We start from the raw sequence: 144,179 nt of genomic DNA, 5'->3' as shown, positions 1-144,179 counted from the left end.
GAATTTATGGTCTGTCATATTTTGGTTTACACTCTATGCACTGTAAACAATGGGATTTCTTTTGCTGGTAATAAGGATGGGTCTTTATGACTCTGAAAAGTCAAGTTCCATATTTGAAACTGTATCGACTGCTGTTCGTTTTGCACGTTTAAAATATCTGTGAAACCAGAGTCTCTCAAACTTGGGTCTCCAGCTGTTTTTGGACTACAACTCCCATCATCCCTAGCTAGCGGTCAGAGATGATGGGAATTGTAGTCCAAAAACAGCTGGGGATTCAAGTTTGGGAAACCCTGTGTTAAACAGTACAACAGGCTCCAATGAGAGGTGGTGAACTCTCCTTCTTTGGAGGTTTTTAAGCAGAGACTGGATGGCCATCTGTTATTTATGATCTAGTTGAGATTCTTACATTGCAGGGGGGTTGGACTTAGAAGACGCTGGGATCCTGTCCAACTTACAATTCTATGTTGTTGTTGTTGTTTAGTCATTTAGTTGTGTCCGACTCTTTGTGACCCCATGGACCAGAGCACGCCAGGCATTCCTGTCTTCCACTGCCTCCCGCTGTTTGGTCAAACTCATCCTGGTAGCTTCGAGAACACTGTCCAACCATCTTGTCCTCTGTCGTCCCCTTCTCCTTGTGCCCTCCATCTTTCCCATCATCAGGGTCTTTTCCAGGGAGTCTTCTCTTCTCATGAGGTGGCCAAAACAGCAAAATTAACTGGGAAGCTCAGAAATCAAGAAGACAAGAGCTTTAAAAAAAAAAGAATGGGAAAAAGTTTATAATTTATATACAAGATCATTTTAACCAAGTTAAAACATTGGCAGGATTTTAACCACACTTGTAATGTAAAGGAATGTATGGATAATTTAGAAAGAGAAAAACTGGAGAAGTATTGATATGCAGTTGAAAATATTATCAATAGGACCCATGGAAGGGATGGGGAAAGGGAAGTCAGGAGATTCAGAGTAATCTCGATTTTGGATTCTGAATTGGTTTTTGTTGTATGTTTATATTTTTGAAAATCAAATAAAAATTTACAAAAAAAGAGAGAATAAAAATGAGGTTGGAAATGTAAAAAGCTAAATAACTTGTTAATCTGTTAACAGTCGTCCACAGGTTTACCATACCCATTGAGTCAATCACCCATCTCCTACTATCCTTCTGAGAAAAAACCCCACCTCACCCTCCCACTATATATATAAGGGTCTGGTGACTTCTGTTTCAGTGTATCTGAAGAAGTGTCCATGCACACGAAAGCTTATACCCAGAATAAACTTAGTTGGTCCCTAAGGAGCTACTGGAGAATTTTTTAATTTATTTATCTCAACTGCGTCAGAACCAACACGGCTACCTACCTGAAGCTAAATAACCATTAAGCATACACAGAAATAGATGCACTGTATGAGTCAGCGCACCAAAATTCAGCCGAACTCCAATTCTTGTACCCTGAGCTGCTTATGCAGCTCAAGAATGTTCAGGCACCCATGCTTAAACGGACATAAAAACCCCAACCACAGAATTTGAGTCTTCAGGGCTACAGTTTGTGCCTGCACTCTGTCGATGACTGGTTGCTTTCCACCTTGCACACATCAGAGTTGTGAAGTAGTTTCTAAACCTGCTGCGCCGACAGTGTAAATACAGCTCTCACCCAGAAGTTTGCAGCCATTTATTAATTTCCGCCTTTGGTTAATGAGAGATGCTTATCTCCCAGTCAGCAGCCTTGATTCAGCAAAGGCACAACGTGCTTGTCGCTCAATTTCTTCGAAGGTCGACAAGGGAGCGTCCCGGAAAACCTTCCGTGTTTGGAGAGCTTAGCGTGGGTAACCGAAGCGCTGAAGCACTGAGCGGCTTCTTCACGAGAGAGTGAGTCTCGCGAGGACAAATATCTTCTGCCGGACCGCAAAAGGCAGCCGCCGAAATGCACAGAAACTCACACAGATGAGATATTTGCCAGACAGCCCCTGAAACCTGGGCTACAGGTGCCACAACAGAATATCTAGTCTCAAGATGTCCCCCATTTCCCCCCCCCCCATAAAAAATTCGGTCGCATTTTCTATTTGTTTTTTTCGAAACACATGAACTAATGCCAAATTCACATCAGTGACACACGGCTAAAGTCACGTTTTAAGTAGCAGTTCTTAACTGGCCACCACAAACATAAAAGGGGCTTGGTCCCTGCAATAGTGGCCAAATCCATAAGTCATTTGAATAATTATTATTTACAAATACCAGCGTGTATGTAGAGAGATCAAGATCGAGACAGATAAGCTACATGGAAGGTCAGCAGTCAGCAATCTCATTTTGGGGGCGCTTGGCGAGGCACTCCTCCTCCTGGGGGGAAGCAACACTTGGCAACAGAGATCTCACTTTGGGGTCAGGGGGAGAGGCGTTTTCATCTCGAGTCTCCGTCGCCGTACGCAGAGACAGGACCTCTCGAATCGCTCGCAATACGATAATCTTTATTGTCATTGTCCCATACAGAACAACGAAATTGAAAAATCTACATAAAACTTTCAAAACCCAACAAGCCTGCTTTCCCAGCCTGGTTAGCCCCCTAAAAACTCTGATACCCCATTTTTAAATACAATATACTCCCATAGAAACTCCTTACACTGCGTTTAAAACCAAAATCGCATTTGGGTAGAAACTGTTTCTCAGGTGGCTAGTCCTAGTCTTTATAACCCTGTACCTTCTTCCAGAAGGCAGGAGCTGAAAGAGATCATTTCCGGGGTGCGCACTATCCTGCACTATCTCTGCAGCTTTCTTATGGCACCTGGAAGCATACATTTGATCCAAGGTGGGAAGAGTGCACCCAATTATTCTCTCTGCAGTCTTTACAACCCTGGACAGCATTGGTTTTTTCCCTGACCGTGCAGCTCCCAAACCACACACAGAGACCATAAGTTAATACACACTCTACAGTGCAATCGTAAAATGCCATCAACAGGTCCTTTGAGAGATTCTTTTTCTGGAGGATTCTCAGAAAATATAACCTCTGCTGTGCTCTCTTCATCAGGTCTTTGCTGTTTTCTCCCCGGTTAGGTCATCTCTCAACTTCATTCCCAGAAATCGAAACACCGAGACCTGTTCCACGCACTTCCCCTCAATAACAAGTGGCTGAATATTCAATTTACATTTCCTAAAGTCCACAATAATCTCATGTTTTCTTTAAGTTAAGGAGTAAGTTGTTTTTCTGCACCACTCCCCCAACTGCTCAACTTCCTTCCTATAGGCCGCCTCCCCCTCTCCAGCCGTGATTAAACCAACCACCGTTGTATCACCTGCAAACTTAATGATCTTATTTCTGGGGTATTTGGGGGCACAGTCGTTACAAAATGCAACTGGTGACCGGCGAGTTTCAAATGCTAATAGGTTGTAAGTCAGTGGCTGGAATTGGGGCGAACAACCCGTTGCCCTCTAGATACTGTTGCACTCCAACTCCCATCAGCCCCAGTCTGAATGGCTGACGGTCAGGGGTGATGGGAGTTGTAGTCCACCTGGAGGTCAATCGGCTGTTAAGTCATCCCTGGGCTGCAGCACATGTTCTGCATGCAAATGCTCCTGGCTTCAGTCTTCCAAGTCACCAGCTGAAAAGGAAGCCAGGAAGCTGAGCTGGGGAAATTCCCTTGCTTGATCCCTTAGAGAGAGGCAGCTGATCGAGGTTTCGGGACCGGCGTAGGCTTCCCGAATGCGATGCCTTCCACACGTTTTGGACCACAACTCCCAGCTGGTAGAAGTTGCGTGGCGAGTTCCCGCCTCCCCCTGTGGAAATAAAAGACACAGGACACAAGAATTCAGGTTAATGGGTCAAATTAGGCCACAACTTTATTGATTACAGGAATTGAGCGGTATTGGCTTAGGCATTGGTCCTAACTACTAACCGGCTTGTAGGCCGGAAGGGTTAATCACCAGAGGGAGGAGTCCTGCTGAGGCACGTCAACTAGGACCTCCCCCGGGCGTCACCGTGTGGGGGCGTGCCATGGGCCCACACCTCCTTAGGCTTAGGACAAGGCCAAGTCCCCCGGAATCCTTTACTGGACTACCCTTGTTTTGGGTAAGGTGATGGCGCTCCTTTCCCCCCTTCATTTGCATAACAATAAGGCAGTACCCCCACCAATGCCTAACCGCCAATACCGAAGAGTTGTGACGGTTTGCTACGAGGTAGGCGAAAACCAAGTGGCTGGTGCCAATCTGCCATTTGGGAAAATTCCTACCAGGCCCCTTGACGGCGACCAACCGGAGTTCATAGCAACGTCAGACAACCTAGCCTAAAGCGGGTGGGACGGGAGGGAAAACCGGGTCAGCTGCAGCGAGGGAAAGAGGAGGAGCCTCGGCTGCAGCAGGTTTAAATAGCCGAGGCCCCGCCCCCTGGAGCCAGCCCCCGCAAGAGTGGGGGAGGGGCGTGAAGCCCGCAACCCCACCTCCTATGTTATCGCGGAAGTGGCTCTGCAGTCCAACGCATCTGGAGGGCATCAGGTTGGGGAATTTTGGGCTAGAAGGATCAAGGCTGTCACTCTGCGTAAGACAATGTCGCATGAATGGAGGGAATTCTAAACTTGGCTTCCATTTGCATTAAGTTTTCCTCACACACACACACACACCCCGAGTGTACGCAACATGCCGCCCACAGTCAGAATCAGCAAATAGAAACCAGCAGGAGCTCGCGGTTTAAAAGGTGCAGAGTGTTTTTGTCCTGTGCTTATTGCGGAAATGATAAAAAATTTACTTGTGCAACCGTCAGCCCAGCCCGGTTAAGTTAGATGAATTATGCAAAGGTGTGAGGGCAGAATAATACTTTCGTTTTATGTAGGGTGGTGTAACGCCCAACCCGAGTACCGAACTGAGTCATGTTTTTGTCAGATGAATTGCCATGCAACTTTCACGGCTGCTGGGGCAGGTCCCGGCTAAAACCTGAAAAAGCATAAAGAAGAGCAGCTTAAGAGCCAACAGCCTAAGACAGTGGCTTTCAACCAGTGTCTTGTGGCACCCTGGGGTGCCTTGAAGGATGGCCGGGGTGCCGCTGGCAACACTTTCCTTCCCGCCCTCCTCTGATGAACTCTCACATCTCTGCCTCCCAAAGGCTTGCACAGCTGTTTGTTGCAGCAGCCCCAACTACAAGCTCCCCAGGCGAATGGTGCCTCTGAAAGGGTCCCCTTTTAGGGACAGAGGGGGGCAGCTCAGAGACGGCGGCAGCAGTTGCCTGGAGGACTCCCAAGGGGATAGGAGGCTGAGGGGACACTTCCCAAGGGAGGGTGTTCAAAAAAGGGTGAGGCTGTCGTCTCTGCATGCAACAGGTGACATAACTTGGCTCCTGAGCCCCACAGGGGTGCCACAGAAAGAATGCAGTTGGTCAAGGGAGCTGTGGACTTTAAAAGGTTGAAAACCTCTGGCCTAAGAAGCAAAGAAGCAGTCCTGTTCTTCCATCCCAGCCTCTTCTGTCTTCTCATTACATAAACTTGACTCTGGAATACAATTGTAGATGATGACACATCAAGTGAAGGCAATGAAATCGAATAAGTGAACAACTCTGCAAGTAGTTTGTGTTGAGGAGAGATCCACTCCTAAACAGCAGTTGTTCAATACCGCCAGAAAAGTTTGCAAAAGGCAGGGGGTTGGACGGACTGGACTCAGCTGGATAGCTCAGTTGGTTAGCGCATGGTGCTGATAACACTACGGTTGCAGCTTCGATCCCCATATGGGACAGCTGCATATTCCTGCATTGCAAGGGGTTGGAACAGATGATCCACAGCATCTCCCTGATTCTATTTTTTTTTTAATAGAATATTTATTAAAATTTTCAGAAATAATACAATATAAAATAAAAAGAAAAAAATAACAAAAGTACAAAAATACAAAAATAAAAACAATTAAAAACACATAGAATTTCCATTACTTATTTTCTTTTAACTTATTTCCCAGACCTCCTCATACCTCCCTTTTTTGTATTCCAATTCAGATTGTTAGTTCAGCAAATCCTCACCATTAGTTTTTACTTATTTCTAAACTTTTTTTCCCCCATATTCTCTTAAGCATTACAGCTGGAAACCACTTAATTTCTGTCCAACATCATTCTAACATTCATTGATTTTACAATATTTCTGTAAGTAGTCTTTAAATTTCTTCCAATCTTCTTCCGCCGACTCTTTTCCCTGGTCTCGGATTCTGCCGGCCATTTCTGCCAGTCCCATATAGTCCATCACCTTCATCTGCCATTCTTCCAGAGTGGGTAGATCTTGTGTCTTCCAGTATTTTGCAATAAGTATTCTTGCTGCTGTTGTGGCATACATAAAAAAAGTTCTGTCCTTCTTTGGCACCAATTGGCCGACCATGCCCAGGAGAAAGGCCTCTGGTTTCTTCTGAAAGGTATAATTAAATACCTTTTTCATTTCATTATAGATCATTTCCCAGAAAGCCTTGATCCTTGGGCACGTCCACCAAAGGTGAAAGAATGTTCCTTCAATTTCTTTACATTTCCAACGTTTGTTATCGGGCAAATGATAAATTTTTGCAAGGATCTCCCTGATTCTATACTCTCTACAAACTAACTGCCTACCTTCTCGCGCAGAGCCAATGCTCAAGAGCGCATTTCGTAAGGTGCCCAACCAGTTATAACTCTCAAATGGAGCAAGAAATAAGCACAGAATCATAGAACTGTAGAGCTGGAAGGGACCACAGGGGTCATCGAGTCTCAAGCCCCTGCAATGCAGCAATCTTTTGCCCAAGGCAGGGCTCGAACCCACGACCCTGAGATTACGAGTCTCGTGCTGTACTGACTGAGCTTGCAAAGTCTCAAAGTGAGCAATTGACGCAGAAATCCCATCAAGTGCTTAGTGTACACATAAGAGAGAGAGACAAACAGACTGCGCACTCTGGTAATGTCTCCCTGCAACACAGGAAGGGACTGATGCTGGCCACACCCCCATGGCGGAGGTCCATTCTTAACCTGAAACTGTTCTTAACCTGATGCACCACTTTAGCTAATGGGGCCTCCCGCTGCCGACGCACAATTTCTGTTCTTATCCTGAAGCAAAGTTCTTAACCTGAGGTACTATTTCTGGGTTAGCGGAGTCTGTAACCTGAAGTGTATGTAACCTGAACCGTATGTAACCCGAGGTACCACTGTAAATACACTTTACATATGCCTCTGCCCGCCACTTCTGCTGCGTGAGATTCACTCTGCTGCTTATGGCGTGCTCAAGTTTCTGAAGGCTTCTGAAACTGTGTGCTGCTGTTTTGATGCTCTTCCAAGGGAGACCGGAGTTCGCCCGGCTGCCGGCCGGTGGGCTGGAGCCAGCTGGGGGCCTGCCTGATGCCCCCGTTCCCTTGGACACATGCCAACAGCTGTACATGGTGAGCTTAGCTGGCCAGTGGGGTGAGGGCACAGGCAGCGGGCACAGAGGCAGTGGAGTGCGTGAGCAGTGGGTATGACCTCATTCTCCCCTTGTGTGCATGAGGGGCTTCATCTGTGAAAGACCCTGTGGGCTCCATCATCAGAAACCTTCATCCCTCCCAAAGGGCAGCCAGTGAGCAAAATGACGCCCTCCCTAATTAATACTCCACAGCCTTTTAAATGTGTTTATGGGAGGGGGTATTTACTGTTTTGTTGTTTTTTGCTTAAACTATTTGTGTTTTTATCTTGGGAACCGCCCAGAGATCTTTTGATGAAGGGCGGTATATAAAACAAACAAACAAACAATTTAAAAACATTTTCCAGGAGTGCCGTCAAACAAGGAACAGCAAACCCCTTTCAGCCTGCAAAATAAAGGGTGAAATTGCAATTCGCTGTGCTTGTTTATTGTGCTATAGGGGGAGCCTGCCTCCTTTGGGGGCCCCGATTCTCACCTCTGACGCTCATTTGTTTTCACCTTTCTGTACCTGGTCAACAGGAAGGTCAGAAAGTTAAGGTTTCTTTCCCCCCCCCCCCCAACACGATCTGCTTGCCCTTTTGCCTAGGCCCACGCTTGCTGGATCCTTCATTCGGAAGCGGAGAGTACTCCCCGTCTTGGAAAACCCTGACCCCAACTTCTCAACACCTCAGTGGCTTGCTGCAGATCGCACAAGGGGAAGAACACACTCAGAGAAAGGAAGCGTGACTCACTCGCTCCTCTGATACTTTATCATTTCTATAAAAAAGAAAGCACAAACCCTTGTGGTTTCTATCTTCTCGATCCAGTTCAGAAATGCATGTTTGTTTCAAATGCTTCTATGTACAACTCTTACAGATGCTCAAAGATCTCTGCGCGTCTCTGGATAAGAGACCTGTGAGTTGCACAGATCCTGAGAATGAGCAATGCAGTCAGTGTGTGTGCCGGCACTTTTCCTGACCCATCATGTGGGCTAAGCTGCCAGGGCCCCTTCACACACACCTGCAATGTTGTGGTTTGTGGATGAATGCCACTAGCAGCTGAGCAGGGCTGACCTGTGGCCTTGCAGAAGCACCTCAGGTAATAATAATAATAATAATAATAATAATAATAATAATAATAATAAATTTTATTTATACCCCGCCCTCCCCAGCCAAGACCGGGCTCAGGGCAGCTAACAACCAATAATAAAAACAAGTTGATTGAAATACAACTTTAAAAGCAACATTAAAATACAACATTAAAATGCAGCCTCATAACAGGAGGAGAAAGGAAAAAAGAAAGAAAGAGGGGGGGGGGAGGAGTCAAATTGATTCTAAGCCAAAGGCCAGGTGGAACAACTCTGTGTTACAGGCCCTGCGGAAAGAAATCAGATCCTGCAGGGCCCTGGTCTCATGAGACAGAGTGTTCCACCAGGACGGAGCCAGAGTTGAAAAGGCCCTGGCTCTGGTTGAGGCTAATCTGACTTCCTTAGGGCCCGGGACCTCTAGGGTGTTGCTATTTATGGACCTTAAGGTCCTCCGTGGGGCATACCGGGAGATCCCTGCAGGATCAGGCCAGTGGCCCATCTACTCCAGCAACCTGCTCGCAGAGTGGCCAACAAATGCCTTTCGGAAACCCAAAAGTGGGACCTGAGCATGACAGAACTCTTGTGGTTTTCAGAAACTGGCGTGCAGGCGAACGCTCCCTCCCTGTAGCACAACAACCAAGACTGAACTGTGATTTTAAAAATCCATTGCCGCAGTGCCTCAGGATAACTCGGGAGGTAGAGCAAGAGGCTCTTAATCTCAGGTCCGTTGGTCTCCCACATCAGACAAAAGATTCCCAGCGAACAGCCCTCATCTGTCAGGCATCTCAGCCTCCCTGTGGAGATCCGTAGTGATCTGGATCTGCTAAGGCTGTGAGCTCAGGGACAACTGTGACCGACTGTGAATAACAAACAGAACAGGTGGGGTGGGGACTATTACGTGCTGCAGTCTCGGTGTGGGGAGCAAGGAGGTGCCAGGCACAATTAGGGGAGATGAAATAGTGAAGCAAGCTGGCAGGGAGGCTTTCCGCTGGTGTCCCTCAATGCAGCCCCCACTCCACCCCCCAGGAACAGGGGACACAGCTTGTGCAAAACCAAACAAACCTGCCAAGTGTTCCACTCATTGCTTTTAGCAAAATGCAAGCAGATGTAAACCTCCACCCAATTTGGAATGAGAAGGTGAAATATCACACACAAAAACACGTTTTCTAATTTTGCCCCGTATTGTGTCATATATATTCCTTTCTGGGTGACTCCAGAAGCAAACTTTTGATACCCAAGTTGGGGAGGATTCTACCACTATTTCCTATTAATTGGGAATCAGTAACTCAGGAATTGGGATGCGGGTGGCGCTGTGGGTTAAACCACAGAGCCTCGGGCTTGCCGATCAGAAGGTCGGCGGTTCAAATCCCCATGATGGGGTGAGCTCCCGTTGCTCTGTCCCAGCTCCTGCCAACCTAGCAGTTTGAAAGCACGTCAAAGTGCAAGTAGATAAATAGGTACCGCTCTGGCGGGAAGGTAAACAATGGCGTTTCCGTGCGCTGCTCTGGTTCGCCAGAAGCGGCTTAGTCATGCTGGCCACATGACCCAGAAGCTGTACGCCGGCTCCCTCGGCCAATAAAGCGAGATGAGCACCGCAACCCCAGAGTCGGCCATGATTGGACCTAATGATCAGGGGTCCCTTTACCTTTAACTCAAGAATTAACGGCTCAGCGGTGGAGCCCTTGTCCCAGGTTCAAATCCCCAGCATCTCCAGCTAAGGCTGGGGACGTCACCTGCTGGCAGCCCTGGAGAGCCACTACCAGCCAGAGCAGACAATATTGAGTGAGATGCAGCAACAGCCCGACTCAGCTTAAGGCAGCTTTCCAATGTTTGCCCGCCCAGTTTTAATTGATGCCTACGGTTTTAACATTGTAGGTAAATGGCTTTATTGGCCCTTTATGGATGGGAAAGGGCTCTGCTGCAGATGGTCATAAATGCAAGGATTCACATCCATGCATCCCTTAAAAATTTAAGAGTAAAGGCCCATGCGGGGCCTAGTGGCAGAGAATCTGCTTTGCATGCATGCCCTGGAGAGTCATTGCCACTCAGTGCGAATAGCAATACTGAACTGGATGGTCGGATTCTGCATAAGGAAGTTTCCCAAGTTACCAGCAAAACGACTCTTCTCTTTGGAGATCACTCGTAGCCGAGTAAGATTGTCTCTCATTAACAAGGTCTTATCAGTGTGCCATTCTCCCACAAAAGAGTCCACAATGGGTTCTCTAATTTTTGCTGCTGATAGCTTTGGCAATTCCGCAATTCTTCTTTGGTGGGAACTTCTCCCTTCCTCCTTTGTGCACAGAGAATCCTAGCTGCTGTCGGAACGTATCCTCTTGTTTGCATTTTGTGGCTACAACCAGGCACGTTTTCCCAACAAGCTCTTGGATCGGAAGCTCTGCCACTCTGAAAGGGCAAGGTCCTTTTGGCAGCACAACTTCCTGGAAATGGACACCAGTTTTCAACACACACACACACACACACACAGCCCTACACCACTACTGTCTGATTCAGCAAAGGCCTTGATAAGAAATGTCATCCTTCACTGGGTAATTTTAGCCCTGGAAGATAAGCATCTCTATCAGGCTCAAACATATGGCAGGCTGCAGGAGAACTCGGAGCTCATTTGCTGAAGCTAAGCGTACCTGGGGAACAGGGCAGGGAGGAGGGTGGTGGGGAGGGGAAGATGATGCAATTTGATGTGTTTCTGAGCACAATTCAAAGTGTTGGTGCTGATCTTTAAAGCCCTCAACAGCCTTGGTCCTGTATACCTGAAGGAGCATCTCCACCCCCATCATTCAGTCCGGACACTGAGATCCAGTGTCGAGGGCCTTCTGGCGGTTCCCTCATTGTGAGAAGTGAGGTTACAGGGAACCAAACAGAGGGCCTTCTTGGTAGTGGCCCCAGCCCTGTGGAACGCCCTCCCTTCAGATGTGGAGGAAATGAGCAGCTATCTTCTATTTAAAAGACATCTGAAGGCAGCCCTGTTTGCAGAAGTTTTTAATATTTAATGCTGTATTGTTTTTGATTGGAAGCTGCCCAGAGTGGCTGGGGAAACTCAACCAGATGGGCGGGGTATAAATAATAAATTATTCTATTATTATTATTATTATTATTATTATTATTATTATTATTACCAGTGCCACACTATCCGTCATGGGGAGGAGAGGCACAAACTGCAAACTCAAACGGGGTTCGAGCCAAACTGTTTCACCAAGGTGAAACACCACAAGATTCCACCAAGATTTTCACCAAGGTGAAACACCACAAGATTCCACAGCCTTGAAATCCTAGCTAGTCCAACTTCATGTAATGCAGGATTCTTTGGCCTGACGTGGGGTTCAAATCCGCGACTCTAGGATTAAGAGTCCCATGGTCTACTGACTGAGCTATCCAGCCTCACATAAATCAGCAGGGTTTAAAGTGAGTTCATCATTATTGCATGCAGGCGGTGCAAATTGGGGGCCTTGTGGGCAAAAAAGCACAACTTAACTTTTTGCAGCTACCTTTGCTTTGCATGATTTATTCTACTTTTGCTCGTGACGACAAACTGAATCTAAGTCAAAGTGCACACAGAGAGTAACAGAGCAATGGATTTAATAAAGGAGCTGTACTGCCCACCTGACATCGCTTTGTTCGGACTGCAATATACTTGGACAGAGAGAAGGAAGAGGAAGGCAACAGTGAGGTCAACGCAGTGTGAATGCGCTGGCAGGAATGCTGCATTGGCTCTGCCGGTGTGTTTGCATGGCACTGACTGCACCCCTTCCCCTCCCCAGCTTGGTCTGCTGCAGTGACCCAGCCGGAAGGAGGTCCAGTGACTCTCAAAGCACCACCCGGCCAGCCGCTCCTGGAATAATAGCTACAAAGAGAGTAGGGTTATCTCCCGCTTGGACTACTGCAATGCGTTCTACGTGGGGCTACCTTTGAAGGTGACCCGGAAACTACAACTAATCCAGAATGCGGCAGCTAGAGTGGTGATTGGGAGCAGCCGCCGAGACCATATAACACCGGTCTTGAAATACCTACATTGGCTCCCAGTACGTTTCCGAGCACAATTCAAAGTGTTGGTGCTGACCTTTAAAGCCCTAAACGGCCTCGGTCCAGTATATCTGAAGGAGCGTCTCCACCCTCATCGTTCTGCCCGGACACTGAGGTCCAGCTCCAAGGGCCTTCTGGCGGTTCCCTCGCTGCGAGAAGCCAAGTTACAGAGAACCAGGTGAAGGGCCTTCTCTGTAGTGGTGCCCTCCCTGTGGAACGTCCTCCCAGCAACAACTACCAGACTTTTAGAAGACATCTGAAGGCAGCCCTGTTTAGGGAAGCTTTTAATGTTTGATGTATTACAGTATTTGTTTTTTGGAAGCCGCCCAGAGTGGCTGGGGAAGCCCAGCCAGATGGGCGAGGTATAAATATTATTATTATTATTATTATTATTATTATTATTATTGGTGCTTGAAGCTCAGAGTGTCTCTCTCTGTCCTCTGGGCATTGAGAAGCCTCCCCTTCCTGCCCTTGGCTGCTCTCAGAGCTATACCAAGCACTGCCCATGGGTTCCCAAGTTATCCTCTGTAAAAATAACAGCAATAACCAGAGGGCTAGAAACTTGGGCTTCAATTCTATTACCCGTTCACCTGAGAGCAGGCCAAATTGAATTCAATATGACTTACTTATTTCTAGTAGTCAAGTATAGGACTGCACTGTTGCTTTAAAATCATGCGGAGAAAGATGTCAGCAAGTTCAAATTCTGGGACATGATGCCAGGTTCTGTACAGGAGGTGAAAACACCCCAGACACTGAAAGTTTGCACACAACCGTGGTCACGTTCCCCAGTTGTATCTTGTTAGAAGTTTCCCTGTATTTGATTATTACAAGCCCTCTTGAGGGCTATTTGTCACAGTCCAAATTACTTCTTCTTTTTAACTGCACATTACATTTAAAAAGCGGGTGGCTAAACCACTGAGCCTAGGGCAGTTTGAATCCCTGTGACGGGGTGAGCTCCCATTGCTCAGTCCCAGCTCCTGCCAACCTAGCAGTTTGAAAGCACATGAAAGTGAAAGCAGATAAGTAGGTACCACTCCAGTGGGAAGGTAAATGGTGTTTCCATGTGCTGCTCTGGTTTCGCCAGAAGTGGCTCAGTCATGCTGGCCACATGACCAGGAAGAACTGTCTGCGGACAAATGTTGGCTCCTTCGGCCAGTAAAGCGAGATGAGTACCGCAACCCCAAAGCCGTTCGCGACTGAACTGTCAGGGGTCCTTTACCTTTTACATTTAAAACACTCTGCTTTTTAAGGGCTCAACCTTGTAGCATTAAAAAGCAAACAACAGACTCAACAAATGCATTTGACGTAAGACGATCAAGAATGGTCTACTCCATCATTATCTCCCATCCTATGAAACTTCCAAACTGTTGTATTTTCATTATATTCATGTAGGACGGACAGAGTCTAATTGTCAGGGAACTGCCATTGGCTCAGGGGCGAGAGGGGCAAAGCCGGATGGATTACAGAGAGCCCCCAAAGATCGTGGGAAGCAGCACCTCCTCAGCGGAGGAGAGTAACCACGCCTCTAGTGGAGAGGAGCTTCATGGCTCGGAGGAGGCCAGGCGGTGCCAGGACTCCTTGCCTGGGCAAAGCGGGGAGGAAAGAGGTCCTCCATTACCCACGCCCTCCTTGCGCAGTAAGCGGAGGCGCAGACTGGGCATCAAGAAACTACTTTGCTGGGGAAGGTTTAAGGACCACCCACTCATGGATTCTTCCAGCCACGGGACAGTGGCGCTCTGGACAGATAAAGTTTATTTTGGCATCAAAAGCAAGGCTTTACAGCTGAGCAGGGAGGCATTTGCCTGCTTGCTCTCAAGCAACCCCTTGGAACCCTAACACTAATCTTTCCTTCAAAAGCAGGCTATGGCGTCCAGGGTCAATGAAAGGCTTGCATTCCATCAGTGATTCCCCCTCCAAACCCAACAACAGCCTTTGTTCTGTATCCTAATTAGAATCACTGGAGGCAGCAGGATGTGTGTGAGAATTTTGGGAGCCTCACCTCAATTCACTTGAAGAGCCCATTTGTTTCCTCCTGAAGCTCTATTAGCTGAAGGTGTTTATAACTTCCCGCCTCCCAGAATTTGCACAAGCAACCCATTCTCACGTCATCAAGTTGGTTTTATCTAAGGAAAACATAGGCCACCACCAGTGCCAGATTTACAGATAAGCTAAACAAGTTATAGCTTAGGGCCTCACTCTCTTGCCCCCCCCCCCCAATATACTTCTGCATTTCACTATTAATATACAGTGGTAACTCGGGTTAAGAACTTAATTCGTTCTGGAGGTCTGTTCTTAACCTGAGGTACCACTTTAGCGAATGGGGCCTCCCGCTGCCACCACACAATTTCTGTTCTCATCCTGAAGCAAAGTTCTTAACCTGAGGTACTATTTCTGGGTTAGCGGAGTCTGTAACCTGAAGCGTCTGTAACCCGAGGTACCACTGTACTTCTTCTTAATTGTATTTCAGTTCAACAATTACTTTGATAAAATACATATTTTGCTATGTGCAAATGGCTTTAGATACCCATTAGGTCCATAAATTACCATATAGCATATATTCAACACAAAACAATAGCGGCAATTTGTTGTTGACAGAGGACAGCTGGACATATATAAAGGGCCCCATTACCTTCAGTAGCTTAGGGCCTCATCAAACCTAAATCCAGCCCTGGCCACCACACACATAAACACACACACACACACACACACACACAAAAAACCCACCGTAATTTCCCAACAGGTCAAAGACAAATCATTGCAGGGGATATATACAAAAATACAGAGTCACATCACTGGGTCCATCTAAGCTTGTCCACAATGGCTTGCAGCAGGTCTCCAGGGTTTCAGGCAAGCAGTTTTCATCCTCACAACAACCTTGTGAGGTAGGTTGGGCTGAGAGGTGAAATTTATGGCTGAGTGGGGATTCGAACCCTGGGCTCCCAGGTCCTAAGTCCAACACTCTAACCATTACGCCACGCTGGCCAGAGACTGTACCTGGGACCTTCTGCCTTGAAAGCAGGTCCTCTACAACTGAGCTATGGCGCTTGGCGGATACTGCGGAGGAACGGTCAAAAGCCAGAAGTGATTAGGATGCAAAGTTTCAAAGCAATTCTGCCTCGGGACGGATATTAATGATGCCAGCGTAATTAAACTTTCAGTTATTTCTGCCATTCTCTAAGTTGTTTTAAACTCCTTTTAATATTGTGTTTCAATTGCTGTAACACGCCCTGGGACCTTAGGGGGAGGGAAGGAAATAATAATAATAATAATAATAATAATAATAATAATAATAATGGTCTACAGTTGAGAGTGCAGAGAGCAAGTGTGGGGTCCTTAATGAAGAAATATTCCACAACTCGCATTTTCATTCTGCATACAACCTGTGGGGAAAAGGCAATGTACACACAGCCTTAAATTGATAGATCTGTTGGGCACGGGGGGGGGGGGGGCTCTGCCCTCTTCCTACCTGCTTCCTTTGCACCATCTCACCCAGTAAAGCTTGCTCACGTCTCCCGCACATGCTTTCTGCATTTGCCGAAAGCTCTTAAGTTGCTCGCTGGCTTCATCGCAGAACAATCTGCTGCGATCAGCTGTGAAGGGTCGTTTGCTGGGCAGCAAGCGAACCAGTTAACCTCTGAGCTATATAAACTATCCTTTATAAACATCTGAGCTATAGAAATTACCCTTGAAACGACGCGGGGCTCCCCCCCCCCCCCAAACTTTCTTGCAAAATGCTTCTGGAAAACACGGCAGCCTTAAAATTGCGAGCGGCAGCTGTGCAAAGGTGCAGCTACGCTGGTCAGCCCAAAACAGGAGACGAAGGGTGTGTTATCTATCAATGCTACATTTTCGAAAGACCCCAGGCCCATTCCAAATTTGCCTTACCAAGGGAGCCTTTTTGCAAGCTCCAGGCATCTCTAGTGGCCTTATTTATTTGTTTGGTTATAAGAATATTTCTAAACAAGAATGGGAGAATGATTGCGGCTGTGTACATTAAGGTGAGGCGTTGATGGGGGCAGGGGGCTATTTATTTGAAAAACACAGAGAGGATAAAATGAGGGTGAAGGATATGTCTGATGCCTTAAGCATCTGGGCGAAAGGGACAAACGAAAAACGTTAACAGAGGCAGCACTACAATCTGACAAAAGGTATATGGTCCTATGCGGCCTAGGACCCACGTACCTATGGCACTGCCTCTCCTGGTATGCCCCACGGAGGACCTTAAGGTCCAAAAATGACAACATTTTGGAGGTCCCAAGTCGCAAGGTGGTTAGATTAGTCTCAACTAGGGCCAGGGCCTTTTCAGTACTGGCCCCGACTTGGTGGAACGCTGTCACAAGAGACTAGGGTCCTGCAGGACTTGACATCTTTCCGCAGGGCATGCAAGACAAAGCTGTTCTGCCTGGCCTTTGGTTTGGACTCAGTCTGACCCTTATGTTGCCCTCCCCTTATGATCTTGATCTATCGGCTACTTTTAAAATGAAGCTGCATTTTAAATTGCATTTTAACCTGTATTTTAAATTGGTTACCCCCCCCCCCCATTATGTTTTTTACTGTGATTTTATTGGTGAGCCCGGCTCTGGCTGTGGAGGGCGGGATATAAATTATTATTATTATTATTATTATTATTATTATTATTATTATCATCGTCATCGTCGTCTAGCCCAGGTAGAGGAACAAGGAGAGGGGTTCAGATTCTGTTACCTGCAAGGATAATCTTCGCTCGCTGGTCTGGCGAGGGCCTCCAAATTCACACAGGTGCTTCTGAGTCCTCTGTCATTTCTGTTACAAGCACTTTTCTGCTTTCCCTTTCACCGCCCTTGATAAGTTTTTCCGATTTCTCCTTTGGATGGGATTTCAAGAGTTCCCTTCTTTGCCTTCTTGACACCTCCAACCAGCAGCTCACTAGGGGGCCACTAGGGGGCGCATCGGAAGATGGCTGACAATAACATCTATCCGACCCACACGAGGTAATTTGGAGGCTATGATGGGAGTAATTAGCCTCCCTACCCCCCCCAGGATGGTGTGGGGGGGACTGCCCTTGCCTGCTGTGCCCTATACCACCCCCGGATTTGTGGGGATGGGGGCACTAGGCACAAAGCCCTCCTGTGGGATTCCGGCACTCCTGGACGCCGTCCCTGATCCGCGCCACTAGCTGCAAGAACTTCAAAAGAAACAATTTGGATGAAGGAATGCACATATCTCAAGGAAGGAGGGGGAGTAAAGACTGCTAACAGAAGAGATCTCTGATAAAACAAGACAAGAATAAAACATGAGAAGATACGCCAAGATACGGTATGGCAAATGACTGATTGGGGAGGGGGGAAAACTTTCCTTTCTTTCCTTATGTGATTAAACAAGAATCCCCTCCCCTCACGAGTCAGAATTGTCGTTTTAAGGACTTAAGCTGTGGATTTAAGGCTGTGTGGAGATAAACTTTCGTACCAAAGCATGTTTTAAGAAGAGCATGGAATGTATAAGAGCTTTGGAATGACGCAGTTAAAAATGCCATCGCCATATTGGGAAGTTCTGTCGGAGGACTTAAGTCTGAGAGGAGAAATAGAGAAATAGAGCTGTTTTTATATTGTGGGTGAAACTCCTCAGTGGGACTTAAGAATGACAGTTCTGTAATTAATGATGGAAAGAGCGCTGTTATCTATGAAGGTGATGATATACGGAAACCATCTCGATTTGAGGATTGGAAGAACGGAAAATTCACACAGGATTATTATTGGTGTTTATCGGCTTAAGGAGACTATCAGAAGAGATCATAAAGAAAAAAAGAGAAAATATATGAACAAGATGTGATGTGGAAACAGCAAGATAAGACTGGATAGAATTATGAACTCTGTTTGGACTGATTTGGATTGATTTGGACATTAACGCAGTAGCAAGAAGATGATCAGAATCCCCCTTCGGATCTTGAAATATGGGTCCCCCCAACAAAATTAAAAATTCGGTTTTGTAATTCGGAATTTATGTGATGTGATTTAATTTGATTTGATTGGCCGGTTAATAAAAATTATTAAAACAACAACAACAACAACAACCAGCAGCTCACTGCAATGCCTTTGGGGGCCCACTTCTTTTATCAAATAATGACCATTAATAATATATTTTCTTGAAGAAAACAACCACAACCACCAAACCCTGAAGATGCACACCCATGCAAAATTCTTCTCATCTTCAGGAACAACTGATGAACATCTCCAAGGCTCCATAAATACTTTCCTCAATGGAAGGTGCTGCTAGGTTCGCCTTGGCCACCACACCTGTGAAGAAGGGAGAGGACACACTTACTGAAGGGGAAACAAAACCAAAGGCTTGTACACTGGATTAAGTAGCTTCACACAACCAGCCCTATTCAGCCATTATAGCAATCTGGAAGCAGGACAGAGGAGTGGGGCTGAGAACGCAGGATCCAACCAACATCCTACCCCAGTCGAAGACAGCTTTCTGAAGCGGACAGCTGGCTTCTACTTGCGTAAGCTTCCCACACAATGTAGACCACATCCACACCATAAACTTAAAGCGCTATCGTACCACTTTAAACAGCCCTGGCTTCTGCCCAAAGAATTCTGGGAATTGTAGTCTGTTAAGGGTTCTTAGGAGACATCCATTCCCTGCCCTGAGCTACAATTCATGGAGGGAACCATCAATCCTTCTTCAAAAGGAATTCTGGAGTTGTAGTTCTGCGAGGGTTATGGGTATCTCCTAAGAAATCTTGTGTGCCCTCTACAAACTACAGCTCCCAGAATTCTTTGGGGGAAGCCATGGCTGATTAGGTTCCACCTTATTAAGTTCCCTCAAGGTGGAACTTAAATGCAATTAATAATAATTATAATAATAACAATAATTTTGCTAAGGGGCCTCCGCAGATATAGTCTCACAGGTGCACTAAGTGGCAAAATCTCAGAAGCCAGACGGCAGCTGAACATGAGCTTCCCCATAGCCGCTATGAGGCTTCAGCGACATGCATTATTTTTGCTGCACTCCTCCCTGCGAGACGCATGGTAATTGATGCAAAACGCGGCAGGGCATGCCAATTAATCTGCATAATTTATGCATGCCGGTGCACGTGCTGGATCTGCTGCTTGCAACGGGCATGCCTGCAGTTATGTGCAGGTACAGACGCACAGCATGTGATAGCAGGGTTTAGAACCGCCACACGCAGAAGCTACGGGCAAGGGTTGCAGTTTGCAAACTGCTCAGCCAGAGTTTCTAATCCCAGAGTGCGGAATGTAGCATGCTGGCCACGGTTCGGGTTACCACTGCCCGCCCACCCGCCCTCCACACCCCCATCCACGACCGCTCACTGCAAATGAGGAGCCCAAGGTCTCACGCTGGGTCTCCATATTTTTCTCATGTAAGGAAATTGCCCACCCAGCTCTTTCGATCGGAATAGGGAATCTTAGCACCTGGATCAAATTTAAGAGCCTCGACCCTCACGCAATATCCCTAGGAATGGTGACGGTGACGTTTCGGAGGAGGCGGGGGGGCGCTATTTATCCAGGCCATGTTACACGGGGAGCAGGAAAAAAAACCACTGGATCTTACACAGAGAGACGTAAGAAAACATAACAGGAGGAGCTGCTTGCGAAAGGCTTGAAATGACGGCATTATTTGGGGCATAGCTTGAGGAGGGGAGCACCCATTCTGCATGCAGACGGGCCTTGGCTCCATCCCCAGAACCTTCAGGTTAAGGCTGGGAAAGAATTCTTGTTTGGAAAGCGCAGAGAGATGCTGCCGGACTGCTGCAAACAATGCTGAACCAGGTGGGCCAATGGTCTGATTCAGTATAAGCCTCTGTTTCTGCCCATGTTAAGCATCTCTGAAACTTGACTCACGGGTTGGAGCCAGTCAGGCAAAAACTATCAAGTGGATTGAGAAGCAGGGACAGGAGGGGGTGGGCTTTGGGCAGGGGTGGGGCCTTGGGGAGATACTCAAGAGCCAGATGGAGAGGTTTGGAGGATGACTTTCGGGCCACCGAGTCTGAGGTCCCCGACCCGACTAATAATAATAATTTATTATTTATACCCCGCCCATCTGGCTGGGTTTCCTCAGCCACTCTCGGCGGCTTCCAACAAAGTATTAAAATACAGTGGTCTGTTAAACATTAAAAGCTTCCCTAAACAGGGCTGCTTTCAGATGTCTTCTAAAAGTCTGGTAGTTGTTGTTTTCTTTGACATCTGATGGGAGGGCGTTCCACAGGGAGGGTGCCACTACCGAGAAGGTCCTCTGCCTGGTTCCCTGTAACCTCGCTTCTCGCAGCGAGGGAACCGCCAGAAGGCCCTCAGCACTGGACCTCAATGGAGGTGGAGACGCTCCTTCAGGTATACTGGACCGAGGCCCCAACAGTTGTTAAACTATGAAATGTGTCAGAATATGAAGCTACGGTTTGGTTGGTTTACAGAGCCATCGTTTCCTGGTTCGGATGTAACAGGAAACGAAGGTTAACTACGGCTTCCTGGCGTGGTCGGTCACCTGTTGGCTTACAGAGGCAGCTTTGTTTGGAAAGTATTCACTGTGGTTTCCTGGTTTGGATGTAACAGGAAATGGTGGTTGGGGCAGCTTCATGGCGTGGCTGATCACTTGTACGAAGGGGGAATTCGACTGTGTGAAGGCAAGCGGTAAAAGGGGGTGCCGTGTTTTCCAGAGACACCCTTCTACACCTCCTGCACGAAGCCTCACCTTTTTCCATTCTGCAGATACAAAACTACGATGTGCTTTTGTTAAGATCCACTCCCTCCCACCCCCACTTCGCCCCTTTTCTCTGAATCACAGAACAGACGTAAACCCATTTAGCAGCTACCTGCATGCAGACACAACGACGTCAGGATTAAAAGCTTTGGTGCCGAAAATAGAACCAGGGTTGTAAGCACAGAAAGGTATAAATGGGGGGGGGGGATATATATCAAGGAAATGACTCAGGGATCGAAGGTTCAAATGAATAATGTATTTGTTTTTCCTGCCGCGGTGTTTTCCTCAGAGCTATCTCTGTGCAAATAGAAGCCTGTGGACACTCATATTATTCCCGTGCTGGTTTTCTGAGAACTGCAATGTTACGAGGAGCGCAGGCCGGGTGAAGCGTACTGCGGAGCGCAGAAAAACACTGGAACTGTGATTCCCCATGAGCAGCAGAGTCTGTCAAGCGCATGAGTGCTCAAAACACCTTGCACATTTGCATCACACGCTGGACACATGGTGAGCTCCCCAAGCTCTCTGGCAGTGTGAGAAAGTCAAATATACAGTATAAGTTAATTGCCAACTGGCACCTTAAACCTAGGCTGCAGTCATCTATACACTGTAGTCTAGCCAAGGTTGGGGAAGATCCATAGCTTAGAGCCATAGTTGCAAGGGGTTGGGCTAGATGGCCTTTGGGGTCCCCCTTCCAACTCTACAATTCTGTGGTTCCGTGACTCTAACGGGGATGAGCCCATACGCATCCGAGACGAAGCCCCAGGGCAGAGGATGAGGCTGCTGGGCAGCTTCCAAGCTCTGGCAGCTTTTATCCAAGAAACCAGAATGCCTGGGAAGAGGAGAAACTCAGAGCTGATATGACACATCCCCAGAGGCAGTCAGGCCTAAGAGTTGCTTTTCGGTGAACTGAAAGTTCCCTGATCAGAACTGCCTATCAAATCAAGACACGTCCTTGCCACAGGATGCCATCCACTGTAACAGGTTGTCTCTGGTCTACTGCAATAGTGGTACCTCAGTTTACAAACTTAATTTGTTCTGGAAGTTGGTTCTTAAACCAAAACTGTTTTTAAACCAGGGTGTGCTTTCCCTAATGAGGCCTCCCGCTGCCAGTGCCCTTCTACCATTCGGATTCCGCTCTTAGACCAAGGTAAAGTTCACAAACCGGGACACTACTTCCAGTTTTGCGGAGTTCGTAAACCAAATTGTTGGTAAACAGGACTGTTCTTAACCAAGGTAAAGGTAAAGGGACCCCTGACCATTAGGTCCAGTCGTGGCCGACTCTGGGTTTGCGGCGCTCATCTCGCTTTATTGGCCAAGGGAGCCGGCATACAGCTTCCGGGTCATGTGGCCAGCATGACTGAGCCGCTTCTGGTGAACCAGAGCAGTGCACAGAAACACCATTTACCTTCCCACCGGAGCAGTACCTATTTATCTACTTGCACTTGACGTGCTTTCGAACTGCTAGGTTGGCAGGAGCAGGGACCGAGCAACGGGAGCTCACCCTGTCGCGGGGATTCAAACCGCCGACCTTCTGATTGGCAAGTCCTAGGCTCTGTGATTTAACCCACAGCGCCACCCGTGTCCCTATAACCGAGGTACCACTGTAATAATAATTTAAAAAACCACACAAAATGATTAATTCTGGAAATGATCTGCATAAAACCAAGGCGACAGTAGCCTTGTCAAGAAGGTATGTGCACATGCATTCAAACACACACACACACACACACACCTGTAATTCCTGGTGGTGAAGCTCAGTTGTGCTGGGCGCAGCCTTGCAAAGAAGCAATTTCTCGCAGACAACTCAACTCACAGAAACTTGCTTTAATTAGAGTTCTGGGTCTGAAGGGCACCGGCCTCCGGGAAAATTCAAGGAGAAGGTGATGGTGCTTATAAAACTCCAGGCGGATCGGCGCACATATAAACCACATTACAGGCTGTAATCAAAAAAGGATCAGGTGGGTGGGGGAACCATCACAGAAAACTCTCCTCCGCTCTGCTACGGAGGATCAAAGAGCAGAAACAAGTTTTTGGGTCCTCCCAAAGACTCTGCCTTGGGTTAGGTGACGGGGTTGGGAAGGCTGCAGTTCACTTGCTTCCATTCCCCACTTTTCGAGCCAAAGGCCACTCCCAGCCCTCCTGTCTTCTCCTCCTCTGCTTGCAAAAGCACTTCCCCAGCAGAGAGAATTGGCAAAGCATGCGAATGACTTCATAGCTGCTCCTGCAATAGGAACCGAGGTGTGTGCCCCTGCGAAAGGCCTGGAACCGCTGTCAAGCAGCCCCATTTGGGGCAAGGCATACGGCCAGTCAAGACTATTTCCCAAACCCGCGGCGTTTCTGACGCTGCTCATCTCCAGCCGACGCCAGTCACCCAAGGACAGAAAACGGACAGAGGGATTACTGAGAATTACAACTCGGCTAATCGCACACACAAGTCCCGGGCAAGGAAGGTCACGGGAATCTAGGTCATGCACGCCAGAGTGTGACACTTCCAAGTCAGTGCTTGATGCTACCTAACCCATTTACACGGGGTATGTAGGAAAACAAAGCTATGGTTTTCCCAGTAGTGATGAATGGAAGCGAGAGCTGGACCATAAAGAAGGCTGATCGCTGAAGAATTGATGCTTTTGAATTATGGTGTTGGAGGAGACTCTTGAGAGTCCCATGGACTGCAGGAAGATCAAACCTCTCCATTCTGAAGGAAATAAGCCCTGAGTGCTCACTGGAATGACAGATCATGAAACTGAGGCTCCAATACTTTGGCCACCTCATGAGAAGAGAAGACTCCCTGGAAAAGACCCTGATGTTGGGAAAGATGGAGGGCACAAGGAGAAGGGGACGACAGAGGACGAGATGGTTGGACAGTGTTCTCGAAGCTACTAACCTGAGTTTGATCAAACTGTGGGAGCCAGTGGAAGACAGGAGTACCTGGCATGCTCTGGTCCATGGGGTCACGAAGAGTCGGACATGACTAAATGACAACAACAACATGTAGGTACACAAGAACCTAGGAAGATCCCTTGCTACAGATGCTTGATTTGAGATTCCGGGCGTTTGCCTAGATGATGCTCAAGGGTCAACCCTTCCAATACTACGGGATTCTATGATTCTATGTTGAGACCACTCGCCTCCTTTGCTCAGCGGTGTCTGACTACCAGTGGCTCCCCAGGGTTTCACACCGTATGAAATTAAACACATACAGAAAAATGAAATTGCTGGACAGCACCACAATTAAGAAACAAACGAGTTTGCAGCCAAAACAAACAGATAAATCAATAAACTCAAAACAGCCAATGGCATTCAAAATAGATAAAGCTATTGTTGCCTAAATGACACACACACACCATCCCTGCCCTCTCTGTGATGAAAGTTACAGCTACAGTGGTACCTTGGTTGTCAAACTTAATCCATTCCAGGAGTTCACTTGACTCCCAGAACAGTTCAAAAACCAAAGCACAGCTTTCGATTGGCTGCAGGAGCTTCCTGACCTCAATCAGAAGCCGCGGAAGCCATGTCGGATGTTATGCTTCCGAAAAGCTCACTTCCAGGTTTGTGGCGTTCAGGAGCCGATTTGTTTGGGAGCTAAGCCATTTGACATCCAAGGTACCACTGTGATTGTTCATTTACCCCACGTGGCTGCCCTGCTCACAGCTGTGAAGAATACTCTTACATTATGTCACCATTATGTCAGCATAGAACAGGCTGATATAATAATAATAATAATAATAATAATAATAATAATAATAATAATTTATTATTTATACCCCGCCCATCTGGCTGAGTCTCCCCAGCCACTCTGGGCGGTTCCCAATCAAGTGTTAAAAACAGTACAGTGTTAAATATTAAAAACTTCCATGAACAGGGCTGCCTTCAGATGTCTTTTAAAGATAGGGTAGCTGCTTATTTCCTTCACATCTGAAGGGAGGGTGTTCCACAGGGTGGACGCCACTACCGAGAAGGCCCTCTGATTGGTTCCCTGTAACCTCACTTCTCGCAATGAGGGAACCACCAGAAGGCCCTTGGCGCTGGATCTCAGTGTCCAGGCTGAACGATGTGGGTGGAGACGCTCCTTTAGGTATACAAGACAGTGGTGCTTCAGGTTACAGACGCTTCAGGTTACAGACTCTGCTAACCCAGAAATAGTACCTTGGGTTAAGAACTTTGCTTCAGGATGAGAACAGAAATCACGCGACGGTGGCGCGGTGGCAGCAGGAGGCCGCATTAGCTAAAGTGGTACCTCAGGTTAAGAACAGTTTCAGGTTAAGAGCAGACCTCCAGAACGAATTAAGTTCTTAACCCGAGGTACCACTGTATATAGGTGGACTGCGCCAGAATCAGCTGACTTTTCTTCTTTAAGTTCTCAAAGCTCTTAACCCAGATCAAGGTTGTCATCTGAACTAGACAGGTGTTTAACTGATAATCAATCACGGTTAGTCCTTCGTTTTTCAGCAGAGCCGCCTTGACCAAAAATGGCAACCAGACGTTCCGTTTTGGCGACTGCAACCTTGGTTTAAGGAGCCATTTGGCGCCTGGCTTCTATATCTGAGTTCCTAACACTGGGCACACGTCTTGCGCACTTCACTGCTGTGATGTGCAGGAGACAGAGTAGCTGTGACCGGACCCCAAACACCCAGTTGAGCCCGGGGGCAGAGTTAAGGACTTGAAGATATTCTCTCTCCCCTAAAGGCTCGGCGCAGATTCCACCGCCATTAGGAAGGAGAGATTGGCTAATCCGTCAGCCCCGTTGAAAGACAGCAAACTGGCAAATAAGGGCAGCAAAAGACCCGCCCATGGTTCCAAACGATGCTCTCCTTTGAGAAGGCAGACACGCCTGAATCCATTAATGCTCTTTAATAGGCGAGCGAACGCCCTGCCTATAAAGCTGTCTGAGTTAACTAGCTGCCTACTCTGACAAGTCACTCCAGGTGAAAGGGCCAGGAGAAGGAGAGGACAGGAAGATGGGAGGCTGTCATTTGCTCCCGGGAGTTGCAAAGCTGATGCTGATGTCTCGGGGGAAATGCCCAACTCAACGGCACGCCTCTCTGGTAGCAAAGCAAGCAGCATTTCCAAAACGGAAAAATAAAAAGAGGTGTGTGTGTGTGCAAAGGCCAGAACTGGCTCGCCAAGGGGTGGTGCAGTGGTTAGATGTCAGACTAGGACCTGGGAGACAAGGGTTCGAATCCCCACTCGGCCACTCCGGGTGACTCATTACAAGCTACAAGAAAGTAATAGCTGTTCGACTGTGGAATGGTCTCCCTCTGGACTCTCCTTCCTTGGAGGTTTTTAAGCAAACGGCCATCTGTCAGGGATGCTTTAGCAGAAATTCCTGGGTTGCAAGGGGGCTGGACTAGATAACCCTTGGGGTCCCCTTTCCAACTCTACAATTTTATCCATAGAAACCAGAAAAGAAAATACAGGAGGGCCTTGGTTTAATTCCTGACATATTAGATAGGCTAGGGAGAGACTCCTGTCGGAATTCCTGGAGAGCTGCTGCCAGTCCGTGTAGACAATGCTGGCTACAAAGTTCACCCGTTTCTGGAAAACACAGGAGTGCTCTTGTGTTCAAATCCTGATTGTGGGTTTCTCACAGAGTTGCCCACTGTAAGAACAGGGTGCTGGACCGGATGGGTCCCTGGCCGGATCCTGCAGGCTCCCCTTGTGTTCCCAGAAGCTCAGTGGCAATATTTTCCTATCGCTTTCAGGAGTAGAGGAATGAATGAATGATTTTATTATTTCGGTCACAGACCAGTTCCAGCCCACATACAATATCAAGGAAGTCACAAAACACGATAGGGATAGATTTGAATTTGCAATTAGGTATAACAGGGACAATACAGATAAAGCAACAGTTAATATATATATAAATTAAAACTTAGTCACTAACATATAACCTAAAATTATCATTTAAAACCTTAATCATTACGATAGCAGAGCTTGTTCCCTAAGTTTTATGGCAATCGCACAGAATTTGGCCACCCTTAACATGATCTCAGGATCCTTGTCCTCTACCAGGGATTTTAGACATTGAAGTTTGGATTCATTTGGAGATTTTTGCATAGCAGGGGTAATAAATACCGAGCATATATCCCCGTAGAAACGACAGCGTAACAAGGCATGAGAGACAGTTTCTACCTCCATCAAGCCGCAGGGGAACAGAGGAATAAAATAAAGAACACAGAACTTAGCAGGAGGAAAAATGACCCAAATGAGCGTCACGCCCCACGGGCCAAACTAGGCATCACTTTGTGTGCGATAAGGAACTGTGCAGAGCAGGTAAAGGCTGGGGTGTTATCAAATGGAACAGGCCGACACCGAAGGACACTGTGGGTGTAAAGACAACATCAGCCAATAGCAAGGCGGATTAGCGGCAAAAAAGAAAGAAATGAGCAGCTGGGTATATGGCCCTGAGAGTTCACACAGCCTTACTCATACGCTAGCACAGGTGCCCAAAGCAACTGGCGGTAAAAAGAAATTATGCTATGTCCTGTTTCTTTCTTTTAAAGGTATCTCGGGTTAAGGACTTAATTCGTTCTGCAGGTCCATTCTTAACCTGAAACTGTTCTTAACCTGAAACACCACTTTAGCTAATGGGGCCTCCCACTGCCGCCGCACGATTTCTGTTCTCATCCTGAAGCAAAGTTCTTAACCCAAGATACTATTTCTGGGTTAGCGGAGTCTGTAACCTGAAGCGTCTGTAACCTGAAGCGTCTGTAACCCGAAGTACCACTGTATCTGAAAGCAACAGCCTAGCGAGAAGCGTTGGTGTACGTTGCTGCACCCCTGAGCAGGCCATCTTTGCTTCTTCTAATAAAGAGTTAACTTCACATACACCGTGTGATTTATTGCTGGCTGGCTCCCCTGAAACCACTGCAGTCACCTCCAGTGACAGATCCAGGGGTACTGCACCTGTTCCTTCACAGGGAGGAGAACCCCATCCAGAACACGCAATTTACCAAATTCCTAACCCACAGACCACCAACCACTCCAGGCTTCCAAGTTGTTGCAATTTAAACTTCAGCTCACCGGCCTTCATCCACCCCACCAATATCTCTGTGTGTTGGTCCACAACTTGGTTGGGATGCAAGAGAGAAGCAAAGCTGGGTGTCTTCTGCGTACCGACAAAATGGCACTCCAAACCCCCTAACCACAGCCTCCAGCGGCTTCGCAGAGATGTCAAACAGCATTTGGGTCAACGTGGGAACCTGTGTGAAGTCGGCCAAAGCCGCTCTCTGAAGCCGGGACCGCAGGTAGGAGTGGAAAGGCTGCAGGGCAGCCCACCTAGTAAGTTCAGTTATAGATATTTTTTTCCCAATAATATTTATTCGAATTTTAAGAATTACAAAGAAAAAAAGAGAAAAAATAAAAATAAAAAACAGAAAAAATACAAACAATAAAAAAGAACAGATCAAACCTTTCCTTGACCTCCTCACACCTCCCATTTTTGTATTCTAAATCAATTTGTTATTTCAGCAAATCCTTCCAACCTTGTTTTTATCTTAATAATTTATCTTAATATACTATAGTTTTACATTCTCTCTTTCACCAATTCATTTTTACTTAATCCTTTATGTCATTTCTGCTAAAACCACATAATTTTCTTTTCCCAACATCTTTCTAGCAATCCTTAATTTTACAATATTTTTGAAGATAAACTTTAAATTTTTTCCAATCTTCTTCCACCTACTCTTCTCCTTGGTCCCGGATTCTGCCAGTCATCTCAGCCAGTTCCATGTATTCCATCACCTTCATCTGCCATTCTTCCCGGGTGGGTAGATCTTGTGATTTCCAGTACTTTGCAATAAGTATTCTTGCTGCTGTTGTGGCGTACATAAAAAAAGTTCTATCCTCCTTTCGCACCAATTGGCCGACCATGCCCAAGAGAAAGGCGTAAGTTCAGTTATAGATAGCAGGGGCGACAGACCTCTGTCCTTTCCATCTGGAAAAGAGAAAAGTTCCTCTCCCTCTCCCGCAGCACTTGTGGGCATCCAAGGAAGCTGAATGACTCAGGACAGGCAAAGTACTTCTTCACACAGTTAACCTATGGAACTCACCGCCACTGGAGGCAGGGATGGCCACCAACTTTGGTGGCTTGGAAAGAGGATCAGACAAATTCATAGAGAGGGCCGTCAATGGCTACTAGCCACCATGGCTAGGCTGTGCCTCCACAGTTGGAGGCAGCAATGCCAGTTGCTGGGGGGGGGGGGGAACAAGTGCCCTTGTTCCCAGATCCTGCTTGTGGGTTTCCATAGAACCATAGAATTGTAGAGTTGGAATGGACCCCGAGCATCATCTAGTCCGGGGTAACCAAACCTGCGGCCCACAGAGGTCATTCAACCAGCCCATGAGCCGCCCCCAAACTGAGCCTTTATGGAAGGTTAAACTGATATAAGATTGCTGCACACTGCTATGCAGACTCTCCCAAATGGACCTCACAGTTAACTCCTCCAACTTTACCCAACACAATGATGTTTGTATCCTGCCTTCTCCATCAGCTTCATTCTGAAGATGATATGCCACAGTGACATGCCAGAGGTAACAACCATCAATTCCTGTTTTCCTGCATTTCCATTACAATGTTGAAAGCCGGAGTAAGTGGCCCTCTCCCGCGCTGCGGATCAAATTAATGATTAATTCAATCAAGATCCTGGCCTTTGTTCTCAGAACTATCTCATTTGGACATGTAAAAGCTTATTCTAACTCTATATTCTGATTCCAATTTGATTACTAACCTTCGCTTATGTAGCCAAAACAGCTATAGCGGCGCAGCTGTTTTTATTATTTTGCTTGTAAATTGTTTTGCTTGCATTTTGCCTTGACACACATGCAAAATACAATTAAGAACAGAAGAGCTATGTTGGTTCAGGCCAATGGCCCATCTGCTTCACCACCCTGTTCTCACAGTGACCAACCAGATGCTGGTGGAAATAATATTATTATCATTATCATTATCATTAGTGGTAATTAAGGTAAAGTACCCCTGACAGTTAAGTCCAGTCATGCGTTACTCTGGGGTTGCGGTGCTCATCTCGCTTTATTGGCCGAGGGAGCCGGCGTACAGCTTCCGGGTCATGTGGCCAGCATGACTAAGCCGCTTCTGGCAAAACCAGAGCAGTGCACAGAAACACCATTTACCTTCCCGCTGGAGGGGTACCTATTTATCTACTTGCACTTTGACATGCTTTCGAACTGCTAGGTTGGCAGGAGCTGGGACAGAGCAATGGGAGCTCACTCTGTCGCGGGGATCCAAACTGCCAACCTTCCGATCGGCAAGCCCAAGAGGTTTAGACCACAGCGCCACCCGAGTAATAGTGGTATATAAAATTTTGTGTGTGTGTGTATGTGTGTGTTTGAATACTAACACTCAGACACACACAAAAACAACCAAACCACCCCATCCTTACTTAGGGTTGCCATATTTTGAAGATCAAAAAAGAGGACACATTTGCCGAATCCTACTTTTATCTATGGATCGCTATGACGACTCTCATTTTAAATACCCCAGACATTTTGCCAAATTTTGAAAATATACCTGGACAGAAACTTTAATCCTGAAAAAGAGGACATGTCCTGGAAAAGGAGGACTCATGGCAACCCTGCATAAGCAGCCATACTTAGAAGCCTGGTGTCTGGGACTTGGCAAATGACATGGCTATCTGTCTGTGGATCAGGCCAGGCCTGTCTCTCCCTGTCTTCATGCAAACCTCACAACCCTTTTCCAGACTCAAGGTATCCTGGTACCTAGGGAAAAGGGAGACCTGCCCAAAGTTTTGCCTTGCAAATCAGTGCTGGTGTGAAAAGAGCATTACACCTAATTAGCTGTGATGGTTAGCTGTGCTCTGCAGTTAATGCCTTTCATCTGAAGTGATACAAGATGAAGAGGCATTTTAAAAGGCCTCCGGTAGATGAAATCAGCATCCCACAGCTCCACTTTTCATGAAAGAAAAAATTCTGATGTTATCTTCAGATGCGTGCTTTGCAGACCACGCAAACATTTAGAGGATATTAAGAAAGTTTGCTTCATTGAAAAAAACACCAAGATTCACCAGGGGCTTTGTTCTCACAAACAGTTACTCCAGCTTTCAAAGGACTTTCACTGTGGTTTGGACTCCTCAGAAGGAATTAAGGGAGGAAACAAACAGGAGTGCAGCGAGAGAGGAGAATGCACCCCTGTTTCTAAAGTGCTTGTGGGGAGACAAGGGAATCCTCAATGCACTGGCAGAGGAAACAGGGCTCACGATCCTATATAATAAAGGCATTTTATTCTACGAATTCATACCAGTTTTATACCGGATTTGCCAGTGCTTCCCACCAAATAAGGCTGGGAATTAATCTGGTGAGGGTGATCTGAATTCTCTGTTAGAATTCCTTGTCGAGTTCCACTCGGATTTCCTGATGGAGGTGCATTTTGGGATAGCCACTTGCAGACTGAAGCCATCTGGAGCAGATTGTTCGGCTAAATTCTTTGCCCCTGCAGGTATCTCACTGGCGTGGGCTACTGCTGCTTGCTCCAGATCTCTGCATATGTTGGAAACAGGACGCATTTAACTGTAAGGGGTTAACTTTTGGTATAGGGTACAATAAGGTAAAGGTGAAGGGACCCCTGACCATTAGGTCCAATCGTGACCGACTCTGGGTTTGCGGTGCTCATCTCGCTTTATTGGCCGAGGGAGACGGCATACAGCTTCTGGGTCATGTGGCCAGTGTGACTAAGCCGCTTCTGGCGAACCAGAGCAGCGCACGGAAACGTCGTATACCTTCCCGCCGGAGCGGTACCTATTTATCTACTTGCACTTTGACGTGCTTTCGAACTGCTAGGTTGGCAGGAGCAGGGACCGATCAACGGGAGCTCACCCCGTCGCGGGGATTCAAACCGCTGACCTTCTGATACCCACAGTGCCACCCGCGTCCCATATAGGGTACAATATCTCCCCCCAAAACACACACACACTATGTCAACAGATTGCCCTTGCATTCTCAAATAATACAACTTCGATCTGTGATCAATAATGCCAACCGCACTTATTTAGCAGACAAAATACAAGCCGTTCTGAATGGCACACAGGTGAAAACACAGGACCTTGGTGCGAATTCCGTGCATCGCTCTTAACGCAGAAACAGGTTCCCACATTTTTGCTGTAGGTTTGAAGTTCTGAATGTTTCACAGCCCAGTCTGCTCAGAGGTAAATCTGACCAACTAGACTGCTGCTAGTTGGGTGTACTCAGGATTGCAATTTTAAGTGTGCGCCTTAGGAGTGTGCATTAACAACAGCATGCAAAGCGCAGGACATGTTAATGAGAAGGTGCTTTCCTGCACTGTCTGAGAACGTATTTTCTCTTCCTCCAAGCCGCCTCTGGGGAGTCATCTTTCCTTGGAGGAAGACGGTGCTGGAGATTATTGTAAATAATCTTAATTGCTCATCCTGAGTTGAGCAGGGTTACAGAAGCAAGCACACAGGGGTCAGGCAAGTGCTAGCATTCATAGGGACCTCACTCGGTCTGACTCTGACAGGCAGCCACTTCTTATTTTTAACCGGGCATACCAGGAACAGAAGGGATGCGGGTGGCGCTGTGGGTTAAACCACAGAGCCTAGGGCTTGCTGATCAGAAGGTCGGTGGTTCGAATCCCCGCGATGGGGTGAGCTCCCGTTGCTCAGTCCTTGCTCCTGCCAACCTAGCAGTTCGAAAGCACATCAAAGTGCAAGTAGACAAATAGGTACCACTCTGGCAGGAAGGTAAACGGTGTTTCCAGTGCTGCTCTGGTTAGCCAGAAGCGGCTTAGTCATGCTGTCCACATGACCCGGAAGCTGTACGCCGGCTCCCTCAGCCAATAAAGCGAGATGGACGCCGCAACCCCAGAGTCGGTCACGACTGGACCTAATGGTCAGGGGTCCCTTTACCATACCAGGAACAGAATCTGGGATGTTCTGCATCCGAGGAGCACGTCCTCAAGCACCAGAAATCCTGTAAGCACAATCTGGCACCCTCCTGATGTTGCTGGACTCCAGCTCCCATCAGCCCCAGCCAGCACCGTCAACAGCCAGGGATGATGGGAGTTGTAGTCCAACCAACTTCTGGCTGGCTGGGGAAGGCGGTACTAAGCATTTATGGAGTAAAGCTAAACCCGCTGGTCTTTTATCTCCACGTTGCCTGCAAAACTTCAACTCCTCTGCAAGGAAAACAGGCGGAATTATGCTTTCCCACCCATGCACTAAACTTTTGGCACACCTCTCCGAGTCCCAATATCCCACTGTAACTAAGCCAAAGTACATTTAATTGAAATTAATGATCTAGCCTTCCCCTGTTCGCCCTGCCTTTTCTCTTCAGCCTCCCCTCATGTCTATTTCTAGATTGCAACCCCCCTAAGGACATACCCTCTCACCCTTTGATACGTGTCATGGGCAGGACTGGATCTGCATTAATGACAATGGAGGCCATGTGGGATAAAATGTCGAACATCATAGAAATGTGGAGTTGGAAGGGGCCACGAGGGTCATCTAGCCCAACCCCTGCAATGCAGAAATCGGCCCAACATGGCACTCGAACCCATGACCCTGAAACTAAGAGCCTCGTGATCTACCAACTGAGCTATCTAATGTGAGAGATGCATAACACAGGAATTCACCTTATACTGAGTCAGAACACTGGACCATCTAGCCTGGTATGGTCTACACTGACAGGCAGCAGCTCTCCAGGGTTTGGGGCTGGGGACCTCTCCCAGTCTTCCTGAGGATGCTGGTAATTCGAGCAAAGCAGCATCTCTAAGTGACTGCAGGTAAATGTGCGCCCACTGGGTCGTCATTCTCAAGTTTTCATCTTCCAGCTTAGCTTAGCTCACAGTCAGTCAGTGGCCAAGTCAAGGGAAGGGGTGCAAGCTCAGTGGGAGAGGACATCCATTGCATGCAAAAGGTCAAAGGTTCATCCCATTGCATCTTCATTATCGATGAAGGGTTTGAGACAACTATGAAACTGAATGCCAGGATTTCGAGTCCAGTATTCCATGCCCAGGGATGTGGGTGGCGCTGTGGTCTAAACCACAGAGCCTAGGACTTGCCGATCAGAAGGTTGGTGGTTCGAATCCCCGCGACGGGGTGAGCTCCCGTTGCTCGGTCCCTGCTCCTGCCAACCCAGCAGTTCGAAAGCACGTCAAAGTGCAAGTAGATAAACAGGTACTGCTCTGGCGGGAAGGTAAACAGCGATTCCATGTGCTGCTCTGGTTTGCTAGAAGCGGCTTAGTCATGCTGGCCACATGACCCGGAAGCTGTACGCCAGTTCCCTTGGCCAATAAAGCGAGATGAGCACTGCAACCCCAGAGTCGGCCACGACTGGACCTAATGGTCAGGGGTCCATTCCATGCCCAGAGTGGCTGAACAGATGCCTAAGGGAAGAGCAGAAGTTGGGCATGAATGCAATAGCTTATAAAATCCTGGCATTCAGTGGCATAGTTGTCTCAAACCCTCAGTGAGTCAGGGTCTCTCCCTACATGCGAAAACAGGCTCCGATGGATTGGGCAGAAAAGACCAATAGTGAGTCCAAGAAGGTGGCTTTCTGAGTCTCCCAACATTTGATTCCTGCATTACAGGGGGTTAGACTCACGAAATGACCCATGGGATCCCTTCTAACTCTACCATTCTCTGATTCTATTCAGCTTTATCAGATTACTCCCGGACCTAGTATGATGAGGGACGGAGGAAAAACCTCTTTCTGTTCAGGCTCCTCTGCGAAACTTTGCTGCTGACCCAACGGCCTGACTCTGAATTAGGCAGCATCCAATCTTCTGAAGCACATGCAGATGGAGCCCTGATCCCTCTGCCTCCAGGGAGGGAGAGCAAAAGTGCTGCTTCTCACGCTCTTCTCCGTGTAGATGCCACCTCGAACGCGGAGTGACTTCTGGCAGCAGATCAGGATTCTCCCAGCAGAGCCAGAAACCCGCCTTTACTGAGCAAGCAGGAAAGCTGTCATGTCACACTGTTTGCGGCCAAAAGTCATTTCCGTGGAAAGGGAGAGGGAACCAGAAGGCAAGACTCCTCCTTTTTTCCCTGGAAGGATGTGTCTGGGAAGTTAAGAGCACACAGCTCCCGTCTGGCTTCTCAAAGCACCCCAAAGGCAGATAAAAGCCTGGGAACGTGGGCGTATCCCAAGCAGACTCTTCTCTAACCATAGCAGGACTACAGTACCTTAACCTTAATCTACTCACAGCCAGGTTAGCCAACACAGTGCCCACCTGCCCTTTTCTACAACTAATCCAGAATGCGGCAGCTAGACTGGTGACTGGGAGCGGCCGCCGAGACCACATAACACTGGTCTTCAAAGATCTACATTGGCTCCCAGTACATTTCTCAGCACAATTCAAAGTGTTCGTGCTGACCTTTAAAGGCCTCGGTCCAGTATACCTGAAGGAGCATCTCCACCCCCATCATTCTGCCTGGACACTGAGGTCCAGCTCCGAGGGCCTTCTGGCGGTTCCCTCATTGCGAGAAGTAAAGCTACAGGGAACCAGGCAGAGGGCCTTCTCGGTAGTGGCACCCGCCCTGTGGAACGCCCTCCCACCAGATGTCAAAGAGAAGAACAACTACCAGACTTTTAGAAGACATCTGAAGGCAGCCCTGTTTAGGGAAGCTTTTAATGTTTAACAGAGCACTGTATTTTAATACTTTGTTGGAAGCCGCCCAGAGTGGCTGGGGAGACCCAGCCAGATGGGTAGGGTCTAAATAATAAATTATTATTGTTGTTATTGTTATTATTCTAGACTATAACTTTCATCATCCTGGGCCGCTAGTTGATGGAAGCCGTGATCCAACAAACGACTTCGCTACCCCCGACTTCCAGGATTTTCCCATGGTAAAAAACCCGTAAAAGCTCTTTGTATGGGGGAAAGGACATCAACATGATACTAACAGCAGACTCATTCTCAGAGTATAGGTTTTAATATAACAAAAGGTGCTGCCACCCGCCCACTTGAGAGCAAGAAAGAGGTGCATGCCTGCTTGAGGGAACTCCAAGATTTGCAAATGCAATCATCGTCATCATCATTGGGGGGGGGGAATAATGGGGAGTGTTTGAGGGTGCCGGGAAAGTTCAAACTAAACTGAGCCTGCTCAGCGGGCAAGGAGTAGTGGCTGGGTATTTGGGGAGATGGAGGAATGGAACCAAGTTTCTGGGAGACTACACGGCTGGCTGCCTACCTGAGAAAAGTTTGCCCCAATCCCAAACACCCCCTGCCGTTGCAAGTCAATAACAAAAATCTGGTAGCCCTGTTAGCCCTGGGGCAAGCAATTTAAGAAGTGGAATGGTGCAAAGAGACATAACTTGGAGGACACCCCCTGCACCCAAGATATGCAAAAAAAATTATGCTTTTAGAAACAATCTCCTTTCAAAAACAAAAGAACACCCTGCAGACAACATCTACATGTGTGACAGATTCCTTTCATGGGAACGGACCATTAAAAGCGTGAGAGAATGGGTCCAAGGAACAGAAAGGAAGAGGAAGCTGCCTTAGATCGGATTTTAATATATGCCAGAAACGTATCCTTGCTTATCATCTCTTCCTTGGTTCTTTTTAATAAGGGATGGCAGGAATTGAATTTGGGACCTTCTGCAGGAAAAGCATGCGTTTAACCAACTCAGCTCCGATCTTCCCTCTGTTTCTTTGGCTCCCCCTACATGTGGGGTGGTGGAGGAAGATCAAACCTATCCATTCTGAAGGAAATCAGCCCTAAATGCTCACTGGAAGGACAAATCCTGAAGCTGACGCTCCAATACTTTGGCCACCTTATGAGAAGAGAAGACCCCCTGGAAAAGACCCTGATGTTGGGAAAGATGGAGGGCACAAGGAGAAGGGGACGACAGAGGACGAGATGGTTGGACAGTGTTCTTGAAGCTACCAGCATGAGTTTGACCAAACTGCGGGCGGCAGTGGAAGACAGGAGTGCCTGGCGTGCTCTGGTCCATGGGGTCACAAAGAGTCGGACATGACTAAATGACTAAACAACAACAGCAACAACACTGTGGGGTAAGGGGAATGATGCTACTACTGTGGGCAACCCAGGGAGGAGGAACCCAGGGAGGAGGTGGCACAATTCTTTCCATGCACTCGACTCTCAAACTTTGCCCTGTACACCCAGCCATTAACTCTCTGATGCAGCACAGAGGTGGGGGGTTAATGCCCCCATCTTTCCACAGAGCACCCACTAACCCACCACTCAGCTCCCTGTAACAACCATCAGGTTTCCGGGCCACTGAGAAAAGTGAGCACCTCAATCAACACACACGCACACTTTTGGCCACCCAAATCGCCACCTTTCCCGCCCCTCCTTTGGGACCCTCCCCGAGTCCTCGCACTTCACTAATTTCAAAAAGTCCCAAGATGAGCTTTTCTTTGAGGGCATGACTGATTCAGAAAGTTTAGAAGCACGCCGGTAATAGCAGGGTACAAGTTCAAAACTGTTCCCAACTGTGACTAACGCCAGTGCTATGCGTCTGTTCAAAGTGGTTCACACACTCTATCTCGGCGATCTGTAAGACTAACCCTGTTGTTCGGCAGGTCAGCATTATCCCCATACTACAGACGGGGGCACTGAGGCCAAGAGATTATAATGACTTACTTAAGAAACCACACTGGGAATTCACAGCTGAAAGAAGATTCGAATCAGGGGATTTCCCATTGAGCAGCACACATGCTCTCTTGGCTGAGACAGCCCTCCCCACAGCCTACTGCCCTCCAGGTCTTTTGGACTACAAATCCCATCAGCACAGCTACATTAGCTGGGGCTGATGGGAGTTGTAGTCCAAGGCACCGAATTGGGGAAGACTGGACTGGACCGTGTCTTCTGCATCTTCTGCACAGGGTGCCTTGCTTACAAAAGCTGGGGCAGGGCAGGTTATGCAGCAGCTCTTGAACCCGGATCGAGCGAAAAGCACAGGCCTACAATTGCATCCCCGTTGCCTGGATCAGCCGCAGCTGCGGTCGTTCACAAACTGCAGGCCCTGATCTTTCTGCACAACGCTTCCTTGCGTTATGCTTTCGCTACATGGGAGCCGTGCCGACCATTTCACCCCGGTTATCAGAAAGTGCCAGATTAATTGCTATTAATGGATACTATCTGCAAAGCAGCACCCACTTGCATGGTGCTTGGCAAACTCACAGTAAAGGGACAAGCCTTGTGCCCAGTGAATTTGATCCGGGAGGAGGATACAGAGGGATAGGGAGGAAGGTGAAGGTGAGGATGAATTGCTGACTATGCCTTTAGCCTAGCAATGCACGTGTATATCTGAAGGAGTGTCTCCACCTCCATCGTTCAGCTGGACACTGAGGTCCACCTCCAAGGGCCTTCTGGCGGTTCCCTCACTGTGAGAAGTGAGGTTGCAGGGAACCAGGCAGAGGGCCTTCTCGGTGGTGGCTCCTGCCCTGTGGAACACCCTCCCATCAGATGTCAAGGAAATAAACAACTACCAGACTTTTAGAAGACATCTGAAGGCAGCCCTGTTTAGGGGAGTTTTTAATGTTTGATGTTTTATCGTGTTTTTAATATTCTGCTGGGAGCCACCCAGAGTGGCTGAGGAAACCCAGCCAAGTGGACGGGGTATAACCAATAAGTTGTTGTTGTTGTTGTTATTGTTGCCTGAAACTGAAAGCCTTTGGTAGCGCATCTCCCATCCCGTCAATTCGTAAAGACCAAAAGTATGTGTCTGCTTGTTTGTTTATGAATCCCCCTTCCTCTGAAATAAAAAGCACATCAAACACTGATGGGAAGCATGTACAAACTAAAGATTAAACAACAAACTCATTTTTTAAAAAAGATTGATTGATGGGTTTCCCTTATTTATTTAACCTGGGACAATTTCTTCTCTCCCTCTTCTAATGGCTTTTGCCATTCACCCTCTCTCCTGAAGACCAGTTAGCAAAGCACACCCGGAATCGAATTCGCTCCCCCAGGCAGGCAGGCAGGCAGGGACACCCACCAACTCAGATGGCTTTAAAAGAAGATTAGAGAAATGATAGGAGTAAAAGCCTCCCGATCTGGTTGGCCACTATGCTGCACTAGATGGGCCACTGGCCTGACCCTTTTATATATTTGAATAGGGGTGATATGATAGCCATGTTCAAATATATAAAAGGATGTCACAAGGAGGAGGGAGAAAGGTTGTTTTCTGCTGCTCCAGAGAAGCGGACACGGAGCAATGGTTCCAAACTACAAGAAAGAAGATTCCACCTAAACATTAGGAAGAACTTCCTGACAGTAAGAGCTGTTCAGCAGTGGAATTTGCTGCCAAGGAGTGTGGTGGAGTCTCCTTCTTTGGAGGTCTTTAAGCAGAGGCTTGACAACCATATGTCAGGAGTGCTCTGATGGTGTTTCCTGCTTGGCAGGGGGTTGGACTCAATGGCCCTTGTGGTCTCTTCCAACTCTATGATTCTATGATTCTATGACCCAGCCAGGGGTCTACTAATGTTCTTAGCAATCACATATATGCACACACCAGCGCACAATGCCTCCCGCACCTCAAAGAAACCTCAGTACATAGTGCACTGCAACAAAGGAGAAGCTTTTGCAACTTCACAACAAGAAGCTGACACCTGAACAAGATTGCGGAAGAGCGGCAGCTGTTTGCCTGCCAAAGCCAGAAAGGTATGATGAAATGGACTCTTGTGTTTGGGAATTCATGCTGTGATAAATCTGCCTTTAATGTGCCTGAGTTCCCTCTGCCTTTTTCACGTCTAAAGATTAATTGAGACCAAGGAGGCACGGGGGGGGGGGGGGGGAGAGAGAGAGAGAGAGAGAGAGAGAGAGAGAAACTTGCTTTTTCTTTCCACTTATTATGGCACGATTGGGTCCTGAAACTGCTCCACCAATCTCTCACTCCTTGAGAGATCATCAAGCACCTTCCCAGCTTCATGCAACCCAGTCATATGGGTGGGGTACAAATAATAAAGTTGTTATTAAAATATTATGCAAATCAGGTGCTCTACTGCTGATCTATAGCCCTCCCTTACCCTAATTTAGGGCAGGTTACACCTCCAGAGGGGGACGCGGGTGGCGCTGTGGGTTAAACCACAGAGCCTAGGACTTGCCGATCAGAAGGTCGGCGGTTCAAATCCCCACGACGGGGTGAGCTCCCGTTGCTCGGTCCCTGCTCCTGCCAACCTAGCAGTTCGAAAGCACACCAGTGCAAGTAGATAGACAGGTACCGCTCCAGCGGGAAGGTAAATGGCGTTTCCGTGCGCTGCTCTGGTTCGCCAGAAGCGGCTTAGTCATGCTGGCCACATGACCTGGAAGCTGTACGCCAGCTCCCTTGGCCAATAAAGAGAGATGAGCGCCGCAACCCCAGAGTCGGTCACGACTGGACCTAATGGTCAGGGGTCCCTTTACCTTTACACCTCCAGATGTTGCTGAACTACAACTTCCATCATTCCTGACCACTTGCCACGCAGGCAAGGGCTGATGGGAACTGGAGTCCAACATCTGGAGTGACACAAGTCATTCGCCACTTGTGATCTCATGTCTGCTCTCTAAAACAAGAGGTGCAAATAAATCCTTTGCAATGCATGAATCTCAGTCGGATATACAATTCTGAGAAGGGGCAGGTGGGTAGTGGGTGGAAACAATAAGCAGTTCAAATTTTAATTTTCTGAAAAAGTCTGAGCTTGGAACAAGTTCCCAGCTTTGTTGCTGGGCTTCCAAAATCCAAAGTTTTAAAATGTGAGCTGTAACAGATATTGAAAACATGCCCTGGCAGTGCAAGGAAATGTCTGCTTTTGGACGTAGGAATTATTTTCACCTGCCATGCTTTAGAACGCAAATTGCTACAGCCGCACACCCAAACATAATCATTTCGGGAACAAACATTGCTGAATGTTATCAGTCCATCTCAGTGCGACTGGAGTTTGCTGCCTATTCAGCACCTGTGAGGAATGTTAGTATCAGACACAAAGTTCAGCATTATGAGGGTGTCAGCCGCCTAGATTGCTTGCTTTTCATAAACAGGTTTCTAGCCCTTTTAACAATGGCATGAGGTATGCCTGAATAGGTATGGCAACATCCCAGAAACCAAGTTGTGCTTAAGGCCTCAGAGTTCCCTGGGAAGAGGGGTTGATGGTTTAACCACTCTGGGAACTGTGGCTCTGTGAGGGGAGCAGGGGTCTCCTAACAGCTCGCAGCACCCTGAGCAAACTACAGTTCCCAGAATTCCTTGGTTCATCTCCTCCATGATTCCAAGGCATCATGCATTGCTTGCCCTCACATCATTTACCCTGCAAGGCTGAGCCGAGATTTGAACCTGAGTTTCCACAATCCTAGCCTATAACCCAACCTGGTGCTCTCCAGATATTCTGGACTACATCTCCCATCATCCTCAGCTGCTCTAACCACTACACAATGCTGCCTCCTCCTTTGGGTCTGTTTCCCAGTGTTATGTACTGAGTTGAATAGGATCCAAAATGCAGCAGTCTGATTGGTCCTAGAACAATAGGATCCAAAATGCAGCAGTCTGATTGGTCTTAGAACAATAGGATTCAGAATGAAGCAGTCTGATTGGTCCCAGAACAATGCAGCAGTATGATTGGTCTGCAGGAGCCACCCAATCCAGCTCCAGATGGAAGTGAATCCACAACCTGATTGGCCTACAGGAGAATCCCGGAATTAGCCAATCACGTGCAGCCCATTGTGTAAATAATGTATATAAAGCAGACATTCTGGGGGAACTTCCATTCCTCCTCACCACTATGAGCTGAATAAAGAGCATGAAATCCACTCTCGACTCCGAGTATATTTCACCCAGGCACAACAGCAAACCTTCGGGAAGCGCTCAAATGCCCAGATCGCTGCAGGATTCCTCCCCTTATCCCTGACCTGGTCGGCTCGCGTTATCTGCAGAAGCGCTGAGCAGAGGTTTCAGTCAATAAACCCAGGGCCGCCACACCTGTGCCTATGGAGAGGCCTGGCCATTCATCTCTTTCTGTTACGTGCGCTCAATACCCGCAACGGCTTTTCTCCTGCATCTTCCTGGGCGACAGCCCTGCCATTTATCGCGGTGAGTCATGCAAGCCTCACGTAACCTTCCGCCGGCCTCTTTGATCCGAGGCTTTTCTGAAGGGCGAAAGGAAGGCGCCATCCCCTATCAGGGCGATAAGAGAGGCTCCACTTCATTTAATAAACACAAACCTTTGCTTTCTGTGAAATGACTATATTGCTCTTGAAAAAAGAAACTGCGCGCGCACCTATCTTGTGGAAGCATGTGGTGTGCCGTGCTAATTTGCAGGCACTGAGAACAGAACAACCGAGGCAGATAAAAGCCCACTGACGAGATGACACCTTTGAGACGGAAATGGCACTCGATTAACGCAATGAGTCTGTTGGGCTTCTGCCAGCCATGGAAACCCAACTCTGCCTTCTCTGACTCAGTCCACCCTAGAAGCCCTTTGACAACCGTGATTGAGAAGTACAGAGAAAGGAGGGTGGGTAAAAATCAATGGCTTTTAAAAAGTAAAAATTGGATTTTTAAAAAAATATATATACCAGATTATTATTTTTTAAAATTTAAATCAGATTTTTAAAATAAAATGCTTTTGGAGGAAAAATCTTTCTAAAGATAGTTTTCTGTTTAAGTTACATTATAGTCCAAAGGCTATTCCATCAGGAAATAGATGTAACAGGGCTCAGTGCGCTGGGAGATTCTGTGGCTGAGAGAAGTCCAGAATTAAAGGAAGAAGCTGAAGCAGGAGAGAAGGGAGGCCAAGAGGAAAGGATGAGTCCGGCTGGTGAAGAGTCAAGGGTCTCTGCCGCTGCTGCTGTGACAAGCTCCCCTCCCTCTTGACGCCCAGAACCAAAAGAGGCATGAAAAGGGCGGAGGGGAAGCTGGCTGCATGCAGGCACAATCTCCGATTTCTTGGGGGAAAGCCCTGGTAAGGAGGGTGGGGTTTTTTTTTCAGTCTCAGCAACTGATTTCCATGGAGGAAGACCATCAGAAATAGGCGGCTCTGATCATTACACCTGACGCTCAACCAAGTCTGTGGAGGTTGTGTTTTTGCAAATACTCCCGTCTTTGAACTGTGTGATTACTGACCGGCGCACTCCTGTAACACTGGACGAGAATGAAGGCGTCTGCTTGGGCAATGCTTTTTATCCACCTAGATCAACCCTGTCTTTTCTGATTGACAGGGTTTCTCCAGGCCCTCAAGAAGAGAACCTTCTACATCCCGCTCATTTTCCAAGTGGGACATATGTGAAGCTGTTTCAGACAGAATTATAACCACTGGTCCATTCGTCCCATTACATTCGACTGACTGGAAATGTTGGGCACCAGAACTACCGTATTTTTCGCTGTATAGGATGCACCGGACCATAGGACGCACTGGACCATAGGAGGGGGAGAACAGGGGGGGTGGAATTCTCTCCCTCTCTGCTCAGCGCCCCTTCAGTGAAGCGGCAGGAGAAACGGAGCCCCTTCCATTTCTCCTCCCGCTTCGCTGAAGGGGCACTGTGCAGCTCTCCCTCTCTGTGAAGCCAGGAGAGTCTTGCTCTCCCGGCTTCAGCAAAAGGAACCCAAAGTCTTTGGAGCACAGCGTGAGGTCGCACTGCGCTCCAAAGGCTTCAGGCGGCTATCCCTGAAGCCTGGAGAGTGAGAGGGGTCGGTGCGCACCGACCCCTCTTGCTCTCCAGGCTTCAGCAAAAGCAACGCGAAGCCTCCGGAGCGCGGAGGGAGCGCTCTCTCTGCACTTCAGAGGCTTTGCGTTGCTATCGCTGAAGCCAAGGAGCCTGCATTCGCTCCATAGGACGCACACACATTTCCCCTTCATTTTTGGAGGGGAAAAGTGCATCCTATAGAGCGAAAAATACGGTATTGAAGCCTCTGTGAGCAGGCACTGAGCAGGATTCTTTTTTAAAAAAAAAAAAATCCAAAATATGAGCTCCAATCGCGCTATGCATCCCTCTCTCCCAGGAACGATCAATACCCAAGACCGGGGGCGTACATCATCATTGCGGCCATATGAGAATAAACGTCTCCCTGGTGCGAGAGATTGATTGCTCTGTAGGAAGGCACAGAACCTCGGAAGCAAGCCCAAAGATGCATAACAGCATGGACTCTGCTGAAGGGGCCAACTAAGAAGCTTTCAAGGAGATGCTACACAAAACTGGTGCCAGAGTTGGCATCATAGGGCACTTACCAAGACCCAATCCCCAGCCAGGGTCCCTCCGTTGATGTCACAAGAAAGTCAGCAATAAATCACATGTCATAAATGAAGTTAACTCATCATTCAAGGAACCAAGATCTGCTCATAAGGACAGGCCTAGTGAGCGCAGCAACTTGTCCCAGTAGAGCTTGCCCCTATGAGGCAGTTGTGAGGGTCTCCTCCTCCCCATGGCCCTTCCTAAGCAATCTGAGTGTGCTGGTCCAGGGGGGAGGTTACCGTGGGGCGAGGTCCAGGACCTGAGTCGAGGGTCGGCAGACCCTCCACGGGTGAAGCGGGGTCCACATTGAGGAGTCGGGCAAGGACAGGAACTCTGGGGGAACAGGACTGGGTGCTGGCCGAAACAGCTCTTCAACGACGTTGCTCCCGCAACCTGGGACCGGGCTGACTGGCCTTTATCTTCTCTGAGGCCAGGGACAGTCCCGGCCCCCAGGAGACCCGGCTCTCCTGCCCTTAAGGCGAGCACTCCTTCTGGGAGAAACCAGTTCCCTCCGCCTCTCTGCCCTGAGCCTCTGCAGCTCAGGAGAGGCTGGAGTGTTACTGGACCCAGGGGGAGACTCACCTGTAGGCACTGAGTCCTCAACCACCTCCGGAGCCAGAGTGGATTCACCTGGTGCCTGCTCCTGAGGATCCGACACAGGTGCAGGCACTTCAGAATCAAGGCCCTGCCCCAGTTCAGCCGGCCCTGGAGGCGGGGATTCCTGTGCAGGCTGGGATTCCTCCGGTTCAGCCTCTGAATCGGATTCCCAGGCCATCACACTGAGACTACACCGTACCTGTCTGCTCCTCCCTCTTCATACCACTTCTGGTTCTGGTCACAGCAGGAGGGGGAGACACCCTGGCTTCTTCAGCAGCCTAGATCCTCTCTGCCTCTTGATCTCACTTCTCCCCAGCCTCTGCTTCTCCTAGTTCTGGACTGCCCTCTGCCACAGACTCTTCCTGCTCACTAAACCCGGTTATCTTTTCAGCTTCCGACATCTCCTCCCACTCCCAGTCTTCTCCCTCTTTTCCCTCAGGCCACTCACCGTCGTCCCACCACCACTCTCCAGGCTCTGAGCCCTCTTCTCCTGGGGGTTCCCTTGGGGGGTTCCCCAGCTAGTACCTCCCACCGTTCCTCTGCATCCAGCCAGTCCATGGCATCCGATTCCCCAGACCCCTTCTGGCCCTCCTCCCTGTTCTTGCTGCCTTTTCCCCCCACATGCCCTATTCTGGCCAAGGACTCACATACCTAAGGGGCCGCCTCTCCTGGTATGCCCCACGGAGGACCTTAAGGTCCACAAATGACAACATTTTGGAGGTCCCAAGTCACAAGGTGGTTAGATTGGTCTCAACTAGGGCCAGGGCCTTTTCAGTACTGGCCCCAACTTTGTGGAATGCTCTGTCACAAGAGACTAGGGCCCTGAGGGACTTGACATCTTTCCGCAGGGCATGCAAGACAGAGTTGTTCCGCCTGGCCTTTGGTTTGGACTCAGTCTGACCCTTATGTTTCCCGCCCCTTATGGTTTTGATCTATGGGCTACTTTTAAAATGAGGCTGCATTTTAAATTGCATTTTAACCTGTATTTTAAATTAGGTTTTTTTTCTATTATGTTTTTACTGTAATTTTACTGGTGTTAGCCGCCCTGAGGCCGACTCTGGCCGGGTATAAATAAAAAAATTTATTATTATTATTAATTATTATTCCATCCCGTGAAAAGGCGGACAGCAGCAAGGAGCAAATCCGAGGGAAATGCACTGGACGATCACCCCGAGGGAAATGCAGCCCCCCCAGGCTGGAAAAAGACACTCCCCAACCCTAAACTCATGGAGCAATAAAACACCTCCATAATTTGCAGAAATGTATTCCAGATGCAACATTTGTGGAATAATATGTCAATGGGTGGGGGACGTCTTCGCAGCAGAAAAACAGACATAGGATAAAAATGGAAGAACCACAGACAATGGGCATGAAAAGGGGTCCTGCATGTGTTTACGGATGGTTGCTTATAGTGCTCCTGAGCATACACAGAGATCTTATTTGTGAACATCAGTATGAGCACAGAGCCCCTTCTCCCATGCGCCAAACAGCATGGTGATGGAGCAAGCCGGCAACCCTCCTCTCACATTTTTTTAATGCATGGAGGAATCTGCGCACCCCTGCAATGAGAGGTGTGATTTTCTCACCACGAAGGTGGGACTTTCTGTAGCCGCAATCACAGAGCTCCTTCCATCAAATAACAGAGATGCCTAAAGGGTGGGGAGACAACCGAGGCGTTTCACAGGAACTGGCGCAGGTAAAAACTGCGGGAAGCTGCGATAAAGAATCTTCTGCATTCTTTTTATTTTTATTTTTCAAAGTGCACGATACAAAACCAACGCCGTTCCCTCCTGCCGCGGAATTTGCATGGAGCCCACATCAAAAGGCGACAGGGAAAGGGCTTCAAAAGCTCAACAATGCGCCCCACTCTGAACAAAGTAGAAGCTACACCCCTGGCTCCTGTCCCTGCAGCCAGGAGGAGCTCGCTTCAAGCGGGGTTGCCTTGTTAACGCCGCAGAGCAAACAGAGAACTTTTGAACTCCAGAAAAAGAAAGAACCACAAGCTGCGTTGCAAGGTGTTCCCATTCTCCGGGTTCTGACAAATTGAGCCTGGAGCTTGCCACAGAACCCGAGAACAGGCTGCCTTAGCAGATGCGACAGAAGGATAAGACGACTGCTGTGGATTAAGAACTGACACTTTGCAAGGCACATCTTTCTTGGAAGAGGAAAAGCCAAGGGACATTACAGCTTCAACCCCAGACTCTGACCTGGTTGTCACTAGGGACTAGTGTCTTCCAAACTTGTACAGTCGTATACCTCGGATCTTGAATGACTTGTGAGTTGAATGTTTTGGGTCCTGAACGCTGCAACCCCGGAAGTGATTGTTCCGGTTTGAGAACATTCTTTGGAACCTGAACGTCCACCACGGCTTCCGATTGGCTGCAGGAGCTTCCTGCAGCCAATCAGAAGCTGTGTCTTGCTTTCCAAACTGTTTTGGAAGTCGAACAGACTTCCAGAACAGATTTTGTTCGACTTCCAAGGTACGACTGTATCGGGGGGTTGTATGCTCCTCCACACAACACCCCCGCCCCTTCTCACAGAGAGGAGAACTAGCACCCCAGTTGTTATCAATCTATCTTATTTCATTTATTTTTATTTAGAGTAGGATTTTCCATACTTGGGTCTCCAGCCATTTTTGGACTACGGTTCCCATCATCCCTGACCACTGGTCCTGCTAGCTAGGGATGATGGGAGTTGTAGTCCAAACATAGATGGAGACTGGGAAACCCTGACTGAGGTCACTGTTTCCCAAAGGAAACCCGGGTGGGGGAGATTACCTGTGACGGGACACCGGAGGAATAAATGACTATAGGACTTGGAAAAGCTGGTGTCACAAGACTAAGTTCGTAAATTCCACTGAACTTGATTAGTTTCAAGTGAATTTTGAATGTATGTGTCCTCGTTGTCACTGACCACTGTGAGAAGAGAATGCTGGACTGCCTGCGAGACTGACTTGAAACAGCAGCGTTCTCTTTGTGTTCCTAATAAAACAAGTCATCGGAATATTCATAAGAAAATGCTGATAAAATCAGCAGACGGTAGAAACAAGTAGGCACCAAATTCTTTTTAGCATGTCTGGGGAGACATGTCTAAACAAAAACGTTTTCAGCAGGCATTCGAAACAGAACAACAAAGGAGCCTGCAGATTATCAATAGACGGCGAGTTCCAGAGGAAAGGTGTTGCCATGTTAGTACAGTGGTACCTCGGGTACTGCAAAGCTGCAACCAGCATCTTTTCTTGGTGTGCTACTTGTGCTGTGTACCTCTGCAGAGGGACAAGAGGGACACTATGGGTTAAAAAACAGAGCCTAGGACTTGCCGATCAGAAGGTTGGCAGTTTGAATCCCCGCAACGGGGTGCGCTTCTGTGACTCTGTCCCTGCTCCTGCCAACCTAGCAGTTCAAAAGCATGTCAAAGTACCGTTCCAACGGGAAGGTAAACGGCGTTTCCATGCGCTGCTCTGGTTCGTCAGAAGCGGCTTAGTCATGCTGGCCACATGACCCGGAAACTGTACGCCGGCTCCCTCGGCCAATAAAGCGAGATGAGCGCCGCAACCCCAGAATCAGCCACGACTGGAACTAATGGTCAGGGGTCCGCCTTTACCTTTTACCTCGGGTTAAGAACTTAATTTGTTCTGGAGGTCCGTTCTTAACCTGAAACTGTTCTTAACCTGAGGTACCACTTTAGCTAATGGGGCCTCCCGCTGCCACCACGCAATTTCTGTTCTCATCCTGAAGCAAAGTTCTTAACCCGAGGTACTATTTCTGAGTTAGCGGAGTCTGTAACCTGAAGCGTCTGTAACCCGAGGTACCACTGTACCATCAATCGCCTACACTCCTGTTCAGAGGAAGAGGAAGGTACTAACATCTTGAAAGAAGGAAAATCTTGAGGACTAATTTGGAAGCAGCAGCCAATGTCCCAAACCTTTGATTGGCCAAGCCCTTCATATTTCCCTTTGCATTCTTTTCCGAGGCCAAGAGCACTTCATTTACCTACTTAATAGCTGCCCCATAGCAGAAGTACTCTAGGAAGCCAGTGTGGTGTAGTGGTTAAAGTGTCAGACCAGGACCTGGGAGACCTGGGTTCAAATTCCCCACTCAGTCATGAAACGCACTGGGTTTCATTGAAGTCGGTCACAGTCTCAATGCCTACCTCGCATAGTCATTGTACAGATTAAGGGGGGGGTAACCATGTACTCCCTGGAGAAAAAAGTGTGATATAGATGCAACAGATAAGCTTCTCTGCTTACCTGCTTAAGAAAGAAAGTCAGGGGTCATCCCCAAAGGTGTTAATCCTGGGAGAAAAAGAAGTCCAAGCAAAATCTCCACATATGCACAGTCCGCCTTGGGCTCATTTGGGAGGAAGGACGAGTTAAAATTTTAATAACTGCAAATAAAATAAGATCGCTGTAGGAATAACCATTGACTTTGCACGTGTAGCTCAGCCAACACAGATAGACTGTGTGTCACTTCAAACACAGTGCAATTCTTTCTGAGTCATGAAGCAACAGGGGGTGTTTAAATGATGCATTTGTAGGGGAGAACTAAGCTTGCATTGATGCATCTAGAGATTTTGGGTTGCTCAGTTTCTCTGGACCACATCAGACAAAACTCTCCAAGCAAATCTTTGCAAATTTGCCTTAGCCACAAGTGCAAACGATGGAGGTCATTTAGGACTTCCAAAAGATACAGAACATCCACTAGCTCTCTCTGCACAGGTAAAGGTAATGGGACCCCTGACCATTAGGTCCAGTCGTGGCAGACTCTGGGGTTGCAGCGCTCATCTCGCTTTATTGGCCGAGGGAACCGGCATACAGCTTCCAGGTCATGTGGCCAGCATGACTAAGCTGCTTCTGGCGAACCAGAGCAGCGCACGGAAACGCCGTTTACCTTCCCACCGGAGTGGTATCTATTTATCTACTTGCACTTTGACATGCTTTTGAACTGCTAGGTTGGCAGGAGCAGGGACCGAGTGACGGGAGCTCACCCCGTTGCGGGGATTCCAACCGCCAACCTTCTGATCGGCAAGTCCTAGGCTCTGTGGTTTAACCCACTGCGCCACTCTTGTCCCTCTGCAGAGGTACACAGCACAAGTAGCACACCAAGAAAAGATGCTGGGGTTGCAGCTTTGCAGTTTGTCGTTCACCTGGAAGGGAAACTCCTTCTGGGCAAGGAGCCAAGTGGCTGTCAGAGGAGCTCCATGCAAAGGCAGCTGTATCACTCCGTCCTTTTCCCCTAGCTTGAAGGACAGAAAGAGGGGCAGGTGAGCTAGGGTCTCTTTGTGTGGTGTAGTGGTTAAGAGCGGTAGACTCGTAATCTGGTGAACCGGGTTCGCTTCCCCGCTCCTCCACATGCAGCTGCTGGGTGACCTTGGGCCAGTCACACTTCTCTGAAGTCTCTCAGCCCCACTCACCTCACAGAGTGTTTGTTGTGGGGGAGGAAGGAAAAGGAGAATGTTAGCCGCTTTGAGACTCCTCCAGGTAGTAATAAAGCGGGATATCAAATCCAAACTCTTCTTCTTCTCTTTTTGTTGATGGGGCAGCAGCATGCATGCAAGCCCTATCCATTCCCAAAGACCCCCAGGCCCAGCCCCACCCACCAACTCCACTTCAGACCTTCCCATGCTGAAATTGGGGTGTAAGGAAGTCCTTGGGACCCTCCTCTCGACTGGGGCCCCGATAAAGTCCAGTTCCCAAGCATGGAGATTTCCAGTAAGTTCAGTGGGATGACAGGCCTTGCATTCATGCCTCCTCCCCACATATCCTTTGGGGCAAATGCCAGAATCTGTTTAAAGTCTCAACATCCCTTAGCAAAACTGGGTGTTCCAGGTGACAGGCTGCTGCTGTTGACGATGGTTTCTTAGTGAACGTAATTAGCGATGCCATCTTACCGCTTTGGGGAAGGAAAAGAAAAAAGATGTTGTGACTTGTGTTATGTTATTTATTTTGCAAACTGCCTCGAGTAAGATTTCTATCGCGAGGGAAGCAGGGTGCAGACACCCAAATAAAACTAAAAACAAAGAATAAAGGCACATGATGCCATTGTTGCCTTTGTATCCCCGTGACTTGCCTCTTTGATTTATGCCTGCAAAAGTGAAGGACCTTAAAAGGAGATATGATAAAATCTTGCTGTGTGCCTCTATAAAATGAGGAGAAAACCTTCAAAGTTAGAAATAAAGGGAGATGATGGACAGCAAACAAGCAATTTCCGATCGCCAAGCCCCTCTAAGGCCACCGGCCTCCTCCGAAAGGGAACACTCCTCATTTTTTCCCAGGGCTGCATCCCACATTCCTGACTTAATTATTCTGCCCCTTCTCTTCTCCAGCATCTCAGGCACACAGCCAGACTTCCATCCTTCCCTTGACCCCAAGTCTATTTGAAATCTTTATTCATGTCTTAATCACTTCCTGTCTGGACTGCGATTTCTGCTTTTTTAAAATAAAAAAACAGAAAACACACAACCGGTATTTAAAAACATCAGGGGGTCCTGTACAAGAGACTTCCTTCTTCCAAGGAAAAGGGGGAAACACAGCTTCCTGGTGACTGTATCACTTCAACAAATGGAAAGCTTAAAAAAGAAAAAGGAGGGGGGTTTACTCGGCTTCTCTTTCTCTCTCACAATCTTTATCCATTTAGACGATGCTGCCCTGGCCGCTGCTTCTGAGCTTTACATGGTTTGCGTACTGTTAAGCTGTGGGTGAACATATCAGACGACACAGCGGTTCTTCAAACAGCTCTTGTTTATTCACAGGCCAGAACAGAATGAACTGAAGGGTTCAGCCAGTCTGCTTATGTAGAGCTCCAGTACAATGCAACTGTAACCACTTTCTGTAACTATCCAATCACTGAACGTCACTTTCAATCCCCTATTTGCATATGTGGACCTGAGTGAAAACTATCTACAGTATCCACCTGCTGGCCCAGGGCGAGATCTTCAGTACATAACAGGTGCCATGCAAAATCCAGATGCCGAGCTAACATGTCCTACACGTGAGACACCTCTAGGCCTGGGCGACACACTGCTCCCAGGACTGGTTTGAGGGCCAGAGTACGATGGTGCCTTCATCTGGCGATATATCTGGGGCTTGGTTCTTGAACGCCTGGTGACTCAAACATTTTGGCTCCCGGATGCTGCAAACCTGGAAGTGAGTGTTCCAGTTTGTGAACGTTCCTTGGAATCCAAACATCTTACGTGGCTTCCGATTGGCTGCAGGAAGCTCCTGCAGCCAGTCAAAAGCTGCGCCTTGGTTTTCAAACGTTTTTGGAAGTCGAATGGACTTCCGGAATGGATTCCATTTGAGAACCAAGGTATGACTGTACATCACAATGTTGAAAAGCTGACATCGCCCAGCCCTGGAGACCTCCCTAGGGAGCTGGGAATTGCTTGCAAGTTGATGACTTTCCAGGTGTGTCCGGAACAGCCAAAGAGCCGTACAGGTAAGGAAGGTATCTTGTAGCTGCATAAACAAGCGACAGCCAGACCAGTTCATTCTAAGACAGAAAAGAACCAATAGAGGAAGCAAAACCTCAAATTTATACTGGTTTTTTTTTTATTTAATGACTTCACTCCATTGGTTAATCATCATGTACACCACCATGAGATCCTTGGAGAAAAAAGTGGGATATAAGAGACATATATTTTGAGGCTTGAAGGAGCTGAGATTCCTGCACTGCAGGGGGTTGGACTAGATGACCCACAGGGTCCCTTAAAACTCTACAATTCTAGGTCCTCGCCGCCCTTGTTACACGTGGACGTATTTCGTATGAACATCAGCCTTGTTTGAGCACCTCTTTGGAAATCTGGAAGGCTTATACAGACATAAATGTACCCGAATCCTTCATGTGAGCTGATGGTTTTATTTGATTTTCCCCCTTTTCCGTTCCTTGTGCAATCAGATGTGTAAAAATTCAGCTTTTGATTTCAGTTTCTACTGAAATAAGGCTGTTGTACTTTAATCTTGTTTTTGAATTGTATTTTAATCAATTGTTTTATACCTGGTGTTAGCCACCCTGAGCCCAGTCTTGGCTGGGGAAGATGGGGTATAAAAAAAATATTATTAACAATAAAAAAATATATAGAAAGCCAGTCAGTCAGGGCGAGCATTCAGCAAGGAAAAGCGAAGGGGTCAAGCTGAAAATTTGCCCAGGGACTGCAGGAAGGAAGACAGTCCATTGTCTGCAGCAGTTGAAATGTCCCAATGTTCCCCATTTTGGGTACCGAAGTGAAAGCAGAAGGTTCTTCCTGGCCAAAGGCACCAAAAACCAACCAGTGGGCTTTTGAACTTGGCCTGGAAGGAAGACATCCCATCCCCATCGCCTTGGCAACCTGACTGCCCAAATGGACAGGCTCTTCTCTTCCTTCCCTACTTCAGATGAGCTTGCAGAAAGAGGTTCTGGAGACAGCAGACGAGGAAGTGGAAAGAGTTCGTTCCCTCTCCAACTTCTCCATGCAGGGAGGCCCTTTGGGTGCACGCTGTTGACAATGCCTCAATTACGACAGCCAAACAAGGCGCCTCCTATTTGCATGAGAAGGCACCGCGTAAAACATGTACCAACAAGAGCTGCCCTGCCTATCTTGCAAGCGAACCTACAGAGACAAGGACCTTCCCGGTCTCAGGAAGATGCAAAGAGGGTGTATTCTGGAAGCCGCACATGGTTCGTACGAGGGGACAACTCTTGAAGGAGCCTGGACACTGAGGTCCAGCTCTGAGGGACTTCTTCTGGTGGTACGCTCACTGCAAGAAGTGAGGTTACAGGGAACCAGGCAGAGGGCCTTCTCCTGCCATGTGGAATGCCCTCCCAGCAGATGACAAGGATACAAATACAGTGGTACCTCGGGTTAAGAACTTAATTCGTTCCGGAGGACTGTTCTTAACCTGAAACTGTTCTTAACCTGAAGCACCACTTTAGCTAATGGGGCCTCCTGCTGCCGCTGCGCTGCCGGAGCACGATTTCTGTTCTCATCCTGAAGCAAAGTTCTTAACCCGAGGTACTATTTCTGGGTTAGCGGAGTCGGTAACCTGAAGCATATGTAACCTGAAGTGTCTGTAACCCGAGGTACCACTGTATCTTATTTTTAGAAGACATCTGGAGGCAGCCCTGTAATGTTTGATGTTTCATTGTGTTTTTAATATCTGTTGGAAGCCGCCCGTTGCATGGACGGGCAACAAAGAGGAGGAGGAGGAGGAAGAAGAAGAAGAATTAGAATTCAGGACGAGGAGATGGTGGCATGTATTTAGGACCTTATACTGAGTCAGACCATTTGTCCATCCAGCTCAATGCTGTCTGCAGCAGCATTCCGGGGTTTCAGAAATGCCTTAAAGGTAAAGGGACCCCTAACCATTAAGTCCAGTCGCAGACGACTCTGGGGTTGCGGCGCTCATCTTGCTTTACTAGCCAAGGGAGCTGGTGTACAGATTCCAGGTCATGTGGCCAGCATGACTAAGCCACTTCTGGCGAACCAGAGCAGCGCACGGAAACGCCGTTTACCTTCCCGCTGGAATGGTACCTATTTATCTACTTGCACTTTGACCTGCTTTCGAACTGCTGGGTTGGCAGGAGCAGGGACCGAACAACGGGAGCTCACCCCGTCACGGGGATTCGAACCGCCGACCTTCTAATCGGCAAGCCCTAGGCTCTGTGGTTTAACCCACAGCGCCATCCGCGTCCCTTCAGAGATGCCTTAACTGTTGTTAAAGAGAACCATTATTCAAGCACTCCTGCTGCATCAGTTTTACTTAAATTGGTGGGAAACGTGAGAGCATCTAGCAGCCTGGATAGCTCAGCTGGTTAGAGTGTGGTGCTGATAATGCCAAGGTTGCAGGTTCGATCCCTGTATTCCTGCATTGCAGGGGGTTGGACTAGATGATCCTCAGGGTCCCTTCCAACTCTACAGTTCTATGACTCTATGGCCTTTAAAAATGGAAGGTGCAGCAAAGTCTTCCCATCCTATGCTCGGAAATCTTTGATTTTCAGTATCAAGAGCTTCTGTTTTCTTAGGAGACCAGAAAACTTGAATGCAAGTCAAGAGGCAAGTTTAGCCTTTCGGAGAAAAAAATAAAGTATCAGGAGTCCTGCCTTACCTTATTACCAGTTTGTTTGGAAAACCAGTAGGAGGAGTGATTTAGTTACACAAAAACACAATGCAACTTGGTGGCCTCACCTAACACTAAGCTGCCTTAGTGGCAGCTTCAAATGAGGTTTTAGCCTCGGTTATTTTATCCTCTTCACTTTTTTAAAAAAAAACAACTTCTCCCAGCCCAACTTTGAACGCTACTTTCAGGTTTGCTGGTGGAGCATCTGGAATAAAAATAACATTGCAGTGAGATTACTAGTTTGTAAGTCCAGCTGCCACCGTGTCCTTGGCTGAATGGTTCAAACCTGCTAACATTCGAAGAGGAGCTTTTCATCAAATGTACCAAATCAGGTTCTGCAAAGTGGGGCAATTTGCATCAGAGATCCAGTTTGCATCTGAGATTTTTCTGATGCATGTTTATTTTACTCGCATTTAGTGAACAAAGTGAAACACTTCAAGACTGCCATATTTGATTAGCATTTTATTTGCTACTGACGTCCATTCTTGCTTATTAATGAATTTATAAATTGGGGAAAATTCCCACTCAACCTCACTGGTGAAATTAAGGTAAAGTAAAGGTAAAGGTACCCCTGCCCGTACAGGCCAGTCTTGACAGACTCTGGGGTTGTGCGCCCATCTCACTTAAGAGGCCAGGGGCCAGCGCTGTCCGGAGACACTTCCGGGTCACGTGGCCAGCGTGACATCGCTGCTCTGGCGAGCCAGAGCCGCACACGGAAACGCCGTTTACCTTCCCGCTGGTAAGCGGTCCCTATTTATCTACTTGCACCCGGAGGTGCTTTCGAACTGCTAGGTTGGCAGGCGCTGGGACCGAGCAGCGGGAGCGCACCCCGCCGCAGGGATTCGAACCGCCGACCTTTCGATCAGCAAGCCCTAGGCGCTGAGGCTTTAACCCACAGCGCCACCTGCGTCCCTGAAATTAAGGTACAATACGATTAAAACTAAAATCCTATGCACATTGACCTGGCAATGAACAACCTACCAGGCCTCTTTCTTTCTTTCTTTCTTTCTTTCTTTCTTTCTTTCTTTCTTTGCTTTATTTTCAAAATAAAACGAAACAAACTTTTACAGTCCCACAACTCACCTTCAACCCAAACACATGTGGCGATCCTTTATTTCTTTTAATTTCCCCACATCTACTTCTTTGGTAGCAGTCTTGCTGTCCTAACCTACCTAAGATCAGGCTACAGCTCAGTTGCTCAGATGTGGGGAACCTTTGGACCTCCAGATGTTGTGGGACCACAAATCCCATCAGTATGGCCAATGGGCAGAGATGATGGGAGTTGTAGTTCGGCAAACATCTGGAGAGTCACCGAGACCATATAACACCGGTCCTGAAAGACTTACATTGGCTCCCAGTATATTTCCGAGCACAATTCAAAATGTTGGTGCTGATCTTTAAATCCCTAAATGGCCTTGGCCCAGTATACCTGAAGGAGCGTCTCCACCCCTATCGTTCAGCCCAGACACTGAGGTCCAGATCCGAGGGATTTCTGGTTGTTCCCTCACTGCGAGAAGTGAGGTTACAGGGAACCAGGCAGAGGGCCTTCTCAGTGGTGGCTCCTGCCCTGTGGAACGCCCTCCCACCAGATGTCGAGGGAAAAAAGAACCATCTGACTTTTAGAAGACATCTGAAGGCAACCCTGTATAGGTATGTTTTTAATGTTTGATGTTTTATTGTGCTTTTAATTCTTTTGGGAGCTGCCCAGAGTGGACAGGGTATAATTTTTTTTTTTTAATTATTATTATTATTATTAGTTCTCCACGTTTTGTAGCAGTGCATCATGACACATCATTTGAAGACCAATGGTCTACACCAAACTTCCTCAACCTTGGGTCCCCAGATGTCCTTGAACCACAACTCCCATAATCTCTAACCACTGACCATGCTGGTTAGGAATGATGGGAGTTGTAGTCCAACAGCATCTAGGATCCGGAGGTTGAGAGAGGCTGGTTGGGATTTTCAGACAAGTGTCTTCCACAGCCTGACACCTGGAAATGCCCAAGATTGCTGGCTCCTTCTCCAACGCAGGTGATTTCTTGTAGTACGCCGTCCCATGTTTCCACCTGTTTCAGAAGTATAGCATAAAATCCCCAAACTTCCAAGTTGTCATCATGGCTTTTCCCCAAGCACAGGGAGAGAAATACATGTAAAAAGGAACATTCGCATTGCACAATCTCACGGCTGGCTCGCTCGGCTGGAAAAGAAAACCACTGGCCACTTGGAGCAGCTGCACCTCAATGTGTTTTCTTCCACCTCACGGTTCCTTCTAACTCCCCTTGCCTCGTGCAGAGAGGGGCATTGTATCCCTTCCTCTTTGATATCCGATCGCTTTCTTTGCCAGCCTCTTTGAGCAAGAATCCTCGCCCGTGGGTCTCTTCCAAGCAAGCTGGGCTGGCTGCCTCCTTCTTCAGCTGGCACTGAACCTGCCCACCCCCTCCCCCCGGCCGATGATTACAAAAGGAGCCGGCAATTATTACGCAAGGTTATTAACAGCACAAGGCTTATTCCCCCTCCAGGCCAGATCTCAGATGTGTGTGTGTGTGTGTGTGTGTGTGTGTGTGTGATGAAACCGCCCTACTGCATAAATGGTGAGATTCACATTTGTGACTCTGTCTCCTTTCGCCTCTGGCCCTGTGGTCCTCAGTTCCTTCACCGGAAGAGACAGGGACAAACAGCTTAAAAATGGTTACTTGTTTCCTGATCTAGGTCTTATTTTGCGGGATAATCTCAGGAGAAGGCATAGCTATGGTCTGGGCCACACCGGTATAAAAACATGCAGATCAGAGCGACGTGTGGTCTTCTGGATTCTGCTGGACTACAACTCCCATCATCCGTGCAGGCTGCGCCCGATGGGAGTAGTAGTTCGAAACATCCAGAGGGCCACAGACTCCCCACCCGATATAAATTTTGAGGGCAAGGGGTGAAGGGAGCTCAGATGCTCGAAGAACAGGTTAAGTGTTTGCAGCAACCACAAAGCAGGAACAAACTTCAATTCGGCGGTTCTCAACCTGTGGGTCCCCAGATGTTGTTGGACTACAACTCCCACCATCCCTGAGCTCTGGCCTTGCTTGCTAGGGATGATGGGAGTTGTAGTCCAACAACATCTGGGGACCCCACAGAACTATTGCTTTAATTGCTTTCACCAGATGAATGCTACAAACCCGTTGTCACTCGCCACAGCGACTGGGAGTAGCTAGCATGCCGCTGGCCTGCTCATTCAGGAGCCTTTCTGGTTAATTTGGCTAGAAATCATTTCTGCGTGGCTTTCCATACAAGCATCTTGCACAGTTCCCACACCACCACCCCTCCCCACCCTGGAAATGATCAACAGGTGGTCTGGTGGCCAAAGCATCGTTGGCAGCACATTGATATGAGAAAAGGATTGGCTGGAGGCCTGGGTCGGAAGAGGGGTCCCAAAGACGGTAAGAACAGCCCAGGTGTACCTGAGAAAGAGAGGTGAGCCGTTTTACGTGTGGCCCTCCAAGTCTTCTTATGTGGCTTTCAGAACCCTCCAGAGGCCACACTCTCTTTCTCTACAAACCACAGGCCTCACCTCAAACAATTCCGCCTGCCCTTCAGCTCTTGTTTGCCAGCTTAGAGGGCAGAGAGGGCTGTGTGAGCCTGCACAGAAGCTTGCAAAAAGTAAAAATGACAGTCATTGCTTCAACCCTAGCCCCATCCGCCACTGGCATGTGGCCCCCGGAAACCTGCGTGGACCGGAATGTGGCCTCTGGTCTGAAAGACATCCCTCCCAGGTCACAGAAAAGCCAGAACCAAGTTTGGGATGAGATCGTGTGGATAACGCAGGCTGCCACTGACTGAACAGCGTTCCCACAGACAGTTTTCGCTCCCTCTCTCTCCTCTGTAACATCCTGAGTTTTCCTGCCTCATTCCCGGCAGGAGAGAAAGAGATAAATCTTTATTCGCAACAGTTTGAAAGCACGTCAAAGTGCAAGTAGATAAATAGGTACCACTCCGGCGGGAAGGTAAACGGCGTTTCCGTGCGCTGCTCTGGCTCGCCAGAAGCGGCTTAGTCATGCTGGCCACATGACCTGGAAGCTTTGCTCTGGCTCCCTCGGCCAATAAAGCGAGATGAGCGCCGCAACCTCAGAGTCGTCCACGACTGGACCTAATGGTCAGGGGTCCCTTTACCTTTACCTTTATAGCAACAGTAAAACATTACAGTATACACAGAAAAGGAAATTTGATATAAGAGCACAATTTAAAGTCCTGAATCAGCAGTCAGATAGTGGCCCTTATTCTGATTGCCCCTGCTGTTATCTGCTCATTTTGATCTGATAGAAGAAAGGACATTGTGGCAGTGGTTGAGCGCCCTGGGATGGTTAGTACGAGTGGGGTCCCTCAGGTCTTTGTAGAGAGTACAGGACAGGAGGACGTGTGCCGCTGTTTCGGTGCTACCGTCTCCACAGGGGCAAAGATGTTTCTCAGGCGGGATCTTCTGGAATCGACCCTCAAGTACCGCAGAGGGCAAAACATCCAGTCTTGCAAGTATAAAAGCATGTCTGTATTTTGGGATTATAAGTTTGTGCAGATATGGGGCCAGCGAATCATGCTTGATATCTTTTAGACGTTGACCAATTAGACTGTTTGCTTTAGTAGGGCCCATAGTGAGTAAGTGTTGTGGGGAGTGAAGTTTTTGATAGACGGTTTTCCCCGGCAGGAGACATGGGCCAGGCAAGAGAGGTGGGAGACAACTAGACAAAGGGATGTTATTTTCCTCAGCCGCCCAAGCACCTTCCATTTTGTGCAGAGGAGAGAGACCAAGAAGAGGAACAGTTGAAGGAGATGGGTATGTTTCGCCTGGAAAAAGAGGAGACTGAGAGGAGATATGACAGCCACCTTCAAATATCTCAAGGGCTGCCACCTAGAAGATGGAGCAAGCTTGTTTTCCCTTGCTCTGGAGGGTAGGACTCGAACCCATGACTTCAAGTTACAAAAAAGGAGATTCCGACTAAACATCAGGAATAACTTTCGGGCGGTAAGGGTTGTTTGACAGTGGAACAGTCTCCCACCAGAGTCTGTGGACTCTCCTTCCTTGGAGGTTTTTAAGCAGAGGCTGGATGGCCATCTGTCATGGATGCTTTAGCTGAGATTCCGGCATTGTAGCGGGTTGGACTGGATGACCCCTGGGTCCCTTCCAACTCTACAATTCTATGATTCTACGATCCACAATCCCAGGGAACAACAAGAAGAAAATAGAAACCCAAGTTTCTAGTTCTTAAGGGCAGCAATTACGAAAGTACTTCGGCGATTCCAGAGAGCACACTCACTAAGCACTGCGGTGCTACGGGGATAGGTACACCGAACCTGTAGACTCATTCCTTCTGCCGCGACTTGGAAATAGAGGATGCACTACATAAAAAAGGGTGAGTATATGCCAAGGTTCTTGATATGCCGAGGTTCTTCTTAGCAGAGGGTTTCACAGCGAGTTTGGTGCAGAGCATATAGAGTCCTGATGGGCTCTACTTGGGTCTGGCACTCGGCACCTTTGTAAAATGAAACAAAACTGAATAACGACCCTAAAAGAAGACATGGAAAAGAAGAACCTTCTCATTTTCTACTCCGAGGAGAGAGAAAGAGTGGCAAGAAGGAGCCCCTATTCGCCCAACAGTTCAGAGAGTGCTGCCAAAATGAAATGCCTACTTGAAAGAAAGAAAGAAAGAAAGAAAGAAAGAAAGGGAATTCTGTTGTGTTTTCCCTACACACATACTTGGCATTCATCTCTGCATCTGCCGATCTGCCGTTCGGCGTCTTTTATTTCACTGCGTCAGATCTGGTTCCAAACGCAGGCCGCCGGTTCTGCAAAAGCCCCCGTAAATAAATAAAGCAATTCACACTTTAGAATCCCAGCAATCGCCCGTCACAAAAGGCGGCACAGGTGCACAAGAAGGCCATTATAGTGAAAGGGACCCAAGGCAGAGATTCGAGCAAGGAAGTTCAAAGCACTCCAGACGTCAGTAGGTGATTTATTATCCAGAGACCTCCATGATCAGCCTTCTTAGCAGAGTCCCGGTTAGTTGCTCGGGAACAAGAGAGGTGTTCCTTTTGATTCCGTTTTACTCGTGGAGCAAAACCCATTGCAAATACGTTTCCTGCAATGCTTCCGTAGTCTGGGGTCGGTCTAGCACAGGGGTAGGCAACCTAAGGCCCGTGGGCTGGATGCGGCCCAATCACCTTCTCAATCTGGCCGATGGTCTGGGAATCAGCGTGTTTTTACATGAGTAGAATGTGTGCTTTTATTTAAAATGCATCTCTGGGTTATTTGTGGAGCATAGGAATTCATTCATTTTTCCACCCAAAATATATTCCAGCCCACCACATGCTCTGAGGGACGGTGGACCGGCCCACAGCTGAAAAAGGTTGCTGACCCCTGGTCTACCACAAACTGTTTCTCTTTCCCTCTCTCTCTGTCCCGTTCTATCAAACACTCTGGTCCAAGGGCTAGAAAGTAAAGTGGTACTTTGGGTTAAATACGCTTCAGGTTACAGACGCTTCAGGTTACAGACTCCACTAACCCAGAAATATTACCTCGGGTTAAGAACTTTGCTTCAGGATGAGAACAGAAATCGTGCAGCGGCGGCACTGCAGCAGCAAGAGGCCCCATTAGCTAAAGCGGTGCTTCAGGTTAAGAACAGTTTCCGCTTAAGAACAGACCTCCAGAACGAATTAAGTTCTTAACCCGAGGTACCACTGTACTCGAAGCAGGTTAAGGGGCAACAAAGGGTCTGGAAACCAAGCCCTATGAGGAACGGTTGAAGGAGCTGGGTACGTTTAACCTGGAAAAGAGGAGACTGAGAGGAGATATGATAGCCTTCTTCAAATATCTCAAAGCTGTCACACGGAAAAGGGAACAAGCTTGTTTTCTCCTGATCTGGAGTTTCCCAGAAAATTCGGAGTTGATTGTTTTTTTCCTGGAAAACAAAAATCAGTTTGTGGCATAGAGATCCAACTAAGCATGTTCATTTTATCTGTGCTCCAGAAGCAAGCGAAGAATTAGAAACACCAAGAACCATATGCCAGGATACCACCCGAAGTTTCATCGCATGAAATTACAACTTAAAACTCCCTACAAAATTTCCAAGTGATGATGCTGCAATTTAAGGAATGTATCATCAAGCTGGAACGTGCAAAGAGGAGGGCGACCAAGGGTCTGGAAACCAAGCCTGATGAGGAATGGTTGAAGGAGCTAGGTATGTTTAGCCTGGAAAAGAGAAGACCAAAGGGAGACATGATAGCCATCTTCAAACATCTCAAGGGTCATCCCATGGAAGAGGGAACAAACTTGTTTTCTCCTGATCTGGAAGGAATGGACTCCAACCCATGGCTTCAAGTGACAAGAAGGGACATTTTGACTAAACGTCTAGCAGTAAGACAGTTTGACAGTGGAACGCTCTCCCTTGAAAAGTGTGGTCTCTCCTTCCTTGGAGGTTTTCAAGCAGTGGTTGGATGGCCATCTGTCATGTATGATCTAGTTGAGGTATTTGCACTGCAAGGGGGTTGGACTAGATGACCCTTGGGACCCTTCCAACTCTATGATTCCATGAGAGTTGCAGCCCAGCAATATCTAGAGGGCCAAAAAATGCTATGATGCAAGCACTGAGCTCATTGGAGGCAAGGAATTTGCACAGGATTCAGGCTGGATCCCATCAGAGCTCCGATGTTGCTTCAGCAGCAGCCAGCCTTAGAGTAAGGCTTGTTAGAAGTTCCGCCTTCCTGAAGAGGTCCCTCTTCAGCGGTTCTCAACCTGTGGGTCCCCAGATGTTGTTGGACTACAACTCCCATCATCCCTGAGGTCTGGCCTTGCTAGCTCGGAGTGATGGGAGTTGTAGTTCAACAACATCTGGGGACCCACAGGTTGAGAAAGTCTGACTTAAAGTTTCTGCAGTCTTCATGGCTTAATGAGGATTCAAACCCTGGCCTCCCAGGTTCTAGTTCGGCACTTATGGGACACGGGTGGCACTGTAGTCTAAACCATTGAGCCTCTTGGGCTTGCCAATCAGAAGGTTGGCAGTCCGATTCCCCACAATGGAGTGAGCTCCCGTTGCTCGGTCCCAGCTCCTGCCAACTTAGCAGTTTGAAAGCACACCAGTGCGAGTAGATTAATAGGTACCACTGCAGTGGGAAGATAAACAGCATTTCCATGCGCTGCTCTGGTTTCTGTCACAGTGTTCTGTTGCACCAGAAGCGGTTTAGTCATGCTGGCCACATGACCTGGAAAGCTGTCTGTGGACAAACGCCGGCTCCCTCGGCCTGAAAGCAAGATGAGTATCGCAACCCCAAAGTTGCCTTTGACTAGACTTGATCGTCCAGGTGTCCTTTACCTTTTTTACCTAGTTTGGCACTCCAACCACTATGCAACGCTGTCTTTCAATACCTGTAGACACCAGTTTGCCAACAGCAGATGTCAAGGAAGAGCTGTTTCCTTCTGCTGCTTGCTTGAATCCCAGTGGCACCTGGCTGGCCGCTGCTGGAACTGTTGGCCTGATCCGGTTTTTGCAAGCATGGCTCAGCACCTATAAGGATCTAGTTGCAAGGGTTCTTGAAGCCGGAAGTCCCCAGATGCATGCTGGCATCGCAAGCACTCCAAGAGAAGAAAGACGGGCAAGAGCCAAGCCTAATATCTTCCAAATATCACATGCCGCCACATGACCCAATTACACAAAGTGATTTCTCTTGCTCAAGCATAGGCTGGGTTAGCCCAGCATGGAGCTGCCAGTGGAAATCCCCTGCTTTAATTAATTTATATATTAATAATAATTTATTATTTATACCCCGCCCATCTGGCTGAGCCTCCCCAGCCACTCTGGGCGGCTCCCAATCAAGTGTTAAAAACAATACAGCATTAAATATTAAAAACTTCCCTAAACAGGGCTGCCTTCAGATGTCTTTTAAAAATAAGATAGCTGCTTATTTCCTTGACATCTGATAGGAGGGCGTTCCACAGGGTGGGCACCACTACTGAGAAGGCTCTCTGTCTGGTTCTCTGTAACCTCACTTCTCGCAAAGAGGGAACCACCAAAAGGCCCTCGGCCCTGGACCTCAGTGTCTGGGCAGAATGATGGGGGTGGAGACTCTCCTTCAGGTATACTGGACCGAGGCCATTTAGGGCTTTAAAGGTCAGCACCAACACTTTGAATTGTGCTCGGAAACGCACTGGGAGCCAATGCAGATCTCTCAGGACCGGTGTTATGTGGTCCCAGTGGCCACTCCCTGTCACCAGTCTAGCTGCCACATTCTGGATTAATTGCAGTTTCCGGGTCACCTTCAAAGGTGGCCCCATGTAAAGCGCATTGCAGTAGTCCAAGTGGGAGATATCTAGAGCATGCACCACTCTGGCGAGACAGTCTACGGACAGGTAGGGTCTCAGCCTGCATACCAGATGGAGCTGGTAAACAGCCGCCCTGGACACAGAATTGACCTGCGCCTCCATGGACAGCTGTGAGTCCAGAATGACTCCCAGGCTGCGCACCTGGTCCTTCAGGGGCACAGTTACCCCATTTAGGACCAGGGAGTCCCACACACCCACCCCCTGTCCCCCCAAAACAGTACAGTGGTACCTCGGGTTACATACTGTCAGAGCTGCCCAAGGTCCCAGCTCACAAAGGACCAACGCCAGTCCGTTGTTATATATAAAAGTCTTTATTGAAGTGCAGTTTCGATTTCAAAGCCGTGGCGCGCAGCTCTACGTCTTAAACTCTAGACCGCTGAAGCTCCGTCTGAATCTCCTCCCCCCAGACACCAGTTTAAGACTCTAGCCTTGCTCCACCTCTTCCTTTGCTCTTTCCTCCTCTGGGTCCGCCTGTCCACTGGGGTCTTGCCCTTTCTAGACTCTTCTGACGCTGAGTCCCCTGAGTCTTCCCCCCACCTCCGGTGGGCTTTAGGACCTGGTTCCCAATTCGGGTCTTCTGCTGTCCCGCGCGCCTGTACATTCGAACTTGGCGCGCGCGCCCAGCCGGCAACCTTCCTTCTGACCGTTACACTGCTCCTGTCACTGCTTCCCCCTTCGGAGAGGCTAGCTGGACCTGACCTCCCCTCCGTTCCCTCACTCTGCAATGGAGGCGTGGCCAGCCCTGATTCATCTTCTCTCCCTGCTGGAGGAGAAGCTGGTCCTGATACATGGGACTCTTCCCCCCCGCTACGCTCTGGTGGAGGAGCTGGTCCTGATCTCTCGCTGCTGCTTTGGGAGTCCCCGCTGGCCCCTTGCTTCTGGTGTGTCCCCCCTGGGACCCCCCTTGCCCTGGCCATCGGCGCCCCCCTCTGGGAATCTTCTGATTCGCTGGAGAAGCTCATGGAATCTCTCGGGCCACTTTCATACTCCCCTACGCTGCCCTCAGATTCTTCCCCTTCGCTCTCCATTTCCTCTCTCCCCTGTGCCTCTGCTCCTGAGCCCCTGACACATACGCTTCAGGTTACATACGCTTCAGGTTACAGACTCCGCTAACCTAGAAATACTACCTCAGGTTAAGAACTTTGCTTCAGGATAAGAACAGAAATCATGCTCTGGTGGCATGGCGGCAGCAGGAGGCCCTATTAGCTAAAGTGGTGCTTCAGGTTAAGAACAGTTTCAGGTTAAGAACGGACCTCCAGAACGAATTAGGTTCTTAACCCAAGGTACCACTGTACTTCTGTCTTGTCAGGATTCAACCTCAATCTGTTAACTGCCCATCCATCCTCCAACCGCCTCCAGGCACTCACACAGGACTTTCACCGCCTTCACTGGTTTAATTGTGCAGATGGCATCATGGGCCAATTCAGGGGGAGGGTGGAAACACCTCTGCCAAGGCATGCCAACGCCGGCGACTGGCATAGCCTGCACAAATGGAATGGAGAACAGCGCCAGAGGCTGCCTCTCCATCATTCAGGGCCTATGGTGTGTGCCTTGCTACAGAGAACCACCTCAGCAGCAAAGGCATTTGAATAAGCCCATTGCAGAGGAGGCAAACAAACAGCCCCGCTGCCGAGTCAAGCAACTAACAAGGTGCCCAGGGCCACTGACCCATTTAGCTGAGCTGTTGAGCTGCTGGGGCTCCAACAGCCCAGCAGGCTCCTCGAAAAAGGCCGGCAGCATCAGCAAAGAACAGCTTGAGCGCTGCCCAAAATAGCAGGCATATCGCTGCAACAACGGCCAACAGCTCTTTCAGCAGCACCTGTGTCGTTCTCATTGCTATCTAGGAAGAATGCATCCTTCTAGAGAGTCTAGGGATATTTGCAGGGTTAGAAACTCAGGTGTATAAGTTAGACACCAAACGGCATCGTAAACAAAGGTTGCAGTTGCCACAACCAGTGTTAGAAACTCAGAGTTATAAGCTAGGCTCCAAATGGCTCCTTAAACCATGGTTGCAGTTGCCAAAACAGAATACGGTGGTACCTCTGGATGTGAACGGGATCCGTTCCGGAGCCCCGTTCGCATCCTGAAACGAATGCAACCTGCGTCTACGCATGTCACAATTCGCCGTGTCTGCACATGTCATTTTGAGTGTCTGCGCATGCGCAATACAGCGAAACCCGGAAGTCACGCGTTCCGTTACTTCCGGGTCGCAGCGGAGCGCAACTTGAAAATGCTTAACCCGAAGCTACTTTAACCTGAGGTATGACTGTACAGTGTAACCTCAGTTCTCGAACGGCTCCATTCCCAAATGTTTCAGCTCCCGAACATTGAAGACCCAGTTTTCGAACATTCCTTGGAACCCGAACGTCCGACGCGACTTCCGATCTGCAAAAGGCCTAGCTGTCAGCCAATCGGAAGCCACACCTCGGAATTCGAATATTTTGCAAGTCGAACATTCTTCCAGAACTGATTACGTTCGACTTCCGAGGTTCCACTGTATCTAGTTGCCATTTGGGGGCAAGATGGCTCTCGTGTCAATAATAATAAATAATAATAATAATAATAATAATAATTTATTTATATCCCTCCCTCCCTCCCTCCCCAGCCGAAGCCGGGCTCAGAGCGGCTAGCAACAATAAAAGTAACACAGCATTCTAAAATCAATTCATTCTAAAATCAATTCAAAATCAAATTAATGGCAACCATTGGGCTAGAGTTCTGTGAGGATTACCAAAGGATGGGGTCAGACTGTGCCTTGGCCAAAGGCCTGGTGGAACAGCTCTGTCTTGCAGGCCATTCGGAAAGATGTCAAGTCCCGCAGGGCCCTAGTCTCTTGTGACAGAGCGTTCCACCAGATTGGAGCCACAGCCAAAAAAGCCCTGGCTCTTTTCAAATGGTGGACTGACTGTGATTCTCAGTTAACATCTGGCTAGTTCAGATGACAACCCGGTGCTAAGATAAGAACTTTGAGAACTTAAAAGAAGAAAAATCACTTTATCCAGAGAAAGTCTGCATATATAGGATGCATTGCTAGTGTGTGAAAACATTCGAGATCCAAGGATCTCCAGGCATGCATCTCCAGATGGTAGAGATGTTAGGGTCCATCCTGACACCTAGGCATCCCCAGCTTGGTCGCAAATAGCTGAAAGCCAGGTGCAAAATGCCCCTAGCAGCTGGCTAATTTCGAACGGTGGTTGCAAAGGGCCGATAGCCAACTGCACAATGGGCCTGGCGAATTTTCAAATGCTCACCACGACTCCCATAATCCCCAGCCAAATCAGTCAATCATCAGGGTTGATAGGAGTTGTAGTCCAAGCACAGATGGAATGCTGAAGGCTGACTTTGGGGGTCCAAAGTATTCACCCCTATCCCTGCCACAAGAAACACCCCATTTGGAGGCTTGGAGGTCAGGCAGAGGACCAGCCCATCAGCAGTAGTAATCCTTCAAGCCGGTGGCGTAGCAACTGTGCTGTATCATAACACACAGAAACGCACCAGCTTTCAGCATCTGCGTGTGTGTTATGACTGTAGCCTCAGCCTCATGTTTTTAAGTAAACATTGGTCTTTAATGCAAGTTACTACTGCTGAAAAACGAGAGAATTAAACCTCCCAGGATTTACGAGCAGTCGTCAAGTCTGATTCCATTTTAAAAACAAAGCAATCGCTGAATGGTTGTGCTGGTTTTCCTTTTGGTTAAACATGGGCCTCTAGAGCTGAATATAAGTTCTTGCAAGAGGTAACTTGTTAAATCAAATAGGTTTAGAATTTACCGCTGCGGTGGATGGAAGTTTGCTCTGCAGCTTGATAAACTTTGGTTGTAGAAATCAGAAGCTCAGGGTTTTCAATTGCCCCTCTCATTAAAGACTGACATACCAATGCCCACATCCCATCGCAATATCTTCAGGTCTGCAACTACCAGTGAGTGAGCCTTGGTGAAGTGGTGAAGAGGCACAATTTAAAGAGGAAACCAAGTGGGGACTGCATCCCCAGGAAATGTGGATATGTCAGAATCATTCTGTTGTTGTTTAGTCGTTTAGTCGTGTCCAACTCTTCATGGACCAGAGCACACCAGGCACTCCTGTCTTCCACTGCTTCCCACAGTTTGGTCAAAGTCATGCTGGTAGCTTTGAGAACACTATCCAACCATCTTGTCCTCTGTCGTCCCCTTCTCCTTGTCTTTCCCAACATCAGGGTCTTTTCCAGGGAGTCTTCTCTTCTCATGAAGTGGCCAAAGTATTGGAGCCTCAGCTTCAGGATCTGTCCTTCCAGTGAGCACTCAGGGCTGATTTCCTTCAGAATGGAGAGGTTTGATCTTCTTGCAGTCCATGGGACTCTCAAGAGTCTCCTCCAGCACCAGAATTAAAAAACATCAATTCTTCGGCGATCAGCCTTCTTTATGGTCCAGCTCTCACTTCCATACATCACTACTGGGAAAAGCATAGCTTTAACTATACGAACCTTTGTTGGCAAGGTGATGTCTCTAAACAAAAACAAAAACAAAATGCATGCAAGCTGGATTTATTTTTACGGCTTGCAGAACTGGTCAGAGGCTCTTGCAGGACGAGAAAAATCTGGGGGGGCTTCCCCCATTGGTAGTTTCCAGCCACAGGGGCTGCCCAGCTTCAAGAAAAAGAGCCAAATGTCTCTTTATAGAGGAGGGCCTGAAATGCTGCCAGACTCATCATGCAAATAAGATGGAGAGAAAAATGAAATTGTGGCAGATGCAGATCTGACCTACCAGAAGGATGGAAAATGTGGTTGTTTGTTTAAAATACACACACACACACACACACACACACACACACACGCCAGCAGCATATCAAGAGTCTTTTAAGTCAAGGCAACCATCAATTCCTGGAAGGCGTAAAGAGAGATTTGCCGCCGACCATCTAATATACTCCAAGCTGGTCTCAGCTTTGTGGGAAACTGGGGACTTTCAAGGCACGAAATCCAAGCTGTCCTGCTGTCATTTCGCCCCAGAACAGCTGCAAATGAAAAGACATGGAGGCCCAATGGGATCCCAACAATTATTTGAGACGTGTGAAACAAACCCAAGCCGGTACCCTCCAGTGACTGAACCTACACACCTTTTGTCACACCAACACATCGTCCATTTCTTACTTCTGTGGCTGCTTCCCAGACCCTAGCCAGATGGGCACAGCACAGTTGTGTAAGCACATAATGCACAAGTCCCTAGCCCTGCATAAGAACCTAGGAAGATGATGCCTTATGCAGAGCTGGAGCATTGGGTCCATCTAGCTCAGCCCTGCACTGACTGGCAGCAGCCCTCCAGGGTTCTGGGCAGGGGTTTCTCCCAGCCCCACCTGGAATTGCCGGGGATCGAACCTGCCGGCCTTCGATATGCAAGATAGACGCTCTGAGCTACAGTCTCTCTCTCTGGGCAAGTAAGCTAATAACTCGTTCACCAGGCCAATATTTAGTACAGATGCCAATTTATTGTATTTATTCCAAAGACAAAATGTGGAAAGGGAGAGATCTCTTCCCACTTAAGGGAACAACTGGAATTAATGCTGGGGTAGCCCAGTGGGTAGAGTGTGAGACTCTATAACCGTGGGGTCGTGGGTTTGAGCCCACGTTGGGCAGGGGGTTAGAGTAGATCGCGGTCCTTTCCAACTCTACAATTCTATGATAACTGAGGTGATGCTTCTGCAGCCTATTACAATCAAAGAGATGCAACACACTTACTCCCTCGTGGGGAGGTTTTTTTCCAAGTACAGCCTTGACAGAAATGACTGGGACTGCACGTTTATCTGGAAATGCAAGCGGCTGAATCTGATGCTGTGTACTGTCAAAATAAAGGGTCTAGATTCAGGATTCCACCCTGCCCCCTTCTCCTTCTGAAGAATCTTTGGCAAATATCTATTTTAAGGCTCGCCATGAGACTCACTGACCCCTTATATTAACAATAGCTCACGTTCTATTTCTGGCCAGAGTCTGAGATATAACAGGGAGAGGACATATCCTTTCTGGATGGCTGCCGAATTGCAAGAGGCTTCTATATGCTTCCAGAGCTGAGACAGCTAGCAGTGCAAGAGGCAGGTGATCAACTGACCCTTTTAAAAATCCCTTAATTAATTAATTAACTCAATTAACTAATTTCTTAATTAAACAATTAATCTAAATTAAAGGTGGGTAACCAGCCTACCTTTGCCAACACCAGCCACTCTGGGCGGCTTCCAGCAAAGTATTAAAATACAGTGGTTTGTTAAACATTAAAAGCTTCCCTAAAGAGGGCTGCCTTCAGATGTCTTCTAAAAGTCTGGTAGTTGTTGTTCTCTTTGACATCTGGTGGGAGGGCATTCCACAGGGCGGGTGCCACTACCAAGAAGGCCCTCTGCCTTGGCCCAGTAAATCTGAAGGAGCATCTTCCACCCCCATTGTTCATCCCAGAAACTGAGGTCCAGCTCCGAGGGCCTTCTGGAGGTTCCCTCATTGCGAGGTTACAGACAACCAGGCAGAGGACCTTTTCGGTGGTGACGCCCACCCTGTGGAACACCCTTCCATCAGATGTCAAGGAAATAAAGAACTACCTGACTTTTAGAAGATATCTGAAGGCTGCTCTGTATCAGAAGGTTTTTAATGTTTGAGGCTTTGTTATGTTGTTATATATGCTGGAAGCTGCCCAGAGTGGCTGGGGAAACCCAGCCAGATGGGCGGGGTTTGTTATTATTATTATTATTATTATTATTAACAACACTGCCCTGCAGCACACCCTTTTGTGGACTACGACTTCATCAGATCACATCGCAATGTTTTTCCTCTTCGCCAAGCAGGCTGGAACCAAATGAAAGGCAGGATTACATAAGAGCAATCTCTTGCTATTTGCACTAAGACAACACACTGCATTTCCTTGAGAGACCACATTTCCCAAACGGCGTGGCGAAAGGGGAAGAAATCTGAGTGACACAGCAGCAGCAGCAACAACAGCCGGTTTGCCAGTTCCCCACAGGGAAAAAAGAGAGAGTTTGGAGCTTTGGAAGGGATTCAGGATGATGAGATTTTTTTACCGTAAGTGCTTAGTAACTCTAGAAGCAGAACAGCCCCTCTCCCGTCTCTCCAGGGACATGACACATGCTAACTTTCAGCCGTGTTTCATTGCAATTTTAAAAAGCAAGTTGCTGTATTATTGCTTCGTGGTTACACAGAGAGAGGGGAGAGAGCCATAGCAAGATTTTTCTCTACTTTGCTGATTCACCCCACTCAGGGAGGTATCAAAACAATGAGGTTATTTCTCTCCACGAACCACAGCCCTGAAATGAGCTAGGGAGATGAGCCCAGCACAAAATGAATGGAAATGTCTGAGGGGGAGTCATTTAAAAAGAGGACCTGAATTCCGATGTGGTTACAGCTTTTCCCGGCTACTCAGAAGTACAAAGCAATCGCACTTTGGTACATATCTGTCATTCTTTTTTTTCACATTTGCAATCCAACTTTCCTCTTCCAAGGAGCTCAAGGTGCTTTCCACAATTCTCTGCCCCCCCTCCATATTACCCTCAAAACAACCTTCCAAGGTAGGTTAGGCTGAGAGTAAATGACTGTCCTGGGGTCAAATCAAGTGGCCAAGCGGCGATTTGAACCCTGGTCTCCCAGGTCCTAGGCCATGAGTAGGCAAACTAAGGCCTGCGGGCCAGATCCAGCCCAATCGCCTTCTAAATCCGGCCTGTGGACGTTCCGTGAATCAGCGTGTTTTTACATGAGTAGAATGTGTCCTTTTATTTAAAATGCATCTCTGGGTTATTTTTGGGGCATAAGAATTCGTTCACCCCCCCCCAAAAAAAAATATAGTCTGCCCCCCCACAAGGTCTGATGGACAGTGGACCGGCCCCCTGCTGAAAAAGTTTGCTGACCCCTGTCCTAGGCCGACACTCTAACCACTAGGCCACACAGCCTCCGCCCCACTAAAAAAAGCAGAAAAATATGACAACCAAGGATCTGAAACTCAGAGCATGGAGTTTACTACACAAGAGAGAAAATCATTCCCAAGCAACATGTGAGGCAGAATGGTCTGTCTATCATCTACCTAGCTAGCTATTTTGCATTCTGCCTCTTTCCCACTCCCCATTTTCTCCTTACAACAACCCTGCGAAGTAGGATAGGCTAGGAGACAGCGATTGGCTCAAGGACACCCAGTGAGATTCCTACATTGTGGGGGTTGGACTAGATGACCCTGCTAGTCCCTTCCAACTCTACAATTCCATGGCTGACTGGGAGATTTGAACCCCAGACCTCCAAGTCCCAGCCCACCACCATAACCATCACATGGCACTGGTTCCCTTGAAAGGAAGTGAGCTGCAACAGGCCCTTGTAGGTAGAGAAACAGCTGCTTTATGCAGAGTCCAACTAGTCCAGAAATGTCCGTACTGACTGACAGAGCATCTCTCCAGGGCTTCAGGCAGGTTGTCCCCATCCCTACCTGAGGAGATGCCCAGGGTGGCACCTGGATCCTTCTTGATGCAAACCAGCTGCTCTAACCCTGAGCTCATCCAGGTGAAAGGATGGAGAGACCCTCTGCTTGTCTCCCTAGGAATCCAGCCACCAGTCAAAAATGGACCATCCTGGGCTAGGAAGAATATAGGGAAGCCTTTTAACGTGCTAATTTTTTATTATGTCTTAATAATAGTAATAATAATTTTTCATTTATACGCCGCCCTTCCTGGTTCAGAAAACCAGGCTCAGGACGGCTAATAACAAATTTAAAACACTTAACTGATGCAACAAAACAGCATAAAATACAGTATAAAATGTGAATAACAATAAATTCAGAATTCAAAAATCAATTTAGGGGGGAAATCCATCCAATAAACATTAGATGATCACCAGGGCTAGCTGGCTAAATTAGTCCTATTTGGGCCAGCGAGGAGATCGGGGGAGAATTAGCTGTGGGATCCCAGAGCAGGTAATCTTCATAAAAAGGGGAGTGGGAGGGAAGGAAGGGGAATAAAAGATCAGGCTAGGTTCAAATCAAAAGCCAGGCAGAATAGCTCTCTCTTACAGGCCCTGTGGAAGGAAGTTAAATCCTGCAGGTCCCTGGTCTCATGGGACAGAACATTCCACCAGGTCGGAGCCATCACTGAAAAGGCCCTGGCCCTGGTGTAGGATAGACTGACTTCCTTAGGGCCCGGGACCTCTAAACTATGATTATTCATGGACCTTAAGGTCCTCTGCGGGGCATACCAGGAGAGGGGGTCCCGTGAATTTATATATGTTGGAAGCTTCCCACAGTGGCTGAAGCAACCCAGTAAGTGGGAAGGGTTGTTGTTGTTATTTATTATTATTATTATTATTATTATTATTATTCTACGTTCCCACACGGAAAGGCAAGCAGCCTCCAGATTTTTAGGGGTCTTGGAGAAACGCAACAGAGCACATAGGAAGCTGCCTTATTCAGTGGTACCTCAGGTTAAATATTTAATTTGTTCCGGAGGTCTGTTCTTAACCTGAAACTGTTCTTAACCTGAAGCACCACTTTAGCTAATGGGGCCTCGTGCTGCTGCTGCGCCGCCAGAGCACGATTTCTATTCTTATCCTGAAGCAAAGTTCTTAACCTGAAGCACTATTTCTGGGTTAGCAGAGTGTGTAACCTGAAGCGTATGTAACCTGAAGCGTATGTAACCTGAGGTACCACTGTACTGAGTCAGACTGCTGGTACCCATCAAGTTTAAGTACGGCCTACACTGACCAGCAGCAGCTGTCCAGATTTTCCAGACAAAAGTCGCAGAGGAGTGTGCAAACTTCCTGTAATCTCCGAGCAAAGAGAAATAATAAATCCATTTGAATTTCTCCTCCCACCATAGCGCAGACAGAACTCAGCTTTATGGTTTAAAAGTCTCGTGTTGCCCTTTCCAGTCTGTGTCTGTGTGTGTGTGTGTGTGTGTGTGTGTGCGCGCCTAGCTCTCAGCTCCGGGACATCAGCCAAAGTCGATTACAGGCGACTTAAAGGGATGGAGAAAGGGAGGAAAGCAGGGAAAAGACTCAAGAGCGGGCGGGAATCAATTCGCAGCTGTAGCGAGACCGACAAGGTCTCGGCAGCCAAAAAACATGAGGCTAAATTTACAGGTCCGGGGGAAGGCAGGAGTAGCAAACTGATCTTGAACGGGGAGAAAACAGACAACAGCTCTCTCTCCCCTCACACAAATACTGACAGAGCTAGGTCATCTTGCTTGTTATTGAGAAACCGGGGCAGAGAGCACGAGGGCTGACGCACAAGGCTTGTCAAGTGTTTACTGGCAAAGGTACTTTGCCACTTTCCCTGCTGCTGCGAACGCACCACCGGCGCTGTGTAATTTCTCACGCTGCACAGATAAGCAGGTGGAGGAAAATGGAACAGAAGTAGCCAGGGGCGAGGCGCTAAGCTCCTCCGGCGCATCCACCTGTCACCGTGGGTCCTCGGTTTTGGGAGGAGGTGATGCCCTATGACTCAGCTACCTTTGCGTCAAGCAAAGCTAATTCCTTTTCTCTGATCTCCTGCCGCTGCCGCAGGAAGAACGATCAGCTTCAACCTGACGGCTAGACATTCGCTTCCCAAACTTTCGATTGCCGGAACAGGAATTTCTTCCTCTCCCCATTGAAGCGGGAGATACAATTTGTGCCACGCTGGTTGTCATACCTAGCCACGGTTTAGGGTTGCAAGAGCAAGGCTTTGGCTGAAAGGAGGGAATGACACTTCCGCTTCAGGTTAACCACAGTTTAGTGGGTCGGCAGAAACCTAAGCCATGACCCATCTCAATTCTGGTTAGCTGAAAGAAGGCAGCTCCATGAACCACAGGTGAAAGATAGGTTTGTTTGTCTTCTCAATAGAGCATAGGTTGAATCCTGACAAGACAGAAGTACTGTTTTTGGGGGACAGGAGGCGGTCAGGTGTGGAGGACTCCCTGGTCCTGAATGGGGTACCTGCGCCCCTGAAGGACCAGGTGCGCAAGCCTGGGAATCATTCTGGACTCACAGCTGTCCATGGAGGCACAGGTCAATTCTGTGTCCAGGGCAGCTGTCTACCAGCTCCATTTGGTACACAGGCTGAGACCCTACTTGCCTGCAGACTGCCTTGCCAGAGTGGTGCATGCTCTGGTTATCTCCCACTTGGACTACTGCAATGCGCTCTACGTGGGGCTACCTTTGAAGGTGACCCGGAAACCGCAATTAATCCAGAACGCGGCAGCTAGACTGGTGACTGGGAGCGGCCGCCGAGACCACATAACACAGGTCTTGAAAGACCTACATTGGCTCCCAGAACGTTTCCGAGCACAATTCAAAGTGTTGGTGCTGACCTTTAAAGCCCTAAACGGCCTCGGGCCAGTATATCTGAAGGAGCGTCTCCACCCCCATCATTCCACCTGGACACTGAGGTCCAGCGCTGAGGGCCTTCTGATGGTTCCCTCCCTGCGAGAAGCCAAGTTACAGGGAACCAGGCAGAGGGCCTTCTCGGTGGTGGCACCTGCCCTGTGGAACACCCTCCCACCAGATGTCAAAGAGAACAACAACTACCAGACTTTTAGAAGACATCTGAAGGCAGGCCTTTTTAGGGAAGCTTTTAATGTTTGCTGTATTACGGTATTTTAATATTTTGTTGGAAGCTGCCCAGAGTGGCTGGGGTATAAATAATAAACTATTATTATTATTATATTATTATTATAGGTAGGATTAACCACAATTTGGAAGGATTTGACAACACAGCAACTTCTGTAAAGCAACCACAGCCAACTGTCATGGATGTTTTAGCTGAGATTCCTGCATGGAAGGGGTTGGACTAGATTGACTCTTATTGTCCCTTCCAATTCTACAATTCTATGTTCTATGATAGATGTACAATTTCACAAAAATATTCACCAATACTTGCATAATATAAGAAGTCAGTGCTATGCAAGTGATTTAAGTATTGTGCAAAAAATAAAAAAAAGGAAGGAGAGAGAGAGAAGCAAGCTGTGTTCTGGCCTCAGTTTTTTCAACACACTGGCTTTTCCCTGCAGGCATCCTGTTGCTTCAAAAGGCCAGATAAACAGGGCTGTTTTATTGCCGAATTAAAAAAGGAAAACAGTCCGCAACAATAGCAACATCGGGGAAAGGAACAGCGGACTTAAATCATCAAGTTGTCCAAGCCAGAAATTTCCTAGAGCCACAGCAATGCTGCCACTCAGAAGGATCATGGGGTATTCTGAGAACAATTAGATGGTGGGCATGGTCATTTAGAGATGGATGAGCCCCTCCTGTTCAATTTCAATGCAACACCACCTGAGGATCCAGAATGTGGAGGAACTTGGGACTTCACCCAGCAAAACTACACAAGATCTGAAGACTCAATAAAAGAATTTAATTGCCACCATAGTGGAAGTCAGCAAAGGCACACCTTCATAGAGGCTGGGAAGAGCGTGCAGTGAGTTTTGAAATGTACATAGGAATTCAGTGAACCAGACCATTAGTTCATCTAGTTCAGTTCTGTCTAAAGTGACCAGCACCAGGGTTTTCAGACACGGGAACATTCCCAGCCCTACCTGGGCCCTTCTGCATAGTAACAAAAACTGATAACTTTATTATTTATATCCCACCCATATGCACAGGAAGGACTCTCTGCCAGTGTGTTCCTCAACCTACACAGCAAACACATGTGAGCACTGTGCTGGTAGTCTGGGGGGGGGGCGGATCCACAGCACCCCAGGGAGTCAGCGCAAATTGTGCCACATTAACTTAAGACAGCATCCAGGAGTAGCCCAAATTCTTGGGTGGGTGCACTTTGCAGGAGAAGACAGATGAAGAGTGTTTCACGGAAGCTTGCTCGCGGTGACTGACCATCTCGTGGAGGAACTGCAGAGCTCCCACAGAAGACAGCTTTCAAGATCGTGGTTCGCACTCAGTTCTTCCTGCGGCTGCAAACGGAACTTTGATCTCCCCTAAAGGATGCAGAACAGAGGAGTGGCTTAAATGGTCCGTCCAATATTGTTGGACTGCAACTCCCATGATGCTCAACCATTGCCCATGCTGGCTGCAGCTGAGAAGCGTTGCAGTCCAACATGATGCGGCTAGGATAGCTCAGTTGGTAGAGCACGAGTCATGAGTTCGAGTGCCGTGTTAGGCAAAAGATTTGTGCATTGCAAAGGTTAGATTAGGTGTCTCTCATGGTCCCTTCCAAATCCACAATTCTAGGATTATGAGACCTGGAGTAGCTCAGTTGGGAGAGCACAAGACTCTTGTTAACCACAAGGTCACAGGTTCAAGTCCCACATTGGGCCAAAGATTTCTGCACTGCAGGGGGTTGGGCTAGATCAGGCTTCCTCAGACTTGGCCCTCCAGATGTTTCTGGCCCACAACTCCCATGATCCCTAGCTAGCAGGACCGGTGGTCAAGGATGATGGGAATTGTAGTCTCAAAATATCTGGAGGGCTGAGTTTGAGGAAGCCTGGACTAGATGACCCTCAGAGGACCTTAAGGTCCATGAATAACTATAGTTTAGAGGTCCCGGGCTCTATGGAAGTCAGACTATCCTCCACCAGGGCCAGGGCCTTTTCAGTGATGGCTCCGACCTGGTGGAATGCTCTGTCCCATGAGACTAGGGCCCTTCAGGATTTAACCTCCTTCCGTCAGACCTGTAAGACAGAACTATTCCGCCTGGCCTTTAATTTGAATTCAGCCTGATTTTTATTTCTCTTCTCTTCCCTCCCCCTCCCCTTTTTATGAAGATTACCTGCTCTGAGACCCCACAGCTAATTCTCCCCTGGCCTCCTCGCTGGCCCAAGTAGGACAAATTCAGCCAGCTAGCCCTGGGGATTATCTGATGTTTATTTCCCCTAAATTGATTTTTTATTTTTGAATTTTATTGTTATTCATGTTTTCATACTGTATTTTATGCTGCTTTTATAATTAAGTGTTTTAAATTTGTTGTTCGCCACCCTGAGCCCGGTTCTTGAACCAGGAAGGGCGGGGTATAAATAAAATATTATTATTATTATTATTATTATTATTATTATTATTATTATGGTCCCTTCGAACTCAACAATTCTACCATTGGGAGGGCACAATATTGACTACCCCTGCTGAGCAAAGTCACCCACACCCTATTATTCCTAGAAACTCAGGTGGGAAGATTCCTGACCTCCCTTTTGCAAATGTCTCTTTCCTTTCAAAAGGTTCTCTGAGTACATCTGAATGATGTGATTTAAAAAAAGAAAAACAAAACCATGTTGGTGTTAAGGAGCATATGCAATGGAAGAAAATAAAAAGGGCTGCTGCTTTCAGCTACAAACGGTTCCTTTCATGGCCCATGGCAATGAAGTCTGGCCTCTTCGCAGAGAATCCTATCAGGGAATGACAGAATGGGGGGGGGGGGAACGTGATTCTCTGGGGCTTCTGATAAGGAAAGGACACTGATATTCCTCCACGGGGGGAGGAGTCAATCCAGTTTTTTTTAGAAGGGAGAAAGTTCAATCAACATGCCAGGGATGCCTCAGGTTGACACAACTCTCTCTCTGATGTTCCAGCTACAGCTATGAGTCACCTAATCAAATATTTCCTGACATCAGATAGCAGCAAGTCCTATGTAACTGCAGAAAGTGGGGGGGGGGCACTGAAAACAGCTACCATGACATAAGGGGAGCCTGTAGCCACTGATACAAGTCTGAGCTGAGAATGGTTTAAGGATAGGAGATCTCCAGCAACTCCCCTACACGAAAAGAGCGATTCAAACAAATAAAGGAGGCATGATTTAGGCAAGAATCATAATAACAAAAAAATAAATAAATAAGGAAGCAGGGAGGGAAACTCAGGAGCAGCACCACTTCTCCAAAACTTTGAGAGACACTTTCCAGAGGAAATGAGTAACCCTCTTGTTATTAAGTGATAAATCGCAGCCAAGAGGAAGTGCCATTGTCTCCTATTTATTTTTAATCTCCAAACACCCATGTAGCTGGCACCGCGTTCCAAACGCACGCCGATAAGCCGGGGCTGTTTGAAGGAGACGGAAGCTCCTGGGATGGAAGAATGAGATTCCAGTTTCAGGCCCAGTTTTGGTACTCAAGTCAGGAACCGGAGAAAAGTGCAGAGGAGGCTGGAGAGGCGTCTCTGCCAGAGAGCAAAATCGGCTCGTTTGCTCCGCTATTGGGTTTTATTATTCCCAAGGGGCAACAATGCATCTGTAATTGATGAGGTCTGGCACGCTGGGTTTCAGGGGAAGATGGGACTGTTCCTCGCCGGGAGAGAGCGGCCAAAATGGAAAGCGAGTTATGTAACTCCTCAAGAGGAGGCCGCTGTCCTCAGATTACACCCAACACACCCTCCACCCCTCAACAAATTATCCCGAGACATTTTGCTGATCGCCATCAGCTCGCTCTCGTGTCTGCGTTTCGTTATGGAACCAGGAAAATCATCCTCCAGAGAGGATAGGAAGTCCCCGGTACTGTATTTATTATTATTATTATTAAAGATTTTCTTGATTTAGGGAGCCAGGAATGACATTTTTGCTAGGCCAACTGTGCAATCCATGCAAATGCAGAAGCTGAACTCGGCCAACCTAAGTTCAGTATTACTTCCGCTCCACGTTCTCGGGTGGGCGGGGGCAAGTTGCTGTCTCTCAGCCTCAGTTACTCATCGGCAACCCTTGAATGCATGAATTCAAGAGTGACCGGCCTCACAAGGTTATTCTGATTGCAAAACAGAAAGCATGCAATGTGAAGCATTTCACTTTCAAAGGATGGAATGGCAAAATGAGGCTCTGCGTGGAACAAAGCCTTTCCCAACCAGATGCCCTGCAGATGTTTCGGACTATGAGAATCCACCCCCAGCCAGTACACCTGTATGGAAAGGGGGAGTTTGCAGGGTCTCCGTCTAAATAATAATTATAATTTATTATTTATACCCCACCCATCTGGCTGGGCTTCCCCAGCCACTCTGGGTGGCTTCCAGCAGCCAGTGTGATGTAGTGGTTAAGAGCGGTAGTCTCCTAATCTGGGGAACCGGGTTCGCGTCTCCGCTCCTCCACATGCAGCTGCTGGGTGACCTTGGGCCAGTCACACTTCTTTGAAGTCTCTCAGCCCCACTCACCTCACAGAGTGTTTGTTGTGGGGGAGGAAGGGAAAGGAGAATGTTAGCCGCTTTGAGACTCCTTAAAGGGAGTGAAAGGCGGGATATCAAATCCAAACTCTTCTTCTTCTTCTAATATTAAAATACAGTAATTCATCAAATATTAAAAGCTTCCCTAAATAATAATAATAAAGCACATGTGGTCTATATCTGACAGGCAAGAGTTGTCAAAGAGGGGCAGGGTGGGGCGGGGCGTAGAGACCACAATTGATGGTGTCTAGTTGTGGATTTAAGGGACGCGGGTGGCACTGTGGGTTAAACCACTGAGCCTAGGGCTTGCCGATCAGAAGGTCGGCACTTCAAATCCCCGCAATGGGGTGAGCTCCCATTGCTTGGTCCCTGCTCCTGCCAACCAAGCAGTTTGAAAGCATGTCAAAGTGCAAGTAGATAAATAGGTACCACTCCGGTGGGAAGGTAAATGGCATTTCTGTGTGCTGCTCTGGTTCGCCAGAAGTGGCTTAGTAATAATGGCTACATGACCCGGAAGCTGTACGCCGGCTCCCTCGGCCAATAAAGCAAGATGAGCGCCACAACCCCAGAGTCGGCCACGACTGGACCTAATGGTCAGGGGTCCCTTTGCCTTTATGAGCATCCTACCAGAATAGGGAACAGAGGAATCTGCCTTATACAGAGCCAGACCATTGGTTCAGTCAGTGTTTCCTACACCGACTGGAAGGAGCGGTCCAGGATTCCCTGCCCAGGACCTTTCCAGCCCTACCTGGAGATGTCATTGGGGATTAAACCTTCTGCATGCAGCGCAGATGTCCTACCGGTGGGCAATGGCCTCTTCCTCTAAGAAACCTTTGACAGTGATCTGATAGGTAGAACTGCGCAAATCTAGACCAGAACAAGGCAGCAAAGGGGGGGGGGAGGGCAAGATCTCGTCATTCAGGGTCAGCATTCCTGAAAGGGACAGACATTTGGGAGATAATCTCTGCATTCTGAAGCATGTTGCAACCAAGTGAACTGCAAACCGGGGCTGGGGGGGTCAGATTGCTCGTGATGCAAACTCAAGAGGAACAAGTGAAGTTTGGGTTTCTCCTAGCAGCTTGTGCAACACCCAACCTTGGGATGGAGACGCAACCTCTGTCAACTCTGAGGTCGCCTGATACAATCCACCTAAAGGACTGAGAAGAGGATTCTTCCATCACAGGTCAAGCTAATCCAGTCTAAGGGAACTTCACTGGGAGAGCCCTTTGATATGCATCTCAGATTGCAAATCCAATCTGGGCACTTTGACTTGTAGATACCATAGGCAGAAGAAGTCTCTGATGGCAAGTCAACCCACCCCTTATGCAAGTTGAGGAGACGTTTTCTCGCGCTAAAAGGAAGATAAGAAACGGCCTTATTCCACCCAGTCAGACTGCTTGCCTTGTAACTTTATAAATCTATGCACATGCTACCTTTTCTATCAAGGCATTCCAGGAGGTGTATCTGGGATGAGGTGGGAGTTTGAGACTGTCCCAAAATCACCCAGTGAGTTTCCATCTCACCTGCCAGTATCTGGCCCAGGGCCTCTGACACTGTTAGAAACTCAGATTTATAAACTAAGCTCCAAATGGCTCCTTAAACCAAGGCTGAAGTCACCAAAACAGAATGCCCAGTTGCCATTTTGGGGGCAAAGTCTTGTTTTTTCAAATGACTGCGATTGATTCTGGGTTAAACATCTAGCTAGATCAGATGACAACCTTGATATATACAGTGGTACCTCAGGATACAGTCGCTTCAGGTTACAGACACTTCAGGTTACAGACTCCGCTAACCCAGAAATAGTACAGTGGTAATTCGGGTTAAGTACTTAATTTGTTCCAGCGGTCCGTTCTTAACCTGAAACTGTTCTTAACCTGAAGCACCACTTTAGCTAATGGGGCCTCCCGCCGCCGCCGCCGCGCGATTTCTGTTCTCATCCTGAAGCAAAGTTATTAATCTGAGGTAATATTTCTGGGTTAGCGGAGTCTGTAACCTGAAGAGTCTGTAACCCGAAGTGTATGTAACCCGAGGTACCACTGTACCTCGGGTTAAGAACTCTGCTTCAGGATGAGAACAGAAATCATGCTCTGGCGGCGCAGCGGCAGCAGGAGGCCCCATTAGCTAAAGTGGTGCTTCAGGTTAAGAACAGTTTCAGGTTAAGAACAGACCTCCGGAACAAATTAAGTACCTAACCAGAGGTACCACTGCATATATATATATATATATATATATATATACACACACACACACACACACACACTCATACCTCTTGTTGCATTCGCTTAACGTTGCAGATTTTCGGGTTGTGAACGCGGCAAACCTAGGAGTGTATACTTCCGGGTTTCACCCCGCGCACATGCGCAGAAGCATTCTGCACACTTCGTGCATGCACAGAAGTGCTCTATCGCAGTCCGCACTTGCGCAGAAGCACCGCTCTGGTTGCAAACTTTTCGGGGTGCGAATGGCACCCCGGAACAGATCGTTTCCGCAACTAGAGGTACCACTGTATGTATGTGTGTGTGTGTGTGTGTGTGTCTTTTTTTCTTAATGGTGACTGCTCCTGCTCAAATAAAGCATTTTGGTTCCTGAAATTCATTCCGACGGTGCAGATAATATAGAACTGACAGAATTCTACATGCTGTGGAATTAAGGGTGTGAAAACAGCCCATATCCAAGGTTCCCCAGGCAGGCAGCTTCCAGATGGTGGAGGAGTGAAACGCCATCCTGGAGTCCAGGCATCCTCACTTGGTCACAAGTGGCCTGGCTAATTTCAAACGCTGCCTCTGCCACCTGCACCAGCTCAAACTCAGCTTTTGTCAGAACACTGGGGACAAGGCGCTGCTGTCCCTATCCGGCCAGAGCAGGCTGAACATCCTTGATTTACGCTACTTCAATGCCACCAATGAGGGGATTGGGCACCTTCTGCATTGCAGACCAGATCCTCAGCCCCAGAACTATGGTCCTTCTCAAGCTGCTGCAAAGCAGTCTGGGGGTGGGGGTGGGTCAGAGAATATGCTGATCTGTCCAGCCTGAAACCCACTGAGGGGGGTGGAACATACAGAGGGGCCTTCATCATAGAGAGCACTTCATATATAAGTGGTTCATAAGGTAAAGGGACCCCTGACCATTAGGTCCAGTCGTGGCCAACTCTGGGGTTGCGGCACTCATCTCACTTTATTGGCTGAGGGAGCCGGCGTACAGCTTCTGGGTCATGTGGCCAGCATGACTAAGCCGCTTCTGGCGAACCAGAGCAGCGCACGGAAACGCCGTTTACCTTCCCGCCAGAGTAGTACCTATTTATCTACTTGCACTCTGACGTGCTTTCGAACTGCTGGTTGGCAGGAGCAAGGACTGAGCAAGGGGAGCTCACCCCATCACGGGGATTCAAACCGCCGACCTTCTGATCACCAAGTCCTAGACTCTGTGGTTTAACGCACCACCCGCGTCCCATAAGTGGTTCATAGCAGGCATTTTTTTTATAAAAAAAAAAGAAGAAAAAGAAGCAATGCTTGGCCCAAGTGAGACCTTTGGCTCAAAAAGTACAAGATAACAGAGAGCAACTGCGCTGCGTCTCGCTTTCAAGCGCCTTGTTATTTTGCAATTCAGCTCCTCGGCTTTGCTTTCACCGGAATGAGGTCAACAGACTAGAGTCATCCTGCTGCCCAGCCCAGTCTGGCAGCATTCCCACAGTCAAAAGGATGATGGAGAAGTCCTGTGCAAAGCTAGAGGCATGCATCTTCAAAATAATATGTATATTATGTTTATTTTACACGTACATGTGAGTGTGCACACACAGCTGCATTCAACTAACGTGTATTCTGAGAGCAGAGCCACTAAAATCAATTGACCTGAATTAATCACATCCATTATTTTCAATAGGTCAACTCTGAGTAAGATTTTTAACCCACAGCGCCACCTGCGTCCCATAGTCAAACATTAAAAGCTTCCCTAAACAGGGACGTTTTGCATCCATCAACAGTGTAAAAAGAGTTTTTTGGGGTGGAACTCTCCATCCCACACTGTTAACAGGCCTAGCGCACTTGTGTGACATTATGCAACCAAGCACGCACACTCTTTATTAAACCATGCCACCCCCCTCAGAAGCACAACATTTAAACCAATGCTTCGACCGTGGGGCGGAAAAATCTCCAAGAGCTAAGGGACAGGCAGATGGGTTGGGGGGTCAAAAATCCCACCCTTTCCAAAGCCACTTTTAATCCCAATTACGGTAATCTTGGGAACAGTGGCATTCCAATCTATAGCTGGCGCTAGTGGAGATGACTAGATGTCAGGTTGGTGGTTGACATCTCCCCACCTAGATGCCAGCTTTCTTAAGCAGGTAAGCATAAGAGCTCATCTACTGCATTACTACTATTACTACTACAGGGACGCGGGTGGCACTGTGGGTTAAACCACAGAGCCTAGGATTTGCCGATCAGAAGGTCAGCGGTTCAAATCCCTGCGATGGGGTGAGCTCCCGTTGCTCGGTCCCTGCTCCTGCCAACCTAGCAGTTTGAAAGCATGTCAAAGCACAAGTAGATAAATAGGTACCACTCTGGCGGGAAGGGAAACGGCGTTTCTGTGTGCTGCTCTGGTTTGCCAGAAGCGGCTTAGTCATGCTGGCCACATGACCCGGAAGCTTTACGCCGGCTCCCTCGGCCAATAAAGCAAGATGAGTGCCGCAACCTCAGAGTCGGTCACGACTGGACCTAACGGTCAGGGGTCCCTTTACCTTTACTGCATTCATATCCACCTTTTCCTACAAGGAGTACCGTACATGATTCACCCCTTTCCTCAGTTAATCCATACAAACGACCCTGTGAGGTAGGTTAAGAAGCTGTGATTGACTCCAAGGTCACTCCATGAGCTTCATGACTGAGTAGCGATTTGAACCCCGATCTCCCAGATGCTAGTCCGACACTCTAACCACTGCACCACCCTGGCCACCTAGTGCATTTATGCTATGGGTCAGCTCTACAAATTAAGTAGTTAGATACATACGAGGGGAAAAAACGCCCCTTAGATAAGGACCTGAAATATTTTCCTTGAAGTTTAAAATTTGTCTTATTCTGGATTGTTTTATTTGATGTTTTAATGTGCCGTAAACCTCTTTGAGACCTTTCCTTTAAAATATAAAGCAGTATACAGTCATACCTCATTTTACGTTTGCTTCAGGTTACGTTCTTTCAGCTTACATCCTGCGGTGACCCAGAAGTACTGGAAAGGGTTACTTCCAGGTTTCGCCACTCGCACATAAGTGCCGAATTGCAAACCGCACATGCGCATTCGCGCCGCCGCAGGTTGCACTCTTTTCATATTGCAAATGGGCCTCCGGAACGGATCCTGTTCACAACCAGAGGTACCATTGTACAAATGAAATGGATAATAATAGTAATCAAAAATAAGATTCACTGGCGCTGTTGTGGTGACCATAACCTAGGATTAAGACGCCATTTGGCAATTTGCTTATATATCTGAGTTTCTAACACTGTTAAGTCGGTCCTTAGCTAAACCTCCTGTCAGAGGCATCCACCCTCATCGCTTCTGGGTCTTTGGGAACTGAGGTTTGATAAGATTGCACAAAAATCTCTGGAGGAGATCTGCTCCACCACCTTCCAGTCACTGAATAGAAGCAAGGACGAGTAAAACCAGTTTAAAATTCATAGTGTGGATGCAGAGACTTAAGTGACCATCGGGCGAGGCTTTGATAGCTGAATTCTTGATTTTTATGGAGAGGAATTTGCATGACAAACGCAAGAATCCCCTGTCCCAAGCGGAACAAATTGTGCGGAACAAAATGCATTCTTAATCACCATTTGTTGAGATGATCAATCAATCCATCTCCTTTATTGGCATGAAATTACTGTATTGAGATGATATAGGAAGTGGTGGCGATGACTCAGGGAGCGGCCTGGGCTGAGTCAGTGAAAAGAGTTGCTCACCAGCTGGCATAAGGCTCTGCGTTGCTTTTTCTAACAACTGGCAAGGGTGCCATGCAAGCCAGAGCCTGGGCAGCTGCAAAATTACATTGTGAGCACACACAAGTCAACATTCCAGCCCTTTTCCATTCTGTGCAAATCACACGCAACCCTAAATGCCATTTACAGTCACTGAGCAGAAAGCAAGATAGCGCCTTTTGCTCAAAAAGGACAAAACCACAACTCTGCCTCCCAAAAAAAGAAAAGGAAATACCAGATCCTCCTTAGCACTGTTGATTTCCAAAACCCTCATTGTTTCAGAGAGGGGTGGTGAAAATGCTTCAGATTCCTTAATTGTTAGAAAACAGCATATGAATAAAGGATTGCTAATGGGGATTTATTATTATTATTATTATCAAGAGAAAGTTCTCCAAGGCTTTCAACACAGAAACTGCTTGGTTAAAATAAACAGCTTCCTGCAGTTAATGCAGAATTTCGTAGCTCGCAGCAGACTCCACCCCAGAACCAGAGAATTGTAGAGTTGGTCATCTAGCAATGCAGGAATAAAGGCGAGCTTTTCCCCACCGAAGAAGTTCAGCGCAAATCCTGGACAGACCAAAGGAGACTAAGGGCCAGCCGAGGAAGCCAACACAGCGCTGCCCTGTACTGATCAAAGTGCAGCACTAAGCCACACAGATGCACTTGCCTTTAAGGTTCAACTCAACCTCTAGACCAGGGGTAGGCAACTCCCAAGAGACTGATCTACTCACAGAGTTAAAGACTAGAAGTGATCTACCCCCTTTTTGGGGGTTCAGGGCAAAGTTGTTGAGCTTCTTTTAGGGAGGCCCATTGGAGGGGTTAAGGGCCAAAATGTTGAGCTTTTTTTAGGGGAGCCAAAGTTGTTGAGCTTCTTTGGAGGGAGCCACTGATCTACCAGTGATCTACCACAGATGTCCAGTGATCTACCAGTAGATCACGAGCTACCTGTTGGGACGTGCCTGCTCCAGACGAAGGAAGCAAGATCCATGTGCAGCGCTAAAGCACGGTGCAAGCCTGAATAGCTCAACTGGCTAGAGCGTGGGACTGATAATGCCAAGGTGGCAGGTTCGATCCCCGTATGGGACAGCTGCATATTCCTGCCTTGGACTAGATGGTTGTCAGGGTCCTTTCTAACTCTACAATTTTATATATGGGGGGGGGGGGGGAGAGAAAGAATCTGAATTTGGAGCTCTGGCATGCACAAGGACAACTTCCATGCACCCCAGGTGAGCATTTAAGGGTCTAATTACAAAGCTGAAAGAGAGGAAGCCATTAATGTTGCAAATCATACAACCCAGGAATCTCAAGGGGGGTGTGTGTGCTGATATGTGGAAGTCCCTGGATCACAATGGGGGATAGAATTTTCATAGGCAAAGGACCCCTAGACGATTAAGTCCAGTCAAAAGCGACTATGGGGTTGCGGCACTCATCTCGCTTTCAGGCCAAGGGAGTCGCCGTTTGTTCACAGACAGCTTTCTGGGTCATGTGGCCAGCATGACTAAACCGCTTCTGGCGCAACAGAACACCATGATGGAAACCAGAGCACATAGAAATGCCGTTTACCTTCCCGCTGGAGCGGTACCTATTTATCTACTTGCACTGGTGTGCTTTTGAACTGCTAGGCTGGCAGGAGCTGGGACAGAGCAATGGGACCTCACCCTGTCGCGGGGATTCGAACTGCCGACCTTCCGACTGGCAAGCCCAAGAGGCTCACTGGTTTAGACCACAGTGCCACCCGAATCCCTTGAATTTGCAAAATTGTACCCAGAAGTCATATTTAACACCAGTCCTCCTTCCGTTATCAAAAATGCTCTGCGGTCTTCAGCTACAGGGCAATGAGGAGGAGAAGATAAAACTCTACAAATCTTCAATCAGAAACTTTTTTTTTTTTGCAGAGGCAAGCATGCAAGGAATTCTGAACTACGTAATTTTTATTTCCTTCCCACCCTCTCTCTCTCCCCAGCTCTTAACACCTGGGTTTTTTACGCAAGCAAACAAGTCTCGCATTCTTTAGCGCATGTAAAGGCGGGCAAACAGGAGGCGAGATGGTCAGAATGACCTTTTCTAAAATTGCAAGCTCTCAGCAAAGCCTTAAAAAAAAAGAAAATTACAATCAATCCTTTCATAGCTTGAATATTTGACAAGGCGAGTGGTGAGTGTCACGACCTTCAGGGGAAACTGTAAAGAGCCTGGGGGTTCAAGGAAGAACTTATTTGCCATCATTGCAAAGTTCCTGGTGATAAAGATGCCATTAAGAGACTCTGAAGACGAGAATTCTAACCCAGGGAACCAGGCAATTGTGCTGGACCAGGAGATAGTATCTAAAACGGCAAAAACCTTTTCTTCTTCTTCTTTCTCTTAAAATGGAAGAGAGAAAGGGAAAAGATTACATTTCTAGCTTTTATTGCAGGTGTGGGGTAGGGTTCAAAAAACAACTCCTGAAGCAGGAATGGGAAAACCAGTTGTTCTCCAGATATCTGTAGGACTACAACTCACGTCAGCCTCTGCTAGGCATGTCCAATGGGTGTCTGACTAAACCACAGGTTCCCCAGCCCTGGCACAAGAACAAGGTCCCATTCAATTCTATGGAGCTTGTATGGGGAAAACGTCCCACTAGACTGTCTCCAAAATGAAGAGAGAATCCCCTTCTTTGCTGCTGCCAGAGAGTATTTCAAGCAGTGGCTCGTCTTTTTCTCAATTTTCATCCTACTCGTTTTATTTTCTTTTCTATATATAATTTTTATCAAATTTTCCGCTTTACAATTTAAAGTACCCATTTTTTACACCCTTAAGATATTAATGACTTCCCTTCTTCGCTTTCCATAGTTCATTTTGCATATCACAAATCCCTGCATATTTTACAAAAACTATACCATTCAGTATTCCACTATTCCATCCATCAAAACTTGTTTACACTGTTGAATTTATCTTAATGCTGCCAGAGTTTTCAGCCGTACAATTATTTCCCATATATTCAATAAACGTTTTCCAATCTTCTCTAAACGTATGTTCTTCTTGTTCTCTTATTCTAGATGTTAAGTCTTCAAGTTGTGCAAATTCTGTCAACTTAAGTTGCCATTCTTCTTTGGTGGGGACCTCGCTCAATTCCCATTTTGAGGCTAAGAAAACACAGGCTGCAGTAGTAGCATACATAAATAACCTTTTTTGACACCTGGGAATTTCAGTCTGAATTATCCCCAACAGAAAGGACTTGGGGGGGTTGGGGGGGAGTACTTTTAAACAATTTTTTCAATTCATTACAGATCATTTCCCATTTTTTTTCTTTTTGGACTGTTGCACTTATCCCTTGAGGTGAAGGCTGCTATGATTGGTTATATTTGTATAGCTGAGTTGGTAGAGCATGAGATTCTTAATCTCAGGGTTGTGGGTTCAAGTCCAACTTGGGCAAAAGAATCCTGCATTACAGGGGATGGGACTAGATGTGGTCCCTTGCAACTCTAAAACTTTACAATTCTATTCAGTCTTCTCATCAGGAAGCTCAGAGGCATACTGTAGACTCACAATAACCCTACGAGCTAGGGAAAGGTCTCAGACTCAGACACAAATGAGCAGAGATTTGAATCCCGTTTATCCTGAAACAATAGCCAACATTTGGCCAATGAGTCACACAGCGACTTCTTTTTAACACAGAGCACCTAAACAAATGTCACTAAGATTCCCAGATCTAGAGGACTTATCACTAGTGTTGCCTTATCTGAGTAACCACTGGGTGTAAAACTACTGCTCTGTTCTTCATGCAAGATTGAAATTGGGACATCACTTCGTAATGGCCTGTGAGCTGGCCCAAATCAATTAGCTTTGATTATCTGGCAAAAATATTGCCTCATATTATTGACAACAAGGAATTCTATACAACCCATCAACGTGATTTATAAAACTGCTGTTGTCAATTTATGTTTATCATCTCTAACGTCCCTTCTCAAATCTGAGTTTCCCAGAAAATTATGAGTTGATTGGTTTTTTTCCTGGAAAACAAACATCAGTTTGTAGCATAGCGATCCAACTAAGCATGTTCATTTTTTTTTTAAATTAGTTTTTATTAATTTTTCAAACAAGTAAAAAACACTCAACAGAACAAACAAAGGAAAAACAAAAAAAAAACAGATAAGGCACATAGCAATTAGACCCATGTACCTTTAGATTCCTCATTTCATGCCCTTCTTTCTTTTGACTTCCCCATGCCTCCCCTTCCTTGCATCCTTATTTAATGATTCTTTAGCAACCCTTAGGTCCTTTGTCTTAATTCCCTTTCAGAAAATTCCCTTTAATTTTTTAGTTACTGCTGCAATTCTTTACTTCTTACCCCCTGACATCTTAACATTCCTCAATTTTACAATTGTTTTTAAGATATATTTTAAATTTCTTCCAGTCCTCCTCCACTGTCTCTTTCCCCTGGTCACGGATTCTGCCCGTCATCTCGGCCAATCCCATAAAGTCGATCACCTTTGTTTGCCATTCTTCCAGAGTAGGTAGTTCTTGCATCTTCCAATACTTTGCCAGTAGAATTCTTGCTGCTGTGGTGGCATACATAAAGAAAATCCTATCCTTCTTTAACACCGATTGGCCAACCATGCCCAAGAGAAAAGCCTCTGGTTTCTTAGGAAAAGTCCACTTAAGGACCTTCTTAATTTCATTATAGATCATTTCCCAGAAAGCTTTAACCTTTGGGCAGGTCCACCAAAGGTGGTAAAAACTAAGCATGTTCATTTTATCTGTGCTTCATAAGCAAGCGAAGAGCTTAGAAACATCAAGAACCATATGCCAGGATTTGTTGTTGTTGTTTAGTCGTTTAGTCATGTCCGACTCTTCATGACCCCATGGACAGAGCACACCAGGCACTCCTGTCTTCCACTGCCTCCCGCAATTTTGTCAAACTCATGCTGGTAGCTTCAAGAACACTGTCCAACCATCTCGTCCTCTGTCATCCCCGTCTCCTTGTGCCCTCAATCTTTCCCAGCACCAGGTCTTTTCAAGGGAGTCTTCTCTTCTCATGAGGTGGCCAAAGTATTGGAGCCTCAGCTTCAGGATCTGTCCTCCCAGTGAGCACTCAGGGCTGATTTCCTTCAGACTGGATAGGTTTGATCTTCTTGCAGTCTATGGGGCTCTCAAGAGTCTCCTCCAGCTCCATAATTCAAAAGCATCAATTCTTTGGGAATCAGCCTTCTTTATGGTCCAGCTCTCACTTCCATACATCACTACTGGGGAAACCATAGCTTTAAGGGAGACATGATAGCCATCTTCAAATATCTCAAGGGCTATCCCATGGAAGATGGAGCAAGCTTGTTTTCTCCTGCTCTGGAAGGTAGGACTTGAACCAAGGACTTCAAGTTACAAGAAAGGCGATTCTGACTAAACATGAAAAAGAACTTTCTGACAGTAACAGCTGTTTGACAGTGGAACGGTCTCCCTTGGGAGGTAATGGACTCTACTTCCTTGGTGGATTTTAAGCAGAGGTTGGATGGCCATCTGTCATGGATGTTTTAGCTGAGATTCCTACATTACATGGGGCTGGACTAGATCCTATGATTCTAAGCACTAATCTTCCACGAGGTTTCCAGAAGTGGCTCTTACACCATGTGAAAGATCACCAAAAAACACACCCAGAAATCATCCGGCAAGGAAACATCAGTAAAACAGAATAAGTCCCAAACCTGTCACAGCTAGCCTGCGATTCCGAGCCAAGCCACAAGACAAACCAATCAGTCGTGAAATTTCACTTTGCTTTTTAAAACAGTGGGTACCAAACATTTACAGAAGGGTGACTCTGCCTATTTAATTTCCTCTATGTTAGCCTGCAAAGCTCAACAGGGAAGAGTCGTGAAATGACAAGCGATTATGGCACTCAGCAGATGAGACATGGGAGATGACAGGCCCCTGCAGTTGCCAAAATTCTTCCAGCCGGGTCACTCCTTCTGCAACTTGCATTGTGTTCCTTCTCCGTGATGCTTTCCTGCTAGGCAAATCTATTTGCAGATGTTTTGTCTTGTGTTTCCCCAAGCATAGCTGGGGCAGAGGCTCTCCTCACTGCCTTCCCGCTTTTGGGAAAAGCTACGACGGGCTGGGAAAACTTTTTCAACCCAAGGGACACGGAGCCCAGTGTTAGAAACTCAGATATAGAAGCTAGGCACCAAAGGGTTGCAATCACCAAAACATAATGTTTAAGGGAAGCTTTTAATGTTTAATAGGTTATTGTATTTTAATATTCTGTTGGAAACCGCCCAGAGTGGCTGGGGAAACCCAGCCAGATGGGTGGGGTATAAATAATAAATTGTTGTTGTTGTTGAAGGTCATTTTGAATTCTGATTCTGTCTTCTGCAGCATGAGCTACCCCTTTCATCTGCAAATTTGATGAGTATCCCCTCTATTCCTTCTTCCAAGTCGTTTGTAAAGACATTGAAAAACAGAACCCCCCAGTTTCACTAGGGCAGAAGAACCACAGTGGATGTCCAGGCAGAGTCTGGAGGTCAATTGCGTGTGACATTGCCAGGTTTCCTGAGCACAGGTGTGAGCCCATTACCTTGACGGTGCCATGGGAGCCACATCCATTCCGAGATGACTTGTGTTCCCAGGCACAGCTGGTCCGGGATCTGCCACGGAAGCAGCGGGATGAGTGGCAGGGATGTTTTCTAGCCAAGAAATCTCTCTGTTCAAGTAACTGTGCGAACGTGGATTCCGTACGTCGACAGGAATGCTGACTGGGACAGAGTTAATACTGTACTGGTGGGTTAAGTGTTGGGAAGAGGTCAGCAGCGATTTCCTGGAGTTTAATTGGTCACCGGGCCGCAGCACAGTCACACACTTCTGGTTAAGGCTGTCTTTTGGCAGCCCTCCGTTCCAGACGGTGGCTGGCTTTCAAAGCCCAGCTGTCTGCTCCTGGGGCTCCGGCCAGGGCAGCTTTCATCCTGCTGCATTCTATTACTCAGCAGACTTTGGGCAGAGCATCACTGTGCTCAATTATGTGTTTGGGTTTTTGTGTATATAGGCCAAAGATACTCTTGTTTCCCAAAAAGAGTTCTCTTTTTTCCCCCCCTTGCTTTTTAAAAATCCACCCACTTATCCCTAGAGAGCCGGAGAAATCAAACGTTTTGAAAGAGCTGACTTCTACTATGTCTGTGCGAGTCAGATTATGGTGTGTGTGTGCTTTTGTGGGATTGGGGAGGAACAGAAAGAGCATTCCTGCAATAAGTGGCTTTTGCTCTGCTGCAGATCAGAGGCTCTGTGTGTCGTGGGCAATCATGGTTTCACTGATGAAAGCTGCTGTCATGATTGCCAGCATCCGATGTGGTTTAGCATTCTCTTTAATCTCTTCCTAGCAGTACTGTTTTCGTGTGTGTGTGTGTGTGTGTGTGTGTGTCTGTGTGTTTGGGGAAAATTTGCATGCTAGCATGGATATGTCTATGCCAGATTTATGTATTAGCGAAGCAGGCTATAGCTTAGGGCCCCACTCTCTTGGGGGCTCAAAAAAATAAAATAAAAGGGAAAAACAACAACTGGATGTACATTTCCAAAATATAAGATAAAAAAACAAATAAAATAAAACCTACATACAACAACAGTGTTTTGTGTTGTGTAGGCTCCTGTGATGTAAGTCATGGGCCCCGCCTGCTCCCTAAAATATCACTGGTTTGCTCCTTTCTATATAGAGGGTGCCTACGTTCTGCATGGACTGGTTGCATGGCAAGATGGGCAAATGGCTTTAGGTACCTACAGTGGAGGCTCAGGTGGTGAACGCGATCCGTGCGGGAGGCACGTTCGCAACCTGCAGTGCCACATCTGCGCACACACGGGTTGCAATTCGTTGCTTCTGCGAATGCGCAAAGCGCAATTTAGCAATTCTGCGCATGCGCGAGCACCGAAACCCAGAAGTGAACCCATTCTGGTACTTCCAGGTTCAGCACAGTGCACAACCCGAAAAGACACAAACTGAAGCATCTGTAACCCGAGGTAAGACTGTATTAGGGCCACAAATTACCATATAGCGTATATTCAGCACAAAAAAGCAATAATTTGTTGTTGACAAAGGAGAGCTGGACATATAAAAGGCCCCATTACCTTCATTAAACCTAAATCCGGTCCTGGTCTGTGCATAGAATTATAGTCAAAAGGGACCACAAGGGACATCTGTCTAACCTTCTGCAATGCAGGAATCTTTTGGCCAACGTTGGGCTCAAACCCTCGACCTTGAGATTAAGAGTCTCACGTTCTACCAATTGAGCTAAGTAAGAAGGTCTTCTACATAGCTCTTGCATAGCTCTTCTACAATTGCACCCAGAAATCCTGCTTATGCGTGACTCTTTCCCTCCCTCCTCCTCCCCTCCCCAGTTAGCCAAAAGTAGTTGGAAGTGAAGGGACGTGGGTGGCGCTGTGGGTTAAACCACAGAGCCTAGGACTTGCCGATCAGAAGGTCGGCGGTTCGAATCCCCACGACGGGGTGAGCTCCAGTTGCTCGGTCCCTGCTCCTGGCAACCTAGCAGTTCAAAAGCACGTCAAACTGCAAGTAGATAGATAGGTACCGCTCCGGCGGGAAGGTAAACGGCGTTTCCATGCGCTGCTCTGGTTCGCCAGAAGTGGCTTAGTCATGCTGGCCACATGACCCGGAAGCTGTACACCGGCTCCCTCGGCCAATAAAGCGAGATGAGCGGCGCAACCCCAGAGTCGGCCACGACTGGACCTAATGGTCAGGGGTCCCTTTACCTTTACCTAGTTGGAAGTGATGCCCAGGGTCAGGCAGGAGATCAATAAAGCACACTAACAGAATGATCACCCCTGTGCATATTTACTCAGAAATATTTCTCCCACTGAATTCCACAGAGATTACTCTCAGGTAGTCGTACACAGGGCTGCAGCCGTAAAATCACAGAGCATCTGCTTTGAGAGTTCAATTCCCAGCTTCTCCAGTTAGGGCTGCCCCCCTGCCCAAAACGGAGGAGCTGCTGCCAGTCCGTGTAAGCAATGTTGGGTTAGATGGGCCACCAGTCTGACTCAGCGCAAGGCAGTTCCTGGTGCCCTTTAAAAAAACAGCTGCAAACAGCTCACCATGAGTCGGCAAAGGCAGAGCTGCATCAACAGTGAAAAATCTGAGGGCTTCCTCACCCAGAGAGCAAATTCCACAGGCTGCGGTCCCGGGGCTGAACAATCAGAGCTAAAATTCCAAAACAGAGGAAGTGATAAAGTTACAGCGATAAAAAAAAGAAATTCCAGCGGATGTACAGTAGCATCCTAAGCAAAATGGAATTTCCTTGCCAGCCGTGTAATAACAGAGTCAGTCCGCTCACAGAGATTGCTCCAAATGACCGGTGGAGGGAGGGGGGAGTGGATGCCTCTCCCAAAGCTTTTAAACCAACATTTTCCTGATTTTTTGGTGGGGAAAGAAAGCACAAATAAACAAACAAAAACCCAACGTTTTGTCCTGAACTCATTATCCAATTCTCCCTACAGCACAGAAAAAGAACCTCACAAGGAAGGAATGGATGGATTCGCCCACAGAAAGATGTAGATGCGAAAGAGAAGAATGAAATGCTACCCTTAAGCTTTCAGACAGCAAATCACAGCGTCGTTTTTTTATTTTAAATGCTTCTATTGCTAACGTTTCTCTCCTTTTGCCTTCTTTATTTCTTTCTCTCTTCCCTGTCTTCATCTCTATTTTGCCTTTCTCTTCTTTGTTTTCCAACTTTGGCAGCTGCAATTTTTACGAAGGAGGTGACCGCGGGCATCCTCACGAAGCCCCTACCCAAAGAAGCGTTTCCAGAACCTTCGTGTCAAGCTGGGACTCTGGGTGGTTGAATAAAATCTATGCATATAAATGTTATGTTGTAATGCCTGAGAAGGGCTATGTGGGATGTGTTATCATTAGAGCAGTCAAGTACAACATTTTCCTGTTTCCTAGAATGGACACCCAGGGGAACGTGGCTCCAGAGAGGGACGACTTCCTGCCATACCTGCTTTGGAGCTTTCTTCCCTTCCCGTGTGTGTGGCCAGGTAGATGGGCTGACCAGATAAAAGGGCTGGCCATGCAACCATCTCTCTCTTGGTCTCTTGGACTCTCACTCTCCTGGCTCTTAGCCAGCGCAGGGCTCAACCTTCACATAGGATGGAGCCCCCAAGCAAAAAGTCTGAGCGACATCTCAGGACTTCTTTTCACTGTAACCACAAGAGAAAGCCTGCCTGCAGATTACTGCTGTGAACCGAATATGAGTAAAACTTTATTCTTACTTTCGAAGAAGGCTGTGTTGTGTTGTTGTTCTTTTAAGAGGGAAATACAGTAATACCTCTGTGAACGTCCACCTTGTCTAGCGTCCATTCCGGTGAACGTCCGCGGCAAACCCAGAAGTACCGGAACGGGTTACTTCCGGGTTTGCTAAATCATGCTTTGCACATGCGCAGAAGCACAAACCACTCCGCGTGTGTGAATGTGCAGATGCGGCACTTTGCCCTGAGTCTTTTTCGGACGGATCCTGGCCGCAAAACTAGGTACGACTGTAAAGGGGAAACTTCCCAGGAACAATCCAGATTGGATTGCTTAATTAAAGGATTCTAACGAATCATCAACTTGCTTCCAATCAGTTGCAAAGGGAATGCGCTCTGATGTTTACTCACTAGCGTGAGCGGGGGGGGAGGAGGAGATGTCAAAACAATATACCCTCTCCTACGTTCCTTAACATTCGCACAGTTCAGGTGGGTGGTGAAAACCCGTCTTCCCCATCCCCCAATCTCACAAAATTAGCTCCAAAATATTAGGGGAGCCTCCAGGACAGATTTTGGGGGAGTTCAGAGGGAGCTGTGGCAATGGAAATGCTGCTTTGCCTGCAGAACTTTGCCTGTGGAGCACAGGATACAACCCACAGTTTGTTATACCTTACTATATAGTGGTACCTCGAGTTACAAACACCTTGGGATACAAACACTTCAGGTTATAAACTCCGCTAACCCGGAAGAGTTACCTTGAGTAGAGAACTTTGCCCCAGGATGAGAATGGAAATCGCATGCGGATTAGCGAAAACACGCCTCTAGTTAAGAACAGTTTCAGGTTAAGAACGGACCTCCGGAATGAATTAAGTTCGTAACTAGAGGTACCACTGTATTAGCACATGCTTTCAAAAGGGCCGATTCCATCCATTTGCTGCTAACCACCACCAACCTAAGCTTGCTTAGTCAGATCTGAGTCTCACAAAGGTCAACGGACTCCCCAGGAAGTCTGCATCAGATTGCAACCCTAAGGAGAATCTGGGAGCTTCCACGAAACTTGCAATTTTCGTGCTTGCCTGTGCTGGGTACTGGCAGAACTCCACCTTCGCTCCAAGCAAGCTATTGCTATTAATCACCACAACATTTCTGTCTCCTGCCAACATTCCCTCCTCCCCGTGCAATGGTGCGATAATACTGACCTCAGCATGCACCAAGCTTCCTACAGCACTCTCGTAATCCTAAAAAAAGGATCAATCATGCATCTTTGAATCCAGCAAATATGAAGCGTGCTCAGAGTGCAATTCAACCTCTGCCATCCACAGCAAGGTGTCTTCATCACAGAGAACAACAACAAGAAAACTAAAGCTCTGGGATAGAAACTCTCAATCTCCAAGCACACACGAACCAGAAAGCATATGGTCCCGGCAAGTGTGATCACAGTATCGTAAGAGAATATGGCAGCCAGGTATGGTTCTCGAACGGCTTAGTTGCTGAACAAATTAGCTCCCGAATGCCGGAAACCTAAGTGTTCCGGTTTTCAAACGTTTTCCGGAAGCCAAACGTCCAACACGGCTCCTGCAGCCAATCGGAAGTCGCGTCTTGGTTTTCGGATGGTTTCGGGAGTCAAACGGACTTCCGGAACGGATTAAGTTCAAGAACCAAGGTTCCACTGTATTAGAAGGAAAATTTCTGCACATGACAACACATCAGCTTGGTTCACACTTCATTTTAGTTAAATTTAGCTTTAAGTGCAGGGCTAAAATCGCAGGTGCTTTGCTTCTCCCTCGCTCCTGCCACACTGCCAGGAGCTAAACTATGGTTTGCCTTAGCAGAACGCCCAAATCCAGGCTCATGGTTTGTTTCTTTCCAAACCACCCAGACGCAGCAGTCATTTACAAACACTCTTGGTTTGTTTGGAGAGAAACAGACGCAATGCTAAGGCTAGCCATGGTTTAGCTATGATTAGCGTGGCGGCGCCAGGAGCAAGGGAGAAAGCATGTTTTCTCATGTTCAACTCCTTTCACTGTGCTTAAAAGATCAGTTGTGATATGTCCATGCTGGGGGCATACAGAGAAAGAGAGAGAGAATGAATTCACCGCAAACTTTGAGAAACTTAAAACTTATCTGTATATCAGGTAATCACAGACGTACCTGGGTAGCACACTTGTCCCAATTGGAAGCAGTAGGGCAGGGATTCTCATGTTCAGACTACTGGCGGCGCTTTTCCCCCAGCATCCACACACACAAAATTAACCACAAAAAAAAAATGCATATTCCATTGATAGCGGGGGAAATAATCCATCTTCGGCAATGTTATCTTGGTATGAACATCCAGAATGAGGGGAGGGGGAACAGCCAAAATCTTTCGTCCCTCCCCACGCACATATTTCATCCGCAGCTGGCATTCTCCGGAGTCTTTGGGCAGCTCGAGAAAGTCCCACGGCCTTGGGCGTCCTTGAACGAAAGGAACAAGATGTTGGAGGAGCTGCTGTGTCTATTGGATCGCTCCAGAAATCAAGACTGAGACCTTGGGAAGAGGAAACAAAACAAGGAGAAACTGTTACATGGAGCAGACAGGGCATGAGACAGGGAGCTGGGGGTGGGAGAGTAGACTGGAAATTGTTCCACTTGCATGATAAATGTAAACTTTCCCTTTTCCTTGCAAATGGCTGTCAGAAAGGCGTGGGGGAAAGAGAGAGAAAGGAAGCCTGATCTCTCAGTAAGCAGTCACCAAATTTTCAGCATCTTGGTTTGCAGAGGATGGAGGGCAAGGTCAATTCAAGGACAAAGGGCCTCCCTTGTCCGAGACAGCCATCAAAAATTACCGTAATTTTCGCGCTATAGGATGCACCCAACCATAAGACGCACCTTGTTTTAGAGGGGGAGAACAAGAAAAAAAATTCTCCCCCTCTCTGCGCAGCGCCCCTTCAGCAAAGCGGCAAGAGAAATGGAGCCCCTTCCATTTCTCCTCCTGCTTAGCTGAAGGGGTGCTGCGCAGAGAGGGAAAGCTGCGCAGCGCCTCTACAGCAAAGCAAAGCCAGGAGAGCGAGAGGAATCCATGCGCACTGATCCCTCTCGCTCTCCAGGCTTCAGCGAAAGCAACGCAAAGCCTCCGGAGCGCGGTGGTAGCACTCCCACTGCGCTTCAGAGGCTTCGCGTTGCTATCGCTGAAGCCATGGAGCCTGCATTCACTCCACAAGACACACACACATTTCCCCTTAATTTTTGGAGGGGAAAAAGTGCGCCATAGAGCGAAAAATACAGTAGGTGGGGAGAGGGACAAAGCGAGGAAGAAGAATCAAAGGCTGCAAATGAGGAATTTAGCAAACACTGTTGGCCTTCTTTCATTCGATTCAAAGGAAGCATACAGGTATTTTTACACACACTCTCACACACACCAATAAACGTGGGGCAGATATAACGGAACGCCGGGCATGTGCAAAGTTTAAACAAGGTCTCTTTGCTGGTGTTTAAGAGCACCAGCACTACAGGGATCCAGAGCCCTGTTGGCACTACCATGTTGGCAGCCTGGTACCGCATGCATAGCAGCCGAGGAACCTGGTTTGAAGGAGATGCCACCGGCGGCATGGAAAAACGACACAGTAGAGCAGAGTTTTCCAAACTGCGCGTCACGACACATTAGTGTGTCGGCAACAGTGTGTAGGTGTCTCACGCAAACGCTCCCCACGTTCCTTCCAACGAGGCTGGAAAAGGGGTTAGTTGAACCTCCGGTTTGCTAGCAAAACAGAATTACTGTGTTGCAAAATGACGCATGTCTAAAAAAGTGTGACCCCAACATGAAAAGTTTGGGCAGCTCTGCAGTAGAGTTTCAGCGCAACACACACACACACCGAGCCATCTTGCATCCGAGGCCGATGGGAGTGGTTGGTTAAGCACCTGTAGATCCAAGCACCTGGCCAGTGATAGAAATGAGCCCAGCATTTTGCAACCAGCATGGGTCCAATTGCAGCCGTCTGGAGATCTCTGGATGCCAGGTTGAAGAATGACATCTCCATCTGGCTGGCCCCTCCAGCTTTCTTAAGCAGGTAAGCAGAAGAGCTTATTCACTGCATTGATATCCCACCCTTTTTCTCCAAGGAGAACATGGTTCACCCCATTCCTCAGTTAATTCCTACAACGACCCTGAAAGGTAAAAAAATTGTCCAGTAGCAACTTAGAGACCAACTAAGTTTGTTCTAAACAGCCTCTGTCTGTCCAGTATATCTGAAGGAGCGTCTCCACCACCATCGTTCTACCTGGACATTGAGATCCAGCGCCAAGGGCCTTCTGGCGGTTCCCTCACTGCGAGAAGCCAAGTTACAGGGAACCAGGCAGAGGGCCTTCTTGGTAGTGGCACCCACCCTGTGGAACGCCCTCCCATCAGATGTCAAAGAGAAAAACAACTACCAGACTTTTAGAAGACATCTGAAGGCAGCCCTGGGAAGCTGGGAAACCCAACTGGATGGGCTGAGTATAAATAATATATTATTATTATATTCCTGGTATAAGCACACCATATGCACACGAAAGCTTATACCAAGAACAAACTTAGTTGGTCTCTAAGGTGCTACTGGACAATTTAAAAAAAAAAAATTATTTCGACTGCATCAGATCAACATGGCTACCTACCTGAACCTGAAAGGTAGGTGAAGAGTCTGTGACTGACTCCAAGGTCACCCTGTGAACTTCACAACCAAGCTGGGAACTCCAATATCCCACATGGCTCAACTTCGCTATTAGAGGAAGCAATGGCCCAATTCCCAGAGGCATCCAAGCAAAGGAGACACCTCTAAGGGTTTGGGGATCCCGGTCCCAATGGGTTTTGTTGACGTGTCTCAGAGAAAGAAAAGGATGCAATCTTGTCTCCACCCCACACAAGGTGACTATAAACTGAGCTCCTCCTGAGCCTTAGGACACGACAATGCTCTCCAACTTACAGGTGCTGCCACAATTTAAGACCTCCAAAAAGTCTACAAAAACTTTAAAGTCCAGAACAAGCAACAGGAAAAACCTCTTCAAGAAACTCCCAAATAAACTTGTGGAACTCACAGCCACTTGATGTGGAGGGGACCCGCCGCCTGCATGGTCTGTTGGTTTACGGATCAGACCAACCCACAGGCAAGGGGATCTATCAATGCCACCAAACAGAACTTCCAGGTTCAAAGACAGAAGATCTCCAAATGCCTTGCCCTATTCTACCAGGGCTTTTTTTTTACACCCTTTAAAACTATTATTATTCAACCTGGAAACCGTAATCAAAAGATACCCGTTATGGATGCAGGCTGTTCAGACTGCACTGGCTGAAACCAATGCACAAGCCGTTTCCTAATTGGGGAGGATGTGTGAGGTGGATGTGGCAAACATCAAGCATTCCATAGTGAATATGGTTTATCGTTGGAGGCCGTCCAAGCACTGCGTGTGTTTGTGCGTGTGGTTAAGGCGGCTGTGTTTGTACAAGCAAGTCAAGGGAGGGAAGGGAAAGTGATTTATTTTGCGGTACCCAAGCGCTGTTGTCACTCCCCAAAGCAATGCTGCATTTTGTTTTTTGCTCAACGCACGCGTCATCCTCGGCAATTCATCAGAATGTGCCGGCTGCGTGGGAAAAAAAGAGGAGCTCCCACTCTTGCGAGAGACGCTTAAAATGCAATTTTTAATCTCAGGCACCTGCACTGCGATGGCACCAGGGCCGGATTTAGGTCTGATGAGGCCCTAAGCTACTGAAGGTAATGGGGCCTTTCTATGTCCAGCTGTCCTTTGTCAACAACAAATTGTCATTGTGTTTTTTGTTGTTGTTGAATATATGCTACATGGTAATTTATGGACCTAATAGGTATCTAAAGCCATTTGCACACAACAAAATATGTATTTTATCAAAGTAATTGTTGAAATGAAATACAATTAAGTATATTAATAGTGGAAAAAATTTTGGGGGGGCCCCAAGAGAGTGGGGCCCTAAGCTATAGCTTGTTTAAAGGTAAAGGAACCCCTGACCATTAGGTCCAGTTGTGGCCGACTCTGGGGTTGCGGTGCTCATCTCGCTTTATTGGCCAAGGGAGCTGGTGTACAGCTTCCGGGTCATGTGGCCAGCATGGCTAAGCCGCTTCTGGTGAACTAGAGCAGCGCATGGAAATGCCATTTACCTTCCCACCGGAGCGGTACCTATTTATCTACTTGCACTTTGATGTGCTTTCGAACTGCTAGGTTGGCAAGAGCAGGGACTGAGCAATGGGAGCTCACCCCGTCATGGGGATTCGAACCGCCGACCTTCTGATCAGCAAGCCCCAGGCTCTGTGGTTTAACCCACAGCACATATGTGTAAACCAAAACGTTGCTTCAATTGTTTTAAGCTCCGCTTTTGCCTTGCTTGCCCTTTGTTGCAGTTATCTACCACCCCCTTTCCAAAATGAAAACGTTAAAGGTGGTCTCTTGCCTGACCCAAATGAAAAGAAATGACAGGGAGATTATGCCTGTGTCTCCTATCTCAGACCATAATCACGGTGATGCAATTCTGCCAAGAACCTTTCAAGTGGGTGGGGTGGGGGCTCGAAGGGGGCTTTTGTTTGCTTTTGTGGGTTAAGTGGCTTATCTTAGGGAGATAAGTTCTCTCTTCCTTTCCCCCTCTTCTGCTTCCTCCAACACTGAGCATTCAGAGTCATAAGAAGTAAGTTGCAGCAACTCTTATATCTACTTAAAACAATACTCCCCATACTCTCCCCCCACAGACACCTTCTTCTGGCTCCAAAACTACCCATGCATCAATCCGACATGCACAATAGGCTCCCCCATAGCTCCTTGCTTCACGCCAAACTGAACCACTGCAATCACCGCTGGCCCAGCAAAACCGGCCCTAACCAAACTCAGATGTTTATTTGCAACCGGAAGTTCCAGCACAGCTTGCTTCCACATAAAAGGGGAGCCTGGTTGGCTTTGCCCCCCCCCAAAAAAAATTTGCATTTCAAACCCCTGAAAAACTGACTTGCCAATCCCAAGCCCTAAATGCATAGACAGAGACACACACCTGAGAGCTGGCTAACATTAAGTCAAACTATTTTCCCACAAACAAAGCCAAATTGGCTGCTAATTGTTTTTTTAAAAAATAAATGTATTTTTATTAAAGATTTTCTTTGCTATTCACTTGTGTTCCTTTGGTGGTGAGAGAGAATTGGCTGCTAATTGTGAAACAGCTCGACTGCTCTGCTATAAAGACACTCGTCTCTGCCTTGCTTATGTGTCCCCTCCCATGGGCTAATGGTCTTTCAATCAAGGGGGGGGGGGGGAGGAACACTCAAAGAGATTAGGGAAAGATGAGCATCTCTTAAGCCTCTTGGTATTATGTCCTGGCTAAGTGCTGCATCCATCACAAGCCCAAAGTGCGCTCCCACATCCCAAGATTCCAGCAAGGCAAAATATATTCCCCAAGGGTGGACCAGTCCACTGGTATATAGAGGTGGTCGTGGTGGGTTTTTTTTACTTCCTTACAGGGCTTAATTGCATTTAAAAAGGAGAAAAGGAGCCAGTGAATGAGAGCAAACTCAATTTACGAGCCTGATGCAGACAGAGCCAACTGAATTTAGAAGCAATTTGACAACTGGAGGTCAGCAGTAGATTGCCCCGCTCAAAAGCCAGACGGACAGCAAGCCAATTCCCACGCTGCTGGCTTTAATTAACGGAAAAGAGCTTACAAACCAAGATCTAAGAATGTAAGGGGAGAGGCCCGGCTGGACCCGGGACCATCAACTCCAGCGTCCAGTTTAGCACAGTAACCAACTACTTGGGAATAAGCTGTTGTTTGGCAGTGGAATAAACTCCCATGAGAGGTGATGGACTCTCCTTCTTTCGAGGTTTTGAAAGCTGAGATTGGAAGACCATCTGTCTTGGATGCTTTAGCTGAAGATTCCTGCACTGCAGGGGGTTGGACTAGATCAGGCATAGGCAAACTCGGCCCTCCAGATGTTTTGGGACTACAACTCCCATCATCCCTAGCTAACAGGGCCAGTGGTCAGGGATGATGGGAACTGTAATCCCAAAACATCTGGAGGGCCAAGTTTGCCTATGCCTGGACTAGATCTGCTTCCCAAACTGGGATCTTCAATTGTTTTTGGAATACAACTCCCATCATCCTTAGCTAGCAAAGGTGATGGGAATTGTAGTCCAGTTTGGGACTGGACAGGTTGATAAAGGAATGACACAACTTTTAGAAGACATCTGAAGGCAGCCCTGTATCGGGAAGTTTTTGATGCTTGATGTTTTATGTTTTTATATATGCTGTAAGCCACCCAGAGTGGCTGGGGACCCGCCCAGAGTGGCTGGGTATTAATAATAAAAATTATTATTATCATCATCATCATCATCATCATCCTCAGGGTCCCACAAGCAGAATGCGGGCACAATCGTGCTCTCCAGCTGTTGTCAACTGCCCTACCAGGAAATATTGCAGCACTTGGGGATTTTTATCTTAGAGAAAATGCAATTAAGAGGTGACATGAGAGAAGTTCATAATAGAGGAAGTGGATAGAGAAAAGTGAGGAGAGCATGTTATTCTTAGAAGGAGAACTACCTGAAAATGATTCACAGATGGTATTTAACTCTGAGGAGGCTTGCTAAGATGTACAAGACTGAATCAGATAAGTGCTGGAGACGCATAGGTGGTGGACTTAAAAATGGGTAAGAGTATTCGGAAATGATTCATAATGAATTGGGAAAAAATGTTTAAAAGTACTTTCCAAAAAAAAACCAAAAAACAGAGTCCTTTCTGTTGGGGATAATTCAGACTGAAATTCCCAGGTGTCAAAAAAGGTTATTTATGTATGCCATTACTGTGACCCATGTTTTGTTAGCCCACAAATAGAGGTCCCAACCAAAGAAGAATGGCAACTTAAGTTGACAGAATATGCGCAAGTGGCAGACTTAACATACAGAATAAGAGAACAAGAAGAACATACGTTTAAAACGTTTATTGAATACAGTGGTTTACAACCATAATCCGTTCCGGAGGTCCGTTTGTAAACCAAAACAGGTTGTAACCCAAGGCGCGCTTTCGCCAATGGGGCCTCCAAACAAATTTTGTTCATAATCCAAAAACACATGGGTTGTAATCCAAAGAAAGGTTGCAAACTGGGACACGTACTTCCGGGTTTGACGTGTTTGTAATCCAAAACATATGCAAACCAAGGTACCACTGTATATGGGAAATAACTGTGTACAGCTGAAAACTCTGGCAGCATTAAGATAAATTCAACAGTGTAAACAAGTTTTGATGGATGCAATAATGAAATACTGAATGGTATGGTTTTTGTAAAATACGCAGGGATTTATGATATGCAAAAGGAACCATGGAAAGAGAAGAAGGGAAGTCACTGGTATCTTAAGGATGTAAAGCAAGTGTTTTAAATTGCATAACAGAAAAAATAATAAAATGAGGACAGGAGGCTGCCCTTGATGGGGCAATGGCCGGATCCAGAAGCAGGCTCTTCTTCTGCCCTTCCGTCCCCCAGCACTTAGTATGCAGAAGCAGGATGCCGGAGGTTTATCCTCCCTGAATTGCAGGATTTACCGTATTTTTTGCACCATAACACTCACTTTTTTCCTCCTAAAAAGTAAGGGGAAGTGTCTGTGCGTGTTATGGAGGGAATGCCTACGGGTGGCATGCCTACGGATTTTCCTCCTCTAAAAACTACGTGCGTGTTATGGTCGAGTGCGTGTTATAGAGCGAAAAATGTCAGCTTAAACTCCCCCAACCACCCAGGACCACCCCGCCCTGCTCCCAAGCCTCAATTTGCAAACTATTTATAAACATCCCTAGTTTTAAGCAATGCAAATCACCGCCTCTTGAAAGCAAATTAAGAGCTATCAGAGCCTTTCACGCCAGGGGGTCCGATGCAGATCAGATAAGGGCAAGAGGACACAGGGCTGCCTTCTCTTTTGTTTCATCACCAAGCCTGAGCCACCCAGCACAACAGGACTGAGTATCTCTTGCGCATACAAAGCTCAAGGTGCAAAAAGAGTCTTCAGCCTTTTAAACTTGCCACTAAATAAGGAGGATTGGCAATTAAAAGCGATACAATATGCAGAGTTAGCAGGTCTAACAAAAGTAAAATAAAGGAGCGAGGAGATGGAGTATGCAAAGAGGAGGAGTAGGAAAATTTTGTGGGGTATTTGGAAAAGAACTAGAAATGCTAGCGGGATTAAGGTAAATAAAACAGTATAATATATAATAAAGGAGAGAAAATAGGGGGAGAAAGTGAACCAAATATAACAATATGCAGGAATGGTGGGAAAATCAAAGGAACCAGGGGAAGGGGAAGAAGAGAAGTCGTCAAATGTTTTATTATAAACAAAAATATTAATGGTGGAAATATATATATATATATCTGAATGTCAAAACAAAATAAAAAGATTCCTTCCAGTAGCACCTTAAAGACCAACTAGGTTAGTACTTGGTATGAGCTTTCGTGTGCATGCACGGTATCTGAAGAAGTGTGCATGCACACGAAAGCTCATACCAAGTACTAACCTAGTTGGTCTTTAAGGTGCTACTGGAAGGAATCTTTTTATTTTGTTTTGACTATGGCAGACCAACACGGCTACCTATCTGTAACTATATCTGAATGTGAATGTGACTTTGGAAATGGTAATAATGAAAGCTATATTTTTAAAAATTAAAGAAAGAAAATAAATAAACAAACAAACCTGCCACTATAAGGATTCTCCGAGTTAAGCCAAAGAATGGTCTAACAGGGTTGCACTTGAGAATTGCAGCATGTTTCACAACTTTGGGCTCATCCACACTAATGTTCCTCCCCACTTTTCCAGTCCATGTCTGAGCGCCTTTTTTTTTTTTTTTTTGCCCCACTCCTGTCTCTACAAAAACCCGCTCTTTTAATGCTCTTGGAAAGAGTGGGTTTTCCTGGAGAAAGCGATAGGGTAGGGGAGTGCTAAGACATGAACAGCAGAAGAGTGGACCTGAGCCTATAAAACACAGGGCAAAAGCTTGTGGTTGGTCAGCGATTGCAGCACACAGGCCAACATGTGAAGCTCAAAGGTTTTACATAATGATATGCAAAAAAACCTAGAATTATGCAAGGGTCCAAGCCAGAAACCACTAAGGGGTAAGCCATGCTGCTCTCAATGCCCACCATACCCAATACAGTGGTACCTTGGTTTAAGAACAGCTTAGTTTATGAACAACTTAAGAACGCTGCAAACCCAGAAGTAGGAGTTTTGGTTTGTGAACTTTCCCTTGGAATAAGAACATGTTTCGCTTCCTTTTGAGTGTGTTCCATTTGTAAACTGAGTCTCCCGCTGCTATGGGAAAGCAGGCTTTTGTTTAAGAACGCTTTTGTTTAAGAATGGACTTCTGAAACCGATTAAGTTCGTAAACCAAGGTACCACTGTATTGTTACCACTGGCGATACTGGAGTCAACAGTGTGGTGCAGCAGCAAAAGAAAGCTAACACTATACTAGGCTGCATCAACAGCAATTCTGGCCACTGCAATTTAAGAAGGATGTTGACAAGCTAGAACATGTGCAGAGGAAGGGCGACCAAGACAATCAAGGATCTGGAAACTAAGCCTTATGAGGAGCGCTTGAAGGAGCTGGGTAAGTTTAGCCTGGAGAACAGGAGACAGAGAGGAGATAGGATGTTGCTGTTGTTTAGTCGTTTAGTCGTGTCTGACTCTTTGTGACCCCATGGGCCAGGGCACTCCTGGCACTCTTGTCTTCCACTGCCTCCCGCAGTTTGGTCAAACTCATGCTGGTAGCTTCGAGAACACTGTCCAACCATCTCGCCCTCTGTCGTCCCCTTCTCCTTGTGCCCTCCATCTTTCCCAACATCAGGGTCTTTTCCAGGGAGTCTTCTCTTCTCATGAGGTGGCCAAAGTATTGGAGCCTCAGCTTCACGATCTGTCCTTCCAGTGAGCACTTAGGGCTGATTTCCTTCAGAATGGAGAGGTTTGATCTTCTTGCAGTCCATGGGACTCTCAAGAGTCTCCTCCAGCACCATAATTCAAAAGCATCAATTCTTCAGCGATCAGCCTTCTTTATGGTCCAGCTCTCACTTCCATACATCGCTACTGGGAAAACCATATGATAGCCGTCTTCAAATATCCCAAGGGAACAAGCTTGTTTTCTTGTGCTCCAGAGGGTAGGACTCGAACCCATGGCTTCAAGTTACAAGAAAGGTGATTCCGACTAAACATATGGAAAAACCTTCTGGCAGTTAAGAGCTGTTCAACTGTGGAAAAGTCCCCCTCAGGAGGTGGTGGGCTCTCCTTCCTTGGAGGTTTTTAAGCAGAGGTTGGGTGGCCATCTGTCATGGATGCTTTAGCTGAGATTCCTGCATTTTAGGGGGTTGGACTGGATGACCCTTGCTTGCCCCTTCCAACTCTAAGATTCTGTGATTAAGGGTGATGGGAGCTGCAGTCTCCAGAAGTATCTGAAGGACACAGCATTGAAAATGCTTGGATCGTATCCTACAGGTGAGACACACCTTCATGTACAAATCATTCCTTTCTGCAATTTGCTGCCGCACAACCCAAAGCCTTCTCTGCAAGCCGCCTCAGAAAACATGATTCGCCTCACTCCCTCCCCCCCCCGCCCCCAAGAATATTACAAGCCTCGTTTGAATAACGAAGCGCTACTTCAAAGGGCAAGCTTCCCAGACAAGGTGTGGAGCAGAGGTCTGGCTGCTAGGCTTGGGAGATGCAATGCTACTACGTCCAAGCCTGTGATCATAGCTAAATGGGGAGCTGGGAATCATAAAAGCATTGCAAGGGGTGGATAGCTTGGGCGGATAGGTTTCACGCAGCTCTTTATAAAGCGGCCTTGTAAATAACTGAGCTGGGAGAGGTGGCTTCCCCAGAGGAAGAGAGTGGCTGCTGCCACACTAAAAGATTGACTTCTCACAAATTTGAGTACAGTGCTACCTTGGTTCTCAAACGTCTTGGTTCTCAAACAACTTGGAACACAAACACTGCAAACCAGGAAGTAAGTGTTCCCGTTTGCAAACATTTTCCGGAAGCCGAACGTGCTCCCTTTTAATAATAACAACAACAACAACATCAACAACAACAACAATAATAATAATAATAATAATAATAATTTTTATTTATACCCTGCCCTCCCTGGTCAGAGCTGGGCTCAGGGTGGCTAACACCAGTAAAATTACAGTAAAAACCTAATGGATGGGGGGGGGACCAATTTAAAATACAGGTTAAAATGCAATTTAAAATGCAGCCTCATTTTAAAAGCAGCCCATAAATCAAAACCATAAGGGGAGGGAAACACAAGGGTCAGGCTGAGTCCAAACCAAAGGCCAGGTGGAACAGCTCTGTCTTGCAGGCCCTGTGGAAAGATATCAAGTCCCGCAGGGCCCTAGTCTCTTGTGACAGAGCGTTCCAAATATCTGGAGGCGGGCCACCTCTGGTTTTATTTTTTAAAGAGCTTTGCAGAATCAGAGGCTTTCTTCACTCTGGAATGACCAGCCAAAACTCCCTCTGCCATGCAGTTTTTATTCACGTTGCAACCCTCTCCCCCTTTGAACCTGAGCAGCCTTATATTATGTTCAAGCCGCTGTTACGGAATCTATGCGTAGCCACAGGTGAAAACCCTGACACACTCTCAGAGCCGAACCTCACGCCATTCGGGGGAAGAGATGTCTCTTCCCATGGCAGCCCCAGCTGTCAGCAATTCACTGCTGCAAGACTCCCAAGCCTGTCTAAGCGACTCCCATTTGAGCCTGAGAAAAGCGCCCAGATAAGAGTGTTTGCGCTTGGCACACAGTTTGTTGCTGCCCCTCCTTCTCTGAAGGATGTTATCAGCCACAGGTGCTTCTGATCTGCACACAGCTGCTGCTGCTGCTGCATGGGAGCATCAAAAGAGGCTTATGGCTCTCACCCTCCCCTCCAGAGATACTTAAATGATTAGCTCCACGGCAATTGATGTTGCATCTCACAGGCACCACCCAAGCATCTGAAAACCAAAAGAAAAAAGGGGGAAAGGAGGCTGATTCAGCATGCAGGAGTGTCTGCTTGGGAATAGCAGCACTGACCCACTTTTTTGAAGTGTTTGCCATAGTTGAAACTATGGAACTCCCTGCCACAAGGGAGTGCAATGGCCACCAAATGAGATGGTTTCAAAAGAGGATTAGACAAATTTGTGGAGGAAAAAGCTACTGAGGCTGCAATGCTTCTGAATACCAGTTGCTGGAAGCCACAGGAGGTGGGGAGTAGCTCTGGCCTCGACTCCTGTTTGCAGGTTTCCCACAATGTTTTCCCACAGCTTAGAGAAGGATCTGAAACATTTCCCCTGAAGCTTGGAATTTGTTTTATTGAATTCTTAAATTAAGAAACCAACCATTATCTTGAATTCTTGAAGAGTTTGGATTTGATATCCCGCCTTTCACTCCCCTTCAGGAGTCTCAAAGCGGCTAACATTCTCCTTTTCCTTCCTCCCCCACAACAAACACTCTGTGAGGTGAGTGGGGCTGAGAGACTTCAGAGAAGTGTGACTAGCCCAAGGTCACCCAGCAGCTGCATGTGGAGGAGCGGAGATGCGAACCCGGTTCCCCAGATTACGAGACTACCGCTCTTAACCACTACACCACACTGGCTCTTGGGGTTTTTAAAAAATGTTTTCACGTGTTGGAAAGCACATTGAGATTTCCCCCCCTTTAAAATATAAAACGGTATGGAAATCATCATCACCATCATCATCCTCCAACCACAAAAAATGGTGCTTAGAGATTCCGCTGGGGCAACTTTAACCTAGGCTTAAAGTACCAATTGGCAATTTGCTTTTACAATCAAACCTCTTCTTACGTTCCATGCAGCGTGGCATGGGGACTGTCTTCCGCAGCTGCGGAAATTGCTTCTGCGCATGCCCAGACGCCGGAAATTGCGTCTGCGCATGCCCAGAAGCAATTTCCAGCATCGCGCTGTGCCGGTCTGGCCCACGGAGGATCTCTGTGGGAGTGATCTGGCCCATGCCTGGTAAGCCTTGCTGACCCCTGTCCTAGTCCAACACTCTAGCCACTGCCCCACATTGGCTCCCCACTCTGTTGCTGTTGTTGTTTAGTCGTTTAGTCGTGTCCGACTCTTCGGACCAGAGCACGCCAGGCACTCCTGTCTTCCACTGCCTCCCGCAGTTTGGTCAAACTCATGCTGGTAGCTTCGAGAACACTGTCCAACCATCTCGCCCTCTGTCGTCCCCTTCTCCTTGTGCCCTCAATCTTTCCCAACATCAGGGTCTTTTCCAGGGAGTTTTCTCTTCTCATAAGGTGGCCAAAGTATTGGAGCCTCAGCTTCAGGATCTTTCCTTCCAGTGAGCACTCAGGGCTGATTTCCTTCAGAATGGAGAGGTTTGATCTTCTTGCAGTCCATGGGACTCTCAAGAGTCTCCTCCAGCACCATAATTCAAAAGCATCAATTCTTCAGCGATCAGCCTTCTTTATGGTCCAGCTCTCACTTCCATATATCACTACGGGGAAAACCATAGCTTTAACTATATGGACCTTTGTTGGCAAGGTGATGTTTCTGCTTTCTAAGATGGTGTCTAGGTTTGTCACTGCTTTTCTCCCGGCTCCCCACTCTACACCACTATAAATCTCCTCTTCTCTTTGCAAAGAGCGGAGCATTTCAGGAAGCAAATGAGCACGCAGTCAGGCGCCAAGCTCGGCATGCTCCAAAGCAACATCTCTCTGGAACTTTGTGCAATACAGGTGCTTTAGCAGTCAGCTGCAAGCACATCCTTAATCTGTGGATGTGTTTGAAGCCAGCCAAGAAGAAGACATGGTGAGAGCGTCAACAGGGGGCAGATTTGAAAGGAGGGATTTCCTCCATTGTTTTTCTAATTGGAGATGCCGGGCATGGCCTTGGAGCCTTCCTGGATGCAAAGCAAGTGATCTCCCACAGAGTTGCCCTTCCTTCCCCTCAGGCAATTGAATCATTATCCAGTGTCTGATCTGATGGCAACAAAGAAAGGGCAATATCAGCTGCACTGCATCACCTTAAACACACCTCCCAGATGCAATTGGTCCCTGTGGTAACAACTGTTTGGGCCTAGGAACTTAGGCAGCTGTTTTGTACTGAGCCAAACCATTGATCTCGGTACTGTCAACTTTGACTGGCAGAAGCTCTCTCAGGCAAAGCTACCTGGAGATGCCAGGACTGAACATGGGAGCCTGCAGCCCTGTGCTACAGCCCTTGCCCCAGCTTAAAATTGCCAACTGAAGACGACTAAAAATTGTCTTGGGTCGCTAGGAAGCTGGCTCATATGTCCAGGATGCCTCTAGAAATGGGGTTGGGGTGGAATGGACATCCACTGAAGGGGTTCAAATGCTTTCATATCTAAAAGGTCAGGAGGCCAGGGTGGATAAAAATCAATGGTTTTTAAATATATATATATCATATTTTTTATTTAAATCAGATTTTTTTAAAAATCAGATTTTTAAAAAATAAAATGCTTTGGGGGGGAAATCTTTCTAAAGATAGTTTTCTGTTTAAGTTACATTATAGTCAAAAGGCTATTCAACAGGAAATAAGGATTTGTTTTAAGTTTTTCACGTGTGCTAAAACTCAGGATAAGTTTTTAAAACAAAAACAAACAACTTTTAGCCACATCAGTTAACAAAAATTGGATACATATGCTATCACGTTATTGCTTCAGTTAAATAAATTGTTTAAATTGTTATTAAGGAAACAATTATTTTTTTCCTTCCAATAAAGTACAGCAGAAAAGTTGTCCAAATACAAACAGTTTACTTGTTAAACCAAACAATAATTTCATAACTATCTGTCTATGTATTTCTAATAGTATAACCAAATCAGTAGTTTCTGATACAACTGTAAAAATTTATTATTCCAAAAATGAAACCTTCATATGGTTTCTTCATCTTCATATTAAGATTACACCAGCAAGAATGAGTCTTTCTGTAAAAAAAATTGATTTAAATCAAGTCTTACTGACTAGTGATTTAAATCGTGATTTAAATCATGATTTAAATCAATTTGATTTTAATTGAATCCACCCTGCGGGATGCCAAGACAAAGAGGAAAATCTCGATAATCTAGAGACTCTTAGCCAGGAGGAAAACTAAGATTGGTTGTTTTATTATATTTCTCTGCCACTTTTCATTCAAATGAACCCCAAAGCAGCTTACAAACAATAAATAACAATAACACGACAGAACATAATAGAACACCACAAATGCAGCATTAGTCACACTGAAGTATTAACCATTCATCGGCGAAACAGTTACAATCTGTAAAGCACTGCTAGCAAAGCAGCCGCTAAATAAGCTAAAAATCAACATTAAAGCAAATGTCATATTCTACGATTAACAGATCAATGCAGCATTCATACTCTATAAAGCAATATTGACAGCATTTAACGAAACAGCAACCGAAAGATGAACTAAGCACTGCTGAGTTCATCCGCACTCCCATGACTCCTAATATTTTGCTCTGTTCAGCTCATTAAAACACACATGTGCACCTAATGGGAACAAACGCCAAAATGGAAGGCAAGCAAGCAGGGAATCAGGGCTGGGTTATTGCAGAAGAGAAAATAAGAGGAGGAGGGAACAGGAAAGCAAACAAGGCAGGATGGTGGAGATAAGGCAGGCCTCACAGCTGCAGATGCCCCATAGTCATCAAACCATTAGACTGCTTTCTCAGGACAATGTAAGACTCAGGGATGGTTCAGATGTCAACACACCAAGCCCTGCCCGTTATCCTGCAAAGTAATTTCCTACCTACCTCTCCCAGGTGGAGGCAAATCATAATTTAACGTTTCATCTGCGCACGAGGCTGCGCACTTGCACTCCAAATCGGTATGATTTGGGGGGGGGGGGGGGAGAACCCAAACACATAGCAAATTACGCTTTCCTTCTGTTTTAAAAAAAGAGATCTTCCGCATAGCTGTCAACTTTCCCTTTTTTGCGGGAAATTCCCTTATTCCTGCGCCGTTTCCCGCTACTTCCTGCTGCTATCCCGGATTGTTAGATATCCCGTAGACTGTCCCTGGGACAGGTGAGGCTGCTGATCCCTTATTTTCAAATCTGAAAGTTGATGCCTTGAAAACCTGGGTCCTTGTCACCCGCGACAAGGCATGCATGAGAAAGGCCACCCGTACTCTGTGCCAGAGAGAACCCGCCTCCTCAGCCGAGGAAAAATCAGAGGGTTCCTTTTAAACAAGATTAGATCCCTGAGGTAGCAAGAGAAAGAACAGGCCGCCTTGTTCCGAACTGCCTTCGTTCCAAAATTCTCCTCTTCCTGCAGAGACGCTTTCAGGCCCCCATGCATTTTGCTGTTTCTTGCAGGCAAATTGCCAGCTGTGTCAACAGCTTTCTCCAGAACACTTGCATCAGGGCTGTCTGAACTTAAGGAGAGGCCATTTCCTCACCCCCTAAAAATGTTGTTATGAGAGATATTGCCTGTTGGACATCTGCCTGTCACACAGAAAGCTTGCTAGGGAGGAGGTGAAAACTCCACAAAGCCGGGTTCATTCCGTCAGTGGCACAGTGGTACCTTGGGTTAAGTACTTAATTCGTTTGGGAGGTCCGTTCTTAACCTGAAACTGCTCTTAACCTGAGGTACCACTTTAGCTAATGGGGGCCTCCCGCTTCCGCCACATGATTTCTGTTCTCATCCTGAAGCAAAGTTCTTAACCCAAGGTACTATTTCTGGGTTAGCGGAGTCTGTAACCTGAAGTGTCTGTAACTCAAGTTTACAGACCTTGGTTATGTGCCTATGCAGAGCCCTCGACTGATGCAGAAGCAGGGAGGGGGATGTCAACAGTGAGCAAGACCAGCGGCAAAAATGAGCAGAGCAGCAAATCTAATTGTGACCTTCAGGCAACAGGCTGCTTCCTACACATTGCTGGCTGTTGGCTTCCATCTGCCTCGAGAGACAATGGAGTGCGTCTCCGGGGGTGAAGTCAAACCACTGGGGAATCACAGCGCCTGCTGTGGCTACAGAGACCGGTAACTCACAACTGCTGTGTACCAGGTTATTTTTGCTGCGTTAGCAGCCCCGAAGTGATCTCATTGGGGCACAAGACTGGACAGTATGTGTGATGGTCTTGGGCTGCCCAGATTACAAGACCCCCCTCTCGGCCTCACTGATGTGGTCCAAAGGAAAGCAGAGCAATAGGTTTGGCACCAGCTTGGCTGCAGGAGTTGCTGGAAGGTGCCATCCAACCGCCTCAGGGACTCCACCCCAGATTTGTGTAGGGTTTCCTCCTCAGCCTTTTCTTCTCCCCAAGATGTCCTGCAAGGCAGCGAGTATGGATTTTTCATCGGGGTTTACGCTCATGAATGAGTATAGCCGCAAAGCAACGCAGGTTTAGGATCAGAGTTTTCCTTCTCCTCCTTCTACAGGTAAAAAGGTAAAGGGACCCCTGACCATTAGGTCCAGTCGTGGACGACTCTGTGGCTGCGGCGCTCATCTCGCTTTACTGGCCGAAGGAGCCGGCGTACAGCTTCCGGGTCATGTGGCCAGCATGACTAAGGCACTTCTGACGAACCAGAGCAGCGCACGGAAACGCCGTTTACCTTCCCGCTGGAGCGGTACCTATTTATCTACTTGCACTTTGACGTGCTGTCGAACTGCTAGGTTGGCAGGAGCTGGGACCGAGCAACAGAAGCTGACCCCATCGCGGGGATTTGAACCACTGACCCTCTGGTTGTCAAGTCCTAGGCTCTGTGGTTTAACCCACAGCGCCACCCGCACCCCTACTTCTACAGGTACCCACTCCCTATTCAGACATTGCTTGGTATGCAGTCGTACCTCAGAAGTCAAATGCATTGCAAGTCAAACGTTTTGGCTTCCAATACGTAATTTTTTTTTTTCCTTTTTGCCGACTTCCCGCCTTGTTTTCCATGGTGTTTTTTTATCTCTCCCCATTTGCTGCACCCCATCTTCTCTCTCTAATACCGTAACAACAATGCAACCGTCTCTCATTCCTTCTGCTGCTCGGAGTTCAAATCCTGCTCGCGAGGTCATCACAGCACACCAATCAAACCTATACCCCAACACCTCCAAATTTCTCTGAGCTCCTTGAGAATGAAGATTAAAAATGTGGGTCAGTGGGGAAAGATGGCCAAATACAAACACAGTGGTACCCCGAGTTACATATTCTTCAGGTTACATACGCTTCAGGTTACAGACTCCACTAACCCAGAAATAGTACCTCGGGTTAAGAACTTTGCTTCAGGATGAGAACAGAAATCGTGCTTCGGCGGCGAGGTGGCAGCAGGAGGCCCCATTAGCTAAAGTGGTGCTTCAGGTTAAGAACAGTTTCAGGTTAAGAACGGACCTCTGGAACGAATTAAGTACTTAACCCAAGGTACCACTGTAAAGTCACTGGCAGGGGAGGAGGGGTGGAGAGAGAGGGGGGGGAGGTAAGAAAGTCACATTTTTTTTCAGCCAAGGAAAGCGCATGGTGCTCATCTTGCATGAGTAAGCAGGGAACAGAGAGTGCAAAGAACAACTGTGCATTTCAGGATTATGACTCAGAGATTTCTCTTCCATACACAAAGCACGCCTTTCCCTCGCTGTGATTCACTTTGGAGGATTGGATTAGGGTTCCTCTCCGCCCCAGCAGCCATGGCCCGGATCCATCAGGATGCAGCCTGTATAATCTTTTCAAGTTTCCTCCAGAAACGGAAGGCCGTTTCACAGAGTTGCCCTCCAATGAAGACTGGAGCCTGCCAGGAATTAACTTATACAAACACAGCTTTCTCATTCTCTCCCTCTCTCTCTGGTCAGCCATCCACAAACAAACCGTCATGAGGCTGGCCATTCCTCAGTCCACAAAAATAGTAGGAAAACCCCGTGGGATACATGTGACTGACCTTTGGGGCAGCAGCAAAAACGGCAAACACATGCTCCCCCCCCCCTTTTTTAAAAAAAGAAAAGGCAGAAACGCCAACATCTCCAGTGAGTGAGATCATGCTCACAGGAATAGAAGACTATTAATAGCGTAGGGGAGGCTAGCAATTATTTCATGCAAAATCAGGCGCTGAGAGAAAGTGATTACAAGCCAGGCATGGGTGCTGATTTATCCGAAATGTGAGAAATACTTCCCAACCAAGATGAATGGGATCTTTTCCCCCCCCAGCAGGGAATAGCAGAGGCTGACAGGCAAGCTGGCTGTCTTCATTATCTTGCAATGTCCACTGTACCTACAATCATCTGCTCCGTACACAGGCTGGGAAGCAGGTACCTGCCTGGTCGCCTGCAGGGGAGCAAAAATCACCTCCAGGCGACCAGGGGCACAGCTGGGCCAAGAGCTCTCTCTGTGCCAGAGAGGTCCAGAACCGAGGGCCTTCTGGTGGTTCCCTCACTGTGAGAAGTGAAGCTACAGGAAACCAGGCAGAGGGCCTTCTCGGTGGTGGCACCCGCTCTCTGGAAAGCACTACCACCAGATGTCAAGGAAATCAACAACTATCTGACTTTTAGAAGACATCTGAAGGCAACCCTGTTTAGGGAAGTTTATGATGTTTGATGTTTTATCGCTTTTTTATTATTATTACAGTGGTACCTTGGGATGTGAACGGGATACGTTCTGGAGCCCCGTTCACATCCTGAATAGAATGTAAGATGCGACGATGCGTCTGCGCATGCGTGGGTCACGTTTTGCCACTTCTGTGCATGCGTATGATGTCATTTTGAGCGTCTGCGCATGCACAAGCAGCAAAACCCGGAAGTAACACGCTCCATTACTTCCAGGTTGCGTTACTTCTGGGTTGCCGTGGAGCGCAACCCGAAAGCGCTCAACCTGAAGCACATTCAACCCGAGGTATGACAGTATTAATATTCTGTTGGGAGCCACCCAGAGTGGCTGGGGAAATCCAGCCAGATGGGTGGGGTATAAATATTAAATTATTATTATTATTATTATTATTATTATTATTATTATTATTATTATTACTATTACTCCAACTGCTATCATCTCTGATCACCAGCTCTGCTCGCTGCGGCTGATGCATTTCAGCGACATGAGGGCCGCAGGTTCCACGCAGAGGACAAAACAGGTTCAAGATGGCCTTAACAGATTGGAGAACCGGGTCCCAAACTAACAGAATGAATTTCAACAGGGACAAATGTCAGGTTCCGAACTTAGGCAGGAAGAACGAGCTGCACAAAGATGAGGGGGGCACCTGGATTGCCAGAATCTCACCTTAAAAAAGGTAAAGGTAAAGGGACCCCTGACCATTAGGTCCAGTCGTGGCCGACTCTGGGGTTGCGGCGCTCATCTCGCTTTATTGGCCGAGGGAGCCGGCGTACAGCTTCCGGGTCAAGTGGCCAGCATGACTAAGCCGCTTCTGGCGAACCAGAGCAGCACACGGAAACGCCGTTTACCTTCCCGTCGGAGCAGTACCTACTTATCTACTTGCACTTTGACGTGCTTTCGAACTGCTAGGTTGGCAGGAGCTGGGACCGAGCAATGGGAGCTCACCCCGTCGCGGGGATTCGAACCGCCAACCTTCTGATCGGCAAGTCCTATGCTCTGTGGTTTAACCCACAGTGCCCCTCGCGTCCCTTATGGTCCTCCTTACTTTTCTTCAAACAGCGTTTTTGCCTTATTTCTTTTGCACAGACACCACACACAAACACACCCTCTGGCTATGGAGTGGAGAAGGGGTGGAAAATAATATATATATATTTGCCAAAGCAGCTCCTCACTCCTACTCGCAACATTCCCCAAAAGGTCCCTTATCAAGAAGCAACCGGCTTAACTGTTTAGTTCCCATGGCAGCATACCACCAGGATACTGACAAGCCTAAAGGCTTTGGCCAGCTATGCTTCAGGCAACTTGCCGTTATCACAGAAATCTGAAAAGAAATGATCCCCAAATCCAATTGCTAGAAACCATGGGAAAGAAGAGTGTTGCTGCTTCAAGTTTTCCACCCTGGTCTGCCAATGGGAGATTAGGATGCTGGCCTAGATGGGCCCCTGGCCTCATCCTGCAAGCACTTCTTGTTGTTTAGTCATTTAGTCGTGTCTGACTCTTCGTGACCCCATGGACCAGAGCACGCCAGGCACTTCTGTCTTCCACTGCCTCCCGTAGTTTGGTCAAACTCATATTGGTAGCTTCGAGAATACTATCCAACCATCTCGTCCTCTGTCGTCCCCTTCTCCTTGTGCCCTCCATCTTTCCCAACATCAGGGTCTTTTCCAGAGAGTCTTCTCTTCTCATGAGGTGGCCAAAGTATTGGAGCCTCAGCTTCAGGCTCTGTCCTTCCAGTGAGCACTCAGGGCTGATTTCCTTAATAATGGATACGTTTGGTCTTCTTGCAGTCCATGGGACTCTCAAGAGTCTCCTCCTGCAAGCACTTCTTATGTTCCCAATATTACTCAGAAGAGCAAAATCACAGCACATGCCAAAGCGTTGTCGGGATCTGGGAGGGCTGCGACAAAAGCTTTTCGCCACTGAGATCATTGTTTGCAGGGCTTCCGTGTTTGGTCCCTCCCTTTGGGAAGTTCTCTTCGGCATCACGGTGCTATTTTAAGCTGTGCCGCCTAATTCATTTATTTTTTAAGAGGCAAGGCAGGAATGCACGCCGGTTTACTGGAACCTCCGCTACCATGGAAGACCTCCCTACGTGAGCAAAGATTAAAAAACCGAGCACGCAAAACTGCTTTTACGAGGGGAGGAGGGTTCATTATCAGAAGGACCAGAAATATCCTTCCCAAAGACATGTGTGCTTTGTTTTCCGGCTCTATAGGAAAGACAGGACAAGATTTCCAGTTCAATAACTGCATGAGAGCAGGCTTAGCCTCCCAAGTCCGGCAAGGCGGTGGTTTACTGCAAAAATAATGAAATGGCAGCCAAGGCAATCCGCCTGCTGATAGTAATTAGGGGTTGGTGCATTTACACACTTTTTCCGCAGCTCCAAGGAACATGCAATATGAGAATTTGGCAATTATTAGAACTACAGAAATAGCAAAAAATAAAAACAAGCAAGGCTGGATCGAGGCAGCAGGAGCCAAATTCAAGCCAAATCACTGCCAAGGGGAATAAAAGAAAAATTTGAGATTCCTGCATTTCAGGGGGTTGGTCTAGATGACCGCTTGGGATCCCTTTCCAACTCCACAATTTTGTGATTCTATGATCCGAGGCCTGTATGGATGTCTTAAGACATTGTCAGAGCCTCCAGAGATTCGCATAAAGGAAGAACAAAATAGCTACTGTGGGCACATCTGCAAACCACCCATTTAAAAGCGCTTTTAACAGCTGCGCCTTCCCCCACTATAATTCCCAGAGTGGTTTAATGATCGATCCCTCTTCCCATGGAACTCTGGGAATTGTAGATCTGCAAAGGGAATTGGGGCTTCCTAGCAACTCTCAGTATACTTAAAACTGCATTGCTCAGGATTCTTTAGGGGGGAGGCCATGACTGTTAAAAGCAGCGCAAAGAGGGCTTTAAATATACTGTGTGGATGTGGCCTGTAATCGGAAATGTAAGATCTAGGTTAGATTACTGCAATGCATCATACGTGGGGCTGCCTCTGGAGACAGTTCAGAAACTTCAACTGGTGCAGAATTGAACAGCCAGCTTACTCACTAGGTGAAGACAGTTTGAGCGTATAGCACCAATCCTGGCTTGGCTGCCAATTAGTTTCCGGGCCCAGTTCAAAATGCTGGTTTTGACTTATAAAGCCTTAAAGGGCTCAGGACCGCAATACCTCATGGACCACCCTCTTTCCATATGAACCTCCCCGGACCCTGAGATAATCTTCTGAGACCCTTCTTCGTTTGCCTCCTCGAGAGAGATCCAGAGGGTGGCAACATGAGGCAGGGACTTTTCCGGGGTGGCTCCCCATTTGTGAAATGCTCTCCCCAGGGAGTCTCGCTTGGCTCCTTCATTGCATACCTTTAAGGCACCAGGTGAAAACGCTTCTCTATAGCCAGGCCTTGTGCTGATTGAACATTATACGGCTTTTTTCAATGTGTTTATGGACTTTGTGGACATTTAAGTTATAATTAGAAAAATCTTAATAATTATTCATAAAGGAAACAGTTTATAAGAAGTAAATAAGGAGGCCAGATACAGGATAAAGGAAGTCTTTTATTTGGTTGTTTGTGTTGTTGTACGTTATGCTCACTGTATGCTCACATTTAATGAGGGTGGATTTGTGTATTGGGGGGTGGGGGGTTATGTTACATTGTAAATAAAATTCTAATAATTTTTTTTTAATGTATTTATGGGATACAGTTTATTGGTTTGTTTTTGTTATTGCCTTATTAGTTATTTCTCAGTTTGTATTTTTATGTCGTGAACCATGCTGGGATCTTCGGATGAAGGGCAACAAAGAAATTTAAAATAATAATAATAATACATAAGAAGGTAGCCCTATATAGGGAAGTTTTTTAATGCTTCAAGTTTACTGTGTTTGATGCTTTTGTTTGCTGGAAGCTGTCCAGAATGGCTGGGGCAACCCAGTGAGATGGGTGGCTTATATTATTATTATTATTATTATTATTATTATTATTATTATTATTAGTGTTTTGGGATTGGCCAGGCTTTGTATATATATAAATACTAGTTGGTGCTTTGAGTCGCTGCTTACCATCTCGTTGGCTGCCATGCAGAGATTACTGCAAAACCCAAGAGAAACCCTTGGAAGCAAAAGCCGCTCTTCCAAAACCAAAGCCAAATATAGATATTGGTGTTTTTCTCCCCCCCCCCCAGGAGGGAGACGGGCAGCGGAAGGGGTGCAGGATAAAATCTGCCAACTTCTGGCCCCTGGAATTGAGCGCTTCTTGTTGCTAAGCCAAAGGGGACGGCGCGGCAACCCAAACCAACCGCAGCTGGATCTGCACACTCTGCAATAATTATTCAGCTAAATCACAAGGCCCTCTTCTGTGCTTCGCAACCCAACATTTGGCTGCCTCGTCTGTTCCACACACACACTCGCTGCCAGGCAAGAGAGATAGAAGACAAGCCCACCCCCCCTCCGCCAGCCCAGTAATTGGGGGGGGGGGAGAGAGAGGAAAGCTGCAACAGAAGCCAATGAATGGCAGCCTAGCATGTAATTACTTTGAACAGGAAAAATAACCTCCCTCTCAGTAGGCTTTCCAGTTTAAGAACAAAATCACCACGAAAGGGGGGGAGGGGGGGCAAAACCACAAAATTCCCTGGGTCCTCTTTTTACTTCAGTAGTCTATAATGTTTAAAAGCAGCAGAGGGCTTTAAAAAAATCAAATCAACAGTGCTAACAGCGTTCGTTTTGTCCTGAAGTTTCTGGAGGAAATAGCAGCCCTCTAAGCCCCTGTCACAATACAAGCCCAGGGAGCTGCAAGTTACCAGTTTGGATGATTGATCCATCTAGTTTAGTACTGTCTGCACTGATTGGCAGCAGCGCTCCACGCAGGGGTCTCTCCCCCTGCAACCTGGGCCTGTCGGGGGATTGAGCCCAGGGGTTTCTGCATTCAAAGCTAGACCTTTCCTCAGACGCTCAAGGACTGCCGTAAGGGCAGTAGCTAAAAGAGCAAGGACGAAGCGCAACTCCTGGTTTCCTGGAAGACGGACCCAGAAAACTCTCTTGGGTTCCTGTTGCGTAAAAAAAGAGACTCTGTCCAGTCTCTTTCAACGCAACAAGCAGTTGAAAGGCTACTGACTTACTTTACAGCACTACTGAGAGGACCATTAGGCCCAGTCATGGCCAACTCTGGGGTTGCGGCGCTCATCTCGCTTTATTGACCGAGGGAGCCGGCGTACAGCTTCCGGGTCATGTGGCCAGCATGACTAAGCCGCTTCTGACGAACCAGAGCAGTGCATGGAAACGCCGCTTACCTTCCCGCTGGAGCGGTACCTATTTATCTACTTTGACGTGCTTTTGAACTGCTAGGTTGGCAGGATCAGGGACCAAGCAACGAGAGCTCACCCCGTCGCGGGGATTCGAACCGCTGACCTTCTCATTGGCAAGTCCTAGGCTCTGTGGTTTAACCCACAGCGACACTCACGTCCCTCCATAAATCAGTAAAGGTAAAGGTAAAGGTACCCCTGCCCATACGGGCCAGTCTTGACAGACTCTGGGGTTGTGCGCCCATCTCACTTAAGAGGCCAGGGGCCAGCGCTGTCCAGAGACACTTCCGGGTCACGTGGCCAGCGTGACATCGCTGCTCTGGCCAGAGCCAGAGCCGCACACGGAAACGCCGTTTACCTTCCCGCTGGTAAGCGGTCCCTATTTATCTACTTGCACCCGGAGGTGCTTTCGAACTGCTAGGTTGGCAGGCGCTGGGACCGAGCAGCGGGAGCGCACCCCGCCGCAGGGATTCGAACCGCCGACCTTTCGATCGGCAAGTCCTAGGAGCTGAGGCTTTAACCCACAGCGCCACCGGCGTCCCTCCATAAATCAGTAGAGATCACCAAATCCTGACTGGCCTCAGCACACAGCGCAAAATGGTTCTCACCATGACCCTGGGGGTTAAACCTAGGAATGATCGAATTTTAAAGTCGGAAGGGACCCCGGGTCATCTAGTTCAACCCCCTGCAATGCAGGAATCTCAGCTAAAGCATCTATGACAGATGTCAATCCAACCTCTGCTTAAAAACCTCCAACGGAGGAGAGTCCACCACTTCCCGAGGGAGTTTCTTGCTTTCAAATCAGTTTATTTCTCTTATGCCTCTCAATCACCAACCAGGTTGTCTGAGCTGGTTAATGATGGTGGTGATGATGATGAAATTTTGCCAAATCTCTAGCTTTTTAGGTTTCAGCATGTATTGCTCCCACGCTGTCAAGTCACAACTGTATCATCTAGAACAGGCACAGGGAAACTCGACCCTCCAGGTGTTTTGGGACTACAACTCCCATCATCCCTAGCTAACAGGACCACTGGACAGGGGTGATGGGAGTTGTAGTCCCAAAAACATCTGGAGGGCCGAGTTTGCCTATGCCTGGACTAGAAACTTGAGGCACTAAAAATAAAAAGTGATTTCCGAATGCTGTGTCCGTGAGCTGCAGCCCTTCATTTTAGCACATGAGCTAGGAATTCAGCCTAACTCAAACTCCGAGCACACACTTGGTCACTGCACCTGAGAAGTACTAGCAGCAGGAGTCGAAAAAGCATTTCAAGCAAATGAAGGACCGGCTGATGCACAGCCTAAAGTTTCCAGATAACCCCTAATTTTAAGGCGACATCCCCATTATTCACATGGGCGACAGAAGCTGTGCATAACAGAACAGACCTTTCTTTCAGAACATCCCAGCCCCGTAGCAATCAAGGGAAAAGGCACAAGCAGCGCCAGTGTGTCCCTTCTCCTGGAACCTCTGGCTCGGAAATCCCACTTACCGGCATTTAAACAGGACGATAAACTATCTTGGCACCTGAAATGCCAGGTGGGGAGAAGACATCCAGTCCGTCGTTTTAAGAACAGAGGCTTCGAGCAACTGTGAGAGAAATGGTTCTATTTGCACTTAATCTAAGCAGGGGAAAGAATAGTTTCCCTTTTCTCTTTAGGAAGAAGATCTGGGTGGTTGTTGTTTTCTCATGCCCATAACCCTTTAAACAGCAAAGAAGCAAAACCTTCAGAAGGGCCAAAGCCATTTAAAAAAGCAAAAAGCGAAGCATGCAATTGGTGTTCAACTTAGATGACCTGGAAGATTCATGGTCTGAGGGAGGCAGGAGCAGAGCTCATTTCGCGCCAAACATCGGTGGACGCAGCTGCCAGCGCCGTGAACTTGGAATAAGCACTCTTCCCCGACATGGAAATAGCCTCAGTGGGCAACAGTTTCCTGGAAAAATGCTGTTTGGCTGAAGCGAGCCAAGCGTTTAGCTCGCTCGCTCGCTCCCTCTCTCTCTCTCTCCATCCTGCAAAGCTCGAAGAGAAAGCCGCTGCCTGCTACATAACAAACGCTGGAGAATCCATCTTCAGGTTTGCACCCTAAAAACGCCTCCTACGATCCTCAGTGCCACAAGGAAGCAGCCATGTTTGTGCAAAACGAATAAGCCCCGTCGCCTGCAGATCCCTGCAGAAGCTAGCAGGCCTTCTGCAAGGTCTATATAAAGGGCCTGACCCAAGGTGACTTCAGAGACCGTCTCCATTTCAAGCAGGGAGCCAAGACACGGGAAGGCGTTTGGACCATCGTCCCATTGCTAAGCTCCTCTACCTCCCCAAAGATGCACCAAGGCTGCTATTAAACACACTTGAAGATGTCCGTTGAGAGCAGCAACATGGCTGAAAATGTGGTAAAGGTAAAGGTAAAGGTACCCCTGCCCGTACGGGCCAGTCTTGACAGACTCTGTGGTTGTGCGCCCATCTCACTTAAGAGGCCAGGGGCCAGCGCTGTCCGGAGACACTTCCGGGTCACGTGGCCAGCGTGACATCGCTGCTCTGGCGAGCCAGAGCCGCACACGGAAACGCCGTTTACCTTCCCGCTGGTAAGCGGTCCCTATTTATCTACTTGCACCCGGAGGTGCTTTCGAACTGCTAGGTTGGCAGGCGCTGGGACCGAGCAGCGGGAGCGCACCCCGCCGCAGGGATTCGAACTGCCGACCTTTCGATCGGCAAGCCCTAGGCGCTGAGGCTTTAACCCACAGCGCCACCTGCGTCCCGTTTGCCCTAATTTCCTTGAACTCACTGGCACCTCCAATGAGGACCCCTCCATCGATAGCTCACACGGCAGAGAATGAGATTCTTAATCTCAGTATTGTGGGTTCGAGCCCCACTTTGGGTGAAAGATAATGATAATGATAATAATAAATTTTATTTATACCCCACCCTCCCCAGCCAAAATCGGGTTCAGGGCAGCTAACACCACATATAAAAACAATTGATTGAAATACAGATTAAAAAACAAGATTAAAATACAACATTAAAACATTAAAATGCAGCCTCATTTCAGGGGAAACTCAATCAAAAACTTTTTTGGGGATGAAAACGTCAAGTCTTCAGCAAGGCTAACTATCCAGACTGGTCCTAGATGGGCCAAGAAAAAGCCAGGGAAGTCCCCAAATAGGAGTTCCAACACAGAAGGAGAAAGGAGTTGGGCCTCTTGGTCCCTTCCAACTCAACAAGTTTGTGATTCCGATGTTGTGGTTTTTTCCCCAGCTGTAATCCCATCCCTGTGGCCACCATTATGACAACAAGGAGATACTCAAGGTTGCTGTAATATCAACAGCTTTCATTATACTCAACCCATGCCTTTATACCATTATGAAACTCAAACTGGTCTACAGAAGGGTCTCAGGTAATCATGAATGGATGGGCCATTATTCATCCATAGCAAACTCCCTACTTTTCTTAGGTCTGGGGAGAGGGTGGGTATCTGCAACACCCAGCCAGCCACAGAAACCACAGCGCAGTGTCTATACAGAAGAGACAAGGGGTCTTCTCCAACAAGCAAAAATGTGGGGCTCATTTAGACACAGCTGTTAGGTAGTAGCTCTTCCAGAAATGTGAGCAAAGCAATTTGAGATGGGCTGATAGTGAGGCTCGCAAGCAGGGCCGTGGAACTCCTTATTTAAAAGCCAGGGTCGCCGAATTAAAAATAGTTGAATCCACCCTTCGGCCCAAATTCAAAGTGCTCCCTTTCTGAAGCAATTCCATTGCCACCTGTACATCTCGAGAGGCACCAAAGTGACCACCGCAGGGAACAAGCCCGGGCAATGCATATGAAGGTCCTGTCCAATCCTGCCCGGATGACAACTCGCCGATGTGGTCCAAAAGAAAGCAGAGCAATACGTTTGGCACCAGCTTGGCTCATAGCTGCCAACCTTCCCTTTTTTTTTGCGGGAAATTCCCTTATTCCTGCGCTGTTTCCCGCTGCTATCCTGGATTGTTAGATATCCCGTAGACTGTCCCCGGGACAGGTGAGGCTGCTGATCCCTTATTTTCAAATCTGAAAGTTGACAGCTATGGCTTGGCTGCAGGTGTTGCTAGAAGGAGGCATACAAGGCTCCATGAGAGCACCTTAGCGACTCCGCTGTGTAGGGTTTACTCCTGAGCCTTTTCTTCCCCCAAAGATGTCCCTCAAGGCAGCAGAGGTTTAAGATCGCCCACATCTTACTGTTCTCTCACACCGCTTACACAGTAAATCTGTACCAGCCCAATGTTGTTACGTTTCAGCTTAATTCTAAACCAGCTTGGGACAACTTTACAGTAAGGCGAGACACAAATACAGTGGTACCTCGGGTTACAGACACTTCAGGTTACAGACACTTCAGGTTACAGACTCCGCTAACCCAGAAATAGTGCATCGGGTTAAGAACTTTGCTTCAGGATGAGAACAGAAATCGTGTGGCAGTGGTGCGGTGGCAGTGGGAGGCCCCATTAGCTAAAGTGGTACCTCAGGTAAAGAACAGTTTCAGGTTAAGAATGGACCTCCAGAACGAATTAAGTTCTTAACCCGAGGTACCACTGTATACCACAAAGGAAACAAACAAGCACTGCCCCAAAAGGAAAACAAACAAATACTGGTATGCGTGGCACTGAGAGGTAAAGAGATTGAAATTCCTCCCCTGCCCAGAATGACAGAATTGAGGGGCGTCACTCTGGTGCATGTCAACAACCCTTCCCCCCCCCCACCCTCAGTGGCCTGAAGCAGAGTGTTCTTCAAGCCCGGGGGAAAAAGTTATGGCCTGCAATTACATTAATGGCATAATTACTTACAATTACACACCAGAAAGAACACACTAATTATCTATATCGCCTTTGTGGCTCATGCTGTACTCCCAACTCTCGCTCTCTGCAAAGGACGAGAGGTTCACAGCTCCCAAAAAGAGAGTGGCCTCATTAGAGACCCAAAGGACTCCTCTTCGCTGGAGTGGCTCATTTCTTTAACATCGGAAATGTTGATCTGGCTCTTAAGCTAGCAGTAGCAGGCGGTAGGCAGGAGAGGCAGATATCTCTGGCTTCTCTTTGTCCAAGGACCTAAGAGACAAGGATGCTGATTTCTAAAGCAGGGCTGGGCAGCACTGCCCTGTCATCAGCCTCCAAAAAGCCATAAACCAGAGGCAAAGCGCATGGAACAACGATTATTGGTTTTTTACCTCTGTACAGCAAGCTAGCCTCTGCGCAGACTTATGCAACCTTCTCCATGCCCCACTCAGAGAAGCAAGACACAGTGTTCGAAATTTGTCAGGCGCACTTTGCACTTGGCTATCGGCCACTTGCGACCAAGTGAAGATGCGCTAGGATGGCGCCTGACGTCACCACCATCTGGAGGTGCATGCCTGGGGAATCATGGGACAGTTTTCACACTAACAACATATCTCATAGCAATCCACCTGGGATATTTTATCTGCACAATCAGAACGAACCGGACAGGTGGACTGTTCCTGGATCGAATGACATTTCTTCTTTCAGTTCTCGAAGTTCTTAACTCTAGCTCAAGGTTGTCGTCTGAACGAGCCAGACGTTTAACCGAGAATCAGTGACAGCCTGCCCATCATTTGAAAAATAAGACTTTTTGAGCTGTCTGGGCCCCCAAATGGTGACTAATAAGCATTCTCTTTTGGCGACTGTCACCCCCTGGTTTAAGGAGCCATTTGGCACCTAGCTTATACAGTCATACCTTAGATCCCGAACGATTGTTCCAGTTTGCGAATGTTCTTTCGGAACCTGAACGTCCGACGGGGCTTCTGCAGCTTCTGATTGGCTGCAGGAGCTTCCCGCAGCCAATCAGAAGCCGTGATTTAGTTTTTGAACGTTTTGGAAGTCGAACGGATTTTCAGAACGGATTCCGTTCCACTTCCAAGTTGAGACTGTATATCTGAGTTTCTAACACTGAGCAAGAGGCATATTGTTAATTGTTTCCCTCAGTTTCTAATAAAAAGAGCAGGACTGCAAGCACCACGGCAGATTTCTTGGGGGGTGGGTCCTTATTTAATCTTCCAGCAGAGAGAGAGATTGAGAGAGAGTTGTGTTTAAATGCTAGACAACTCTGGGCAAAGGTGAAGGAGGCTCTGTGACTGAGGTTCTGCTATGACTCCTCAGCAGCATGTTACACAAACATCTCCCTTTCCTTGCCAAGCCAGATTTCAACACAAGTCAGAGCTTCACATGCTTCTTTCCATCAGGGGAATGGGCCAGCACAGCCTTGGCTGCCGTCTTCTGTGTCCTCATTCACCTTCCTCACGCTGCCCAGGCGAGAAGGAGGGAATTCAGCACAGAAAAACAGTGGGGAAATAAAATTTAAAAATCCCTTTAATATCCAAACATCTACCCTTGTGGTCCATTCCATCAAACAGCTGGGTGTCTGTGAACCTTCTGCGGATCCATTTCGAACAAGCCACTATTCTGGCAAGCGGACGGGAGCTCTGCTGTGGATCTGAAACTCATGGCTCTTCCACAAGCCAGCCCTGTGTTGCCGCTGTAAATAAAGCACACAGCATGGAACAGAGAGAAGCAGCGGGACAACTGGGCGAGGCAAAAGAGGAGAGCTGGCCTGCCTTCGGCGTCTTGCGCCAGTCAAGGACTGACAACCTGTGGGCACATTTACAAAGAAGACCAGTCTTAGAAATTCCCCAGGGGCCAGGCGCATTTTGTGACTGAGGCAAGTCCAACTGCAACCACATGGAGATCTTTGGAATGCCAGGGTGGTGACTGACATCTCCATCTGGCTGGCCCCTCCAGCTTTCTTCAGCAGATAAGCCTGTTTACTGAATTTATATCCACCTTTTCCTGCAAGGAGTACAGTGGTACCTCGGGTTAAGAACCTAATTCGTTCTGGAGGTCTGTTCTTAACCTGAAACTGTTCTTAACCTGAGGTACCTCTTTGGCTAATGTGGCCTCCTGCTGCTGCCACACGATTTCTGTTCTCATCCTGAAGCAAAGTTCTTAAACTGAGGTAATATTTCTGGGTTAGCAGAGTCTGTAACCTGAAGTGTATGTAACCCGAGGGTATCACTGTACATGATTCACCCATCTCCTCAGTTAATCCCTACAACAACATAGTGAGGTACGTAAAGAAACTTGTGATTGACTCCAAGGTCACCCAATGAACTTCATGACCAAGTGGGGACTTGAACCCAGACCTCCCAGATCCTAGTCCGACACTCTAACCACTACAGTGGTACCTCGGGTTAAGAACTTAATTCATTCTGGAGGTCTGTTCTTAAGCTGAAACTGTTCTTAACCTGAGGTACCACTTTAGCTAATGGGGCCTCCTGCTGCCGCCGCCGCCGCCGCACAATTTCTGTTCTCATCCTGAGGCAAAGTTCTTAACCTGAGGTACTATTTCTGGGTTAGCGGAGTCTGTAACCTGAAGCATCTGTAACCTGAAGCGTCTGTAACCCGAGGTACCACTGTACACCCCCCCCCTGGCTTCTTAGAGTATTTCTGCTATGGGGCAACTCTATAAATTAAGTTGGTAAACAAATATGGGGAGGAATCAAAATTCCACTGGAAGCCTGAATTTGCTTAATTCGGGATTGTTTGATGTAATGTTTTAGCATGTTGTAAACCGCACTGAGAGTCCCTTGAGAGTCCCATGGACTACAAGAAGATCAAACCTATCCATTCTGAAGGAAATCTACCCTGAGTGCTCACTGGAAGGACGGATCCTGAAGCTGAGGCTCCAATACTTTGGCCACCTCATGAGAAGAGAAGACTCCCTGGAAAAGACCCTGATGTTGGGAAAGATTGAGGGCACAAGGAGAAGGGGACGACAAAGGATGAGATGATTGGACAGTGTTCTCAAAGCTACCAACATGAGTTTGACCAAACTGCGGGAGGCAGTGGAAGACAGGAGTGACTGGCATGCTCTGGTCCATGGGGTCACGAAGAGTCGGACACGACTGAATGACATAAACAACAACAACAACAACAAACCACACTGAGATGTTTTCTTTAAAGTATAAAGCAGTAAAGAAGTGATATGGAAAAAATCATAACAATAATATATCTCATGGGGGGAATGATGCCTAGATATTTTGTTGCGATGCCATTTGGTGATTTGTTTATTTGCCTGAGTTTCTAACATTGAATGCATTTCACAATCAAAACAATGCCAGAGCAACTTCCGCATAACATCCTAAGACAACAACAACACAATAAAAAAAGGTAAAGGTACCCCTGCCCGTACGGGCCAGTCTTGACAGACTCTGGGGTTGTGCGCCCATCTCACTTAAGAGGCCAGGGGCCAGCGCTGTCCGGAGACACTTCCGGGTCACGTGGCCAGCGTGACATCGCTGCTCTGGCGAGCCAGAGCCGCACACGGAAACGCCGTTTACCTTCCCGCTGGTAAGCGGTCCCTATTTATCTACTTGCACCCAGAGGTGCTTTCGAAACTGCAAAAGGCAACATTTCAGCTCTATAAATGTAACATGATTACATCATACCTTCTGGCAACAGGAAAAATAACAAGGCAGGCTAATCGTTTCAGTTTTAACACCTCTCCCAAGCTATTGCTCACAGTCCCTTTCCTCCAGCACTTTCTTATAAGGCTTCCAAAACTTTTTTCAGAGGGCCAGATTTGATGAAGTGAACATGCGTGAGGGCTGACCAAAGTTGTTCTTTTTTTTTTTTTTAGGGTTTAAGTTTACCCAAAAGTTTTGAGCATTTTTATTTATTTATTTTTTTAGGATTTTATCCCAGAGTTGTTGAGCTTTTAGGATTGAAGTTGCTGGGCTTTTTCTAGGATTTTGCCCCAGGACATATACTACCACGGGGACCAGACTGAATCGACTGGCGGGCCAGATTATGCCCCCGAAACGGACTTTGGACATGCCTGGTCTGACACATCTAAAGCCCCATTCTCACACTGGCAACCCCAATGCATGGAGAGCATGAGCAGAATTCCACTTGCCATGCATACATTCACAGAATCATAAGAGCTAGAAGGGACCCCAGGGTCATCTAGTCCAACCCCCTGCAATGCAGCCATCTCAGCTAAACAACACACACAACGTGGCAGGCTGTATGTAACTACAGTCGTACCTCGGGTTAAAGACGCTTCAGGTTGCGTTTTTTTTGGGTAGCGGACCGCCGAAACCTGGAAGTAGCGGAATGGGTTACTTCCAGGTTTCGGCGGTCGCGCATGCGCAGAAGTGCTAAATTGCGCTTTGCGCATGCTGAGAAGCGCCGAATTGCAACCCGTGCGTGCGCAGACGCAGATTGCGAACGCTGAGTGTTGTGAACGTGCATCATGTTCGCAAGCCGAGCGTCCACTGTATATAAATTCTTTTATAAAATTATTTTTTAAAATTCTTTTTAAAATACGATTCAACATACCATATCAAAATATGTGGTTCTGTAGACCGACTTATCTCAGCTAAAGCATCCATGACAGATGGCCATCTTGCCATAGGATCAACGTCATAGGCATAACAAGCATTTGGGGGGGAAACCCAACAGAATGGTTTCAGAAAGAGAGAACTTTGGATCTGGACTGAAGGATAGAGGCAACCATTTTTAATGCAGCGGCTCTGGGCAGGATTCCTACATTGCAGGGGGTTGCAGATAATCTTTGGGGGCCCTTCCAACTCTACAATTCTATGGTTCTATTATTCTGCTAGGTTTGCATAGTCTACCTTTTGCCCAATCCAAACAAATTATTAATAGAGGCTGTGGCCAGATTTCTCTTTCTGGCTGCAAAACTACGCAAGCAAATATCACCCAGGTTAAACTTATCCTGTCTGGCCGCCATTCTCATACATCACAATTTTAATCTGTTTATGTCATTTATGTTTTTCCAACTCACTCTTCACAGCCACATTTTAAGGTTTCATGTTGTGCACCTTATTTCAGATACCCCTGGTAATTTTGTATCGTTTATGTATTACAACTGAATTTAGTGTATCTTCCATGTTGTGATTTTACTTACACAGTTTCATTTTGTCTATGACTACATAACAAACCATCTGTAATCTGTACTAGGCTTATAAATAACCACTCACACAGGAAGAGCAGGAATGGTCTACAGGGATGCTGGACTTTAAACTGGGTCAAAATGGGTCATTGCTTTTATTTCAATCCATTGTTGTGACTTCTCCGGAAGGCTGATTAATCTGCCGAGCATCATCAACATTTGACCGTTATGTAGTCAGAGACAGGGCCTTCTCAGTGATGGCACCTGGACTCTGGAATTCTCTATGCTAGGAAGTGAACCACTTCTGGAGAGTGAAAACTGCCTTGTTTCTTCTGTTAGCCTTTCAACACTGAATTATATTATTTCCTTTCATCTATCCTTTCTTTAAAAAAAATGTCGATGCTGGCTGTCTTACATTTTCCTTGTTTTGGTATGATTCTTTTCTTTAAAAAAGGAGGGTCTGTACGTATTTGCCCTGCAAACTGCTCTGGTAGTTTTTAACCAAATCCCACCACATACAATATTAAGAAATGAAGCAAAAAAAAAAAAAAAAGACAACCCATAAATCAGTAAAAGTAAAGGGACCCCTGACCATTAGCTCCAGTCATGACCGATTCTGGGGTTGCGGCGCTTATCTCACTTTACTGGCCGAGGGAGCCGGCGTACAGCTTCCGGGTCATGTGGCCAGCATGACTAAGCTGCTTCTGGTGAACCAGAGCAGCGCACGGAAACGCCATTTACCTTCCCGCCGGAGCAGTACCTATTTATCTACTTGCACTTTGATGTGCTTTCGAACTGCTAGGTGGGCAGGAGCTGGGACCAAGCAACGGGAGCTCACCCTGTCACGGGGAATTGAACCGCCGACCTTCTGATCAGAAAGTCCTAAGCTCTGTGTAACCCACAGCGCCACCCACGTCCCTCCATAAATCAGTAGAGATCACCAAATCCTGACTGGCCTCAGTACACAGCCCAAACTGGTTCTTACCATGACCCTAGATTCAATGCTGAATCTAGGTATGCCCTGCATGGGGGTTTGGGGGAGGATGGAAGAGGGTACAAGCAAAGGCCCTTAGACAGTCCCCTCTTCCACCTCTCCAAAGCCCTGCTGCCAACGTGCTTGCCTTTTCCCCCTGTGCTCAAACTGGCAGAGGTGTAGTGGTTAAAGGTGCCAGACAAGTTCCTGCGAGACACCGGGGCTCAAACCTTACTCAGTCAAAATGTTCACTGGAGCCACTCACTGTCTCTTAGCCTACCTCACAGGGTTGTTGTGAGGAGAAAACGGAGAGGCTGAGAAGCAGGCAAAGCTTGAGCTCCTTGGGAGAAAAGATGGAATATAAATGTAATAAAAAGGTAAAGGTACCCCTGCCCGTACGGGCCAGTCTTGACAGACTCTGGGGTTGTGCGCCCATCTCACTTAAGAGGCCAGGGGACACTTCCGGGTCACGTGGCCAGCGTGACATCGCTGCTCTGGCCAGAGCCAGAGCCAGAGCCGCACATGGAAACGCTGTTTACCTTCCCGCTGGTAAGCAGTCCCTATTTATCTACTTGCACCCGGAGGTGCTTTCGAACTGCTAGGTTGGCAGGCGCTGGGACCGAGCAGCGTGAGCGCACCCCGCCGCAGGGATTCGAACCGCCGACCTTTCGATCGGCAAGCCCTAGGCGCTGAGGCTTTAACCCACAGCGCCACCTGCGTCCCCTTATAAATGTAATAATTAACAGCAAAAAATGCCCAGGGGGAGATCGTGCATGGTGGGCGGGGGCAGCCTGAAGGAGCGACTCCACCCCAATCGTTCTGCCCGGACACTGAGGTCCAGCGCCAAGGGCCTTCTGGCGGTACGCTCGCTGCGAGAAACCAAGTTACAGGAAACCAGGCAGAGGGCCTTCTCGGTAGTGGCACCCGCCCTGTGGAACGCCCTCCCACCAGATGTCAAGGAGAACAATTACCCGACTTTTAGAAGACATCTGAAGGCAGCCCCGTTTAGGGAAGCTTTCAATGTTTAATAAACTATTGTATTTTAATATTTTGTCAGAAGCCGCCCGGAGTGGCTGGGGAAACCCAGCCAGATGGGTGGGGTATAAATAATAAATTATTATAATATTATTATCCATGGGAAGCAACACCAACAAGAAGGACCATGATGAGTGTGGCGGTGGGCTCCCTTGCAGAGGTGTGGGCCTCAGCAGTTGCCCAAATATTCCTGCCCCCCTTATAGAACTCTCCATCCCTGAAATAAGCAGGACGGCCCAATCTGCTTTTGCTCCAAAGCCATCCTGGAGGATTCACAGAACAGGCATCTTACGGTTGCTAGGAAACCAGAGGATGCAATTTCCAACCACCTTTAGACTGCGCTCTATTCCCCAGGATGGTCAACATTACACAGCCAGGCCTGGAGGTACCAGCAGCACCTGTCACAAATGGACAGGTAAGAGAATGGACAGGGCAGGAGGGGCTGCTATAAGATACGGTTTGCATTAAAGGTAAAGGGACCCCTGACCATTAGGTCCAGTTGTGACCAACTCTGGGGTTGTGGCGCTCATCTCGTTTTATTGGCCGAGGGAGCCGGCGTACAACTTCCGGGTCATGTGGCCAGCATGACTAAGCCGCTTCTGGCGAACCAGAGCAGCGCATGGAAACGCCGTTTACCTTCCCGCCAGAGCGGTACCTATTTATCTACTTGCACTTAGATAAATGCTTTCAAACTGCTAGGTTGGCAGGAGACCGTTTGCATTACAGCCCTGCAAAATCCTGACAGACAGTGGTACCTCGGGATGTGAACGGGATCCGTTCTGCAGCCCCGTTCGCATCCCGAACGGAACGCACGACGCGATGAGCGTCTGCGCACGCGCGAGCAGCAAAACCCGGAAGTAACGCGCTCCGTTACTTCCGGTTTCCCGCGGAGCGCAACTCGAACGCGCTCAACCCGAAGCACATTCAACTCGAGTTATGACTGTAGTAGAAGGAAGAGAGCCTCAGGAGCACTCACAAATTAGGGGAGGAATGGACTGAAGACAAGGAAACAAACATGAATTTGGCATTTTGATTCACAGAGACGCCACCTTTGCAGGAGGACATCAAATCATGGTTCCGTATCACAACCAGGAAGAGAAAGCAACACAATTTGGAAATTAAAATTGCCAGTCAGAATGGGCAAGGAAGGAGGCGCTGGATTAAGCTGGCCTTGTTTCCGTACTCAATTCACATCAGGCCAGAAAAAGCGTCTTTGACACAAACGAGGTAGGATTTTATATATATATATGAGCTTGCAAAGCAGAGAAGGCCACTGGAATAGGGTTAAATGACAGCTAGTGACACAGCCCAGCGCTCAGGTCTACACAAACTCAAAACCTAGGTTTTACTGGTGGAAACTGAACGTAAGAGAGACCAAGATTCAAATCCCTATGAAATTATGAAGCTCCATGGGAGGCAAATCACGATTTGACCTCACAAGGCTGCTGCAAGCATAAAATACATATACAAGCATCCTGGACTTTCAGGGGAAAATGTGGGAACATGCCACTGCTACACAAGAGAAGATCAGAAAAAAAAAAATCGGAAAAGAAAGCTTTGCATGAGACCAGAGGAAAATACTCAGGACGTCTGTTGCCATTTTGGTCACAGAGCACAGTTTGGTGTGAGGAAGATGGGGCAAATCTTCCATTTTGTGTTACGACAATCAGAGAACATAATCGACAAAGCCACAAGACTTTGACATCCGATTTCAGAGGGATGTAGGAATTCAAAACGTTCATATTTTAAAAGATTGCACACACCCCACTCCTCAAAGTGTCACAGAACTACTTTGAAATCCTTCCCTCCAAATATATAGAGACAACTTCTACGGAAATATGGCAACTTTAAAAAAATGCAGATCCCACACCTTTACGTGTATATATATATAGCGCGGTTCCATTCTGCAGAGAGCTCATAAAGGTGCAAAAGCTGGTTTTTTATAAGTGTTTATATATATATATATATATATATATATAATTATAAAAATATATAATGTATATTTTTATGCAAAACCAAATTATTGCAAAACGATTTGCTGCTTCCTTCCAATTCACGCCGGTTGCGATTAGAAGTTTAAAGCAGAGATTTCACGTAAAAGACGCATATTTTTACAGCGCAACCCTACTCCCTGAATACAAATGGGGCTTACTCCCAAGTTAAGTTATATTTGCAGTAAATAAAATTAGCGCTTAAAAAATAAGTGCATACAGGATGGCAGCCGTAAAATGATTACAAAAAAAAGGAAATGCTTCTGTCACAGGAGTTGCTGAATGACTAATTCTGTGGCTAATAAATATGGGCCAGCAAAAACATGTCCCAACTTGTCAATTTGAAGTAGTTTTTAGAGGTGTCACTGCAGACAAAATCCTCATAATCCTTTTCCTACCTCATTATCAAGGGTTTCCCTCTGATGCCATTTTGAATTTGATCTTCAACTATGCTTTTGTCTTTTAATGTTTGGTTTAAAAAAAAATACAACACAGAAATGGCAAAATAAAAATTGAAAATGTGACCTATTATTTGCACAGGCAAGATTCCCCCCCCCCCTTTTTTTTTCTTTTCTAGTTCTGGTTCTTAAGGATGGAAGACTACCCAGGGTACAATCCTATACATGCCTACCAAATGTCTGTCTAACCAGATTGGATCCAGAAGTCATTGATTTTAACAGGAGTGGAGTTAGCCACGACTAATTTCTTGGATTGCTTTCAACGGAACCTGAAGTGTAGCAAACTTAGCCTGGATCCAAACCATAGCGTTCAATGGAGTTTGGTCCGAGGAAATCAGGCTTTGGATTGCAGCCTAAAGAAATAAATAAATAAATAAACTGTTTGCTTTATTCTCGAGCGATTTCGGGTCAAAAAAAATGGCCAGGCATTTTAAAAAATGGTTATTTACGGCCTATCATAGGCTGCCTAATATAGCTGCTACATTATTTGGTATCGACATGTGTAATTTTTAATATGTATTTATATACAGTAATACTCTGTTCCTGGAAAGTGTACAGGCGAAGGAGGTTTGCAAATGTTTTAATTAAATAAAAATAATAAATACGCAAATCTCCTTGCAGTAAAGATGCAGCTCATTGGACGAGGAGGGGGTGAGCTAGATGACTTTAAGGCCTATGTCAGAAGGAGAAAATCCTTGTATTGTGTCTTTGGGGTTCTATTTTTGGGGGGCAGTCTTGATTCAAGAGGGGGGGGGGAGGCAGAGAGAGAAGACGAGGGAAAACATCACAGCCAACAAAGGTGTCTGCACGATGGAAGCCCTAGAAACATCTCCCAAGATTGCATCCGAAACTGTACTTTGGACCAAGGCAGAAGTGTTTGTTCCTATGGACGTGCGCGCGTGCACATCGGAAAAAGATGACGGCCCCGATCCTGCTGGAAGCAAAAACCCGTCCGAGTTTCCCCTGCGGTGAAGGGTGGGCTACAGACAGAGGGAGAAAAACAGAGGAGGAGGAGTTCCAAGTACACGATAAAGTTGCCCGATTCCAAAAGTAAAACAAAACAGAAAAACGAGTTTTCCGGGCATCTCGCTAGCGCATATATATATATATATATATATATATGGAAAAGGGGGAGAATAGTCATTATGTGCACAAGGCCAGGAGCCGGAGATCTATATGTGGGGGGGGGGAGGAAATGGAGGGGGGGTGGGCAAAGAAAAGAAGACGTGCCATTTCCCCATCCCTCCTCGAGGGTCCCCGATTTCTTTATTGATTTCGCCAGCACGGCTCTTTTCTTTGCGCGCTTCCAGCCATCGTGGCCGCGGGTCTGCATCCCGGTCCCTTTCTTCTAAGCATGCCATTTAAAACACACACACATATATATATAGTTAGCTAAAGAGCTTTGGAGGAGGGAAGGGGGCGCGTGGGCTGGGGGGGGGGCCAAATACGGGAGAGAGAGATAAATATAGCACGGAGCAAGCCCTCTCCCCCCCCTCTCGCTTCTTGCACGCACAAAAAAACACGCGGCGCGATTGCCAGACGCGGCCACCTGCAAACTTCTCGCTCGGTTTGTTTAGAAAGCAAAGCCCCATTAAATGACAAGGAAAAAGAACGCGGGGGAGGGGAGGTTTTCACTCTCTCTTTCTTCCCCCCCCCACCCCCCACCCCGCATGCATCTGCAGCAACCACCCCTCCCCCACCGCAAGCTTGACTTACCACGCATCTTTTTTTTTTTTCCCCAGGCCACGCAAGTCTCCTTTTCCCCCCAAACAAATCCTCGAAGCGTTTTGCAAAGTTGCTGGCCGTTTCCGGCCAGAGGCTGCCCCTTTCCTTAGATGTGCATGTGTTTCCAAAAAAATAGAATATAAATCCGATGCATATATAAAATGCAAAAAAAAATCAAGAGCCGAGCGGGGAGGGGGGGGGAGCAGCAGCAGCGCAGGCCGCTGCCGCTCCGAGCTCGGCGGCTTGCTGCCCATGTGCTCGACGGAGCACGCGCTCCGCGCTCGCCTGAATGGAACGTTGTGCAGGCAGGAGGACCTGTGACGTCACGGCCCCCAGCAGCTGATCCAGCCCCGTTGGCTGCGCTGCTGCTGCTGCTGCGCTTCGACAGACGCTCTGCAAGGGAGCTTGGGTTGCTTTTAGCGCTAGCAGAGCTTTGCATTCGCCTATATACATTGCGTAATGGAAATCGGAGAGAGAGAGAGAGACGAGCACGCGCGCAAACGTCTGCAGTTGCTTACTTTTATTTATTTATTTGTTTGTTTGTTGACTGGCTGACTTCTTTTCCCTTACCCACTCCTAACCAGGGCCGGATTTAGGTTGGATGGGGCCCTAAGCTACTGAAGGTAATGGGGCCCTTTATATGTCCAGCTGTCCTTTGTCAACAACAAATTGTCGCTGTTTTTTTGCGCTGAATATATGCTATATGGTAATATATGGACCTAATAGGTATCTAAAGCCATTCGCCCATGTTGCCATGCAACCAGTCCATGTAGAATGTAGGCACCCTATATAGAGAAATGAGAAAACCAGTGATATTTTAGGGAGCTGGCGGGGCCCATTACTTACATCATAGGAGCCTACACAACACAAAACACTGTTGCTGTATGTAGGTTTTGTTTATTTGTTTTTAATCTTATAATTTGGAAATGTACATCCAGTTGTTGCTTTTTCCTTTCTGGGGGGGGGGGGGGGCGGGCCAAGAGAGTGGGGCCCTAAGCCATAGCTTGTTTAGCTTATTGAGAGCCAGTGTGGTGTAGTGGTTAAGAGCTGTAGACTCATGTTCTGGTGAACCGGGTTTGCTTCCCCGCTCCTCCACATGCAGCTGCTGGGTGACCTTGGGCTAGTCACACTTCTCTGAAGTCTCTCAGCCCCACTCACCTCACAGAGTGTTTGTAGTGGAGGAGGAAGGGAAAGGAGAATGTTAGCCGCTTTGAGACTCCTTCGAGCAAGCGGGATACCAAATCCAAACTCCTCCTCCTCTTCTTATATGTAAAGCCAGCACTGCTCCTAACCCTTGCTCCTCCTGTGCCTTTCAACACACACACACACACACAGAGAGAGAGAGAGAGAGAGAGAGAGAGAGAGAGAGAGCAGCTTGGCCTATGCTTTGCTTTCAGCTTAGCGTCGCGGCTGCAACCTGCTGATTTCTCAGATTCTCAACTGCAGAAGAACAGAATGCATTTTCGTCTTTTTCAATGCTGTGAAGCACCCTGTGATTTTCGGATGAAGGGCGGTGAACAAATTAAATAAATATTATCAGTTCGGTCAGTTGGCAACCTTTGCTGCTAACTTTCCAGGGAGGTGCTGCCTAGATGCGCAGGCGTTACCAGACCAAGGTATGTTTACCTCCGTGGTGTCAAAAAGCTCACCCAGTAGCAGTAATGGGAGGAAGAGGGAATTAAAGGTGGGCACAGAAGAACGAAGTGCATCTCTGATAGGGTAAATGCTTGCCCACTTTTCTTCCATCGTGTACCTTTCAGGGGCATTCATGGAGTTCCCAGGCAGTCTCCTAGCCAGGCACAACCAGACTTGCACATGTTATATTGGAGCATGCCCAAGGATGTGCTTGCAGGGAGCTGGCTTCAGGCAGAGAGCCTGTTGGCAAACCTGCTCTGCGCTACAAAGATGTCTGCAAACATGACATGAAGGTTGGCAGCATCAGCCCCGCCGTGTGGGAACCCCTTGCAGACAACCACAGCCAGCCAGGTTGTGCATCCGCAGCAGTGACCAGAGGAGGAATGACCGCTGGAACAAGCACAGAGAGAAACAGCAGCATGGTGCATCTGCAGCAGCACAACCGGACGCCTTCATCTGCCCCAGCTGCAACAAAACATGCCTCTCCTGCATCGGCTTGACTTCACCCCCAAAGGCTCACTCCTCCATCCTCTCCCGAGACAGACGGATGCCAGCCTGATGACCCGCCACTGCACAAACCATGCTGTCTCGAAGGGTGCAAGAGCAGGCTGCTGTATTTAGCCTGACCACTTGGCTCCAAGCTTTCCTATTTTATTCCCTGGAGCTGTCTTGATTTTCTGGTGATTGACCTTGGAAAGCAACTGTCTCCAGGGAAAAGAAGGGACATCAGACCCAGGAGCCTATTGCAAGTCCTCCAGATCCTCTTATCTTTCCCCAGTGCAAGATCCTCTTATCTTTCTCACTAGTGCTGTTTCACACCCTAAATATCTTCTCCTGGCTAGGCTTTGTCCTTCAACTCTGATCATGCCTTCTGCTTGCTTGCTCTGTTGGATGGAAGACAGAGAGGCGTGTGTGAGTCTGCATAGAAACAAATCTACTGTACAAAGGTTATTTGCATATGTTGCTGCACCTTCTTTATCCTCTAAGGGACGCCGGTGGCGCTATGGTCTGAACCACTGAGCCTCTTGGCCTTGGGCTTGCCAATCAGAAGGTTGGCTGTTCGAATCCCCATGGGCTCCTGTTGTTCTGTCTGAACTCCTGCCAACCTAGCATTTCAAAAGCACGCCAGTGCAAATAGATAAATAGGTACCACTGCGACGGGAAGATAAACAGTGTTTCCATGCATTCTGGCTTCCGTCACAGTGTTCCATTGCACCAGAAGCAGTTTAGTCCTGCTGGCCACATGACCCAGAAAGCTGGCTGTGGACAAACGCTGGCTCCCTCGGCCTGAAAGCAAGATGAGCGCCGCAACCCCATAGTCACCTTTGACTGGACTTCACCATCCAGGGATCCTTTACCTTTTACCTTTATCCTCTGACTCCGCCCACCACTGACATGTGGCCCCCAGACTGAAAATGTTTTCCTGTCCCTGTACTATCTCTGTGCGTGTCTTTGCTCTTTGCAGAGATTTTGAGGAGGGGTGGCTTTCATTGTTTTGAAAGAGTCAAAGCAGGTTTCTAACATTTGCAGAACTCAAGAAACTACTAGGCAATACATTCAGGCATTATTCTCCCTTGTTTGTGTGAGAATCTAGCCTACTTCCTCCTTATCTTAAGGTTTGTAGCCAGAGGTGCAGCAATAAAGCAGCTGCCATATTTGCAAAGCTAAGCAGGATCTGGTCTGGTTTCAGAATGGATGGGAGACTGAATGCTGAGATTCCCTTCCAACTCAACAGTGCTATTGATTTCAAGATTTCACCCCATGGAAGAGAGTCTGGAGGATCAGACTTAACACTTGAAGTCACAGCAAGGACTAACCTTGAGGAAAGCAGGTCTCGCCAATTGAAACAGAAAAGAACAAAAAAGACTAGAGTGAAACTTCTGTTGTCTAGACTTCACGGTTTGTTTTTAAGTCCTTTTATGCTCAGCTTCCCTGATAGTGAAGTGATTACTGCTCATAGAAACCAATTCAGTTGGAGTCCTGTGCCAACTCAAACACAAAAGGCAAGGACCACAGTGTTTGTTATCTTTCTAAGTCAGGGTTTGTTTGATTTTTAATAGGAAAGAAATTCCCCCTTAATTTTTGTAAACATTTTTACAATATTATTATTATAATTATTATTACTCGCCCTTCACCCTAAAGTCCCAGGCAAGGTTGCAACAATAATTACTCTGCCAATGCAGGTAAAATCCATCACTATAATATCCGTAGTGCAGTAGGTAGGGTTTGGGGCTGAGAGTGGGTGGGTTATATCAGCCCTGCAAACCTTTTCTATCCCATGAAGGAGCTCAAGGTGGCATATATGGCTCTCTGTGAATGGCAGAAGAATATATTCCCTCGCCCTCGGTCCAGTATATCTGAAGGAGCATCTCCTCCCCCATCGTTCTGCCCGGACACTGAGGTCCAGCTCCGAGGGCCTTCTGGTAGTTCCCTCACTGCGAAAAGCCAAGTTACAGGGAACCAGGTAGAGGGCCTTCTCGGTAGTGGCGCCCTCCCTGTGGAATGCCCTCCCATCAGATGTCAAAGCGATAAAGAACTACCTGACATTCAGAAGACATCTGAAGGCAGCCCTGTTCAGGGAAGTTTTTAATATGTGACATTTTAGTGTACTTTTCATCTTTGTTGGAAGCCGCCCAGAGTGGCTCGGGAAACCCAGCCAGATGGGGGGGTACAAATAATAAATTATTATTATTATTATTATTATTATTATTATTATTATTACTATTATTATATGCAGTTGGGCTTGGGTAGACTAGGGCAAGAAACAGAGAGCCTGTGGCCCTCTAAATGTGATTGGACATCAGCTTCTGTCAGACCCATCTAGCATAGCCAATAGCAAAGCATCATGGGAGCAAAGCATCAGGGATGCGGGTGGCGCTGTGGGTTAAACCACAGAGCCTAGGGCTTGCTGATCGGAAGGTTGGCAGTTCGAATCCCTGCGACGTGGGTGAGCTCCCGTTGCTTGGTCCCTGCTCCTGCCAACCTAGCAGTTCAAAAGCACGTCAAAGTGCAAG

General features: G+C 47.4%; 2 long non-coding RNA genes across 2 annotated transcripts in view; both read right to left on the bottom strand.

Annotated features, from left to right (window-relative positions):
• Positions 1-470, bottom strand: part of LOC307220613 — a 12,780-nt gene extending 12,310 nt beyond the window's left edge. The window contains exon 1 of the long non-coding RNA XR_013840990.1: positions 456-470. This is a non-coding gene — a long non-coding RNA (uncharacterized lncRNA). The remainder of the gene's footprint in view (positions 1-455) is intronic.
• A 60,967-nt stretch (positions 471-61,437) lies between these two features.
• Positions 61,438-139,777, bottom strand: LOC307220593. Its single transcript, XR_013840963.1, has 3 exons — positions 139,522-139,777; positions 98,741-99,116; positions 61,438-63,558 (listed from the first exon to the last, which is right to left on the bottom strand). It is a non-coding gene; the product is annotated as an uncharacterized lncRNA (long non-coding RNA).
• Positions 139,778-144,179: the final 4,402 nt, after the last annotated feature.

Source organism: Podarcis cretensis (assembly GCF_951804945.1).
Source record: "Podarcis cretensis genome assembly, chromosome: 7".
Taxonomy (NCBI): Eukaryota; Metazoa; Chordata; class Lepidosauria; order Squamata; family Lacertidae; genus Podarcis; species Podarcis cretensis.
Note: the sequence above shows the minus strand (reverse complement) of the source record. Positions and strands in the feature narration are given on the sequence as shown.